General features: G+C 27.3%; 3 protein-coding genes and 1 long non-coding RNA gene across 7 annotated transcripts; 3 read left to right on the forward strand and 1 right to left on the reverse strand.

Moving 5' to 3' along the window:
- The first annotated feature begins 13,971 nt into the window (after positions 1 to 13,971).
- Positions 13,972 to 16,214, forward strand: LOC111037933 (rRNA-processing protein UTP23 homolog). Of its 2 annotated transcripts, none has more exons than XM_022320783.1 (6): positions 13,972 to 14,047; positions 14,308 to 14,452; positions 14,541 to 14,637; positions 14,697 to 14,823; positions 15,667 to 15,816; positions 15,888 to 16,214. In XM_022320783.1, exons 2-6 carry the CDS (start codon positions 14,333 to 14,335, stop codon positions 16,168 to 16,170), a joined length of 777 nt encoding a protein of 258 aa, XP_022176475.1. In that variant the 5' UTR covers positions 13,972 to 14,047; positions 14,308 to 14,332; the 3' UTR covers positions 16,171 to 16,214. The 2 variants fall into 2 exon arrangements, with proteins under 2 accessions (XP_022176475.1, XP_022176474.1); XM_022320782.1 differs by lacking the exon at positions 13,972 to 14,047 and adding an exon at positions 14,082 to 14,132.
- A 1,386-nt stretch (positions 16,215 to 17,600) lies between these two features.
- LOC111037937 (60S ribosomal protein L11) lies at positions 17,601 to 20,545 on the forward strand. Its single transcript, XM_022320788.1, has 6 exons — positions 17,601 to 17,736; positions 18,085 to 18,204; positions 18,282 to 18,431; positions 18,493 to 18,640; positions 20,285 to 20,379; positions 20,441 to 20,545. The coding sequence occupies exons 1-6, from the start codon at positions 17,716 to 17,718 to the stop codon at positions 20,474 to 20,476; spliced, it is 570 nt and encodes a 189-aa protein (XP_022176480.1). The 5' UTR covers positions 17,601 to 17,715; the 3' UTR covers positions 20,477 to 20,545.
- A 2,608-nt stretch (positions 20,546 to 23,153) lies between these two features.
- On the reverse strand, positions 23,154 to 34,459 carry LOC111037935 (transcription elongation factor SPT6). 3 transcript variants are annotated; one of them, XM_022320785.1, is made up of 22 exons: positions 34,254 to 34,459; positions 33,288 to 33,330; positions 33,068 to 33,146; positions 31,892 to 32,085; positions 31,711 to 31,830; positions 31,227 to 31,649; positions 31,019 to 31,159; positions 30,634 to 30,828; positions 30,103 to 30,541; positions 29,903 to 30,032; positions 29,648 to 29,827; positions 29,398 to 29,563; positions 29,155 to 29,331; positions 28,679 to 29,098; positions 28,471 to 28,608; positions 26,931 to 27,428; positions 26,554 to 26,850; positions 25,722 to 26,486; positions 24,992 to 25,214; positions 24,819 to 24,928; positions 24,467 to 24,750; positions 23,184 to 23,604 (listed from the first exon to the last, which is right to left on the reverse strand). In XM_022320785.1, exons 2-22 carry the CDS (start codon positions 33,324 to 33,326, stop codon positions 23,184 to 23,186), a joined length of 5,439 nt encoding a protein of 1,812 aa, XP_022176477.1. In that variant the 5' UTR covers positions 33,327 to 33,330; positions 34,254 to 34,459. The 3 variants fall into 3 exon arrangements, with proteins under 3 accessions (XP_022176479.1, XP_022176477.1, XP_022176478.1); XM_022320786.1 differs by having other exon boundaries at positions 34,205 to 34,459; XM_022320787.1 differs by lacking the exon at positions 34,254 to 34,459 and having other exon boundaries at positions 23,154 to 23,604; positions 33,288 to 33,326.
- A 4,535-nt stretch (positions 34,460 to 38,994) lies between these two features.
- Positions 38,995 to 107,906, forward strand: LOC111037938. The gene is made up of 3 exons (XR_002604926.1): positions 38,995 to 39,215; positions 71,117 to 71,173; positions 107,699 to 107,906. It is a non-coding gene; the product is annotated as an uncharacterized LOC111037938 (long non-coding RNA).
- The last annotated feature ends 26,142 nt before the right edge of the window (positions 107,907 to 134,048 follow it).

A 134,048-nucleotide genomic window follows, 5' to 3' on the forward strand; every position in this document is an offset into this window, starting at 1 on the left:
TGTATACTTAAACAATATTATTACTTCATAAACTTTGTGTAACTTAAATACTATTATTATTATTTTTATTATTATTATTATTATTATTATTATTATTATTATTATTATTATTATTATCATTATTATTATTAATATTAATATTATTATTATTATTGTTATTATTACTTTATGTTAATGGTATAAGGACAATATTGTTACCTATGTAAATTTTACACTAGCTAATAGTTGGGCTTTACCCAAATGTGTGCAATCAAATAATATTAATAACAATAATAATGATAATAATTATAATAATGCAAAATAATAATCGGTTTTGTTTTGTGTACCTAGTAGAATATTCCAAATAAAATTTGAACCTAATTTCCCATCACCTATCAAAAACCAAATCGTGCAATACAGTATGGATATATAATAATACGAATAACTTAAGTGTATATTATAATTTATTATAAATGTATAATTATTAAAGTCGCATGTTCCACGATTATATTAAATACTATGTATAATATGAACTTGAAAATATACGTGTTTGTTTGTGTACTTATATTTGTGTCTATATAATATTATAGTGATTAAAACATTTTGTGTTTCGATATACGATATATTTGTTGGTAGGCTTAAATTATTATAATTAAGTATATAATATTGTTTATTTGTGATTCTTGTCATTTTATAATGTTTTTAATACCTTTTCTTTTTCTAATTTTTTAGTTTTTTTTGTTAAAAATCAATATTTAATAGGTGTGTTAATCTATAAGTGAACAATGTTTTTTTTGTATTTTGAACAAAACTGTGAGAGAAAAAAATTATTGTGTGCTATTTCATTATTTCATTTTTGTTTTCAGTCACAATAGTATACATAATATATTCATTATATTATATTATAACATAAATCATAATATTATAATACAGCTCTATATATTTGACGACGTCGAGTTAAAAGAATTCTGAGGAAATATCAAAATTGTTTTATATACGTAGTACATAATATATTATTTCTAAAACGAAATAAACCATACAAATTACAAATGTCTTATATAATATATATATAACTTATATATATGTATAATATAATATAAGAGAGTGTAATGAACAGTTTTATGCAGTTCTACTATAATTTCAAATTGCAGTTGAATCGTTCCCAGTGGACGAATATTGCAGTGTTATATATTTTAAATCATACGAGTTATTGGTACGAGTTACCACTCACCAACCGCCAATAGTGAAATACGTGATATATATTTATATTTTATAACATGTAGCTGGTACGATGTACTATAATGTCTGTACCTACTACTTACCTATATAATCAGTATAATCTATATGCATTTTACTGTTTGTAAATAGCCGTAGGCCGTTGAGCAATGCTCATTGCAATTCATTGTCCGGTATGGTACATACAAAAAAAAAGTGGACCTATTTATACTATTGCCACTGGAATAAATTAAATTGTGGTAAAGTACTAAAATTATAGGATTAAAACATATTGAAAAGTGGCGACTTGTCGTAATTGAGTAATTATTCCATTACCAAGGAATAATTAACATGACTTTTTTATATGGCTTGAGGAATATCAGTGTAGTAAGAATTTTATGTCCGAGAACATTGCTAGTCTATAATTTTTAATGAATACATATTATATAGTACAAGATTTCATAATTCGAAAGGATTTGTGATTGTTCAGTAACCCTGCACGCCCCATGTATAGTCTTAAGTCAATCAAATATAGGCGATAACGTAATATTATATATCATCATTATTCACGACTGTATGAGTGTTGAGTAATGACAATTGTATTATATATTTTTTTAGCGATAGAGTTGTAGAAGGAAATATCATACTTACGTCAGTTTCTAATTTTTCTATATTATTGTATGTTATTTGATATTTCAATTTTTATTTGAAAAACAAATGACCAATTTTGATTTTTACCCTGCAGAATTCCCAGTGCATTGACATGCTTTGTTGATGATTGGGTGAAGAAGAAAAAGTCTGCAATCAGCAAATGTTAAATTGGACCAAAATTCTTGAGATGTATTATTCCGTTAGTCATTTATTTTGTTTAATAAAATCATTAGGACTTCTAAAATAAATATACTTTCCAATTCTATATTTATTTTATAGCGAATGTTTATTTTAATGACTGAATAAATTATTGAAATTGTTTTACTACAATGGCTACCTATACAAATAAAATACATTTTCAACAGTGCGACAACTATTATTTAATTATTTTTCGATAGATTTAGGGACACTGACTTCTTACCTATATCAATATGATAATAAAGGGCTTCACTATACACTCGGGCATCAATTGGTTTCATTACATGACACTGGAAATTGTAGCATAGGAACGAGTACGTAAATATCTCCGAATACACCGGTAGGTACGTATATATATATTTAAGTGTAATAAATAATATATGTATTTTGTAACAACAAAAACCATATAACACATGCGTTTAATAATATAATTATTGTGAGTTGTGACACACACATCATATTAACTGTAAGTACATCATATTATTATCGTATAATATACCTGCACCGCTGCTGAGGGTGAAATCGGTTCAAGGAGAATTCACCTAACCATCATCAGAAGGCTGCTCAGACGCCTATAGTGTATATTATGATAATATATGGTGCTAGGCACGATCGTTGTATATTATGCGGTCTAGGCAGCATCTCGATGTCAATAATCGATTGCGTAATTAGTAAATCCGCTAAAATAATAACTCGGAGAAGAATGTGATATTATTATATGCGTGTCACAAAGATTATGTGTCTCGTCGTCGCGGCAGCACAAGGCGCTACTGGCAACATTACGTTAGGTATATTGTGTGTGTGTGTGTGTGTGTGTGTGATAAATGATAATACATATATTATAATAGAGCGCATACAATGCATTGCGTGTCACGCCATTTGAAATGATTATGGTGTTCATAATGGACTCAATGCCGTGGCTAGCATGACAATGGCGAATAGCCATTACACATATAGACAATACACGGAGCATTTGCAATATTAATATCTATGCATTAGTATGTCGTATTATTAACTACTAGTTATAATAATATACGGTGTGTGTCAACACTCGCCAACCCGTGGCGTTAACTTTTTCGAGCGTCTATACCAGTGGTTTTCAAACTGGGTGCCGCGGCACACTTGTATGCCGCGAATATCCACTAAGTGTGCCGCGATTTTCTCATAAATTATCGATTGCATAGAATTTTTCATCTAAAAAAAAGGTCAGTGAGCCGTGAAAATTTTTTAGGGAGTACGGTGTGCCGTGTATAATAAAAGTTTGAAAACCACTGGTCTATACAAATCACTACTGGTACCTATACTGTACGTCTGTACCTACCTGTAATGCGGTGCATTAAATACCTACAGTTTTCTTTTAAGTACCTATATAATATATTCAAGTATTCAAAAAAATTATGTAAGTTGGTTATATTATGTGTAGTTTTCTGTTTGCACGCCCCCCGAATCCCTGCAGTGTGTATGATGACAGCAGAGCATTAAATACAATATACCTGTATGTAAATGTTTTTTTTTTTAACTTGAAAAATAATATTCAAATATAATATGATGTGACACCATTATAAAACCTAATGATTTGTGAATATCACGAATTTATTTTCGTAATAATGCCATCCAGCATGACACAGGTTAGCGTTTTACCCGTCAATCATTGATCAAGTATTAAATAACCACACTGTCTATACTGCATATTAACCATTATATAATTATTTATAGCTACCAAGCTACGTGAATGTATTATAATATTATGATTGATGAATGCTTTTCAAAGTCATGTTATTCATTTACATGTGGCTTGTTTATCAAAGCTACATAAAAATATTAACCATAAAATGAAACTTAAAGACTTTAACGTCCATGATACTATTATAGCATATGGTTGGGGTAGGCACTGTCGTTACTAATCACAAAATGGACACCAGAAATTGTCGGTCAATTTGAAAATTAAATACAATATAATAAAATATGTATACATTTGCCATATGATACTACCTATATATGATTATTATTTACTATAAACATGTTACACTCATCTACAGTATTATAAACTGTATAGTGTACCTACTACCTTATAATATAGTATGATATTAGTTATTTTTTTAAATTTTTTATTTATTTCATTAAATAGAATTTATAATACATACAAGAAAAATATAAGATATTACTTAATTCATCGCAGTTTAGTTATACAAACAATTCCTAAAAGAAGTTAAGTGAAAACAAATAATAAATATAGGAAAAATATTTTTTGAATTATGATTTATTCGATTTTTTAATTACAAACCCTTACCGATTACAGTATATAGTTTGATACTTTGATAGTAAATAACAGTGATATAATGTAACATACTTACATATACCTAACTTTAATAACTAATAAATTACAAATATAACATATGTGGTATATAGGTTAGGTAACTCTGTACCTGGCGCTCCTCGATAATTCGAAATTTGAAAGAGCTGAAAATTAGATAAATCGAGAATTTTGATTTAACCAATGAGAGATTAAATTATGAGAATACAGAAAAAATTTGAATTAAAGAAAGTTGCAGAAAATGTACAAAATAATTTGAACTTAATTTAAAAATAAGTTATCTTTTTTTGAGATGAATTGTTGGCCACAAATCACAATCTTATCTAAAGTTATGATATAATTGAAAATTGTATCACATTTTCCTTGATCCATTCCTGACTTCTTAAGTAATTGACATTTGACATAATATGTACTGTCAAACAAGATTTGACTTGGTATGATAGATATGATTGATTGCCTCATTTTCCTTGATCCGGTCGAGTCATCATGTCGAAAAGCCGTACTATATGATTGTGGGAACTCCTCGTTAGAAAAATGTCCAACACTCTGCAGATACCATCGTTGAAATGAACAAATTCGTCCAATGATACGGAAACCATCTCAAGCATAATGCATTTGCTCAGCGAAGGTGCACCTTTGCTTCCTCGCTTTGTTTTGGAACTACTTCGCCGATACCTTGTTCTTCCTTGATAAAACCACACGCATTGAAGCAATTCTAGAGCTATTTTAGTTCGAATTGTAGAGATTCTGGCCAAAAAATCAAATTGTGGAGAGTCTCTTGTCACCTCCAACTTCTATTTTTAGAGGGAATGTATTTCGGGCTATTTATTTAGTTAAATTTAGTTTTAAAATTATTGAGATTCCACTGTAGTTCATTAGAATAAATTATAAATGTATGTATTATAATTTATAGCCTATAATAGACATATTATTTGACGTCACATTTTATTTACCATCGGCATAAAATATGCAGTTGTCAAATAAAAATGAAAATTCACTTGAAAATATAAATACTACTCTCCGAAAATATATTATCGAGGGTTGAAAACTTAATGTCAATGCAGTGGCTGACGGGGATTTTAGTTGTCCATTAAAATAACTACACGCTTACTAAGCACATACTATCCCCAAAATGGGGGTACATATTTTTGATGTATTTCTGTACGTGTAAACCGTAAAGAGCAATAGTATTATACGTATGTTTTGTTTTCGAACACCCTTAGGTACCGCACCCTTTCGTTTAAACGTTAATAGTGCCATGTCGGAAGGGTAGAATATTACTATAGTATGCTAAAACATCATACATATATGTCATATTATATAAACTATATAAAGGCATAAAGCACATTACTTATATCATATAAAATAAAGCTCTTTACGACTACAGGGGATGTGGAGACAATTTGTGATCACCATTGCTCCTCTATTAATTAATTTATTGTGATATTTTTTATCACAAATCAAAATTTATACGCAAAAATTTCAAACAAATTTAATTTCAGTTTTTTTGGACTATCGTATGCCTAATTGTACTGAAATGATGCATCTAATAAAATAAAAAAATTATAAAATAATGTTTCGTCCAGTATATTATTCTACTATGCTCTTTCGGATATTATATTCAAAATTATTTATTTTTATTTGTAAAATGGTAGAATCTTTCAGTAAAATATTAATACTGTATGGCATAAATACTGTACAACAAAAATCATAATAAAATAACTTGTAATAATAAAATATATTGTTTTATATTTTTAATTATTAAATTAGTTATAACTAAGTAATGTCGTAATGATGTTCTGGCTGTTCTGCTTAAGAAATATAATGCTTCACAAATTCTAACAGTAAATTAAATAGGAACTTATTACAAATAAATCCATTCTTAACTTTTTTAAATCAAAATCATTGTATATCTTCAATCTTATTCCTAATAATCCAACGAGAAGACTGAAAAAACATTAGATTACAAAAGATATTGTCACTGCCTTCACATTCTATTAGTGGGTAACGGGTCGACTTAACCATAAACACTAGTATTATAGTTATGACATGAATATGTAGCATATTAACATACATGTATATGTCTTGCAGCCAGTGTATAAAATATTGATTTCTTTTAATTTCCCTTGGATCTATATGATATGGTCATACTGAGTGATTCATAAAATATGTTCGCTTCCATTTTTCTTTATATTATGCATTTACTAAATTTCTGAATTATAATTTATATTATATACCTCGTACCTTTTAAATACTATAAAAGACCACATTCTCAAACATTTAGATTTATTGCATCAATAAATTAAGGATATTCTGTGGCAATACAATTATTTTTTAAAATAGAGAATCATCAATTTTTACTGTAAAATGTTAAGTAAACAATTTTATTTAGAATGGCGATTCTAGGACCTATAGGTACCGTACCTATATTTATTGAAATATCAACGAGTAGGTACGTAGTTTTTGAGTTATTAAATCACTAATCACTTTATTATTATTAGTCTTTACTCTTTGAAAATAGTTTTGAAATATATGTTCATATGGGGGTTATAATGGTTATATGATAATTTGAAAACTATATAGTTATAAATGTTTTAAATTATTTTTTACTAGGTATTTATTTATTGGGTGTTTTTCTCCATTTCTGATTAGTGATATAGTTATGTTTATACTGATGTTGTTGTGGTGCAGAAAAAAATTATTCATCTTATATGTAGAAACAGAAGATACTTTAAAAATAAATACAGTTAAGAAGAGACGAAGAATCTAGTTTACTCGATGACTGTAAGTTACTTGGTAAGATAACTGAAATTGGTTTTAACTCTCCTGTCATCTATTAAGAGAATACATTTTGTTTAAAGAAAAACTAACACATAACAGAAGAATAATCATGTGGTAATAAGTGATCCATTTTTAATACATAGTACGAGTATATACCAGGGTTGACCAAACTCGTCATAGAATCGTACGGCTCGCTTCTTAACATTTTAACTGATATAATAATAGTCAATAGGTATTATTAATTTTACTGTACATCATATTATTTTTCATTAGTTATGCGGTTTGAGACCCTTATCAATAGCCACTCTCGGCATGTACTATGTAGATACACAGTATATAGTATATATGCCCACGCCCAGTAATAAATAATAATTTATGCTGTACATGCTTTCTAAGACATTTTTAATACACATGATACAAATTTCAAAATATGCCCTTTAATGCCAAGACGCGTAGTACAAAACTAATTTTTTTTGAATCTATACAGAGAAAAAACACATATACTTTTAACAATTTATAGTTCGTAAAAAATGTCTACGTATAATGAGCACTAGACTAAATATTACATTTACTTACATTTTCTTAAAATAAACAAAGGATATGACGGATATGATGTGTTAAGCCGTTAAGGACTACTGCTGCCCTTAGTGAATACATTTTAATGATTCAATAATTATTCATTTAATTTTGATGCATCAAAATGTTCAAAAAAAATCATGTGATTGACAATTTAAAGTAAACAATAAACATGAAAAGTTCATTTTAAAAGTTTAAATAAAAATAAGTTTGTAACACCACGGCACAATATTTAGTTTAATAGCACAAGAAATCTGTGTAGGTATATTTGAAAATATGGTCTTATATAGGTATACTGTATAGGTACTTAAAATTCCTTAGTACTTAAAAAATAGAATTTTTTAATGAATGCATTATTAAGAATAGAGGCAACGCGTACCTATGCTTGGTAAATAAACAGATTACCTCGTTATGCTATGGTATCGTCGATTTTAGTATGTACCAACCTTAGGTAGTCTACCTAGTTTAAAACAAAAAAATTAAAATTAATATTTTTATAATATTAATTACTAATTAGTAACTTTATACAAACCGTTAATAATATAATATTGAAATCTAGAGACTAGTAATAGCTAGTCTAGTGATCTTTTTTGGACGACTATTTACCAAATCATCGTATTAAAATATGTATATTCCATGATTACTGTCAGCCGTATTTAGTTCAACAACAATTAATTATTCAATATCCAAGGTTTATTTGATATAACTTTATTCCACCTTGGTTTATTCAATTCTTTGCATGTTCAAACTTTAAAGTTTAAACCGTTGACCAATAATTATAATGAATATTTTGTGTTACATTAATAATACCTAGTTAATGCTGTAAATTATTTACACATTATAACCATTAAACGTATGCATATTGGTACGTAACTATATAACCTAGTTGATAAACATTAGGTACCTACTCAAGAAATGAAAATATACATTATATTATGATAGAGATACACGTGGTCTACGAGGGTTGGTTTTATCAAAGTCGATGCGTCTATTTTGGGGTTTGTAGATGCCAAATCTTTGGTAAAAATAACACTCATAAACATCACGTGAATAAATACTTTTTCTACTTAAATCAAATAAAAAGTAGCTATCTACTACGTTATAATATATAGGTCAACGCAGCTGTAGATATTGTGTAAAAGCACGCGTCGTGTCGATTAATTTCTCCTCGGAAAAAGGGAGGTAGTCATATTATGTATAGTTCTATACATACTTATATGTCATATAAACACATTTTTAAATTTGTAATTTTTTTAAACTTTATTTTTAAACTTTTATTGGTACGTTTTAAGTGTATTAAAACCTCCGCCCTGTAAATACACCACTGATAATAGTCTAGAAGGGAAACTGTTTTTGATACCTACTCACTCGTTATGACATAACACTATATGATATACTATGATAAACGAGTACGCGATCCTTGGTATATGTTGAATCGACACGACGCGGGTGTTTTGCGGTATAAACCATATTTCAGGCAACAATGAGTTGTACGAAAAAAGTTGCGAGGGATGTATACCATAGCTGCGTCGTGCGTGGTCCGTCCGGATGTCGCGGTCGGTGGCAGTGGCGTTGGGCCCACCGCCGAGGCTGTCGTCGGTGGCGTAGGCGTGCGGTGGCAGACTTCCGTGCGGACTTCCGAGCGCGGACCGCGACCGCAACAGCGCCAAGACGGCGACGGCCGACACCTGCGCTGCAGTCAACGAAGCCATCACTGCGATCGCGGATATTGCTGCTCGTGCTCAGCAAGTATAGAATCCCGAGGACCGATGGAGCCGTTGTCGGTCGACGTAGACGGTGTACAGAGGTAGGCGACGAGAACGGGGACGTGCGGCCAGATAACGTGCTCAACGCCTCTCGTCCGATTCGAATCAGTTGTACGTTTTGCGGAGGTGCGTCGACGGCTTGTCACTATGAAAAAAAAAACCAACGTGACTTGTGCGAAACGCGTATATTATATTATGATTATTATCGTCGTTGTTGTTTATATACCGTCGCCACATTTTCCTCCACCTCAACCACCTCCACCGATTGTTGCTCCTTCTCCTCGTCGTCATCACCGTCGTCGTCATAGGTACTCTCCCGTTGCCGATTCGCGGTACACGATGTGGGATGACCGTTATCGCGGCGTAAAAAAGAATAATACAAATATTATGTCCTTTCCTGTTTGTTTTCATTAATCGCTCGCGCCAACATCACAACAACGTGTTATTTGTTGTCGTATGTCGACCTGTAATAATATATGCGACATGCATAACATTATCAGCTATACGCGTATAATGTATATACCTACACACACGTGTTATGCATACAGGATGGTTCGTTTGACATATTTTGTCTCACTTAACGTACTCTTCCTATTGCCAATGTTGATTTTTGAATTTGTCGAAGGAATGGTGTTCATTTACACTGATTACACTTATGCGGTTTGAAGCAGTTCAAATAAGTATCACTACATAATACATATAGGGATGGATTGAATACCTATGTGAAAAAAGTATCTAGATTCTATAAGCGTTTAGATTGAATAATGTAAATATAATGCTATGCATATAGAATATAGGTACAGTGTCTAAGAGTTTATTATTGTCCAAGACCCAAGATGGATTTTCGTAAACAATTATTATTTATTACAGTTCCTGGTTAATTCGCTAAAATATAATATAATTTTTAAGTTAATTTCTTATAATATTAAGGTGGGAGGGGGGTGGGCTCCGGAAACGAACCTTTTTGCCTCTTTAACTCGGGTAGCCAATAGACTTAACGGCTTTTAAACATATGTGGCTACGTGTTAAATGGTAATATAGTTTTGTATACTTATTAATATTCTAAAATTAATTTTGTACACATTACCAATGTATACGTTTTTCAAACAGTCGTACAATTATATATTTGATGGCTGAAATGGCAAGATCTCCACGGAATTCGTGGTCCAAGTTAAACTTATCGGTACATTCTTGAGAAAATGTCCGTAATAGATGAATTCTACTACTTTGGACTAGGAAATTGAAAACTTAAAAATAATAACAGTCATGAAAAACTAATAGAAAAATTGATGTATGTTAATTGAGATTTGAGATGGTTAACTGTACTATGATAATCGTAGAGAAATTCGGCAAGAAAGTTCGACAGGAATAAGAAAATCCACCGAGACATAAAGAGCGATCGGAAACGAAATCGCTCTGTATGCATACAGTACGGCGATTAATCGTGCCGCGGTATTATAATATGTGTGCCGAGTGTTGGGAAACGTAACGTTTATCGACCCAATTAAATTGTCAACACGCGGCCGGCGCTGTACCGTTGCATAATGGACGAGCGCAAAATGAGTTTTCGATAATACATCGTCACAATAATAATATTATAATCGGCGCAGGTTGACCCGGTGCAAGACCGAGGACGCGACGACGCGTGTCCCTGCACGGGTGACCTGCGTGATCGGCCCAGACTTTTTAGTGGTCGTTATCATCGCACACCGCGAGGACTGCTGTAGAGTAGGTCACGGATGATATAAATTCGAAATGTTGAAAATAATAATATCATATTATATAGGCACCGTGCTTTCGCGGCATTCGGAGCCACCGCCGTTGTTTTACATTTTAATTGAATGGCGTTACGTATATTTTAATATATTATTATGTAGGTGCTTATTATTAAGTAGAAAGGTCGTGTATTATGTAGGTATGCATTTATTGGTTTAAAAATTTCAAGTACGCGCACTCGACGTACACGGAAATTCACTTTGCATAAGTCATGCTTGCGCGCCACTCACACCTAGTATATATACGAACAAGGCTTGTTTTTTTTTTTAAACAAGTACCTATACATGTAAACCTACGTCCTACTTATATATTCAGAGACCTATATTCAGAATGTTTGAGTCCATAAGTGTCCAGGTCATTATTTTTGTCCCGCCACCCTTTTTATAAATGTCAATTGTTAACAATATAAATTAATTATGTGCATGTTATATAATTGGATAGGACAAACAAATACAATAACTATTAATTGGATTCCAAACAAGCAATGTCAATATAAACATATCAATGTAAAATGTAAGAAAATATAATTTATAATTATTAGAGAATACATTTTTATCTTAATGGACGTAGAATAATAATTGTATTATTTTTATTCTGCAAGAAGATAATTGGCCCAGCTAAACATGTTCGTATAATCTTTATATTGAATCAAGGGAGATCTACCGTCATGGCTTTACACAGTCACATCGCTACACTTGAATAAGTTGAGAATAATATTAATTATTATAATATATTATTAAACCAAATAAAAAAAATCTAGCCAAATTTGCAGACTCAGCAGCGAGCAGCCCAATATTGAGGTGAAATTAATAAGCTAGCTTAATGTACAAAATTGTCAGCCAAGTAATCACAATATTTTTTTTATCATTCATCATCAGGATAGTTCGACGTATTAAAATGATTCACAAAACATTCTGATATTTCATGTGTATTGTATCTATAAATAATAATCTAAAAGTGTGTCTGATCCATTGTTCTATTCAGATGACGTTTTATTATAATCTACAGATGGTCCAAATTTTTGAATACTTCGACAACAAGTTAGAATAAAATTGAATCTACACGACTACAACCCACTATTTCAGTGTTAGGCTAAATTTTTTCGACCGATTTGTGAATTGTCATTTCAAAGTATGAGTGTAACTCGGTGGGCCGGATTATATTTTGGTATATTTTGTATTCAACTTAGGTACTCGTTCTAAGCCAATGTGAGAGGTTTAGTAGTACTAGTAAAAGTTCTAAGACTCGGTGGGATGGTATACTTACCCTATCCGGCACTAGTACCGAACTAGTCTCTTTTCATCACTTGTTCCTTGTATTTCTACACATGCAGGTAATCGGTAAAGTAAAATATATATTATTACAAATTGTATTTCAATATAACAATATACGTTAAACATACTCAGTATAACTACTAAGTGATAAATCCAATATTATTGACATCAAAATACTTCCGCATATTCCCCTGTTTGGTACCTATTAATCCGTCACTGATACATCGTACCAGTAGTATAAACAATAACTATAACACTATATACCACATATAACAGTGATATAATAATTTATCTGTTTATATTATAAACATAACGCAAAACGTCGTCAGTAGATAAACAAGAAATTCGATAAATTAAAAAAAATAGTGCAAAATTTATTGATTAAAATCTACTAGTTTCAAGTAAAATAGATTGAAAAACTTACTGGACGAGAAATGTGAAAAAGGTATGTGAGCCCTTAACCTAACTTCCCAGTGACACTCACACCTCCTATATACTGCAGCATCGGAGAGTTTAGCTTTCGATTCGGGCAGCTTATTTAGTTTCAACACTCTCTAGATCGACGACGCCATCACACGCACAAGTGTTTTAGATGCTTATTATTGAATATTTGAACACACGATTTGTTTGTTCTGGCGGCAACGAATTGAAAAAAAATCGATTAACTGTGGTATCTGTGATCTGTCTATTTGGGATCGTACAGTTAGCTCTCGATTTTCTGCAAATTAGGGGGGCATGGCATAAGTGAATTCTGCGGTTAAGCCTGTTAATACCCAAGTTTAAAACTGCAATCTATCTCGACGATCACGACGATCACGTTTATAAGATACCTCAGAAGGTCTAAACTGGCCTCACACGTTTTGACTTTTATCTGTGGTTCAGACTTCAGATCACTGGTCAATGGTCATTCGGTGAACAGTTGATCGACATAAGACTATTAAGACTTGTCTTAATGCCTTCTGGGATCTAAGTGCTGTAAGTGAGTTGCTTACAGTGAATGACTTGTGGGCCTGTGGCATATCGCATACGTCACATGTGTGAGGACTGAGGAGTGCGCTTGCCCAAACACTAACCAGACACTTTAGAGTGGTAGACGGCGGTCCTATCTGTCTGACTCGTACCTTAAAAATTATACTGTTGTCTACACTACCTATACAATTATCGAGGGAGATGGTAGTACCCTCCCAAGAAATATATAAATGGTGACCAATAGCATATTATGTAGCGACGAGGTAGAAAATATCATCGAATAAAGAGATCTGAGATACTGCTGTTTTTAGCTTTTTAAATCATAACTATGTATAAATTAATATTTGTGTAATAATATAATATTTTGTGTAAAGGAAGATTTACATTTTTTGTACGGGGGTAAGTGCCCCATTAGGAGGGGGGATGTCCTAGATAAAACAATATTAATCACTATATAATCACCACTCACAACTGATTTTCACCTTATCTAAAATTGATAACAAAGAGGCACATGTGACATGTGAATACAATATTAAATAATATACGAGGTATGCGATAGATTCATTAATAAAATATCATTATATTATATAGATCGATGAAAACCAGTCAGACTCTAAAATAAAATACTTTGTGGTACTAAATATTGTTATAGAATTTACAGGCTAATCAGAATATTAGAATATTTCATTATTATTTATTTTTATTAATCTCTTATTCTTATAATCTTATTACTAAATGTATAATAACATATAGAGTAAGCATGGAGTCAAATTTTTAAGGTAGGTTTAAAATAGTTTTTTGTTGGTAGATTTCAGTGTGCAGTTATAAATAAAATGCGCCTCAAACGCCACCAAAAAGCTGAACGCAATATCAACTTCTACTGCGTTAGCTTTGGTTTTCGAAAACCGTTTCAAATACTAGTGGATGGCACCTTTTGCATGGCTTCAGCACAAGTAATTATATCTACATAATTATATCATAGATACCTTCCTGGTTGTCTGATGTATTGCTAAAATGGTTTTTTGGTAAAACATTTTTCAGAATAGAGTGCAATTACGTGAAGATATTCCCAAATATTTGGGTGGTGATGTAAAATTTTTAACTACTCAGTGTGTTGTTCTTGAGACAGAAGCTTTGGGTAAGTATATAATACAGCTTAGTCTCATTTTTGTAAAATTAATTAATTCCATTTTGTAGGCGCCGCTGTTCGACCGGCTATGCACATTGTAAAGAATTTTGGTATTCATAAATGTGGACACGAAAAGAAACCTATATCCGGAGCAAGTTGTCTAACATCAATGGTTAAAGATAATATGAAAACAAGGTAATAAATAGTAATTTACAGAACCTGTACATTATACCATTAAAACATTATTTAATGCACCATAATATAATTTAATATGATATATTGAAATATGTGCTGTAAGAGGTATGTCCTTTAAGATTTTAAACATAAAAAATAGCAACCAAATGTTTTATTTTTTTTCATACTTATTATAATTTATCAGGTATTATATAAAATTAGTTAAAAAAAATTATATTAATGGAGAACGTTTGTTGGGCTGTTAAACAACTTGATTGTATTTAGAAAATATTGATTAATTTGTTATCATCTTAACTTATTAAACTTTAATTTAAAAATAATTTAAAATAAATTTAATTTTTAGATGCAAAAATCGAATTCATCAAACATAGCTCTAAAATTGAAAAAATAGCCTTAGAAAACACAAAAAATAACTAAAATTTGCTACCTATTTAAAACTTTAAATTCAATTTGTATTCTTTTCTCAATGTTTAATCGAATAAGTTATTATTAAAATGTAAATGTATAATGAAATGTAATGCTAATGCCATGAGTCATCAAAGCTAACACTTATAATTTTAAAACCAATAAAAAAAAAACTTTATCTAGAATCCTTCATGCATAGCTTACTCTGCTATTATATTTTTATAATAATATTATCAAATGCTAAGGAATCCAAGCCCTGGTAATTAAATAGTAAACAGTTAATTAATAATCTAATCTGTTTCATCAATATGTATAATATACACTTATTTAACATTTTATATTATATTATAACTATATTTACGTGGTAACTTTTTTATATGTTTATAAGTGTGCAACTAATTATTTAATAATTGAATGACAAAATTAAAATTGTTACAGATATATTATTGCTACTCAAGATAAGTCACTTCAAAATGCCCTTTACGTTCTACCTGCTGTCCCTGTTATGTATTTTAATGGTCTAAGTGTAATTCTGAAAGCACCATCTCCAACCTCTATTGATCATGCCAAACAAAAGCGACAATCTAGGTATGAATATAGGCTGTACACCTAAATTTATGTATGTAACTTTGATTTAATGATTTTCATTTTATTTTTAGATTTAATTTAACTGAACATGAAACCAATGTTTTGACAAGTATGAAAAGTTCAATTACAACAGACTTAATCAGTAGTGAAGAATTGAAAGATTACCCTGGGGTATTTAAAAGAGCTAAAGGACCAAATCCACTTTCATGCAAACCCAAAAAGAAGAAAATTGTTGAAGATAATAATATACCCAAAGTAGAAAATAAAATAAAACGTAAAAGAAATAGAGTTAAAATACCTAAACATGTTAAAGAAGAGTTAAAAAAAATGAATAAGCCCATTTCAATCTCATAAAAATGTTATTACAAAAAAAAATAATATGTACAGTGTAAACATTATATTTTGATTTTTATGACATTTTTAATATTAACGTTTATTAATCAATTTATTATTATTTTTATTTGATAAGTGTATTGATGAATTGGTAATTGTTTTTAAATATTAATAACTAATTTAATATACTTGACTATATTTTATTATGCTGAATAATAATGCTGGTTTATATTAAACGGTTAATACATTATAATTTTAAGTTTAGCTATTCCAAAACACTTTACTTCTAAATTGTGCCCATAAAAAATAAGTTATTGATCTTGGTACAATAAATTATATACACTATTGGTCATAATATACTTGGTATTTATTTTAGGATATCCCTCAAACTTAAAGTGTGATCAATTGTTATCTTTAGTTATACATCACAACAGTATTGAAAATTGTCAAAATACACTTTTCATGCTCACCCCCAATTTCTCCTAAAATAATGGATTTATTCAAATCCTGATTTTTGTAATTTTAAAGTATACTACACCACATTTTAAAATCCATGAGATATTTTGTTCTGCTGAAGAATTGTCATGTGACAATACAAACATTACAAACTGTTTTTTTTACCTCAATGAGAACTCCTCATTTTTCTGTTAATTATTTAGTGGGTCATTTTTTTTGAAAATGTTGACGTATGGTTTAAAATTTGGGCTAGTAGTTTCTCAGTTACATAAATATTTATACCAGAGATGATAGTCCTTAAAAATAGTTTTCCAAAAAAATTAAATAGACGTAATATTGGATATAGTATTTGTTATACTTAGACCATTTTTACAAATTCTTAATGTTGATTCAATAATATAATGTAATATAATATATATAATATACTAACGAGGATATATTATCACAGATATATACAATTTATGTATCTATATATCTATAGTTTTAAATAACTAAGGATTGAATATATTTCTGGATTGAGTACGGTACCGGGTACATAAAGAAATTTAAAGTTTAAAGTATACAAAAGATGAGATGATGGTGCTTTACAAACAACTTTCTGATGCATGTAAATATAAGCATCAATGAAACAGAACACTGTTCTCAATATATATTTGTTGGGTCAGATAAATTAAGCATTAAGTTATTAAATGAATTCAAAAAAATATACGTTATAGAAAAACAAAACTTCCTTAGGAATTGTTGTATAGCATTAATAATGACAATCTAAATACATTAACATTAGATTATAAAGGTGTTCAAGACTGAACGACCGCAGTCAACTAATACTCATATAGAAAGTAGTACGATTATAAAAATGCGTTGTTTTGTGGTTATGACAAGGTTGTGTAAGAAACGCAGTTTGAAATTCGAATTTACCGCGTGAATGATGATAACAGCGATATGCTTTCGCCACTGTGTTTTTCATTCCATGATATTTTTGAGGTTACTTTGATCAAAACAAGAAACTACCACTACACCTCCACTTCATGACGGCGAAGCGTTCGGTAACGTCCCGTTCTTTCGCGTCGTGACTATCTCATATACAACTACAGCACTCCCGAATCCATCATGGTCCTCGTCGACTTAAAGGTGAGTGAATATTTTTCATCCGATTCGATCGACTGAACGCCAGGACGCTCGCTTTCTGACGGCCGTTTACCGTCGGCAGATCGACTTCGTTAAACATATATACCGTCAATCCCTTTAATTTTTATCATCGCACCGGGCTAGTATTCGTTTGAATACTCAGACTCAGCAGCCACAAATTGGTTCTGGGGCTCTAAATAACCGGTGCCACATCATGTTCTTATATTGCAATATACCCTCACGCTTTACTGAGGCGTAATACTCATTAAGAAGACATAGTTTCCAAATATGGAGAATAAATTGTTATTTTCCCTCGACCCAAAGATATCATGATTGTGTTTTGTGTTGCAGAAGGGAGGCAACAAGTCTTCGGAGAAGACGAAAAATCGTATGCGTGAATTGAGAATTCGTAAATTATGTTTGAACATCTGTGTTGGTGAATCTGGTGACAAGCTCACTCGTGCCGCTAAGGTTAGTTGTTTTTACTGTTCTTGGTTTTTGTTTATCTATAGTTAAGGTTTACTAATGTTTGTGTTTTTGACTTTTAGGTGTTGGAACAGTTAACTGGCCAACAACCAGTATTCTCCAAAGCTCGTTATACGGTCAGATCTTTCAGTATCCGAAGAAATGAAAAAATTGCAGTGCATTGCACAGTACGTGGTGCTAAGGCTGAAGAAATCTTGGAACGAGGATTAAAAGTTGGTCTAATTTTTGGTGTCATTTCTGACTTTTTAATTTAACTGAATTATATATTAAAAGGTTCGTGAATACGAATTGAGGCGAGAAAATTTCTCAGACACCGGTAACTTCGGTTTTGGTATTCAAGAACACATTGATTTGGGTATCAAATACGACCCAAGCATTGGTATCTATGGTTTAGATTTCTTCGTTGTCTTAGGACGTCAAGGTAAGCTTGTTTTATTAAATCTAAATAATTAACAAATGTTAGGAGTGTTACCCTATTTATTTTATGTATTTATTTTTTACTATGGTAAAATAATAATAAAATAATTATGCTTATGATGTTCATTTTTCCACACATAAAGTAATTTGATAGGGTATTACATTGTCTTATGGTCTACATACCACTTTTTGATAAATGTTTCTTCCCACTCATCACTGAATTCGTTGGATTAATTTTAATTTTCTTTTGGATAGTGTTGCAAAGTACACAGAAAAAAAAAGTTTTTAGTACTAAACCCTGAGTTTCAAAATTGTTTTTATAATGATATTCTATACACCCCTTGCATTTTACTGGCTCTGATATTGATAATTATTATTGTATGAGTAATGAAGCTGATGTTAATGCATTAATCCTACCTTTTTAAGAGTGACAGAAATAAGTTTCATTTCTTAAATAATTCAAATTAAAATTGACAATTTGTTTGATTTTTGTTTATCTTGATCATGCTTTTTGTGCATTTGTATGTAATTCGGTTCCAAGTATTCTGTACACATATTTTATACATATATATATATTTTTCACATTAACCAACAGTTCAAGTTAAATTTACTGTTTTACATTTTTAATAAATAAAATAATCTTAAATCAGAGCAGAGACAATCATCATTTTTTGGTTCTTTCCGATTCCAATAAATCTTATTTTTTAAATGTATATCATTATTTTTAAAAAATTAATTTTCATTTTCATTTAGATACCTAGGAGCAAAATGTGCATAATTTTTTTATATTTCAAGCATATTTTTACAATGCATTCATTTTGTTGTTGTTTTTTTTTGAGAATAAATATCATCCATTCCTTAAAGGAGATGAGATAACATTGATACTATTTTGAATTACATTAATATTACTACTGAAGTATTATGAAATGCCAAGCAAGTTAGATAGGTCAAATAATATTTAGTCCCAGGTATATCTACTTTAATGTAATCCATATTTTAATAATTTACTTTGCTTTTCCTTTTTTTTCCCATTTATCAAAAGATACATAAAATCAATCTTATATAATAACGAGCTGTTAATTTTTTGGTTGTAAAATCATACAAATTAAAAGTTACCATAATAATGTAAATTGTTTATATACTACGTTCAAATTATGAACCGTAGTCAGCTACTACCAGTTTTCATTGGGTCATTGTCAGACTACACCAGTTTGTTCTTATTGAATCTTGTATCTGTATACTTGCTTCGTGGTAGTGGTTACCCTAGTTAGTGGATGGCCAAATTGGCCATCTACCACTTTTCTTATCTTCAAATATCATAACAGTCAATTATCATAGGGAACTTGTACAACTTAACATATACTTTGTAGGCTCATTATAAGGTTATAAAATAGGCCTCTGTGTATTTTTTTGAGTACCTTACAAAAACACTTCCTACGGCCGTAAACATATTAAATTTGCTTTTTTCGCAAAAGTTAGGAATATAATTAACATATTAAGCTCTATTGGGGGAGGTATTTAAGACTCGACAAAAAAACCTTAGTTAGAATAAATAAAAAGTGTTACACGGATTGGTAAATCTTAAGTATATTATACATTTTCCCAAAACTTAAAATATATAATATTTAATTTTAAATTATTGTATTAGGTTTCAACGTAGCTCACAGAAGGAGGAAGCAAGGCAAAGTTGGTTACCAACATAGACTTAACAAAGAAGACGCGATGAAGTGGTTCCAAACTAAAGTAATTGTCTTATTCACTGTTATTTATTTTATTCCTAAACTCATAATTTTTTTTTTTTTAGTATGACGGAATCATTTTAGCAGGGAAGAAAAACTAATATTAATTGTATTGTATATGCAATGCAAATCCAAAAAATATACATACATGTTGTTTTTCCAAACAAACAGTCTTGTTTTATTTAGCACTATAAACATTCATCATCAATTATATTTCCTTTCAAATAATAAACGATATTCCTTAAAACAAATTCAATAATGAATTTTATATTTATAAATTTATTGGGATTAGATAATAATAAAGACTGCAGTTTCTGGCTTCTGCTACAATACAATTTTATGTTTAACTACATTTTTTAATGCATTCACCTGTGGTGACCTTAGACAACATAGTATTGATACAGCAATTTAGTTGAGTTATTTACACAATTTCAATAGTTAAATGTTAATGATATATTTAGACGCACACAATTTAATGTTTTGTAGTTCAACATTTTTCATGTGTATTCCAATAAATGTTATCTATAAAAATAATATTTCCTATTAATATATTACACGCTTTGAAGTATCATCTGATCTGATTTGATGATAGTAGCACAATTGTTTTATCATAATCCTCTGAAAATACTATGTTTTAAGCTTTTAGATGGCCCTTCTGGTCTTGATATCAGCTATGAACTGATTTGTTGAAGTTTTTGATTATAGTTTAATCAAAAAAAGTAAAGTATTTAGGGTATGTCTATGCTGTAAAGTGGTTAGAAAATCGATTTTCACTCTAGACGTCCGACTTGTTGGGTACTAACAGGGTTTTTGGATTCGCCCTTTTTACATTCAAAGGAGCATGGGGTATGTGATGGCACTAAGTACTATCTGTTTCAGGACTATGACAAACATTATACAAATATATTTCTTAAAAAAATAATCTGGCACGGTACAGCTAGTAATCCCAACTATTCCTAACGTCATATTTTTTTGACAAACATTAGTCAACTTTAGATTTTCAAATGGTAACACATAATTAATTCCAATAATTTGTAAAACTAATTTTTATGACATTCTGTGTTTAAATTTTTATTTCTACCTATTCAATAGTTATCGAGATATAACATCAGTTTATAACCTTATGTCAATAAACAATTAAAGATGAAGCTTGTGCCTTTCACACAATCTTTATTATTCATGGTTAATCATTCAAATAAATGGAGCAGAATAATTAGTCGAATTGTAAGCTTGGAAGTTATTAGACAGAACATCATGACATGGGTTGTAATTAAAAAAATTAAAAGATGCGGAATATCAAATGTTCTACTTTGGTTGTCATTTTTGTATGTACAATTTGAGTATATTGTGTTATACATATAATTTAATTACCTCGCAATACTACCACAGGTGTGCGTGTGACATTTTACGAGTCACTTTTTTCAGTGTTAGCCCTTAATTAGAATAAAATTAATAATATTCATTTCCATTCCCAATAATTTTCCCATTTTCCTGATAAACTATCGTTTTGATTAAAATTGAATTAGGTTTTCAATGTACCTTCATTACTCAAATTCAGATTATACTAATAAAGCTTAACAGTTTTAGCTAATACTGCACTAGTTAAACGGAATACAGATCATGATGTTAACCCAGCTCAATCTTTAATTTCCAAAATTCAATTCACAAATACATTTTATCTTTACCCCAATATTGGCTATTGGCAAATCAATAAAAAATGTATTCTCATGAGAATCATTTAATAATATATTGTTAGAGCAATAAAAATTAAAAAATAACGTAACAATATAAATGTCTTTATTACACATTGTTTAAAAGAAAATATATACTTCGTAAAAACTATTTATATTTTAATTCATTTTTACTAAATATGTTGTATTAAAAACTCAAGTTACTAACTTATTAATTATAAGTGAACATCAATTACTTCTTATTAATATACAAATTAAGAAACAATTTTTACAATTACACTGACAACTTCAAAGCTGTCTAATGGTATAGTATAATATAACAATATGGTATTATGTTGTTAACCATATCAAAATTGTATACAATTATAAAATACTAAAAGTAGGCGTTTTAATTAAATAGTAAATCATTTGGTTTTCTCGTATTTTCCTTAGGTATTGTCGATCATTGATTACATTTTATCCATATAATGTCACATTTGAAATTATATTTAACCAGACACATTTCAATCATTAAGTCACACAAAATCACATCTCAATGTTGTTAGTAAAAGAATATGAATAAACCTCAATAATCAAATTTCTTAATTTTTGCATAAATTAGGTTATTCAATAAAATGTATTAAATTTACAATAATAGTGAATACAAAAAAAGAAAAAATATATATTATTAATGATGCCCTTATTTTTGATACCCTAGTATATAAAAATAAAAATTGTGTAAACACGAGGCAAAAAATATGCCAATAATAAATTTAAATGTTCAATTAGTAATATAGTATTTATTTAATTTACTTAAATAGTTGTGAACGGCTAATTAACAATGTAAAATGTTAATGACTGAATCAAAATAGTTTATATATATATTTTATTTTAGTCTAGGTTCTGTAACCAAAATGTTCAGCAATAACATATCAAAAAAATCAAAAGGAAGTCTAAAACATTTTTGTTTTATATATTAGGTGATTTGAAACCTTCAAATTTCAACTTAAAACATTGTATTTGTTTCTTAAATATATATTTTTTTATTCTACTGACCTTTAAAAAAATATATATATTCCTACCTAAAAATGGAAACTGAATTATACAAAATATAAAATTGAGAAATTTAAATCCATTTTTAGTCTTCATACAATGGTGTATTATCGCCCATAGAAGATTCAATCATTGATCTAGGGCTATTAATGGTATGGGGAGTTGACCGACCAGATCGTGGAGTCCATCTTGATCCAGGTGATGCATATCTCAAGTCTGGTTCATTATCATCATTGCGTACTGAACGAGACGATGAAGCATATACTCCAGGTGAATCTTGCCCAGGATCCATTGTAAATGGATCATATGGTGTACCAGAATTAGAAGATGGACCTCGTGGTGACTTAGATGAATTATGTGAAGATGTTGCATAACTACTTTTGTAGGTCTTTGATGGTGCTGGTGAGTTGTATCCGTATGACGAGGCACTTGGGGTAGGTGATGGAGCATCGCTTCGTGGTATACTTGTTTCTCTTTCTCGGTTCATATATCGATGATTGTTGTACCTAAAATATTTAAACCAGTTACATTATAATAATAATTAAGAGGACACCACACCCACATGTGTTGGTTTAGTCTTACAAATGTATAACACAACACATTTTCATACAGTAAAACCAACAGTTTGGGTTGTTAGCTTCAATATTACATTTTTTAGGTTATTTTCATAGGTAAAGGTATCCAGTATCTATACGACTATACACCATATATTTTTTTAGTATAGACTTATAAGGTTTGAAAAACATTTTCAGGAAACTTAATGTATAAGTAAATAATGACCAAGACTAAAAGAAACAAAGTTAAGTAAATCTATTTCTAAACATACATCTTTAAATATTTAATTGGTACCTTGACTATAAAATTGGACGACTGGGGAAAATAATTCAAACAAGATATAAGATTTAATTCAACTTTAAAAAAAAGAGAAAAAATCTATACAATTAAAGCAAAAAAATATGCCTATAATCTATATGTAAAATAAATTTAACACACACATGATTGTTGAATCATGTAAATTTTAGGATTAACTATAAAAAGTATTAATAAAAAAATATTAAAACTTTATAACTGGGTCTTAAAATATGTTAAGTGATAACTGATGTATTGTTAATATAAAATGACCTAATATTTTAGTTACAAGTAACCTATAACAGTATAACCACTTCCAAAATTGATAGTATTTTATAGGTTTTATGCCCCTATTTTTAGGCACACAACTTCTAGATAAGCATTCAATTTTAATTTTATATATATTTCCTGTTTTGTAGATTAAAAATTATAACACTATTTTAGAAAAACCAAAGTTGGCAAAATGTACACAGTTTAATGATTTATAATTTGTGACTTTTTATTGTGTTAACATCTTACCTGCTACGAGGTGTGTGTCGTCCTCCTCCATCAGACATGGGTGTAGAGTATCCTCCATCACCTCTCTGTTTAGCTTTAGCCCATTCTTCAGCCATTCGACGCCAATCATTTGGATCTGCCGAGACAGGTGGTTTAGAGGGAGATGGTTTTGGACTACTTTGAACAATTGGTGTGAGAGAGCTAGGATGAAGAAATACACCATCATGAACTGGTGCCTGAGAAGCACCATACCGAGGAGTAGCATAATTGCCAATGTAAGGAGTCTGCCCTGATGGTGTGTACGGCTAAATAATAATAAAAATATATTAATACATATTTTATACAGTTTTAGTTAAGTTTAAAATTATTTTACAGTGTTATAAGCAGATGGCTGCATGTTATTGTATGATGCATGTGGTGATTGCGAATATTGAGGTGTAGCATTTGAGTGGCTACTATGACTACGATTCATTGGTGACGGTTCTAAAATATTTAAAAAAAAAGCAAATAAATAATTAATACTTATTAATATTTCTGTACACATACCTGTATGTGGAGAAGGTCCATAATTTTGCCCAGCAGATCTAGCTGTTACTGGTGTTACATGAGGTGTAGCATCTCGGAAATGTTCTTTATACCATCGGAATAAAGATCCAATGGAATCAAAATTTTGGCTACGGAAACGATAACCTTCTGGTGTAACAGTTATGTATTCATGTTTCGATCTACGAGTAGGTAAACATGATAGAAGAAATTTGCCTGCATATTTCTGAAAAAAAAAATTGTAAAAATACATATATAGTTTATTAATATATTATTAATTAATTACAATAGTTATACTTGTACATTTCACACAAAAATATTAGTATTGAATGTCTAAATATCCCATTATTCTGTTTAAACTAATTAATACACTTTCATACTTTAAGTCTGGATTAGTTCCCAATTGTTTTGATTATAATGTAAAAAAATTACTTACTGAATATAAAATTATTTTAATATTGGAAATCATTCTATATAATATATTGATAGCAGAAATGGTAGAATTGAAAATCAATTTGTGCAATACTAACAATAAAGCTATATAATATATTATATATATATTAAAACAAAATTATTGAAATTCTGAAATAATGTATAAGATTCTAGTGGTTTATTAGTTTTAGTCCCATTTTAAATTTATCCAATATGTTAGAATCCTAAATCTAGGCAATGATTTACAATTTTTATCACTACTACTAGAAACCTTTAAAAATAAATCTGTGTATTAACATACCTGTGATACAGATACAATGTAATGGATTTTTGAAGGGTTATTATTTTTTTCTTCTCGGAGAATTTGCTCGGCTTTTTCAATATTTCCTCCATCTGTATCTCGATAATACCTAAATCGTAATAATTCTCTAGCATTGCTTGCCATTGGAGTGATATGACGTGCAATGATTTCATCTAGGTCTTCAAATTCTTCAGTGCCAATCCAAAGTGAACGCCCTAATGAAAAAGCATTGACTTTGCCTTTTTCTGTTATGTCAATGTGTTGGTAAACATTATCAGCTACTTTCCAGGTAACAGTTAAATGGTCAGCACCTTTACTAGATGGTCTAATAATAGCATCTCCTTGGTCGGAGTTATTCAATAATTTAACAGCTTCTGCAAATGATACATTGTGGAAACATGGGTGCACAATTACACGTTTAATATATGTCTGAGCATTTTTTATTTTATTTTTGTCTAGTTCAGTTTTTCGTTGTCTACTTTCAGTTTCATGATCATAATAAGGATCTTTTTGGGGTCGCCAATGATGTTCTTGATCTTTTAAATCTGAGCTTTTAGAAGTAGCTTCAAATGAGAATCTATCTGGTTCAATTTTGATAATTCTACAATGTATTGCCTGGTTAAAACGAACACGATCTTCAGGGTTGGCTACATGAGTATTAGATAAATTTTTCATTGCTATAAAGCCACTAATACCATTATCTAATCTTATACGAATTCCTGACGCTTGACCAGGGCAACCACCAGCATCAAAATGGTTCCACACCTAAATATTTTTATAACAAAAACATATTAATTCTAATAATTAAGTGATTATGAAAGGAAAGACATACATCTGATAATTCAAGGAAGTCATTCTTAAAACAAAATGGACATTGCCATAAACCAGTTTCATCATTTCTCACTGGATTTGCTTTGTCAAGTTGATCATTTTGAGGTTTTCTACGTGCAATTCCAGTGACAGTAGATAAAACCATTTTTCCAACAAAAAATGTTTCCTGGGTTTCCTTAGTAAGTAGTTCGAAGACTTGTGCAGGATTTGGAGGCTTATATGGTACTCTTATATCTTTGTAGCGGTGGTTTAACTCTTGGCGTATATCATAAAGTGTGATACTTTTATTACCAAAACCCTAATATATTAACATTTTTTTAAAAATGATATGTTTATATTTATAAGAAAATAATTAAGACAATATATAAAACAGCTTACCTGTCTTTCTAACTCTTCAGCAAATGCATCTAAATCTAAATCTTTAAGTCTTTCTGGTGCATCTAAAATTTCCTCTAGAGCGCCTGCTGGATTTGCTTCCTCGTCGTCATACTCTAGAGCATCAACTGCCATTTTTCTGGCCCATTCATATGTCTCCGGATGTACTCTAGATCCATCTAAAACTTCTACATAAGCTTCAGTACTATCACCCAAAGAGTTGGTATCAATTCTAATAAATCCAGCACAATTGATGAATATCTTAGGACCCATATGACACGCAGTAACTAATTGGGTTCGGTTTTCTAATCGTTGGTTTGTCTGTTTCATTAGTTTAATTAATGCAGTGGCTTTACGAGGTCCCAAGCCACAGACAAATTGTAATAGGTTGGGCGCATAAACTCGTTGAACCACATCGTTTATGTCAACACCCACTTCATTAGTACGATTTATAAATTCTTGGTATAAACCTTCTAGTAATTCTTCTTGATTCAACACTTCCTAGAAGAATAAAATAACAGATTTTATATTAATATACTGCATAAATATAAGTAATTATATGTAAAGTAAAGTAAATAAAAATATTGTTTCAGGTGGAGACATAAACCAAACTTACATTTAGCAGATATAATTTTGTATTGTTAGCTTTAAAATTAAAGTGAATTAACCTATTACTAAGTCTTAAGGAAAGAACATTAGATATATCCTGTTGGTTTTTACAATACTTTAGTTTTTAATCAATAAGAGATATTTATATTTATATTTTACATTCTCACAACTAACTTAAAAATTAAAACTAGAACAACATATATATATATCAGAGGACATTCCTACTTTTAGGTATGACAATAATATATCAATTCACTATATAATTCAATATTAAGAAGACGTTATACCCGCATGTGTTGGTCTCCATCTTACAAGCGCATAACATACCAAATTTTAAGCTCAGATCATGTTCAGCTGTCAGTTTAAAAATTAGTCAATTGACCTCTCATTAAAATTAAAGGTAAGATCATTACGGAGGGCTTCTAGAAGGATTTTTATTATATTTTAATTTTAAAGAGATTTATGAGTATTTTAAAATTGTAAATTGTTAGTACAACTTTAAATACTCATAACTCTCTTTAAAATTAAAATATAATAAAAAGCACACGAGAAGCCCTTCGTAATAATATTACCTTAAATTTTAATAAGAGGTCAGTTCACTCTAATTTTTAAGATAGCTGAGCTAAATGTGATCGGCTGAACATACAATTTGATATGTTACACTCTTGAAAGACAAAGACAACACATGCGGGCATAACGTTCTCTTAAGCTAAGAACAAAAAATTGAAACAACTTGAGGTGAAAATTTTAGTGTTATACGTTGAGTAAGAAGGATTATTTATTTAAGGGTATATCTTCATAATCACATATTTATTCAAAACTAAATATGTAAAAGGTATTGAAATATTGATATAAATTTGATCTATTCAACATTTGTAAACAATTTCAATTATTGCTAAAACGTAATGAAGAAAATATGGATTGAAATAAATACTTGATACTGATGATAACGAAGACACAATATTTCATCATCAGTTGAACACAATTGAGAAAATTCAACCAAAGGATCTTGCATTCTACGTCCCAAAGATATGGATTCACGTAGAAGTTGTGGATAATCTCTGAATTCATTCTAATAAAAAAAACTTTTTATAACCATCAACATTTTTAATTGAAATGCCATACTAAAAAAATGTACATACTTCTCCTTTAATAGAATTGGCAAAAATCCTAGCTAGATGATTATCTAAAATTTCAACTTGTATTTGAGGAAATTGTTCATCGACAACTAGTTGGTCAACAACTGCTTTGATATCTCTAACTAGCCACAATGCATCTCTTGACTCTGCTCCAATAACTATGACGTGGGGTTTTTTAAAAAGTACAAAGTTTCTTATATGATTGAAATCTCCATCTCTTTTTGCTTTTACATCATCATTGAATGGTCTTTTCATAATATATGGTAAACGTAGATGATCAACAACTTCACCGTCAGTTGATAAAATACATGCAAATGATGCTTGTTCATGATCAGGAGAATAAGCTAATCCCATAACTCTAATGCCTTTGCTTGTATCCCAATCGTCATCATCTTCATCCACTTCTGGTTTATATGGACCTACCTACAAAAATTAAATATTAATTAAATAATATGATAGTAATAATTTAAACTACTTACAGCTAGCCAATTTGATAATTTATTTTTGCAGGATTTTAATATATGCTCTTTAGCTTCAGCTAGCAGACTTCGTCTAAGTTCTTTTACCATTTCAGGCATTAATAATTTTCTAAAAGCTAAATCAACACATTCACGACGCACATCATTCCATTGTTGTACATTTGAACTAAATTCGTCCTATGAAATAATATATTTATTATTTTAGTCTTAAAGAACATTAATTGTCACATATAGATTACTTACTCTTATATAAAGCTGTTTGACTTCTTCTATATAGGGAAGGGAACCCAGACCATCTACTTCTTCATCAAATGAAATAGTAAGCAATTTATCATCTTCTGCCATTTGTAACTTTAAAAAGTCATCTTTTACTAAATCTCTCACTGGTTTACGTCGAATGTACTTCATTCTACACCAAAATATTAACAGATAAGTCTTAATTATATAAATACTAATATTAGTATCACTTAAGATAAAAAATAAAAATATTTACGAATAACAGTTATGATTTTCATCAATTTCTTTGACACCTCGTTTGTTTGGTACAATATTAATTTTAGCACGATCAAAGAAAGTTTCACGCAAACATTTCCTTATAAGTGGCTCTCGAGATAATTGACAAGCTACCATATATTTGCCAGCCTTTAAAACTTCATCAGGGGTTTTTAGTAATCTGTAAATAGTTAAATAATATATATTATAATCAATTATATGATATTAAATTGTATTCATATTTGTCAATACTTACTCATTGCAGTATTCACCAGCAAGCTTATATGGATCTACAGATTCTTGATCTACTTCATGCCTTTGGTAGTTGTCACGAACATTTGCAGCAAAATGTTCAGGTTTTAAACCAAAACGTTTGGCAAACCCCGCTAGAAACATAAATATTTATCCATATGATGTATATACATATTATTTACAAAATATTTAATATTGACATACCAAGTCCAGATTTAAGGCACATAGTATAAGGTCCTGAACTACTTGCAGGTTTAACAGTTTCAACGTTAGAATCATCATCATCTAAATTACCAGCATCTTCATCATCATCAGGTAAATCTTCACCAGCTTCAATTGCAAGTTTTCTTCTTTCTTCTCTTAGTTCTTTAGCTTTTCTTTTCAATTCTCTAGATTTTTTCCTAGCACTTTCTTGCATAGCAGGGACATCGTTGGCATAGTACAACATAAAATGACCTTGAATATCTTTTAGTTCTTCATTTGTTTGTACGGCACGCAATTTATCAATATCTTCATCTTTGATAATGCGAATGTGATCAGGCATAGGGGCATTTGTATCCTTCATTAACATTTCCATTTGATAATTTCGCATTTTTTCCAATAATTCAATCAGCATAGTTTTGCGAGATCTCAATTGACACCACTAAATACAAGAAAAATATTAAATTCTTATTAATACATACTAAAATATAGGTAATTCCTACTACTATGACCCAAAATTAAATACAAACATACCTTAGCATCGAAATGGTAAACTCTCCATAAAGCATTGATATCGAGTTCAGGTTCAACATATTCTTTTCTGTAATATGCTAAAAATGGAACTTCAAAGTTTTGATTTCGCATGAAGTCTAACGCCTTTTTAATTTTTCCAATAGTTTGAGGTCCTTTTTTAGATTGAAGTCGAGGATCTACACCACCTTTGTTTTCCTAAAAATATGTAAATGGAACATGTTATTAATTTATTATATAAGTTGTAAACAGGTAGAATATATTTCCTGGAGAAAAATGAGTTGTAAATTATTTATTGCTCTTTAAACCATTCAAATGTTTGATATTGCAAGTTATACTTTTCAAAAAAGTATTTTCACTAAGATAATATCAATAAATAAAATTTTACTTGTGTAGTAATAGTTGGTTTGCAAAATGCTTGTTTGTAAATCCAGTCCGCTTCTTCATCTAATTCATCAGAACCTTCAGGTACTGGTGTAACTGGGACTTCACGGAGTTGCATTCTTTCAGGTATATCATTATTACGAATCTAGATAAATAAACAATGTTTATGGCCCGAATATTATAATATTTTTATAGGTTGTAGTATGTTATACCTGATTGTCTAAGTCTGTAAAATGACCTCTTTTCAACTCGATCGGTTCATATATTTCAAATATTGATTTTCTAGTAGCTTTCCTACGTTTTTGAGGTTTTGGCCTTTGTCTTCTTTCACCATCTTCCTCATCTTCTATATAGTCATCATCAGACACATCGTCTTCATACTCATCATCATATTTTTCAAATTCGTCATAATCAAAATCAACACCAAAAATGTCTTGTGCCTCCTGAAGGGCAGCATCTTGATATATATGTTTACGTTTTTTCTTTTTCTCTTTAATTGGCCGTCCCTCATCATCTACAATAAATCCATCATCATCTTCATCAGAATATCCTTCTCCTTCTTCATCACCTTCTACATCATAATTGTCAACCCGTTCAGCTCTTGAAGAAACACGATCAGTTGTCCTTTCTTCTTCCTAATTAACACACATAATTATAAATTTTTTTTATATATATTATTTTGATTATATTACTTACATTATCAGACGTATCAAATAAAGTGTTAGCAATAGCTTCTCGATCTTCAGTAGCATTTTCACCAGTACCCTCATCATCACTTTCTTCATCTTCTAAACGTCTTAATCTTTTGAATCGTTTCTAAAAATGAAATATTTATAATATTGCAGTAGTTAACTAACATAACAAAAATAAAACATACTCTTCGTTCCACTTTAACACCAAGATTTTCTTCGATAAGATCATAATCATCTTCTTCCAATCGATCATCAAAGTCGTCATCAGATTTTTTTCTCTTTTTCGAACCATCGGATTCATCACCAGAACCATCACTTTCTTCAATTGGATTATCATCAATTAAGTCCTTTAATTCTTCACGAATTTTGTCTTCATCATCTAGTTGAATAATTATTACATATTATATTACCAAACGATAATAATAATAAAAAATATAAACAATATATTTCAAGTCCAATCTTTAAACATTTTTATACTTTTTTCTCAGATAAAATTCAAGACATATCATTCTCAATATCTCAACAAACTCTTTAAGAATTTGGAAACAGAGAACGTTTCAGATTTGCGCAGTGATTTGTCATCATTGAACATTTAAAAGTAAATTAAAAACTTAACTTAAATTAATTCTTAGTTATAAAATTACTAATAAAAACGTTAGTAAAGTATTGATAATCTAAACATGAGTTAAGTTTCAAAGTACTAAAATATAGTGTATTAATATATATAATATTATGTTGAGCATTATAATTGTATACAAAAATATAAAATTTAAATAGAATCTAAATACTATTATTGTACATTACAATACTACATAATAAATACTAAGTTACCTTATCTTTTTTTGTCACTATACTACGCAATTGAATTGATTTGATTAACAAATTAAACAAGTACTATTGTGTGTTTGTGCCAAGTACAAGCCAAATACAGGGGAAGGGGTAAAAACTCTTTCCCAAAATAGTATTTGTATAAAACATTTTTTTCTGTGTACGTAACTGGTTTTTGCTAAATGCTACAGAATGTTTAAAAAATAATATTAGAATATTCAAATATTTTACTAAAACAAGACATACAACACTCGGTTTTTCTTTTGAAACGAGGTCTTTAGCTTGTACCTATTATGTATGTTTTATGGCATTGTTATTTAATATAACTCTTAGATAGGTTCATAGTTTGAAATTAGAATTGTTTGATCAAAATGATAAATAGTTATTTCAATAGTAAATGTATAGATCACAAGGAACTAAACATCTGCTAACAAATATAAAATGATTTATGTTTAATTATTATTAATAATAACCTAAGTCTAAATATAAAAAAACTCAAGTAAAATTGCAATAGTTATAAAGTATATATATACCTTCATCATCGTCATCATCACTTTGCATAGACTTAATTTTCTTTGCCTTTTTTTTATTAATATCATCCAACTCTTCATCCTATAAACATTAAAAGAATATTATGAATTTATATTATATTAATATTATTGAAGATTATAGACAACTAAACATTACACATTTAATTAAAAAATATATGCAAAATTGAATCAATACTAACTCAAATAAATGTTGAATACTTACTTCACTTTCTTCGGCTTCGGAATCTATAAACTGAGACATGACTCTGCAGAAATAAAAATGTCAATTAATGGTAAGTTTTAATAGTTGAAATTTTAAAAAGTAAAAGTACTTAATTAATATTAAGTTCAATGTAAATGTTGAAAATTATATGAACTCAATAATTCTACCTAATCATTTAAATTTGGCATAATATGTACACAGGCTGTAACTATAAATTATTTACAAACATTTTGAGGTTTACAAATTAGTTTGTACAAAATAATCAGGTGATATCACAAATTGAAAAATTAAAACGGCGTGGGATGGGACTTTTTCATAGGAAAAAAAGATAAAAATGTACATCAAACAAAATAAGAAGAGATAACTTAGTGGATGACAAACTTCAATAATTAATAAAATAAAATGGCATCATTAAATAACGATTACATGGAGATATATTATTTAAAAATTTCGATTCATAATCTACATATCAGATCCGATTGCCTAAAAAATACAATAACTGTAGCTAGAAGAGAAATGTTTCATATTTGGACATGGAATATCCCAACAGATAAGATATGAACATTTTCTATACAACAGATATAAAAAATTAGCACCGAAAAGAAGTCAAAACGACAAAACTCAAGTATCGATAAATAGTAGGCAGTTTTTTATTTTTCTATTCGCATGTATAATTGTAACTGTATCTGTAGAGCAACTATCGTGGTTATTATTACACGACTCTGTCACAGTCGTAAATGGTTTGGCGATAAACTCTAGACCTCTGTAGGCAATGAATATCATATTTCTACCATTCGCGATTTCGTGAGCTACGCGTACTCGAAACGCGACGGACAGATCGGACGGACGTTTCGAGTGGGTAAGCCTATAAGCAGAGGCGCAGAACTGCCCAAAATATTCTAAAACGAAACACAAACCGGGCTTTCGAGAATACCCGGTTCGGCGGAAGTGCAGAACGACACGTACGGAATGCGGCGTGATCGGCGGCCGTGCTCCTGGCGTGGAAAATCGTTTGTCACTCGACGTCGCTACTTGCTGTCGTCGGCGTCGTTATTCCCGACGGTCAACAACGAACGCCGCGGAAAAAAACGGCAGGTGACGAATTATTGATAAATAATAATATTATAATAATTAATAACAGTCGTACGACGGCTCGAGGACGGCCATTTTGCCCAGTTATCAGTCTCACGCGATACGTATAATTGGACGACGACGATGACGGACAGTGTGACCGGCGGCACGTTTGAACCAAACGGTCGGTGCCCGGTTATTACCGTACGACGATCGTTCGGAATTTTTGGAACCAAACGGAATGGAAAGAAGGCATAAAATGCATCCGCCTAATCGTATAATCGTGCGTACGGTCAATGACCAATGGTCGTAGTAGTATCGTACTCGTAAGTTGAAACGTCCCATTGGCCGTGGGGCGCTTAACTCGGCAGAAAATTAACGATCGGAATTCGGGGTGGATGAATAAAATAGTTGTGAAAGAAAAATTAGTTGTAAAATATGTATAGAATACTATACGGTTATCAATAATAGGTAAAAATAATAGGTATATCCTTTATCCATATTAAAAAAAACTATTTGTATCAATTATATTTAAACTTGTATAATAATAAGTATAGAGAAGTAAAGGAAATGATAGTAAGTCTAAAATTTGACATGCCTAGAGGTTAGTACCTACCTACTATTTGTATGGTGTTTTTTGAGGACATTTAATGATTAAATAATATGTAACAACGTACCTAATTACAATATATTTATCCACAAAACTGTGAGTTTATTTTTATTTTTTTAATACCAAGTTAAAACGTAAAGAAATACTGAACCCAAAAATAATAATTTTATAAAATGTTGTCAATTTAGACTATTACAAGTTAACAACACCTCTTTTAGTATTTATACAATGTATAATATGTACAGCGAATACATTCTACATACATAGTGATGGGACGTGACCTAAGTATTAAAGTTATTTTCAATAGAGTATCTAAGTATGTGAACTAGGCACTTAGCGATTAACATCTTAAAAAGTAAATTGGTACAACACTTTAATAGTTTTTTGATAGGTAATAGCGTTTATGTATTATAATTCTCTCATCGTCTGCAGAAACCATGTCGGCGAGAAATGTTTGATAGTGTAATTTATACTAAGCAGTAAGCATTTAAGTGAATTTATGTACACTTTAAAATTATGATGGTTCATATTTTTTTTTATTACATAGGTACCTATATTTATTTAAATAATAAGCTCATACCTACCTACTGAAATTTAAGTTCCACCATAGGTTGTTCCCTATATTCCATGTGGTTTTAAATATTGAATTGGTTTTACAATGATATAATTTTTAAGTAATATTTATTTTTACCTATGAATTTTAGAATAGAAGAAAAATCTCAAAAATATTAACGCAGAACATACCTAGGTATTATTTATTTTATTCGAAATAAACATGACTAATTACGCCGATGGTAATACGCTTCTAGACGTATGAATTAAATGTTGTCGTGAGCACCTAATGCTTTTTTTCACTAAATTAATTGTATGTATCTCCAAATAAAATGAACTGATTAATTTATTTGGTATTATAGGTATAGGTTGGTTTATGGTTATATATCAATATTATTATATATATATAATATAACCAATAAATTTTGCTATCTGAGGGATTACGACTTATAACTAAATATTTTATTCTGAAATCCTCCATTAATAATTTATGCATTACAAGTAATAACTTCTCATTGTAATTTATAATATTATATAGGTACCTACGGATAATTAATATCTACAAAATATAAATTTATATCATAGGTGTATAATAAAATATATACTAGATTACTAGGTATATTATAGAATCTAAAATATTTTAAAGATTTACTATTGAAGAACTATCATAATAATAATAGTTTATTTTCATAGCTGTCGATTTGTTAATAGAGTTTCTAAATAAATTCAATACAAACGTAACTGTCATATTTTTGGTTTCTTAATTTTAAAATTGATACTAATAAATAATTAATTCCTTTTGCATTACAGAAGTTTTTCTATCATCCTCAAGGGAAATAAGTTTTGTTTAATTGAAAATTCTCTATTAAGTTACACAATTACCTACACTTCTCAAATAGGTACAATACATTTTTGTTGTATTGATATAGAATAGCTAGTATTATTTGAAATTAAGTTTATATTTATGTTTTTGTGTAAAGATAAAAGTGCGTCAATGTTAATTCCAGGTAGGTATATATATATTTTTAAGTTATATTTTTAAATGAATACTTTTTGTTGTTGCAATTATTAGTGTGTTTCTGTACATTGAAAATAAAAAGAATGCTACGATATTAAATATATGATTTGCGAGTATGTCTACTACTACCACAGTTTCTACTATCCGATTATTATCACATAAAATAGAAATATTACATGAAAAAAACAATACCATAAAGAGACCATTTTATATTTTTGATAAACGATTTTCATATAAATTACAGTTGCTTGTTATGATCTTGTTTTTGTAAAAAAATCATATTATATAGGTCAGATGACGATGAAAATACATCATTTGCTTTATATCTTAATACTTTCTTAGTAACTAGTTAATAATTTATTGTTGTTATTAAGTATTCAAGTGAAATATTTTAATGGGTATCATATATATATTTTTAGAAAGAGAATAATATTTACCTACTTATTGGTTTTAATGAATTATTTACTAATTATAATAATATTGTATATTATTAATTATTACAATATAATAAATCAAAATATAAAAATTGATATGAATATTTTCAATATTGTGGGTTGTGGGTAGGTTGGTATCTACTATATTATGAAAATAATAACAACAAATAACAATAACAATGAAAACATTGGCAACTTAGTAAATGTACAAATAAAACGAATAAGACAAACTTTAAATGCTTTTTGTTTGTAAAAAAAGTGGAAATAGTAGAAGTAAAAAAAATTTAAAACACTTGACAGCGATAAAACTACTTTATGAGCTAAACAAACATTTTCGCCTATGCTATTTCTAGTGATAAGACCATCGTAAAATTTAACTTTGGGTTGGAGTTTGGTGCAAGAAAGGAATAATATCAAAAAATGCGTGTAGATAAGTGTCTTTTATAATACTCATATACAATGTACGTTAAGGTTTCTCAATGTTGTTTGTACCTTCAACATTTTGATTTAATTTATTTTTCCCAATAGAATCAAAAAACCAAACCAAAAAACATTCATAAAAAAGTAATAGCTGGTTGTCGTGCGTATGTAATAATAATACACATAACCTAAGACATAAAACCAACAATATTCTTCTGAAATAAAATACCTAAAATATTTTTCAGTATATTTCACAGTTTTTATTCTGATCACGAATTCAGTATACTTACAAGTACATCTAAATTAAACAATATAGATAGAAAAAACTATATTTCTAAAATGTTATTTAAGTAATAATCGTAGTTAAGTTATACGTTAATTATTCAAATAATTTTTTAGTAGATAGTTTATTCTACTAGAATAATCCTTCAGTTAACAACTATTAGAGAGCTAACAGTTAATGAGTAAAAAAAATGTCAGTGAAAATTGTTCAACCATCCTAATTCACTAATTAAAAATAATATTACCAACTTATATATACGTATTGACAAAGAAGCTAAAACCTACGGGCGCTTTCAGGGGGTGGTGGGTCATGCCCCCTCTATTTTAGTTAATATTAATTGTTTTTTTCACTTGCAAAAACAAAACAACAATATGTGCTGTGTTATCAGAGATTTTTGACTTTGCCCCCTTCCTTCTGCTTATACTTCTGTGGGCGTACATGCCTCTGCTTACCCTGCCACATGCCAAGAGACTTATTGCCAAGGCCTGTTGTATCTACTTAAATACAGCGGGTCAGTCACTAAAATTGTAATATAAATAATACAGTAGGTTAGGTCTCAGTGCCTCATCCTTTACATGTCTCATATAACATATTATTAAGCATAAAATACCATTTAAGCGCTTATGTAAGACAGGTATTTTTTTGACCCTTAAAAATAAACCCCATGTTCCAATTTTCAAACAACATACAATCATAAAACCATTGCATAAAATAAAAATACACGTTAATTTTAACACTTCATGAGTGTTAGTAGGCCTGTACTTGATGTATAAATATCAAATATGGTAAGCCTATACAATGTATCTTGCCCCCCGGCACTCTGCAAATTTATCTTCACTACATACTGAAGGCCTTGAAAGGCTTCTTTCATGAGAACAAGACTAAATAGTCACTGCAGATATTGAAATAATCATTTTAATACTATTTAGATATAGAATTTATTAAGATATTGAAAAATGCAAATTGTCTAAAAATCTTGAAAAATGCTCTAGTCATCGTAATTTTATAAAAAATGTATAATCAAATTTAAATTAGGTAAAAATAACCAGAAGTAGCAAATCTTGCAGGAGAGGGCGAGAGGCGAGACAGTTGCCCATCTTGCCACTCCCTTGCGCACGCCTATGCAATATACATACTACAATAATCAGTTGATTAGTTTTTTAACGGGCAACATATATATTTATTTTATAAACATTAAATGTAATTTTATAATATATTTATATTATATGATTATGACATACTAAATAGATTATTTATTGCTTAAGAACAGTTTTATAGTCCCATTATAAATACACTTTAATATTTCAGTTTATTTTTTGAGACCAGATAGATGTCGCTCCTCAAATAACATGAAAATACGCGAGTGGTATCCCAAAGTCGGCAGTCTGTCGCCACCGTCCTTACTAAAAAGCCGGAAAACGTTCATTGTACTCGGTACCGCTTGTAATAATAACGGTATGTGTAAATATTTTTTTTATAAAATGTAAACTTTATGCCATTTAAGTTCTTCTTGTTGAGTTGTTTAGTTCAAGAGAATAAGGTTAGTAAATTAATTATATTTTCAATAAAAATATATTTACCACACAGTTAAAGCTATATTCATCGTTATTATATAAAGGAAATTATAGTGTAATTACCAAAATACATCAGTAAATTAAAATATATATTAATGTATTATAAACACTTTAGTATAATGACTAAAATTAACACAATTAGTTAATGATTTGATAAAAATTTTTATAAAAATTGTTATGAATTTTCTGAAATTTTTAAAACTATTAAGCTGTAAGCCTATGATTCGTTATAAAAAATTTAATTATGAACTGTAAAATAATATATTATCGTTAATTATTATACGAAACTTTAATTTTTATTTGTCATACAATTTAAACCATAGAATATACAGCTTACATTGAGTTACATAAGTATTAGTATTTGATTTATTTTTGAAAATAAACACGTGCATGCATTCCACTTAAATCTAATAACATTTAATCGGGTGGTAGGTAGGCGGAATGTAATAAATTGCAGGGGAGGCTCTTCAAGCGTATCAAAAATTTTAAAATCTAATCATATAAAATAAAACGAGAAACAAAGTCAGCGATTGCACAATAATAAACGTACATTATTCGTAGAGTCCAAAATAGTATAAAATACTATTGTAAACGATCAGAGAAATTTCAAATCATTAAAACTAATATAAAGTAACAATTTTTTAAAATTTCTAACCAAAGAATACATAAAAGATTTGTATCACTTTTTTATACAAGATAGTGGGTTACACATCTAAATTATTCTTAATTTATTTAACTAAAATGTTATCATTAATATTAACAAATTTATTTTACAAATCAATATTATTGCTAATATTGTATTAGCTAACTATAAGATGACTTGTTATTATACCGATATATTTTCGTAATAAATAGATATATTAATAGAAAATAAGAAATTAGGAAATGTATGTACATTCAATATTGTGTGTGCAGAATTATCGATATTTTAATTGAGTGACGTAATGGAATTTTTACTGCAGCAGTACTGCATTATATGGTATTATACCACTTAGAACTGGTGATAATTATAAGGACCCTGTAGGCTGTTTATGTATAATTTAATCATCATTAAGATTCATATTAATGTTGTTATATTTTTAAAAAACCTATTGTTTTGTACTTCTGTTTATATATTTAAATATTTTGTGAAATTGGTGAGATTTATTATTTATAGGTACCTATTGTATTCATTTATAATTATTAAGATAGTATAATGTTTTTACTGAAGTCTTTCAGCATAATATAGGTATATATCATACAATTATAATTTGTAAAAATTCATAATACAATATTATTCGGTATGAAAATGTCTACTATTTATTCGCCGAATTAAGTTGAACGAATATTAACTTATATCTATAGACTTGAAGGGACCCTACCTATGCATTTGTTGTCTCCGTCTTAGTCATGTACGAACAATTTTCCTTCACTAGTTAATAGTTTGCTGTAAGTGTTAATATTAGAGTGAATTCAAATTTTTGGGTAAGAATATCATAATATTATGTGCTTAATCGTTGACGATTTTTTCGATATTTTAATTTTCGAGCAAGAAATGGGTATGTGAATATCACATTTTAAAATGCTTATATCTCTCTTGAAAATTATATAAATCGAATAAAACTTGAAGTTTAAGATAATGTTTTTACTTAAAAATTAAATAATTATAGGTTAATTCAATCCAATTTTTACGCTATCGAAACTAGTGAACGAAAATTTGCTATGCCGTATGTATTAAGACGGAGATGCACGGGTGTAGTCTTCTTAAACTAATTATTTATAACGTAGTGAAAAATTTAACCTTGAATTTTGTTATGAAGTCATTTTTTAATTAAAAAAAAAATTACTATATTTTTGATTGAATTATTAGATTATTTATATTGTACGATTAAAAATTATTAATTAAAAATACAAATAATTTGTAATATTTACTTAATATGAGTATGTATATAATATCTTAAACATAAACGAATTGGGAATTTCGAAAACGACTCATATCTGAAAATTAAAATTTTTTAGGAAACTCAAAAAAACTGAACGTCTCGATGATATGAGTACTTTTCGAAATTTTTCTAAAAATAGGATGTTTATTTCAACACAATAGAAAACGGATATGGTCCCTTTTCGCTCATAAAATATCGGTCTATATGTGTAAATGAAAAAAATGAGAAAAAATCTATTTTGGTAAAAATTCGAGATGGGCCCTTTTCGAAATTCCCAATTCAAACATATTACATAGTGGTATATTCACTAATAATTGTTTTTAAAATAAAATATTCTGTATAAGATTATATTTCTTGAAAATTTGTAATATTTTATGATTTTATATAGGTTTTGTTTTTTCCTAAACGCACACATACATTTCTAAATATTTTTGATTATTTAAAGTGATTGATTTGAAAATAGAAAATATGTAAGTTGAAAAAAAAAGTATTTGAAAGTTAGTATTTGATTTTAAATACAGATAGGTACTTAGAGAATGTATTTAAAATACTTAATTCAAGTGATTTTTTCAAAAGTATTTAAGTACTTAAAAAGTAATTACACAAGTACTTTACAAGACTGTCAGATTATGATAATGATGAGTAAAACATCTTATGATGGGCATGGTTTCTGTCAGCTATGCGATTATAAGTTAAAAAGTAGTATTTTTATAAAAATAATATTGATTTAATTTAATAAAATGAGCGATGAATTATATTGTGTTAACTATATATATTGCTATTCCAAAATATGCATAATTACTATACCTAAAATAATATTTGTGTTTTTATTGAAATGTAGACTAAGACCAAAGACTTATAGTTAAAAATAATATCCTGCTCATATTTTAGTGAACTATTTATTGATTAGAATACAATATTTGATTTTTTTTTGAAAAACACTATTTAGGTGGTAAATATGTTTCAACTTATTTGTATACTAAAAATATAATCGATCAAAAACTAAATGTACAAGTTGCATTAGATATGTATATCTATACGTTACAAAGTTCACAACATTTTTCAAATAACGTGATACCTATACCCGATATAATATGTTCAAATACCCTTAATACATTGAGTTCCAATCATAATTGTCATTATATTATAATGATTGATCGCTTACAAAATTTAAAGAACTATATTATATTTCAAAAACACCTATCTTAGTGAATTCTATAAAATATTATTCCTGTGAAAATCAATCTTCAGAGAAATTGATTAAATTGAACATTTTACAATATCTGGTAGAGTACTGGACCTAATTTGTACTTAAAGTGGTAAAAACTAAAAAATTCCCAGTAAATTTGGGCTTAAAGTCAACATTTTTACGGATTTTGTGTGAATCATGAAAATAAGAAAATAGTTTTGTAGTTAAAATGTCATTCAATTTTTAATTTTAATAGTTAAATCATTGTATACAAAAACGCAAAGGTGAAGAAAGGTGGTTCTTTATCTGTTTCTAATGATAATTAAAACTTTATATTTTATATTTTAGATGTATCTATAAATTAATATTACCTATAGTAGTTTCTGAATTCGGTAGATTTAATTAATATTTGCCAAAAACATTTAGTAGAACTTATAAGTTAGTACTTACCGGCGTACCGTAGGTCCGTAGAATGGTGTGAATAGGTTCGTGGTATAAATAGCTTAAACTTATACTATAATTAATATTATATTGAAAATTTCACTGCGCATAGAAAATAATAATAAACCTACTTAAATACCTAATGATGAAAACTTTTAAGTTTTTAAGATTTTTTTTTTTTGGAGTAGGTACCTACATAGTACATACTACTTTTGAAATAACAAAACATCGTTGGAGTAAAATTATTTTACTTCAAAAACTTAAAAAAAATATGAATCTGTACGACTGTATCTAAAAAATGTATTAATTATTTTAAGAACAATTTTGCGAAATAATTTTAATACATTTTTCAAAGCTCGCGGTCAAAAAAAAAAACAACAATTAAACAATTATGCTATATACTTAAACCTGAAAAAAAAACTAAAAAAAAAACATTTCAGATGTAAGTACCTATATGAATAACTCAAAAAGATCATAAAATATAATCTCCACGATTATTCCATTTTGAATTACAACAAGAAAAAAAACAAATTCGTTGAGCCAAAAACTGGTGTTGTGGGGAAGTTTTTTCGCTGTTTTATGTTAGTTTTTCTCAATTATTAATAATTAGATGGAAAAAACTTTTATGAAAAGAAATATTCCCTAAGATTGAAAATAAATTATGGATCTTCAGTTTGTTTTGAATATAGTTAAAAAAAAATAAATATGGATTAAATGTTTAGGTATTCTATTATACCCATTTGAGACATTTAAAACCTAAGTGGTATTAATATTTGCAGTTGGTTATTTTCTGTTATGAAAATTTGACTTCATCGTTACCCTACAATAAATAATGTTCAAATTAGTTAAGTTGTTAATACAATGGTTATTTTTAGAATATTTTTTAGTGTTTACAACCTGTAACTTATACTTAAAATTATTAAAACTGTAAATTTATTTGAGTGTTTCTAATTATTTAGTGGGACGTTACTTAGCTATAATAGTATCTATGGTCGCTACCTCTTATTTTTGGTTAATAATTAATACATCTGATACTCTAACAACAACCCTAAAAATAATCCTAATTCCTAAGATAGGTGTTATACTGTTATGTATTTTATGTAACACGAGAATACTGTTGTATGGCAAGTCCCGGACTACCGAAAAAGAATGGGTAATAACTAATAAATAATATGACGTGATATAAATATAAACATTTTTTTTAAAGTTTGAAATGTAATGGTATTTATAAAAAAATAAAATTATCAATTCCGATATTATTCTTGAATTAAAGTCTCAATGATTTTAATAATTTGAACTATCAAAACTATTTACAGAAGTTATGGGAGAGGATTTATTGTTAATATTATATCCTTTTTCAAAGAATATGCGTCTAAAAGTTTCAGTTGAGTACAAAGTACGACTTAGTTTTGGTTGAATTTAGATTTTGTTGGTAAAACTTGACTTTGTGTTTGAGAATTATGTAAGTAATCTCATGTTAGGTTGATTTACATTTTCTTGATCTTAATTTTACAAAAAATATAAACCTTATTATTTTTTGGGTTAATGTTTATCAAGAATTTGCGTAAATCTGCTTGGAATAATATAATCTAAAGCGTTAGCTGTTAAATAAGCAATAAATATTATTGCTTAGGTCCTTTTTGTCGCACTAGAATTTATAGCTAAAATATATTTTATTACGTTTCGGGTGCACCAATCCCTTAAGTAATAGCCAATACATAAGATTTATAGAGTTTAACTTGTCAAAGATTTAAACGGTTTTCGAATATAATAGGTCATAATTGGTCTTAAATACCCAGTTAATGAATTTATGTATTTTTCATATCTATTATTAGTTACCCACTTACGGAACTGTCAGCACTTGGAATACTATTTTTTGTAGTTTATTGAAAACAGATATTAGACTTAATGCATTTAACTAAGATATGAAAAATGAAATAATTTAAAACTATAATAAAAAATAAAAAATATATACATATAAAATTGAATGTCTATCGTAATATGTCTCTTATGCCTAAAACTGGACAGATTTTGATGACATTTTGTGTGTGTTTGAGTGTTTCACTGGATGATTCAGAGTCACAATCGAAAAAACGGGGTTTTGAGATTTACGAAAGAAATTTTTGTTTATAAACGGTTGCTATTGGTTATATGAGAAGTAGAAATATATTTTGTAGAAATGAATTTGTATTTTTTTTGTTTATTGTTTGCCATTGGTTAATTGTCATTAAGCATGCGTCAAGTAAAATGCTCGTACATTACCTACCAGCTCATCGGATTATCTCATTCCTCAATCAAAAAAAAAAAAAATATATAATATTCATATAGAAGTACTCGCCTATCGGGGTCCTCAATCCACCGCAAGTGGATTGCCTATCTGATTTTATACTGCTCTCAGTATCAAAAGAGAGTCTCAACCCATAGTTTTCATTTTTAACGGGCAACGAAGTGCATGGGATCAGCTAGTATTAAATAAAATAAAATATTACTTATTTCCTAACATTGAGTTGATTCAGTGCTAAAAAATTAATTGTTGAGTTTAATTTATCACAATGGTTTAAGATTAAACGTATAGTGTTGTATATAATTTATGGTTTCGAATTCATTATAAATAGTATAGTATAGGTGAATAGAAATATGTAAATGTGTGGAGGATTATCTAGACACAGAATAATTTAGGTTTATCTGAAATGATAGTAAATATATAAATATGTTATAATATTATAATATGCACGAGATGATTGTCTACAAAATCTCATGAAAATCCGTGTTCGGTTTCACAGTGCACTATGTAATATATCTATGCAGGTATCTTATAGTGGATTTATAGGCACTTAAAGTTGTCTACCATCTTCAGAACATATAATACTTGGTCAGTGTTGTGATATATATTTGACTTAAAGACGATTGACGACGTAATAGTGGCCTAAGACGTGTGGTGATGATTTCGTGATTAACGCCGTTCGCGATTTTTTCTCAGCTAATCTTATAGTATACTATAATATTGTAAACATCGTTTTCTGTACAAATTCTTGCGATCTCGCTGACCTGATTATCGTAGCGATTTAGCGAAGTGTGATAATGCGTCTTTTATCCGTTGGTTTATCCGGCCAGACTTGGGGGTAATTCGAGCTCTGGTTTTCTGTACATATATATATATATATATATTACATTGCATCCCCGTCGCATACCATTCGACCGTTCTGACCAAAAACAAAACTGCCGAGTGGGATGGGTCGGGGGACTTATTATGGGCGAGGGGTTGAGGATGGGGGTGGTTGACTGGGAGGCACGTATGAAAGGAAACGGATAGCACGCGTTAAATTGCCCGCGCCAACTGCACGGGACGTGTGCTTCAATGTCGTAAATAACAATATTATGTATCGCGGCCGAAAATTTTGCCAGTTGGTGCACTATATTATTATTATCATTATAATATAAATGAATTGGTGCATCCCTTTCCCTTTACCACCCCTCTTTCCACCGACCGAGGATAACGATATAGTGTCGCACTAAGTCCGCCCAAACGTGGTGGTGCATACAACGTACCTACATACCTAAACCTATAATAATATAACATGACCACTTGAGCTGTATTATAATGTCAAGTATCTGCGAGACGATCGAATTTATAGTCTATATAGGTAAGTACGTTTTACGTGCATAGAAATCGTTATTAGATTAAATGACATGATTATAAACAATAATGATTATAGAAAAGTCGAGTATATATTATATTTTAACTTACCTATTTCATTTCTGTCCGGTAAATTTCAGGAAAATCAAAAACATTTTGAACTAGGTACCTATAGATACTATTTCTAGATGTTTTAGTAAACATCTGTGAAGTAGAGAAAACGGCAGTGTCTTAAATACAGTATGACGGATACTTTTTCAAGGATTATAAGTTACCTATCAATGTCGTCTGTACAGGTTGTACACTACACATTTATTATATTATGGTGTATATAATATAGAAACGCTGTCTGGCAGTCAATTATCGGTAATTAGGGATATTATTCAGGGGTCTGAAGTTAGTGTATATTTATATTTAATAAATTATTTAAATTAAATCTCTTATCAATGGTATGACGCTTCCAATCCAAACATCTTCGATAGTTTCTACTAATTAGGTATTCGTGAAAACTTGAAAATTCCAGTGATAAATTAAGATATAATATTATTCTGCATAGTACATAATAATTTAATATATTCTGTTAAAATGTATTAATTTTCCTACCCAATTTGCATATTGATATCACGATTTTTTTACCGGCATAAAGTATATGCAAATGCTGCAGGTTTTCGATTCCAGCATAAAATTCAAAAATGTTTACTCATTAATTACTTTTATGAGCAACTTAAAATTGTAATAACTTTCTATTCAAAACTAATGCCGTGGCAAATCCTTCGAAACCGTTTTTCAAATAGCAATAAATTATCGCCGTTTTAAATTGTACTGTACCTAGTAAGTAGTTATAATAATAATATATACCTATACCACTATCGTATTATGTCGAAATGAGCAAAACGAGACTTGTACATACATCATTTTTTTTAGTAACTATCTTTTCCAGCTGCTTAATACCACAAATATTTACCTAGCCACAGAAACTTAGCCTTTTTTTTGAAATTAAAATTCTAAATGTTAATTCACAGTATTAAAATATCATTACATATTAACACAAGATAAATCATATTTTAAATTGTATTGGTAATATCAGCAAAACTTATGGTAGAATATAGTAAATATTATAGATCTTTATGTTAAACAATTAATTTTATAGTTCGACACTAAACTATAGCAAAATCAAACGCTTTGATTTAAACCCAACGTATAGGTAAGTAGGCGATAGTAACTATCATATGATTTCACGCTAACTAATATTATTGGCCAGATTTATAGACGGTACATAGAAAAATCTTAGTATTATCTCAACTAAAACTAGAAATTGGTATTTATAAATCAGACTTATGATATTTACTAAGAATTATCTTAGTTATATTTTAACTTAAATAAATCCTATGTTTTTGTATTTATAAATGGTACTTTGAATAATTTTAAGAAAAACTTGAGTAAAAATATAGAAATATCAAAGGTGCCTACTAATCATGCTTAACAGTCACTCAACAGACACAAAATTAATAACTTGGTATAAAATAGTTACTTTTATACTATTAAATTGTTGTTCGATCTTTTATAAAAAAGTTGACAATTTTGTTTAATTCATTTTTTACTATTTTAAAATGGATATTAACTATCTTGGTTATCTTGATACTTAAACTATGATTGGCTAGAACAAACTATTCGTGTTCCTAAACGATATATACGTGATATGCAAAACTCTATTGAAGGGTAAGTAATTTTGAAATATTTTTTTAATAATTGCCCTTTACAAATATTTATTAGTAAACATTACTAGATTTTCAGATTTGCAATTTTTCCAACAGTTTAGGTTTCCAAAATATATTGTGTTAGAAATAATTTTACCTATGATATACTTGAAAAATATGGATTGCAATTTTGATAGACGTGGGTTAAAAATCGATAATATTACAAAAGTGTTAATTGTTAATGTTAATATTTACTTAGAAAAGTTGAATATAAATAAAATCTTAGTATCGTCTATAAATTTGGCTATATATACTTAGTTTAGCTTAGTGAAATTGTGGTTAGTTTCGGCTAAATAAGAGGAATCTATAAAAGGTAAAAAATAAATTTCTCAAAAATCATTTATATATTTGGAAATATTTTTTTACATGATTTGGAGTCATCACAAAAGTATTATATTGTTGAAAAATGTTTTTACTATTTTTGTAATTTCAGTTTTGGATTCTGAGTGGAACGATGATAAAGAATGTACTTATTGGTTTTACAATGATGCATTTTATTTCGTCTGACGTCACCTTTAGTGGCTTTAGGGAAAAAATGTTGGTCAACTGTGAGGCTGGTTTCTGGTTTAAAAAATGGATATAGTTATAGAACATTGGGATGAGGTTATGAAAAGTAACAATGTCAAGTGCTTTGCAAAACAATCGGTAAAAAAATAAAAAAAAATATAGGGAAATATTACGCAAAATCAGTTTTTGACCAAATTAACATTGTTTTGTTGTAGTCATTCAAAATTGAATACCAAACTGTTGAAACTTAAATTTTTCAGCAAATATTTATTGTAACACTTTTACAACATGATATAATTTTCAAAATGTTTTGCCTCTGTGTATGCTATTTAAGCATCCCCATAGACATTTGATGTCGTTGACTTTTTTCGTAGATTTTTAAAAAGTATTGATGATAAAAATGTTATTTTTGACAAAAAAAGTTTGACGATTTCAATATTTGACATAATTTCAAAATTATATTTATGTTCACAATTGTTTTTATAAGTGATAGAAGTTAACATTTTTATGAATTTCATCATAATTACGAATATTTGAAAATTATTTTGTAATTAAAAATGAATACAATTTTTTATCTTGCAACATCTAAAGTTTGATTGTAAGTTTAATACAATATTCTTCATACCTTTTTTTATTTGTTATTTTCTCAGTTCAAATTTTGAAGAAAATGGATATAAATGGAGAGTATTGATTTATCTTTTACCGATTTTTGTTATTTTATTATTAAAAAAGTATTAACTGGAGAAACTTATAACATTGTAGATTCCATTATTACTTAAATTTTAAATAATTAAATAATATATTTCGAAATATTTATACTAGTTTTAAGCTATTTATAGGCATTTGAAATGTTGTTAAATATGTGTTGATAAAAAATGTGTAAGTAAAGAAGTTGAAAATTTTACACGAGGACCCTCATAATTTTTGTATGGAAACTAAAAATCTAAAATTTTATAAGCAACATTTTTCATTATAAGTGTTTGTAGTAGGTAAGTATATTAAAATTTGCTACACACAATTCAATTTTGAAAATATTTAGATTAGTTTTATAAAATTACGGTACTTAATTATTGACTTATAACTTGTAGGTCAATAACAGCTATAATATTTAATATTATAAATATCATACTTATATTATATGAAATAATAGGTATTATACGTTTAATATAAGCGATTTGTTTTTCCAAAAGTTAGTTCAACTTACTGTATTATTAACAATAAAAAAAATAGCTAATAGCAATATAAATAAATAATAAAATATCTTTAGCTTTTTGCATATTTTATTAATGAATTCAAATGTAATACATTTTTTACTGCAGTGACTTCCTCAATCTCAATCTTTTTTTTTGATTTAAAATGGAATCATAAAATGTAGTTTCAATAATCAATGTTGTCGAACTAAAATTATAAAGAAATTAAGAAAATATACTGTTTTTATAAATTAAATCAATATTTTATATTATACTTTTATGTATTTTTTCAGTAGAATAAGATATACAAATATTAATATTTTAATTAAAGTTTGGTCATATTTAATTATGTCCATGTAATAATATCACTGTCTAAATTTTAAATGACACAATGTGATCTTATAATATAACATAATTATAACTATAGTTAAATTATAAAAAACTTAATTATTCATACGTCATTATACTTAATGAATGGAACTTATAATTTGCATACTGTTACAATTACTTATTTTTTTAGAACCTTGATTTATACTGAACCACCTGAGGCGATACATATTGTACAAGATGAATAATATAATATATTTTGATGCGAACAGTTTGTTAATAATAAAATTATTATGAATAACATTTTTTTTTTTAGAAATCATATTTTATTGAATTGAGATAGTAATTTTGTAATAACCCGTACATTTTTATTATATGGTTTGTCTTCTTTTAAAATTTAAAAATAAAAATAGAGATGATTCTCATGAGACTCCATCGTGACAAATTACAATGTCAGTAACATATCAAACACAGAAAGAAAATAGTGAATATATTTTCAAAATTATTCATTCCTTGAATGTATATTTTATTAAATAATAACAATTTAACTCTATTGAATTATTTTTAACAGTTCAAGTTAATTTAATTTAATTTTTATGTTAATAAAATGGTATGTATTTACCAAGCAAGGTAAATTATTAGTTTTACAATTATTGCTTTGCATTTATTTTATTTTATGTTTAAAATTATTGTGTGTGAAAAATGAAATGTAATAGCCAATATGTACTGGTTTATATCTTTATTAGTAGATGCATATAAAACTTTCAGTGATTAAAGATAATAATCGAGACATTTTGATAATTTAGTTCAAGTTTCTATGATATTTTAAGCGAATTATTTTTATTAATCCTTAATTTTCATGGTTTTTTGAAGTATCAAAACAAATATATCTAGCATTTTAAATATGGTAAAATGCAATAATTTTAAAATTGTTTAGATAAAAACAACGCGTTGACTTTCAAAAAAATGTATGGTAGGTGTACGATAATTTAAAATGTTAAAAAATTACAAGTACTTACATATATTTATTATTCAATTTATTAAATGTTGTATTTAAGATAATTGTATAAGCTGATTTAATAATTATTTATTAATCTGATAACATTTTTTATTCGACTTCTTTAATATTTTTTTAGATGTTGAGTTTACTTATATTATAACATTCTTAAGTTTAATTTTATAATTATTTTAGGAAGTTAAAATTAGAGCATATTATTGAAAAAATTGTTCAGAAAATCGATGGATACCCGTTTTTAAGTATTCAGTTAGTAAAATATGTCTTTAGAACCTACGAGTTTTTAAGTTTAGTATGTTTAAAACATTAATTCAATCCTGATAAATGATCCGGAAAACGATTGAAGAAGTCCAACTTTACGTTCCATTATACATCATTCTATTTCTATGTGTTTTTAAATGATTATTTTTGTTTAAAATTTTACTGTGTTCAACATAATAAAAAAATATATACAGTGATCCACCAAGCATGCTGAATTCTGCAGATGATTTTAATAAAAGCTCAGGCTTCCGGCTAATGTTATACATAAAATTAAAATAGATGTACATATTATAATATTTGTTTATGTGATGTTCTTATTAGGTAGTTATTATTCAGGCAATATTATTATAAACAATACCCATCCTTAATGTTCATCGAATCTAGTGACTCGTATCTTACTTTTTTCGTGAATATAAAAAAATAATTAAGCATATCGTTATTATACAATGTTTAATAACTAAGAATCTACTCTTTCAAATTTTATCCAGATACCTTAACATTTAAAATAAATCGTTTACTGAATAATTTAATGTAAGACAGGGGGTTGTTATTTGGAAAAACAGAAGCTTGAATTGCTTTTCACAGGACACTTCTTAAATTGTAAAAAAAATATCAAGTATTCAAGAATATGATATAAGTATTTAAAAATTCCAAAAAGTCAGATTTTGAATAACTGCCTTACCCATTAAAGAAGACAGAGCTTTAGTATAATTGTTAATTTATTTTGAGGAGTCCTGTATGTATTAACATATAATATTATCATACCATTAAATCATAACTAAACTTAATGAATATTGTAAATGTTTACTTTAAGTTCATATTGTAATATACTATTTAAAATAACTGTACAAATTTATTAGTTTTATTTGGAATTGTTTGATGAATACAATGATATTAAAAAAAAAATTGGGAAAAATTGTATTTTCAAAGATAATTCTTTACAAGGTTACAACACAGTTTGTCTTACTTCAATTAAATAATGATAATACACATAATATATTTAATCAATTTTAAAAATTACAATGGGTATTCATCGTAATAATTATTTTTATCATGAAAGAGTGGTTTGGTGAGGAAACATATTTATATGTAACGTCCTTATGTTATACAGAATTTCATCATCATTATTTACAAAATTGTTTTTGAAGATGACATTTACATTAGGTAATATTATTAAAATTACAAACATATTTTATTGATAAATATAGCTCATACTGATAAAACATTTTTAGAGCCAAATCTTAAGCGCCTGGTCAACTTCTTTGAGTTTTAAAAAAGTTAATAAACGACTACAAAAACTTCTGTATCATGTGGAATACGTGCTTAGGATTTATAGCATTTCTTTAAGAATTAATTAAATATAAAACCTTACAGCAAAGTTAATTTTGTTTTTTTAAATCTTCTATGGTATGGAGTCTTTTTGTTGTTGAAATTAACAATTTGTTTTGTTTACTTATCTTAGTCACGCCAGTTGCTTAGTTCAATATAATTTTCAATTTTTAATCGAAATAATTATTGCGACCTGCTTGATGACTGACGCCAATTTCTATGTCATGAAGTTCATCAATATAGTGTCTCTTATTCTAGCTTTTGTTTTTTAAAAATTTGTTATAGACTACTCAATTTTTTCAAACCTATTGTCATGGTGTTCACTTGTTCATCACATTTAATGTTCGTTAAAAACGTAGTTATTCATAGATCGTGAAATATTTATATAAGAGGTTTAGTTTAATCTAATAGTAGGTACCTATTTAATACCTATGGGAGGGACATACCTATGTTAATTTGAGTCATTAATATACCTACAATATATTATGTGTATTAAATGTTAATGTATAATAATTATACGCTATTAATTATTATTATCAGCAATTTGACTAGACGATTAATATAAAACTTTATGTTGGTATCTAGCATGTAGTAATGTAATTAATTTAATGTCGGATAGTGAGTGTAATACTTGAGCCACATATATCTTCTTGGCAAATATATTCCACCATTTCCATATTATAAGAGGATTCCAGCTCAAAATGCATTTCCTTAGTCCATTATATGTTTATCACATAGTATGTGCAATGTATATTACTATATTGTATATATATAATATACCTGGCTAGTACAAATTGGCCATTATAGAAAAACTACTCTCTTCTCATTTCTAGTTTAGTACTTAGATAGTTAGAATTAGGGTAATTTAACAACTACTATAATAAAAAGGACATCATATTTTAATGTTCGGTTATTTACGCATAAGATTAAAGAAATTTGTGATTATGAAAAAAATTATGTGTATCGTTAAATGATAATGTTTAATATAACATTAAATAATACATTTTGTTTATATATATTGTTTAATAGTACTGTAGTAGATACGTTATTTTGATAGTATATTAATTTGTTAAAGTAAATGAGCGTCTTCATACATAAAAATTTGAATTTTCCAAAATAACATTTTACTAATTATAGTAATTAATGCCGCTGGAGAATGAATTCATACAAAATTCACTTTCACATCGAGGCTTCTTAATTTAAGAAACGTAAAACTACATAAAAACTCGACCAAAATGTTCATATGTATTCCGTATTAAAAATATCATCAGGTTCACTCCACTTCCAATTATCTAGATATAATACATCCAACGATTTTTAAAACGAGGTTGTTCTCACGATTTTATTATTTAATATTTATACTTGTATAATATATACTAAATTATCACTTGATTTACTACTATTGTTATTATTTTTTTATTTTATTGATCTAAAGCTCTTAAACTATGGCCATTAGCTGTTTTTAGGGAGGTGCGGTTGGTTTGGAACACTTATTGTATGTGCAGCTAGGATTTTGTCGCTAAATATCCTGGGTGGTCACCCATCCGGAAGCTGGTTCTAACGGCGGTCGGTGTGTACTGTATTCACTCTACTGAGTGTAGACACCGTGCCACAGTTATCATTATTATGTACCATGCAATAACATTCTAACTATTATTATTATTCTATTAATACAATTATTATCAGGTGTAATACTACTAATTAACATTTTCATGTGTTAAAATTTTTAAACTAATCATCATCATATTTTATTAAGTACCAATACATCTTATTATACAGAGTTAAAAAAAAACTTTAAATCTACCATAGATGCAGATATCATTACATTAACGTAAGGTAGGATAATATGTATCTTATTTTAAGTTAGATACCTATCCTAATTTGAACCATACTATAGGCTTACATTCGTAAAATAATAGGGACAAGGATTATTTTAGAAATAATGTATTTATTTGATCGACGGAAATAAAAAAATATTTACATCTTATCATCATATGGGTGTAGTAGTTTTATAAACAATATTCAAGTCAACTCATTATTGGTTCAAGGTTTTAAATGTTTTTATTTTTATCAGAGATGAAACATGTAGGTGTAATATTGTCTATGATTTATGTTCAAAGATGATTGGAAGTTGCCAGAAAATGCATAATATGGTGATTATTTGAATATTAAGCTCTCAATTTTTTCCATATTTAGATTATTAGTGTTATGAAACATATGTAAATTAGATAGGTACTTTAGATTGTTGATTTTGTAGTGGTCTGGCGGCGAGGGGTGACCAGATGTCTAAATCAAACTAAGCCCCTACGGTACCACCAGAAAACCCAATATTGGACCGAACGTTTCACGCTGGCTTTATGCTTAACATTAATTTTGTAATCAATTATAGAATTTATGTAAATAATAATATTTAGTAGTATAACTTTGGTAGTATGAAAATGTTCAGTTTAAAACTAAGTATTAACTATACTACAATATTTCGTCTTCGGGTAAGACGTAAGACATTAATCGGCAGATGTTATCAAAAATTATACAACAAATACACTATTTAATTTTTTTTTTATGCTGTAGTATGTTTTGTTGTTTTTGATTTACTATAACTTAAAGTATATTTGAATGATATCTTTTGAATAATTTCTTAAGTACAATATATATACAAGAATCATTTTTATCCAATTGTCTAATTTTTAAAATAAAAAATAATTTTTCTTATATGTGTGTACTAAGTAATTTATATCTATGTCGAAGATTTGTTCTTTTTACGAATATTTTTAATAAAACGATTTAATATCTTTTGTAAATTTATTTATGGCTCATTTTAAGGTAAAACTTAAATTATTAATAATGATTTTATTCGATAATTTTCTCTTCGTTTTAATGTATTATCTTTTAACAAAAGTTGATGAATGATTTTCTTTTTACTTGTTTATTATTACTTTTAAAACTTCTTCCATTAATATAAAATTGAATATTTATTTAATTAATGAAAAAATATGAAAATATTTAGAGTTTCTCACATAACCCATAAAATAAAAATCAATGAGTTTGATTAAAATAATAATATAATTGAATATACAAATTAGTTGTTATAAATTGTTAAAGGTCAGGTAAACAAAAAAAGAATTAAGATTAATAATAAATAATACTTATATTGTCCTATATTAAAAAAATTCATAATCAAAACTCAAAATCTTAAAATGTCTGCTTCTGAAATTTGTCTACAACTGTTAAAATCAAATTATAAACAAACTCGAGGACACTGTCTTATTGGTGTTGTCTAGCGGCTAAATTATTCACCTACTAACTGGTATAGATTAATAGTTATTAAAGTAACCCATACTCATACAACAACTTCCAGAATGTGTCTTTTTCAATATCATTAATTATTGTTTAGATTTTTAGACTCAGATTGAAACAGATTCGTTTACTAACATAATGAGGTTAAATGTGACTTTTCATGTTCTCGTTGATTTTATTCCTTATTTTTTCGGTACTTTTTCATTCCAATATTTTTCTACATTCTTATAACATAAAGTATATACCCAATTGCCCCACATAATATTCTCTAACCTAATAGCAGTCCTTATATTTCTTTACAATTTACTTTTTATTCATTTTGATGGGTTTTAAATTTAACTATGCCAAAAAAAAATAGTTTTACTACGATGTGGATATACATTAAAGTATACTAAAATGTTATTCGTATTTATAATATATTGAAAAACTCCATAATGTTTCTTGCTATTTGTACGAAAATGTAAAGAATTTGAAGTTGATAATATGTCAAAAGTCTAAGAAATTATGAAATTACCATTAAATTGAGCTAATTATCTTAAGTAATTTGCAAGCAGGTTGCATTGTGTATCATTATAGTAACTGTACCCTAGAGTTGAGTCGGGTGAGGTCTGATTGGTCCATGAAAAGTTTATTCTCAGAAGAAAATTATAATGCAAGCAAATTTGAAACAGTCGCCAAAGGCATGGATAAGATAGATGTGATTTATCATAGTATTATAATGTATTCCTTATAATAACCTGTATACCAACAATTTTAAATAAAGACGTTTACATAATTGCATATGTAATATATTCAACATTTTAAAATAGAATATTATCTGAAATACGTGTAAATTATGATTTATGATTTCAACAAATTTAAACATGAGCTGACCTGTTTGATTGGAGTATATCCAAGCTTAAATAAACTTCCGACTCATATTTATTCTGATTTAAAAAAAATCTTTAACCATATTTTTAAATACTAAGATTTTCATACGCCCTTTAAGAAGTGTCATGTCTTACAACAAATTACAAATTACAAATTTTTATTTTCCAATGAGAACATTTCTTTTTACTGTAAATAATCAAGTTGATTGATTTTGATCTGAGTTTTTAAACATTATTCAATACTGCAATAGTGATGATGATTTTTGATAATATAGGTTTAGTAGATTTGGGAGGATTGATCATCAAATTTAATATCAATTTACTAACATTTTGTGATTTGTAAGAATTGTTTGATTTTAAATTTTAATAAGTACCTTCTAGATTAAATATTACATATATTTTATGTATATCATTATTAAGACCTATTATCCTCAGAGCATAAAGTATAAAAACTATAATAATCAATCAAAAACGACCTACAGTTCAAATTTCGTTTTAGATGCATTAAAATTAAAAACAAAATAATTTGATTTAAAGTTTAAGTAAGTGTACATAAACATACCAAAAATCAGAACTTTATTAAATGTATTAATTAAGAGTAAAAGATTTGTTAACATGCTTACATGCTTATTGAATCATTGTTTAAAATATATGATTTTAGATTCCGAGGGAAGTAATGAATGTATTGGTTTTACACAATGATCATTATTAAGTTTGGTGTGAGCCCCTGTTTGCAATAGTCTTAGTATAGTATAGTAAGTAAGCATTTTTGTTAATTGTGAACAGGCAGAGTCATACGGCCCCGCGGTCTGAAAGAATTCGCGGTGTGGACAGTTTGAGCCCGAGCGAGCCCTGCCGTGTGTCTCGTTGTCTGTGTTATACGGTAGTGTAGTACTGTCTGAGTATCTTAAAGAACCTCTGTCATTTAAGTTTATCGAATTCTGTTTTACTTGAGTTCTTTTGATTTGACTCTATTTTAATATGGTATAGTGATAACTAAGAAGCAAGCATTGATTTATTCACGAACAATCTGAGTTGTAAAGACGTCCATAACAAGTTGCTCAGAAATGTTTATGTCCTTAGAATTTTTATACTAAAAATGATCCGATGTTCAATTTCATGGAGAGTTTTTCGAATAGAATTGGATCGAGTTTGTTGTTTAGGGAGAAATTATAAAAATGTAATAGTTCTTATAAAAATATAAAAATTTCAACACTTAATAATTATTAACAAATTATACAAATATATCGTGTATAGTCGTATATAATTATTTAATTCGTTTAAAATTTAAATGTATTATGATTTGTGATTCTGTATTTTCGTGATGTGAATTTGAACTCCGTCATTGTGTGTACTGTCTATTTGGGTTAAGCCGTTATTCGAATGTTCTAATCGTTATTGATTATTAAATAATAAGTTTACGGCTACTTAAGTTTATAGCTAGTAGGTTTTTTCTTGATATTTTAAATTCTTTTTATCTAAGAAAAAAAGTTGTGTATAGTCGTTAGTCAAGTATGCATCTAAATGAAAAGGTGTTGTATTAAAAATACTTTATTTTTTTTTTTTTAAACCTGTATATGAGCGGTTAACCAAAGACCAAAACTATAGTAATAGAAAACTGGGTTTAAAAACCGACACCAAAACCTATGACTTTTAGTTTATTTTATTATTAAAACCAGCGAGAAAAACCTTAATGTAAAATATATAAATATTAATACCGGTTTTAAAAACCAAAACCGAAATCGCCAAATTTTTTTAGGTTTACGTCCCTGGTTGTAGATAGGACTTGAATTTTTCAAAAAATGTTGATGTAGGCATTTAAAAACACAGCAAAGTTTTTAAAATATCAAAGCTATTTTGAGCCACAAACGTTTGAATTTTTATTTTTAAAATTAATATTTGACTTATTTTTGTGAGAAAATAAGCTTGAAAATATAACGGAAGGTTCCTAAAAGGTAAAAATCATAAAATTCACTAACTATTTTGTAGTTAGAAATTATTTATTTAATTTTTATGTAAAAAAATTGAGAGTAATGTTCAATAATTTTCTTTGAAGGTGTGAATTTCAAATATTTTCGAAATGGTCACAATCGTTAATTATTTTGTAGGCTGGTATCACAGAATATTTGTCATAGTGTACAATGATTTATCATTAAAACTTTAAACATCCATACTGCGGATCCCAACTGATCCTAACGGTGACCTATTCATCACCAAGTATACAGCTAAGTGACTTCACCGGTTATTTCTACTCTCTGGATATACATTTAGTGCAATTAGTGAATTTAAAATAATACTTATTATGAAACTATTAACTATACTAATAAGGGGACATTTTAATGAAAACATTATATTATGTTTGTAATGATCGACGACTGGCATAAATTAAATGAAACTTTTGATACTGTTCTTAATGACAGTAATATACCTATATTGCCTATACCATGCGCCGTCTAACACACAGCTTTAATGTTTTATATTACGAGCGTAGGAATGTATTAGGCTTTTATTATGTAATTTATTAATTTAATTGTTAAGCATTAAATAATCAACTGATTAATGTGCCCTATTATAATCTATCATAGTTGCAACAAGTTCAACTTTATTGAAGTCCAAACTATAATAATATTATCTTATGTAAGCCATAATAAACTATTTGTACATGATCATTAAGCGTGGTATGCCTAAAATAGGTTTATTACTAATTATATAAAATGTGGTACTCTAATTAAATGTAAAAAAAATGTATATATGTATATACTTAATTTATTTATTTTACTACTCCAAGGAAATTATTGTATATAATATACATGTATACTGTTAATTGACTTTGTAAAGTATTTAGTAACCATTGCAAAAGTTAATTTAACTTAAAACACTTTTCGTATTCAGTATAAAAACTGGGGTATTTCCTCTTCGGTTTAGTAGATTTTGAGTGTATACTTTGTCTCATTGAGATTGGTCACTGTAATGGATGTGTTAAATTTTAAATCAATAATACATCATTTGCTTACCAAAAAAAAAAAAACGATTCTGAGTGGTAAGGGTGTATCAAAAATCAGTTTTTATTTCTAAGGATATTTTATAATTTATCTATAGTACTTATGTAACTAATTTTTCTATTAGTAATATGGTATGTCGAACTAATTTTTGTTAAAAACATCGAATATTATTATAATATTATATTGTACATAATATGTTATTAACTTGTAAAAGTCGTTGTGGGTAGGATCGTGCTTTGGTGGTATAAATAATTTAAAATTAGTAAAAATATTTTGAAAGTTAAATTTTACATATAAAATATTAATATACGTAATGGGAAGAAGTTTCAAGTGTCCAAGTACGATCAAACTGTTTTTAATTAAAAAAATATAACTAAAATTGTTGAAGAAAATTCGTTATTTTTCGTTTGAATATCCAATTTTGTGAAAATTTAAACTTCAAATATCTATGAAAAAATTGAGCATAGAATGGGGTTTTGATATATTTCAATTGCTGTTCGGATAACTTAAAAGGAACTTTTATTACAAAATAATGTTTTGTAGTAAAGAATCGATTTTGTCGAAAACTAGTGTTGCGTAAAAATATATTCCTGTTTGTCCTTAATTTTGTTTTTGTTTTGTTTTGTTTTTTTTTTTAAAGAACTGGGAATTTCTTACTTTTGATCCCACAATGTACCAACTAGATCCAATTTGCATTTTCAGTGCTCCAAAAGATGACGAAGGACAGACACAAAAATTTTTTTTAAAATAACACAATCTTTGTAATTCCAATAGGTATGTGAATAGGTGCCTACACCTAAATTCATGGCACCACTCAGCATCTAAAAGGTAATACTTGTATGGAATTATGAAAGTAATTTTTCAGTATTTATATTTTGAATAAAGTATGAACTTAATAGGACGTAAGCGCATTATTTATTATCTCTCTCTGACCCACGCACAACATGAAAATTATGCGCTCAGCAGAACCAATCTTAAGTTGTTAGATTTAAAAGTGGAACGGTCTATTGTAAAACTTTAAGTCAAGACCAATAAGAATATTTTCAATGATTTTACGTTGCTTTTTTACGATATTTCAATTTTGATATGATGATGTTTAAATTGTATATTTTACACACTCAAGACTTGCATGCACATTGAAATATAGAAAAAAGCCAAAGCACAAACTCATATAATATCCATACATTTATGTTTGATTATACGTTGATTTATTATAACAACACTAGAATAGGTCTTCTAAATTTCTGTGAATTTCCCTTGTTGTATCTGGGTCAGAGACAGAAATCAAATAATGTGATGATATTATCCTCTATAGTCTATACTCACATTCCGTCTTATGTCGTACGTTTTAATTAGTAATAATGATTCATGGTATATCTTGTTATTCTTATTCTTTAGAAAATATATACAAAAAACTGCAAGAGAACATCTCATCAACTTTCAAGAAAATTATTTTGTATATTAAAAATTTTATTTTGTACTTAAGCTGAGCTAATGCATTTCTTAGAATTTTGATATTTTGAATATTAGGTATGACGTATGACTATTTTAAGTTGTATTTAATTCAAAACCATATTAGAATAACGTGTCTTTACACTCATAAAAATATCATTTTTATTTAACTAAATGTATAAAAAAAAATAAAAAGTATTTTCTACGTAGTGTCATTAAACCAGTATATTGAGCAGCGTAGCAATAAAAATGTATTATGATTTAAATATTTTGTAAAACTCATTTTATTAGCAATATTCATTGTTTCCTTGTCAATATGATTTCGATTATTTTACAATAATAATGGGCATATGGTACTAAAAATGATATACATATTATTTAATTGGGTATTTTTAATCTATCTTGTACTGGTATTATGCACATTTTACGTATATAATTGATATATTGTAGTTGTACGTTTTATAAACATTTAAATTTTAAATTAAAAATGAAAAATGTCTGATTTTATAAATAATTTATGCGATTTGTTTTGAGTTATTGGCAATTATAAAAATTGTATTTTACATAGAAATTAGACATGGTCAGAGGAAATTAACTTAATAGAATATAATTCAAACGCATAAAATTGCGCATTAAATTATTGACAATAATTTAATTAGATAGATATACTACAGTATACGCAGAAAACGTTGTATACAAATATCCATTTATATATTTTATGGTATTCGCTGATAATAAATATTTATATTGAGTACTGTGAAAGTACATCGAAAATACTTAGACCTTACTAAAAACTGTAATAATAGCTTTCAATAGAATAACGTCATAATTTTGGACTTTAAGCATCTGGCTTGGTATAATCTAATATTAAATTTGTATAATATAGTAATTTTAAGTTTTGTGTCTGAATACAAAATATATTTTAAACTTTAATCCGACAATTGCTACAATCGCTTATATATGTTAAGATTTACCATCCCTTTTGTAATGGCCCAAATTATAATGATCATTCTGGGTTGACCGCACTATTTGTATATATAATATGTAAGGATTTATCAAGGTCAATAAATGAAATTACCATAATGTCCAAGTGTAGTTAGTAAAATCTGTTTCAATATCGTACTATACAATAAATAATAATTAGGTACATAAAATACATACGTACAACCGTCTACTTTAAAAATATTAATTCTCATTAGGGAGTTACTAGGGGGTTTTGGATAAATATACTATTTACATACAACGAACTATGGTATCCATATAATATTTACGAATACAAATAATTGTTGTGAGTATGGCTGGTTTTTTTAAATGTAATTTTGTCTTTAGGTAATAATTATAATTATTTAAGTTTAATACAACATAGAATATGTCATTCAAAATATGTTCTAATAATCTAAGTGAAACTTGTACACCCACTAAGTTTATCGCTATTACCCACTTGAGGTTTAGTTGAAACTTTCTACCATATCATACACATTATACCGTTGCTTATAATTATTATTAACACTATACTTACATAATACACAACTGACTTAAGTTTTAAAGCTGAAAGTTTATTTTATTTTTTATTTTTGTACACTTAAGTCCAATTATTTCAGTTTGCTTGTGCAGAAACAGTGAACACATTTTTATGTTTTTGATTATTATTTTTGATTTTTATTGTTTTTTACAGTATTGAGAGTATTGCAACTATAAGTTAGTGTTTTTATTAATAACAATGTTAATGGAAATAAAAGTGAAATTTCGTCGTATAATATTTACCAACAATTTTTATATTTTAAGGAAAACTATTTATAAGTCAATAATTATAATGTGTGAACGCAAACATTCAGATAATATTATTATATTGTTAATTTAAACATTTATTTAAAAAATAAAAGTTTGTGTTTACCTAATACTCGCGTAACTCGGAGATAAAATAATATTATGTGCATAATCGAGGATGATGACTCGATGGTATTTTGTGAAAAGGGCGTACACCATCAAATTTTGTCCGAATGTCCAGAAAAAACCTGAATTTTTTTGTCAGGAAGTTTTATATGTAAATTAATATTTTTTAAGGTTATAATAATCTAAATATATTTAATGTCAGCATAATAGGGCGTATACCATACAACAACTCATCAAAATAAAAAAAACAAATATTAAATTAATAAAAGGGTGGATACCACATATATAACATATATTTGATAAAATATTGTTCCAAAGTCTGTATTTAGAAATGAACGCAAACCATGAGTTGTATAGCTTTAAATGATAATAAATATAATCCACACACTATGTTTTAAAATTGTTATGATAAGCTTTATCAACAAATAAATCATATGAATATCGGCTGATTTTGATGGCATCATTTTTAAAAACACTATTTGGTTCTACTTGGACAATTTTAATTATGTGGTAAACATTCTTTATAAAAAAAAAACACACAATTTAATGAGCTGGTTTGGTAAAATTTTTGTTTTCGAAACATAAACATTCTATTTAAAGTTTATGATTATGCTAGTACTCGGAAACTTTACTTATTTATATTTTAATATCGGTGTCAGAACATTTTTAGATAGGCACGTCTTTAATTTAGATTTATTAACTGCGCTAATAGAAACGTATGGTCGTAACGTAATGGTCCGTATTACTATTTAACCTGTTTACATTTCACTAAATCTGTCGACTGTCACTCTTGTATAATTTATTGATGAAACACATTTTTAAACGTCATAATATAAAAATACTATTAAAAGTAAGTTATACAATAAATTTAAGATTGATGGGCTTAAAGTAATATTTATGTTTCAATATATCTCGACTAATAGAAATACATAATTTATCAGTACCTATACCTAGGTAGTAGAAAGAAGGGTATTTTAGCTATATTTATAGTACTGCTGTGATGGGTGAAAACTTCGTATTATCTGGTAGGTACAAATTGTTTAACTGAAACATTCATTTTCATACCTCACGAGAAATCCGTACAAACAAACTGTAATAAATGATTAAAATTTTTGAAATTTGATATTGGTCTTTGATCACCTATTATGATTACAATTTGAGTCTGGGGTAATTGTTAATTATATGGAAAATTAAAACACTGCGTTATTTTTGATTAAATCCATGGCTGCAGAAAAAAATAATGGATACAGACATGTAGGTACCTATTATATGTTAATGGGAATTGTTATGGGCATATTTTTTTTTTAACAGTAGCTTACATCACTGATACACCAACTTCATACATCTATTTTGTTTTTGTGTTTAAGCGGCTGTTAGTAAGTTTAATTTTTAAAATTCGTATTACTGTAGTTGTAAGAAGGTCAAAAACTTTAAACAATCTAAACAACGTCAAAGACTATAATTAGCATTTGTTTTTGCTACATATTATATGTATATTGTATGTGATGTACCTATTGTTAATGAAGTTCGGGATGGAATTGGTTATGGATGCATTTAAACTGTACCAAGTATCAAGTTTAGGCGCGTGGAATGTGTAATTAAAACCCATAAATTAGCTTTTAAAGTTTCGTCTCTATTTCGGAATAATATATTGTATATCTTATTTATATACTGCTCAAAACTGTGAGTTACTTGTCAAAAAAAATTCCTCTTGGTTAATTATTTTTACACGTTCGTTGACTTCAGTAGTATTCTATATTGTAGACTATTCTGTTATTATTTACTCTTAATAAAGATCTTTAATCATTTTTTCCCCAATTGGAATCACAACCCAAGTACCTATCTATCATGCAATTAAAAAATAACAATAGAATGCAATTATATTTAATTTTCTAATCTAAACGAGTTAGTTTATTCTCATAAATTATTCACAATGATTTTTATTTAAGAATAAGTCTAAATTAATAACAATAATTAATTCATAGAAATTATTTATACCTCTTGATGAAATATATTTCTGTATAAAAAACTTGAAAATATGAAACACGAAATTTAAAATCTTTTGTGAAAAAAAATATTTATATACTACGATGAAGTATAATACGTATAGTATAATGATTTTCACTGTACACTATATACCTACATATCTTTTTTAAAATTAATAAATCATGATTGTATAGTAGTTGTATTGAATTTTTATGTTAATTAATTAATTTTTTCTTACTTATAAATATTTTGAGAATTGAAATAATAAGATATGTAAATTGTTTTTTGAATATTAATTATATATTTTTTATGCCGAAGCATAATAATCAGAAAACTATTTTCATGGCTATCCAGATTAATATAATTTGGACGTTATTAGTAGGTAACTCTATATAACTTGTAAAAACATATTTTAATTTAAGAAAAAAAGCACTTATACAAATTCTTATAAAGTCCTACAATTCTTAGAACATCCAAGCTCTAGTGATAAATATTATACCAAGTTTTTTTTTTGTTTAAGTTTTTAAATAAATTGTTTTTATAGGTTGTATGGGGGTAAAAATTACATTGTATTTAAAAGGTGATGGCTTGATACTATGCTTATTATAATGTTATAATAAAATACAATTTTCAAATTAAACACATAAGTCTTAATTATTATTAAATATGATGTTATAAAATAAATGTAACTGCTACTAAAGTATAATTATACTTTAGTTTGAAAAGTTAAAAATGACCAACCATAAGGATTAAATATAAAATACACAACTTACCTATCATGGTGCAGCAGTAACTCGTTCATATAATATAACTATGAGTAATATTGTACGGTTCCGATTTCCGAATAAAACGAAGCAAACGTCTTTTATAATGCATATTAAATATTATTATATATTACACTAGTAATATGAATATCATATACCTAACATATTGTAAAAATTTCAACTTAAGTTTAATAAAGCATTTATCAAAACATAATTTGATATTTTGATTTCATGTATTTTCATGTGTTAAAGGTTTGGTTTTATCCACAAAACAATTGAAAATACCAATGTCCAACGATAACTTGTCAAAAGGGTCCGTTTTTTGATTGTCATTATAGAAATATTATTATTTATTATTATAAAATACGATATAATTTAGTTCTATAATTACGACCTAACGGGGGCAACGGTCCTGTCAACGCGATATTATGATAAAAATAATCGCGAATAAATTCGGTATTGCTTCTATATTAGACATGACTGATTTAATGGTCTCTGTCGGTGTGCTGTTTAGCAAAATATCTGTAAAATTATGCACGAAACTGATCTTGTCGATTCGTTAAATGTTTTTTAGTCGTATAATCGTGTAGGTAATAATAAATTATTTATTAAACAGAAGGCTTTTAAAATTAACCGGTATAAAATTATTGGATATTGTATATTATCACAAGGTCAACTTTACTTAATCCGGTATTATTATGTAAGCACACATTCGCAGAAATAACACACCCTATTCAGAAAAGGTTGTTTTTCTCCTTTCCTTTATGGTAAATTAACTTTATTTCCATGATGTTTTTAAAATGCATTCAAAGGAAAATATTATGTCCAAGTATCGAGTTAAGAACTTTATATGGCGTATTATATATTATTTATTTAGTTTGCAAGTTCAGAGAGAATAATAAAGTATGTTAAAACTCGTTTCATTTAAACTCCAGATGAATTCCCAAAATTAATTAAAAAAATAAAACAATAACAAAACGCGAACAGCAAAATATAACACAGTGAATATTTTTTTAAATGAAAACATAATTATTATTTATTATTCACACTGTCCGTGTCAATTAATGCCCGCAACACCGCGCGACACACCGAAAGTTCTAGAACTTTTGCTCCAGCAAAAGGGAGAGAAATGCCAAACACCGGAGAGTGGCATAAATGACTTCTACCCCGGTTGTGAGCATTTATCGGACCAGGTATATGATCGCGTGTGCGAAGGGTGGTTGTCCGAGGACGTCATTACCCTCAGGGCCGTGTCGGAAACACATCAACATGACAGACTGAGTGCTCCACTGTGTTCTTACGATTTCCGACAAGTCTTATCTGACTGCACAGGATCATCAAATTTTAACGTACACGGACGTTATGTTTTATCGTCTGGTGAAGAATCTGGGCGTGGGCACTCTTTTACTATCAAACCTACGTACGTTTTGTGAACTTATCTGATACATTACCAAAACCGGTGAAGACGTGGAGTGCTGTCAGTGTCATGATCTATATGAGGGGGGGGGGGAGCGTGCAGAGGAATATTTTCTCTTGATCGGATTTAATCTCATTGACCATTCACAACTTGCGTATTTAAGTAATACATTCTGCAAACGTCTGTAATAAAATCTCGTGGAGACGTATTGAGTACTGCGGGTAAAAATAGTGTTATGGAAATGAATCCTTGTCAAAGATATATTGTCTGTTTTCACTAAATACAAATTATTTTTAATTCACATTTTTATTTAAAGACTTTTCCATCCAAAATATTCTAGAACATATAGAGTAGTATATAGTTGTAAACATTTGATTTTGGAATAGTTTTAACAAATGTATGATAATATGTACTGAACAGATATGATAGATGAATTATTATAGTACATACAAAACGATGTTATTTTTTACATATGTGAAATTTGGGATATTATTTATAGTACTAATTTCTGTTATTTGATGATTTGTAATTATTATTGTAGTGGTAGTGTGGTACACTGTCTTTAATTTGACAGTCATTGCTGTATATTTTATAGGCATACAAATAATATAAGACGCTATAGTCGACAAAAGCCAGTGAACAGTATTAATAAAATGAATTTTTATTATGCTAGTGCGTGATTATTTTACAAAACATTATTTTTTTTATCATGCCATTAGTTAGCATAACTATTACTAGTATGTTGTATGCAAATTGCAAATATTTAATGATTTGTTTTTAAATATATTTGTACTACCTTTAACTTTAAAATTGACAATTTTGGACTTTATAGTATTAAAATGCAAATACATATTGTATAAATTACTGGTGTTTATGATAATTAATTATTTTGGGCGATTCATCAAACATGCTCACCCTCTTTTTATTCTTTAATAATATATCTATTCAATTTTTTGAAACTTCTACCTAGATACTCTCTCAAGTCTATATTTCCAAATAATTTTTTTTTTTATACTATTTAAGGAGTATCCAAAACAAATACAACTTGTTTTTCAAATGAGTACCATATTTTTTTTTATTGTTAATTATACACAGATGGACGTTTTAAAAACTTTAAGCATCTAATAATATAAAGTATAAATTCAAAAGAGCGAAGTTGTAAGGATAATATTTTGAGATATTGAGTGATGTTATGATCTGAAAATGATAGTAATTAATAAAAACATTAATTTATTAAAATGTTATGATTTATAAAAATTGTCTGTGTAAAAAACTAATAACAGACTACTAGACTAAAATTATTGTGCATGATATATTCTATATTTATGTAAAACCATTATTTAGTATTATTTTTACTAGTACATATACACAATAAAAACCTCGAAACCATTATTTGAAAAAAATAAGTTTGTATCTCCACAAGATACCCGTTAAATGACATAAAAATCTAAGCATTTGAAAATATAGTCTTCAAGTGTAGGTTCCTGAGAATACCAAAAATCATAATTCAAATAAAATATGTATTATCAAAGGATAAAATAGGGGTGAGCATGTTTGATGATTCACTATTACATACACACTTTTTTTGTACATTTTTATGTTTAGAAAATATTAGTATTTGGATGTTCACTTACGATTGTTATGTTTGTAAATATTGTTACCAACATTTTTTTCAAACAATAATTGTGATAAAGTTTTTTCCCAAAAAATGTGGTGAATACAAATATTGAAACGTAGTCATTTTTGGTATGAATTTAACGTTTATAAGACGGAAGACTAGTTTTTTTTGCCGTAAAAGGACCAAGTTAGTTCTGTATGTGCCGCACAGTGCGGTTCACTGGTGACCGGAGGTATCCTCCAAGCGCGGTCTGAGGTTTATAGTTATCTTAGGTCGTCCACAGTTTCGTTTCCGGTCGATATAGATTATACACATTATACACGGTTAGTGGACACGAGTGGTAATATCCTTAGATTATTGTCTCAGCCTATGTAATTAATATTCTAATACGCTCTTAAGACCAGTACGGTCCTATTACACCACCGTGGCGGTAGTAGGTATAGCCGCAATTTTGACGTGTCCGCTGTGCACATCTTATAGTGTAGATTTATGTCACGTTCCATCGATCCTTTAATGACATCTGCTCCGGTGTTTTGACCAAACAGTGCGGGTAAAGTCATTTTTCACAAATATTTCCAATCTAATTTCATCGGGACTTAATGTAAATCGATCGAGTGTCCGAACATATCCCTAAGACGATTAGTTTGCAGTAATTAAAACTATATGAATTATAATTGAATTTTGAATCGACCGATGGGTCGCAGACGAGCTTAAAGTATTGAAAGATGAGCTTTTATGTTTATAACCAATTTAAATATAAGTTAATCGTGCAATCTACACAATCTGCAACATATTCTTCCATATTTACCAGAGCAAATAAAATGATGCACATTAATTTATGTAATGATAGAGAATAGGTTGACAGACAAAAGACGCTGGAAAACGTTTGAAATAAAAGTCACTGCAAATTGCAAACCGTGAACAATTCGATAATTCGATCAAGCGAAATAGTCTCTGGGGTCTTTTTAAAGATAGCGGTGAGGAGGTGGCTATGGCTGGTAGAAAGAGTTTTGTTTATGCTTGTCTCTGGTGACCTATTTATATTGTTGGAATTTTTCAGTGAAATTTTTGGTTCAAAATGTAATACGTAAAATTATAAATGAATTTGAAATTTATAAAATCCTATATACGTTCTTTTTATGTTTATTTTTTTAATGTTTATACAAATACAGTATAATTTTAACATAACTTTCTCCGATCCTTACGGTATTTATTTTTATACATTCAGTTTGTAATTAAATTAATGAGTGAGATATAATTTTGTCTGTTGCATCTATCATAACATTTGGAAATATAATACGTATTTTGAAAATTCATATTAAATATTAATACATCTTTGAAAGCCTTCACTCATTTAGAAAAAAATGTAGTTCTTAAAAGTATAAACCGCAATACACATAATATACTTACACTTTTTATTTCATAAACAGATATTATACTTACCTAGTACCTAATGCAATTTATAATAATAATATTCATAAAGTTTTCAAACTTTTTCTTCCATTCAACCCACTGTATATGGCTTTGTTCTCGTATTATACTTGTTCTAAATCACAGATTTCCATATACTTAACTCAGTGTTTTTTTTATGTTGTTATAAACACAGCCTATATATTTGATTTGTACAATATGCATAATTTTTTATTTATATTGTGAATTTTTAAAACGCGTATCATGAGAAAGAAATTACTTATCGTTGACACTTTTGTCTTTATTTAAAAGTCATGCAACTATTTCAGCCATTCTAGACTCTGGTGTAAATTATGTTATCACAATACTACTACTAAGTTGTTCAAAGTAGAGTTAATTTCTTAACTATTTATTTAAGTGTGTACACTGCGCATTATATGAATAGGTACTTAACATGATAAAATAATATAAAGACTAGCAGTTAGTTAGGCTAGGTAATTTATGTGTTATCAATAATAAATCATCTACTGCAAACTAATATGGATTTTATTAAGAATAAATGTATTTATTTTTGTTTTGTTTAGATTGGAATTGACAACAAAATTGGATCACCCAGTATTTCGGCATAGGTTCTAGTAAAGGTAAGAATTTATGAATCAAGATATATAATATTACTACATATACAAACACATACCTACTGTTAAATCGATTCATTTTTATAGCAATATTTATAAACATTTTTAGTTTAGTTTTAGATGTCACTGAAGTGTGTAGTAATTTAAAAGGGATCCATTAAATAAATTATCAATGAAGAGCTTTTGGTATTTCGTTTGCATAGGTATTAACATTTTGATAAGTACCACCGTTTAAATACTGGTTAATTTATTTTATAAATTACATTCAGTAAATTAAAGAGCTACAAATTATTATTATCTTTAAATAACGTGGCACGTCATTTTTTTTTGTAGATGAACGAGTTTTTTTATGTTGAAGGGATCTGTTAATGTTTGTTAACGATGCAACTCATTATTGTTATTTTCCCCTGTAAAACGATCGAGAAATACCTATCTGTTACTTACATGGCATATGTACATATTTCGAAAATACGGGGTTATAATAGGTTTTTTTAATAAATGGTGTCGGTATGGGTTTTTTATGTTCTACATAATATTCACATATATATGTATTTCATTTTTTTGTCACATCAATGCACATAAATTAAGTGAGATTGTTCTTTTTAAATGAAATATTTTTGAAAACTTGATGTATTGTGTAATACATTCTTAAAAAAGTAAATATTAAAATTATTTTTTATAGTCTAATTTTCGTATTTATCATAAATGCGAATGCCTGATTTATTGTATGGTTTTTAAAAAAATAATATTTATGAAAAACATTACAATGCGGACTCATAGTTAATGTGATATAAAATATGTATATTATGCGGATGCTTATAATAAAGTAATAGTGGTTATAGATCAACATTGATTATTGATACCTACCAAAATAGTTTTAATAGATTAGGTATATCTACTACCTATTGTAATTACAATGGGGATTCACATAACTTATTGTTAATAAAATATGTTCTTGATGTTCAATTTAATGATAACTAGTTATTTTATGTCTCATTTTGTTGTTTGAAAACATTAATTATTTATCTAATTATCTTCCATCATGCTATTATTGTGTACTAGACTATAATGCACTCTCCTATAATTTTCTGCAAGTTATTGGAAGGGTTCATCAATTAAATTCAACATTTAGGAAAATTATAGTTCGTACTAATATGTGATCAACAACAATATTAATTTAAGATTAGTTTAGTATTAAACTAAGACATTTAAGAATTTATCTCATGATGAATTAATTCATGATTTAGTTCATTAATGTACTAAGTATTTTTTCATAGCTTCAAAATATATTTTATCAGTAAAAACCAATCGTTTCAGCCCTAATAATCTTTAAATTCGTGTTATTATCGATAGTTTTGATATTTTATAGTGTATACAACATAATATAACATCACAGTTTACAATATGTTTCATAAAGTGTATAATATATTCACCATTTTAATATCTGTAGTGTGCAGCTATATCTAAATGTTAGGTGGTTTGTAACTTACCCATGGTCGTGTTTGTATAAAGCTAAAGTAGATGGTACATATATATTTTGTTCACCCCCCCCCCCCTGGTTATTAGGACAACGGTGACCTTTAGTAGACACTAGACACAGCTTTGTAAAATTCAATCCGCCTTTTATGGTGGTTGTAGGACAGTGGCTGTCGATGACTGTCCACCATGCTGTATATTATGCCGTACATATACGCACATACATTCTGCACATAAGACCTATCGTGTTAGTTCCACATAACGTGACCAGAAATTGTCTTTCGGTTTTATTTTATTGGCCAACGCTTAAGGCACGTTCAGGGGCGGAGCTGTCCAATTTTCCGCATCTGTTCACGAAGCGATTATTTGGATCGATATTTTCCCGCCGCCTGTTGTCGCCAACTATGGTGCCGACGATGGCGTTATCGTCAGATAGTCTACAAAAAAGGTCTTTGGACCACATCCAAGACTATCGTCCATGATGGTTCTTTACCGGTGACGACCATTTACAAATTATTGCCTTCAGGAGGTAGATTATATGGGAGGCAAAAGTCGAAAGTTTTTTCTGCAAAATAACAATATATTAAATTGTGTGCATGCTTTTGTAAAATTGGCCCGTGTTTTCCAAATTCATCGCCACTCAGCATCCCCTGTCTGCGTCGCATCTAATTGATATTCCATTAGCGTGGACCTGGGGAAAAAAAACATTCAAGATAATTTCTTTGTCTGTCGAGCACTGTCGTTTTTTTAAGTATATATTTTTCGTTTACTTTAGATTCTGAACGAAGTATAGTGAAGAAGCTATTGGCTTAAAAATAATGTGTTCTTCAGAATATACTTTTTGGTACAGTAAAATCGTTACAAAAGTTTAGTATAAATAGCCTCTATATGAATAGAAAGTGTACAATAATGGTAATTTAAAGAGATCATTTTTATAAATGATTATTATCTATCGGGAATTCCAGAAAATAGTGAAATTAAATCGGTTAAATAAATAAAATATATCCTTCACAACTTCTCGTTTGATAAAATAAATGTATTTTCATTGTTTATATTTATTTAAAAAATACTTTTTGGCTCTAGATAATACATTTTAAATTATTAGTGAAATACTTACAATTGACTATGAACAAATTTAATTTTATCAATGCTAAGTTAATAAAATTCGATAATATTTTATTATATTTGTTCTCATGAGCATTTCAAATTAAAAAAAAACAATAAACTATTATAGCTTGTTAAGTGTTAACTGAGTTACACTTTACATTTGTGACCAGCGTTGTATTTTTGAAGTATAGTTTCCATATTGAATATTTTTTTTGTCATTTGGTTGGAACAAATAAACATTAGTTTTCATCAATTTTTTAAAATTTGTCTTGAGAATTTCCATAAATATTATTAAGATCCGTCTTAAATTTATCGATCATGTTAATAATATTAAGTTCATGTTTATTAATAGTACTTGTAGTAAGTATGATGTGATTTTTGTTTATTCAGTTCAACTTTTTCTGCAGATCTGCATGGACATTTACAACACTAGGGTGGTAATTTAAATAAATTATATATAGAGTTCACGTTTTACTTTTCGTCAATACAGTAAAGGCTCGAGCCAAAAAACATCATGTAAAAAGTTTTGAATTCATCTAACAAGTTTAATCCATTTCTCCCAAAAACATAAGTAAAATAATGGCTGTTTATAAATGCTTGTAAAAGTATAACCAAAAATGTTTTTTGTTGTTGAACATTGTGCCTTGCCCGAAAGATAATTAATAACTGCACAACTATGTTTAGTATTTACAGCCCGATTCAATTGGATTATTCATAAAGGTCGCCCGTGACACTGTAATATTGAAATATTTACTTACAAATATAGTTTTTTTACAATTTTATAATATGAGTATAGTTTAATACAGTGCTAATAGTAAAATAAATAATATATCATCATCGGTATAAGCATTAAGTATAGTGCATAAAAAACATGCATGCGTGTGTGTGTTTTTATTGTTTAAGGTTCATAATTTTAATTACCTATCTAGATTTTTCACATCCGAGTTATAAAGTTACGTTAAATTCCATCGTCATATTTTTCAGTACAATAAAAATACAACCACACTATGTAAACCTATAAAAAAAAGCGCATTAACAGTTACTGTTTTTCTGTTTACTTGACGCACGTAGTATATTTATACATTGAGTAATACTAATAAAGATCATGTTTGAACATTAAGGGTTAATATGATTTTTATGCTGATCGAGAGGTTAGGTTTTTATATATAATGGATTTGAAGAATAGTCATTTTAACATTATAATCTATATAAAACAAATGGTTTTAAATTTTTAAATGATAATTTACTGTTTTTTTATTGTTACTGTTGAAAATGTTTTACAATGGGTACTAGGTAGTTATTTTTTTGCATATCCACATGGGGATATTCACTATATTAGTTCGAAAATTGATTGATTTTCTGTTTTATTCAGCGTAATGAATAATGCACTTGCTAAGTACTATTCAATGAAGTACTACTTAAATTGTTAATGTGTCATTTGATATATTTACGAAATCCAATGCAATATTATAATAATATAGTATGTAGTATGGTTGGAGATAATGTTCTGGTTGATAGAAATCTGTGATTAATAATCAATGTATCACAATAAGTAAGCACTAATAATAATGTTTACCTAGGTAATATGTATAACCAATAAAAATAAAAAGATAAAAATCTGTAATGTGCACGATTCATATATTACATTAATATTATAATTTATTTTATTAAGATAATTCACGGCAATTAGAATCAGGACCATTGGTTGACAATCATATTATATTATGTTATTTTAGTCTGAAAAAAAATATTTTAAGTAGTGTTATTGATTACACGATAGAAGTGGGCATTGTTACAAAGTCAGGCTTTGTGTATTTATTCATATAAAGAATGTAAATTTTATGTTAAGTATAAAAATTTCTTTAGAAATAATACTATTATATATATGGAAATATTATTATTGCAAGTATTCTTAAAAATGTTGTGATTTATGATGAATGTAAGTGATTCAAATACGTATAATAGTAACTGATATAATTTAAATTAAGGAAAGTAACTGGATTTAGTTTTGTATTATATAAATAAGTATTTCTTAACTTTCAACTTATTTTTGCTTTTGTTTCTATTGATACTTTTTTTTTAAAGCATAGAGTTGAATTTTACTTTAATCTCTGATTGGTAATTCCAAATATAAACAAAAGAACAATCATCTTCATTTTTGGAAAGTTTAAAACGATACAGTTCTTGTGATTTAACGGGTCAAGCATTTTGGAAGTTTATTTATTGAGAAATATCATAGTAAATGTATGATAGATACATCGAATATGGTTTTTTAAAAAATATTTTATTATTTTACTTTTATTTATTGTGATAAAAATACTTTCATGAATATAAGCACTGACATTTTTTTATCTGACAATTTTTGAAGCTTTCTAATATTTTCTTAGTCCCTATATTTTAAATGGAAATTGATGGAATTTTAGAAACAATTTTTGTAATTTTGGGTTTGAACTCACTTTTGTTGAATAAAAGTTCTCTAAAATGTTTACTTCGCAAATCCTCAATGTGCAGCAAGGCATTTTTTTGAATACATTTCATAATTTTGTATTCATAGGTATTGAGGTACTTTACCGTTGAAGTGGTTTCTTGTCTTTAAAGTGACTCCGGGGAGTTGATCGGAGTAAAACCACAATTTTCAAAAGCGCACGAGAATACGACATTTCAGTGTAAATTATACATTAATACGTGTGGTTTATATTATATGTAATATACACATCAGAAACTTTTAAATTTGGCATAAGTAACACATATTTTCATGATAATTCAACATTTTTAGAACGAGAAAACTGAAGCTTTTTTAAATGAAAGGAAATGTTTTAAATCAAAAAAAATTATTGGTAATGCAAATGTATAATAAGTACCGACTTGTGTGGGAATTAAATTGAACATTAAACACTAAGGTATAATAACACAATATGTGTCATGTTGAATGTGTATATCAGTTATTTGTTCACTTATTTTTGTGTATATTAATTATTTTACTTTTTTAAAATTATTGTAGGTATTGTTCTATGTAACTAGTATTTACAAATAATTTGCTTGTTGTACACTGAAGATTTCCATATTTTCATATACTCTCGTTTATTCGGGTTGATGAAAATGTTATTAAATGCTATTAGTTTCTTAGGTAGATGTTTTATAAAAATATTTATGTATTTTCCAGTTAGGTTATATAGTTTACTTGTTTTGTTTTGTATTCAGTAGCATATTATAATCATTGTTGGCACGTTAAAATCCAATTTGAAGATTATAAAACCTAATTAAATCGGTAAAAGGGTAAAATATCGAATTTAAATTCAATATTTTTTTTTCCAAGCATTTCCTTACTGTGATACTACTGTAAGACTATCTATAGTGATTATTACGAGTATTACCCGCAGTTATATACTTAGTATTTAATTAAGTACCCTTTAGGATATAATTTTGTTACAAGTTGAGTTTATTTATTATTTTCATGTTTTCAGATTAAATAGTCAAGCCCGAAAAAATACAAAATCATATTTTCTAGATTAGACCCTAGCAGTTGTGGTGTGATATTTTTATGTAATAGTAGGTATCATGTCTTATAACACAATGTTATGCATTGCGCATACTGTTATGTTTAAATGTTTTTGACCGGCTCGTAGTATTTGCTAATTTATGTTTAATTCACTGAGCTGTAATTGTTGCAGACATTCAAAAGTTTTCTGCAAACTCGTCATGTAATCATTTAGTTTTTGTTAGAAAGAAATCATGTTTTCTACAAACTTTTACAGGGTTGATTAAATCGTTGGTTAGTGCTTTAATATTTTACTCTATATACTCGTACTATGACGTAGGTCACATTGATCGGATTACAATATTAGTGTCGATGAAGTGTTTTAACATTTTGTTTTTACTATGGGTACGGCGTACATTTAATAATGACAAAGTATTCGTTTATAAAATTAAATATTTTACGTTCACGAAATGTTTGAATATAATCATGTTGTAGACCGTAGTATTAACCCATTATACATAAAAGCTTAATGGAATCGTTGTCAAACTTAAGGTTCCTAAGCCCATATAACTTTTAGTTGAACATCAGTATTTAAGACTGAAGATGATGTAATTAAAACGAGTTTGTACTTTTCATACAAATCATATTTTGTTAGGGAGTATATACGCAAGGGCTATTTTAGAATACATCGATCAAGGAAAGGGTGACGTCGTCGGAAATGATACGATTTCGAGTACAATTTCTGGTCTCTAACTTACGCCGTATTGCACGAGATGATTATCACACAGCATCACTACTACCATATTTCTGTTACGTGTGCACTGTGCACACATGAAATTCCACGACCCAATCATTTTTCTGTCGTCCGATCGATCATCATATTCGTCTTTGACCATTTATCCAAATACATCAAATTTTTTTTCCACATGAGATAACATAAAAGCTTAAGTTCCAACATAGATATTTTTATAACTAGAATTTCCTATATTTTCTTCAAAGAATATTTTCAAACTTTGTCTGCTATGTTATAAGTAATAATAAATTATTGTCTTCAGTTTAATATTAGGTTATTTATTTTGAATTCTATTTGAAGTGCATAATACTATTGTAAACATGTAAACATTTGTTAGTACATTTATAATATTTCCATTAATGCAGAAAATACAAATATAATTAGTATCATCTGAAACATATTTTCCATTTCCAGAGCTATACGTATTTATCTTAATTTCAGCCTTAAGATATAATACACTTATTGATAAAAATTTTGGACAATTTCAGTGTTTAATTGATTAGTGAATATTGTTTCTATATATAAAATACTTCAGTAGTATTGTAGATACTGCGCATACAATAAATAACATACAAAAGGCACAACATTATCAGAGACTTTACTATAAAAACACTCTGCCGTTTTACTATGTTCACAAAAACTGACCATCACAATAAGAGCACTTTTAATATTGTTCAATAATTAAATGAACTGTAATTAACTTCAAACTTAAAAATGTTTTATTTCAATCTAGGTACAAATTAGGCTGCCGGTAGTACAGCGTTCGAACGACGACGACGGATTGAACGGCGAATATATTGTCATCTAGACTGTCAGCCGTATAAATGTAATCGCTGGTTGCTAGTTTACAACTTTCGTGATTAATAATATATAGTACATAGTGATATATATATACCCTACCTTACAAATATTTTTCCTATTCATAATATGTATGTATATAAATATATGCTAGTTTAACTTAGTTGTAAACGGTAACTATTTCGAACTTCGTAATCTATATTAACTATTAACTAAGGACCTAAGATCTAAATATTGTTATACATGAAAATGGGTATGCTTTCTTGACCTAGCTTATAGTTCTAATAATATTTATATATTACAATAGACTTATTAGATTCTGAGCAGAAATAATTTATCGATTTTCAACTTCAGTATCTTTTCCGACTGAAAAGTGAATGCTGTTGGTGCATTTAGGATTTCAAAATTTAAAATTCTCAGTTGTTTTTAAAGGGAACGTTAAAAAATAAAAAAACAAGATTCCACGTAAGTAGTTCATACTGTAACTAGAAATTCTAAGCATGTACTCGTATACACACAATGAAATTTTCAAATTCAATTTTTTCAACACAAATGAATAGGCATAGTATTTAAGCCCAATAGTAAAATAAATAACTTTAATCACAATAGTGTCATAAAATATACTTATAATATTAGTACCAAATAGTATAGGCTAAAAGAGCGTTTTCAATCAGAATCATTTTTCCTATACGATGATTTTATATCATTGAATTCAAATAGAACCCATCGATTACAGTGACTCTCAAGACACCTAATGTACAGCAGTGCATTACTCACTTGCTCGCTATTTTTCAATTTAGTTTAAATTTCGAAACACCTAGTAAAGGTACTTGCATTCTACAATAGTGATATCATTTCATACATGGCATATTGGCATATCACAAATATTTTTAATATGTAAATTTAACAGTAGCTACATCATAAACCCAATTGTTTTGAGTTACAGATTCCATGCATTGTTATGTAAAATATTTAAGAAAATTTCCGTCTACAAGTATGTCCACGACTTTAATCTTTTTAATGTCAACATTTCATGTACGAAATATCACAAAATGTACTTAATATTTACTAAGGACATTTTGTAATAACAATAGTAGTAATAATAGTTATGCAATTTTGTTTAAAATAAACAATATTTTATGATTTTTGATTTTAAATCTTAATCAGAGTAGAAATTAGTTTTCCTAAACATGATTATCTGCCAAAAGTTGTATGTAACATATAGGAGAATTGGGATATTAAACTACTATTCTAACTTAGAAAGAGAATTGTTCGATTTGTGTGACTCTAAGAAAAAGTAACGGAAAGTTATGTAAAAGTGGTATCAATTAAATCTAAGTTCTAATAAAACATATTTTGGTAATTTTGTTCTTATTCAGAAAATAATAACTATTACAAATTCTATACATATAAGTTGACTAAATATCTGATTAAGTCTTACAATTTTATATTTAAGCAAATTAATTTAAAAAATATCACTAACATCAAATTATAAATATAATAACATTTGTTTTTTTAATTTTTAGAATGCAAAAATAATTGCTTGTACCAATGTATGTAAGTTAATTACAAATATGGGACTAAAATGTTTGCAAGATAATTTTAGAATAATATGCTATAGTAGGAGCAAGTAAATTATTAACAAAAATGTTGACCAAGATAAAAAAAAAAGGTATCAAGGAATTAAAGTTACCAACCTAATTTAAAATTTCGTTTATTTTTTAATTTAATGTGTGGAGTAAAAATGTAAAACAAACTTTACTTATTTTTCACCAGCATTGAATTTAAATATTATTCATTTAATTTTAGTTTATTTATGTGTACAATATTCAATTGAATTATGTCCTATTAGGTTATACTTATGTGGGTCAAAAGTTAAATTATTTAAACATTAAAATATTGTACTCAATATTTTTCAAATATTCATTTTTGTATTATCATTATGTTTGATTGTTATGTTAAATATTGTGATCATACATTATATTAAATATCAATGTTGACTAATTGTTGTGATTTTTAAAATCAAAAGTTTTTGAAACAATTTAGCTTTTTGAAGTGAACCAATGTTTTGAAACCGAGAACAATAAAATCCATTAAAAGGGTTGAAAATGACCAAATTTTGGCAATGAAAACAATGCATTTTTCACATTAACTCTATGGCTGCTATAGTTTATAACACTTTACTTTGTATTTTAAAATAAAGCCAAAATTTTTAATTGTCCAATAAAAGTGCATAAATATCAAAGATAATTTTTCAAACTAAAAATAAACCCCTCGCTGTTAATATTATTTAGTACAATAAGTTGAAAATATAAAGTAAAACGTACACCTACCTAGTTGTTATCTAATTTAGTGTTCAAAGCCTTAAGTTTGTAAATTTAGCAATTTCATTCATGATAGTATTACTATACAGACGGCGGAGTACTGTCTTTTAGCTTTCCAATCTGCTTATGATGGCGTAAAGTAGTTAGGTGGCAGAATATTATGGCCTGAAGGTGCAATAGCAGTGTTGCGAGTGCCGTTCAATCGAGTTATGTGAACCCCTTAATGCGTGTGTACGAAAAAGAGAGCGACTATATTGCGGTCGAAAGATTCTCGCGCTTTAAAAGAGGCGACTGGGGAGTAGAACGTGGCCAAGTAATTTACGGCTTAGTTATTGGCAACGAAAGTAAATTGACATAGAATACGAAAACTGCTGTTCAGTATAAACCATACGAGATGAATAACAAATTGCGAGTGGAGATCTTTTTGTTTTTACGCATACGAATATATTATTATATTTCTTTTTTTCTTTTCCAAATATACGGCTACTATTTCCAACACCTTACCAACATTTAGATTACATGCCAAACAATATGCGATCCATGGTTTGTTTGACTTTGGGTATTATAATGAATACGCTTTTGTGTTTAGGAGACGTGTAATATAACTTAAACTTTTCCTCTTATTTTTCTCTTAGGACGTACGCAAATGGTGGACTATTACGGCTCAGAAAGAATATAGGGTTGACGATTGTTGTTTGGTTAAAAGCGTCCATCATTGTGTTCGTTCGTAGAAGCTTTTGTAAAACAGTAAATCATTCACAAGTAAATTTTATTTTATTTTATTTCACCTAACCCAACCAAAATGTCGGATGTTGAGTGCATTTCATATTTTCAAAACATTAAGTTGTGTTTATAAATTATATTTATTTACTTTCTGCTGGTAAACATATAATATTGTAATATAAATACATTTAAATTAATTCCGATTTAAAAACAGAAGATGATTTTTTTATTTACATATTCTAGAATATAATTAATGTTTTTCTTTCTTTGATGTGAGTATAAAGTTATGGAGTTGAAAAAAACAATTTCCATTGTTTAATTTTTAGAAGATAATCATGGCACCTACGTTACTCTAAGTTAGTTTATGTTTATACATTTTTATTTACAACAAATGTCGAGTTAATAGAAATAAGTGTTTCCCAGTGGTAAACCTTCATTAAACCTATGTCCTCTTGAGATAATCCTCATACATAGTTGCACGTTTATTTTGATAATGTCGAGGCATATTAAACACTAATTTTAGATTTAAACGGTTGTATTCATGAAATTTGAAATGAAATCCTTGCAATATTTGTTGTCGTTCAAGAAAAATTTTTAATGAATTATTATTTTATGAAATCTTATAAAATTGTTTTTAAATTTGATTTAAGATTTATGGATAAAAATTAACCTAAAAATAATTTAAATTAATAATATAAGGCACCAAATTAGTTTTATTGTTATCATTATTATTGTTACTATTATTATCATTATCCAATAAAAAGTATAATTTATAAGATACAATTAATTTACCTATACTTAGATTTTTTTTTTAATTGTATATTAATAGATGAGAAAATATTATATTGGTTATATTTTGGGGATTGGTAAATATTTGAAACTCAAAATATAATTGCTTTTTCGAAATGTTTTTCTTTATCTATAGAAACAGTCGAAAAACAATCTCTTCAATGATTTATATAAAATCTTGAAACATTCCTCTTGACCACGAAAAAGTGTAGAAAATCATGAAATTAATAGGTACCTTTGTGATTTATATGTTAAAACAATCACCCTCATGCCTTACCTATTTTCCCTTACATTCGTAACTCAAAAGTATTTTTTTTTTACCCAAACAATTTCCGAGGAATGACTGAGTGTGGTTTTTATGTATATATTTTTTAAAAATAAGTACCTATAATCCTTTACTATCCATTTGAATAGTGGGTAGGTAGGTAAACACTATATAGATATTAATATTTCGATGATTATTACTCTATTGCGAAGGTGTCATTTTTTAGCAATGGTCACGTTTGTCAGTCGGGATATGATACCGAGGACGGTGATTTAAGGTTTGGTCTGGAGGAGGACAGGGGATAATTCGGTGTCAGTATAACGTGCGCTTCCGAATTAAAAGTCAAATTGTTTCCACCCAGCAAAAGCTCATTGTAAGGGTCCGGGGGCTATAAATCATTCCATTTCCGCATTACCAGGCCACCTCTCACCACTCACTACTGGTCGCTATATACTGACTGGGATTCTGCTTTAGTCACCGTTGCCCTCCACACAGTGGCCGTGTCACATTTTCAGTTTAGGTCAACCAGTGAATTCGACTTGTGATATCTTTCGTACAACGTTGTGCCCGCACTCTGCCTAGCGCATGTATTATGCTCGCGACTTCAACACGTCACAACCCTCCGTTTCGTTTCATCGAATACTTTTCCTCGCCTGTAAAGATAAATCGTCTGACCTTGGCAGTTTTAATCTAGTTTTAACCACCACGCGTGTGTAGTTATACGCATGTGTGTAGCATTGCGTATGGGGTGTCGTGGGCAGAGGGGAGAGAAATGGTAAAGTTTTGAACGTGACAAACAAGATTAGGACGTAGAACGTGACGATTATTCATCACGGACTTTTGGAATTCGGTTAAACAATGAGACAAACCATAAGAGATATCCTCCCCGGATGAAAAAGAAAAATTTGTGACCCACATGTTTCATATGCTAAGAGCATTTTGAACGATGCGTTGGGATGTCCACAGGCTTAACTTTTTACACATCGCCTTTTTTCGAATACTCGGCCCCAAATCGATCAATATACAATTTGCGATAATTGTGTATGTATTAGATTTGATGGATGATATTTCATAAATTATGTAGATTGAAGACCAAGACTTAAACGACCTAAAATTATTTGATTTTCGATTAGAATTATTATTTACCGACTTTTACAGCCCACATTTATAGAGAAGTAAATGCATGTAGTTTGAAACTTGTAGAAATATTTCCAAACTATTAAGTATTATATTTGTATTTGGCAAACAGTTTATTTACTTAAATACAGAATATAACACGTGTAATCGATGATCATGTGTGATGTGTGTACTAGAACATCAGTGACTTAACTAAAGCTTAGTCGTTGAATATTTTAAATAATTATTTCATTGTAATTTTTTTTAATAATTATCCATCAATACCAAAATCTGTGTTTCTCAGATGATAGTCTAATGTGAACAAATATCGATAAACTATGTATCAAAGCTCATAAAGCTTAAATTTAAAATGAATGGTTTAAAATAATAATCTCCTTGATTTTGGATTTAACTAAATAGTTTTTATGTTCAATAAACCAATGAAAATATTAAGCAAAAGTTGTGAATCCATAATAATTTTGTCGGAAAAATAATTAAATAATGAAAATTTATATTATATTAATTTCTATAAATTGATTTCTGGTTGAAATGGAAAATTCATACTTGTATTACTGAGCCGTAATTTTGTTTGTATTCATTAATTTGCGATCAATATTTAAAAAACAACAATCGAGAGTTACGACATACAGTATGCATTATACAAAGTATTACATACTAAGATTTATTTTAAAATTACTTAGTTTTATAAATACTGATTTTAACAAGGAATATCAAAAAACATCAAGTACTTAATTTTGATAAACTTCTTAGGAATTAATAAATCCTGCTATCAGCTTTTAAACATAAAAAAATTACCGATACGTAATCATAATAATAAAATTAGACTAAAAAAATATGTATATTTTTGTAATCACATAAACTTATAATATGCATTTTGGAGCAAAAGTAGTCTAAATCGTGCAATTATGCTTTGTAGAACCTAGAAATAATTAATGTACATCACTGCTCTGACTTAAATTAATTTAACTATTACAGTTAAAATAAATCAATAGATTAAACATAATAAAAATAAATTTTATAAAAAATGACCAGCTTTTTGTTATTTTAATAGAGTTTGTATTCTATATTACTATTACAGTTGTTACAACTATTAACTACTATAGTTCTATTTGCTTATAAACTTATAAACTTATCAACACTTTAACTTACAACTAGTTTTAAGTACTTTTAGAATTGTATACTGCAATAATACATCTGAGAAATATTATTTGAATACAAAGAAATAAAAATGTTTTAAATTTATTTTTATATGGTTATGCAAACAATTTGTCACCTATTGTTTGTTATGGTATCTTGTAAAGTAAAATGAGTGTACAATTTAGCACATTTATTTTGAAAAATCATTTATTACATTAAACACACTTATAATTCAGTACAAACTATATTTAAATTATAAGTCAATTCATTATATGATGGAAATAATGGTGCATAAATATAGTGAATTATTCTGTTAAATTACTAAATTACCAAATTAGCAGATTGTTCTTTAATTTAAGCCAGCTTCTTCATCGTTATCGATCTCATTTAATAGTATTTCCTCATGCTTCGAGAAATACTAAGAAAATGAATATACTAAGGAACATAGTCCTTCAAAATTCTCTGGAATATCTTCCAAACTTATTATAATGCACCTATTATTCTTAGTACCCATTCAAAAAGTTAAGGAACTCGAAACTATTAGTTCGAATCTTGGCTTAGAAACATCAAAACTTAAAATATTTCAACTACTTAACAAAACCCAACAGCTAAAAAAGTATCATTCTCATTTAAAAATAAAAAGTTGGTGTCGCCACAGGACATTACTTAAATAATAAAAAACCTGAGCACCTACCTATTTAAAATTATAGTCCTTATTACTAGGTGCTTAAAATGTAAAAAATGAGCATTTGAATGAAACGATTTTCGAAGAAAAAAATGTTAGTGATCATCTTTAGTGTATTAACCTGAGATTATTCTAATATATATTCTATATAATTGAATACAAGTGGTTAATTTCCCTCACACACATAAACTAATATACCATTTTATACGCATATTCATATTTGTGGGCTTATTATGATTTACGACCGTCATGCACTAGATATTATCATAAATGTATCTCGTACGATGACATGATGTTGTCACTGAAACTTTTTTAGTAATTACTCTTGATAAGTACTTATATATAGTAAAATTAAATATTATTTCTCTCGTCAGTCGTTTCTAGTGTATTATGTGGGTTAATTGAAGTAATTAATTGGACACATTTGTTTATTGTATACATTTATACATCTTTTTTAGATTCTATACAGTTTGTGCATTTGTAAGTTCATAAAAAATATTTAAATTACGCATTTATATTATTTGATAGAATCACCATTAAAATCATTATAACAATACTTCTGTGAATATTCCAAAAATAATAGTAGTTTGCTTGCCATATAATATATTAAAGCGACATTTTCTTATATAATATTTGTTAGAACGTAGGTACAAATAAGGAATTAGAAGATTATTTAGCAATGAATGAATAAAATATATTATATCATTCTCGTAAAAAGTTAAATATTCGTTTTAATTTTAGCTATAACAGTTTATTACATTTATAATTGTATGAAAACACTTATCTTATCAAATAACATAAATAATTGAAAACTATATAGATACATGTTACACAAGATACTAGTGAAAATTGTATTGTATAATAACAATTGAATACAAATTAGTTTTAAACAAAGTAAACTGAATACATAGGAGTATAGGACTGAGTTTTTTCAAATATTCTAGATTATCTATAGCAATGTGTATGTTATCTACCTAACAGTTATCTTAAACGGGAACATTTTTTATTTTTATTCTAACTATTTAAAAATAATTCATAATTCTGTAATTAGAATCATAGCTTCAAGTAATGGATTATTAAATTGTTTTTTCATTGTTGTAAGTTATTGTTAATAATGTTCGCATTAGTATTTTACATAAAAGACGTTGTTGCCTCAATCCTATCCATTTTGATGAGAAATGTGAAGAGAATTTTATCCACAGTGCGATAGTCATTTCGTTAACATCCTTTAAAAAATGCTACAGAAAGTAATTTTTATTACTAAATTAAAAGTTTTTTTATAAAACATTTAAAATCCATGTCATCATTTATGCCTGTTTTTTTATAAAACTTTTTTTTAGTACACAAATATAAGTTCATTTCATGACGATGTTGGTACTTATGGACTTTTTGGATATTCGGATTAAAAATACTAGTTATAGAAATTCTTATCTTAAATTTATCTTAATAACTATAATTATTATAAGAAAAAAGGTACTAAATTAAAATAAATAAGGGTTACTTATATGTTTTTTTTAATTAAAAAAAGTAGTACCTACAGCTCTAAGAAAACTGGAATTTGTAATAACTATTACACTCCATAAAAGTTAAACATATTTATCTATTTATTTTTGGTTAAGCTATATTAGTTTCTGTTAATTTCTGCTTTTAAGTGATTTTAAACTTTCTATGATCACTTTACTTACAAAAACTTATGTACGATAAATTGTTATAATCATCGTAGAGTTTCGATAATTTATGTAAGATTTTGAAAACTATTGTAATTATAGTATAGTTTTAGTATAGTTATATTTTAGAAACTACTTATATTTAGTATCAACTAGTTTTAATGTTAAATTTTAAATAATATTATACTATAACAGTGGAATATAACTTTATAGTTGGTTAATCTAAAAAGAACTAGGGAATCAAAAACTATTAAACATTAATAATATGCTATTGTATTGTTACTTAAATTTAATATATATGAATGGAACGGGTGCTAAAAAAATTTCGATTTAATTCAATATTTAAGCTTGTTATAAATTACTATATTACTGGTTAAATAATATGTGGTTAACAAATTTCAACTGTACTTTATTACACGTCAGTTGAAATTAATGTTTTCACCATTAGCTTTATTTTGTGTCGTATTACATCCAAGGAAATGCTGTTAATCCGAAACCAGGTCTTTTATTGAAATACGGTATACATGGTAGGTACATGGATGTAGGACCTTAGTGGATATTGTTAATGTTTGGTGACAGTTTTTAGTAGTTTTTTTTTGGAAATATAATATTTTTTTCGAAGAACATTATAGGTGTTTTTAGCTGTAAAATTTCAAATCCGCTTGATGTTTTGTATAATTTCATATAAGAAGAAGAAAAAAGTTTTCACTAAAAATAGTTGAAAACATAAATAATAGTATACTTAGAAAAGATATCAGTGTAAAACTTTTTATTTGATAAGTTAGTAAAAAAGTAGGGGAAAAAATAACATTGTTCGTAATAATACGAGTACCATAAAAGTAAATAAAAGGACAGATAAGCAAATAAATATGATCATTGAAATTAATTATTATTTAGGTGATACTATTTTTGTGGTAGGTAATGTATAGCAATTATTTTTACCAAGTCAGAAAATGATGGTATTGTATTGTGTGCTAGATAGTGTTTTAAATGGTTGATTTTTATTTTAATACAGATTTCGAAATTTCAAAAGTGTAGTTATTAAAAAAAAAGTTTAAAATCATTTAAATAAAAATCAGTGAAGCATGCTTAGTAATAATATATGGCTTAGAATCTGATCCAATATTAATTTTAGATAATTGTCTTATTATCGACGAGCCTTTACTGATGTATTAAATTTCATATTACATTTCAAAGATAGGACAACACAATTTATCATCAAATGTGATATCATTTTTGAAGGGTTTTCTGTTATATTCGAAATAACCTATAACTAATAACTTATTAGTTGGTAATAACTAATAAGGATTTTGACATTTATATAAATTGATTGGATTATGTAAACTTGAATTTTTTAGTTATTATATTATGACGTGTGTATCATCGATTGTTTAGAAACTGTTATCTTAACAAATCATTGATACCCTTGAGATTATGTTCCATGTAAGGAATGTACTGGTTTAATAATAATAACTAGAGTTTTTCCATTGTAGTTTTTTAGGTGTTCATTTTTGCTAATAAAGGCATTCTATAAAATTTTCATTAGACTTATTTTTAAATTGGTTGAAACAACATGTAACTTTTTTATAAAGCTACATAAAATGTAGAATTTTGTTTTTAAACTTCGATTACTAGAGATTTATTTTCATTGAACTCAACTCTGTTTTGAAATATGACATTTCTGTGCTTTATTATTCACTTCAATACATTTTTATTTAAGGGAGTCGGAATGAATGCGTTTCTTAGTACAAAAACATGTCTCACAGGAAAAACTCTCATGCCATGTAGAATAGTCGGATTTCGTCAATTTTGTTTTTGTTAAAATAAGAGAACAGTTTGCAGGTCGGGATCGATTTTCAGATCGATTTTCAAAATTATAAATATTGAAGCTAAAATATGCATTTGAATAATGCACAATATTTGTTATTGTTCAAACGTATTTTTCTATCACTATTTCAAGTACAATGATAATTGGCGTCTTGAACCGACCCGAATAAATAAACAAAATATCATTAAATAAATTCTTTAAAAAAAAAAAGATGAAATCCGATTATTCGACGGGGCGTAAGGTTTTCTCCTGTAAAGTCATTTTCATTTTCATTGATAAAATATACCTTATAACTTCCTCCTCCCTAAATAGGTATCGGGCAGTAGTTTAATGGAAAAATATTATAATTAAGGTAATAATTAAAATATAAAATAGAATTTCAAATTTTATAGAATCTTGGAAAATTGGAAAAACCGGCACCGATACCCTTAAGAGATGTTCTTATTAAAGAGTATCTTAAAATAAAACAATGCAAAAGTACAAAATATACGTAAGTACTATAGTATAAAGAGCAAAAATGGTTATGAGTGGCTTTTTCAAATAAAATGGTTTATTATTGCATTCAAACGTATGTAATACAACTTAAAAGGTTGTTAGTGTTCAATAATTTTGACCTATGTAGTATGTACACTTTTTTTCTTTAGATTTTCATCATAACATCGTTTAATATTGTTTTGTGTTTAATGATGTGTTTTATGATTAATTTAAGAAAATCGTAATATTATTTTATTTTTATCCAAACTGTCAATACTCATTTTATTAATAAAAATACGGGTGCGTTATATATATATATATATATTTATGTATAAAATATAGTTTTAGATAATTTCATTGTCTTGAGATTTAGGTCAAATTCTTTTGGTCCAACATTCTACTATTGTGTTGTATGAGTATGTATAAGTTTTATACATCAAGCGGACACAAAGATCATGTATTGTGTAGAACAAATAATACAGAAAAAGAAAAAAGAAAACTAAAAGTCACCTTTTATGTTTATAAATTGTGAATTTGACGTGAAATTGACTTGCCTATGATTTCAGTAGTGTATAAATTGCATGCATCATATTTTCGGCGTCATTCATGTAGCTCAATTTTCTACAAAGTTATTGAACTTCTGTCGATTTCCGCCAATCGTTTATTGGAAAATAACAATTCTGACAAGATTTTATAACTTCAAATTTTCTTCTTGTGTGTCAAGTAATAGCAATAACTGTAATAGAAACCCATTTACGAACAATGCATGTATACACATGTATATATTATATACAAATATCGTCTTTCATTAAATTATTGATGGTTTACTAATGTATAGTGCTGGTGTATAATATTTCCATTTATTTATTTGTATATTCGCGCTTAAGTATTGTATTTGTACAAAGTTCATTTTATCAAAGGGTTTTTATATAAATATATAGGTATGTGACCATTAACATGGAAGCGCTTTTTAATATCACATCAGACAAAATGGGTTAGAAAAATTGATTGAAATCGTACTTATTCATACGTATGATGTGTAATAATTTGTTAGACAGCTCTCATAAAAATATATTTATTTTTATTTTTATAATTAAAAAGCGGGTAAATACTAAATAGATGTCGCTCTACTGTACAGTAGGTTATAAGAGGGTCACTGTAATGGATAGTGTTAAATTTGAATTCAATGATATAAAACCATTCCATACGAAAAACGATTCTGAGCGAAGCGGTCTGTTAGTCTATAATATTATTTAGTAATTTTGCATATTTGATGATATTATTGTGATTAAAGTAATTTATTTTACTAATAAGCATTATTAGTACTATGCAGTAGATTAAATTCGATTTTTCTAAACTTGAAGCGTCATTGTGTGTATAAAATATAATAATATACTTTCAAAGTTTTAAGTACCCAAAAATAATATTTTTAATTTACAACAAAATAACATAAATCATTGTTCTTGGTTACTTAATATGTAACTTTGTCCACATTTAATTATTTAACGAAGGTAGAAAAACTTATAAAGATTCTTGTATTACATTTTAAAATCTAAAACATAAAAAGAAATATTTTTATGAATTTCTAACTCAAAATAATTTACAAATTTTCCACCGTCGCCGGTTCGAACCTCGGTCACGGGCGGCACTTCTCTCCGGGCAATCACGGGGTCTGGAGAGAGAGGCCGCCATCCCCCAACCGGGCATGGCAGAAACCTAAGGGTGCCCACTAGAAATTCTGCCAAACAAACACACACGTGCTCCATAGCCATACAGTTCCATAACCCTACAGTCCCAAAACCCTACAGTATTTCAACCTACAGCAAATGGCCTCAGCTGCCGAAGCTTAAATAAATAATAAAAAAAAATTTCCAAATTTTCATGGTTTTTACGAATTTCATCAAAATTGTAAATCCAAACATTTATATAAAAATACTGCGGATTTACACTTAACTTTTTATTAAATTTTCACTAACGACAACTTAAAATTTTGTATTACATTTTTAAGTTTTTTGACAGATCAAACAATTTTTATCGACATTAGTTAAAAGAAAATAATAATATATACCTAAGGTATAGTTCAATATGGAGTCAAAAATATTTTGAAAATTGAATGGTGTGTTAAAAATGCTAACACAAATATTATGCGAAAATTTCAGATATCTATAGTAGTTTTTTAGAGTTAAACTAAAAACCAAAATTGATTTTTTCGGGAACTGGTTTTGGGTAAAAATTCCTGTTTTTCCTTAATTGTTTGTCGGTTTTTCGTGTTGCCTTTGCAAACTATTGAGAATTTGAAATTTTGACCTCGCGAATTAGATTCACTTTTCTACTAGAAAGTTACTGTTGATGAAAACTAATGCACTTTTACTGACCAAAACTGTGATGACAGACACATAAAAAATTTTTAAAATTTAAAAACACACATCAATATAAAATCAATACATTTATCCCTCCTCTCAAAATCTAAAAATAAATAACATTTAAATGTTTACGTCTATAAGTACATAAATAAAACTATAATCAGAAAAAATTAGAAAAAACAAAGAACAAGTATTTTATTTAATTTTATGATGATTGTGAATAAAATTGTCTATAAAATTATCTCGCAAATCTTTAAAGAGAGAGAAAAAACGAAAACAACAGAATGACTAAATTTAAATGAGTTTTAATTAATTTTTCAGGTACCTATTTAATGATTATATTTTGTCTCAGTTTAATAACAATTAAATTATTAAGTAATCAATATCTTATTTATATTGTTTTGTTTAAATTACTAGTACTTTAAATTTGTATAGTTATATGTTTAAGATAAATTACTAGAAGTGTAACTAATGGTTAGTTATCACAAACTCAGAGTTTTTTTATTTTTGTGTTTTTAGCATCAACTACAGAGGTTATTAGCTATACTCGTATATTACATAATTGTTAAAACTCGGGTTTCTTAAAATATTAAAAAATATTAAATTTAAGTATTTATGTTTATTTTTAATTTTCAAATAAACTATACACATAAAAAGAATGCTAACTGATAATTTTAAAGTCAAATAATAATCAATATCTATGTTATTTCATCAGTTGATAATTTTATTTTAAATTAAACGGTTTAAAAATACAAATTTCGGAACATTTATAGTTTTTGCCCCCAATGGCTTTTGTGACATTTGTGAATGTACCATAATAAATATGAAAACAACTTAGAATCCTTTCCCTCGTATTATTGTGACGATAAATTCAACGTGATTTATTCATGTAAAAAGTGTAATATAAGAAATAGCAATAAATTATATATTTATATTTCAACATGAGATTATTATCAAAAAATGTAACTTGGTAACTTAACTTCTGACTTAAAAGTTTGGTCTGATATCAATAATTAAGTTTGGTTTTTGGATTATCTTTTTCAATAATTTATTTTAAAGTAATAAAAATGCACTGAGTGAACATTTAATATCATTAATATTTACGTATTATTTTACAATGACTAAAAAAAATTATTTTCTTTTGAATAACTAGTTTATTACTTTTTATAAATACTCGTGTGAAATAGGCGTGTGATACATAATTTCAGCCTTATTAAAAAATAAAGAAAATTATTTGTCTATTCAATTTATCGTACGGAGTAAACTATCTAACTGTCTAATATAACTTACATGGCCTTCGGTGTTTGGGTGTTGGTGCAAATAACCTTTTTTGTAACTCATTTATTTTATGTTTGATATTTGTAAGTTATGGCCATGACCATGGACTGTATTAAATGTGTTATTTAATTATTTGTTCTGTACTTAACCTAAAAAAATAGGATGTGACTATATAAACATATACAGACATATACTGGTACATTGAACTGAACAAGTTCTAACTTCTGTAATATGTAATCCACACCATTTTCTTTACGTACAATTTAAATATATTTTAGATCACATGACTTATAGAAGAAAAAAAGATTCAATATTCTGTACTTTTGGGAGGTAAACATTTAAAATTCACTGTACTTTACCAAATAACAAAAAAAAAAAATATTGAAAACGTAAAATGCTATGCAAAACCAGTTTTTGACAATATTCATTTTCATATTTTGTTGTAAATACTTAAAATGTTCATCAAATGTATAAATTAATATTTTCTATACATGAATAATTTTTAGGCATGAGACATTTTCGATTTTTTTTTTAAACATTTTAAGTTAAAATTTGCACAAATAATAACAGTTTTAATTAATTTGTTGAAGTTCAAATAAATTATTCGTGGGACTTGAAAATTTTACGTATATTATTATATTTTACATAAACAATAATATTTTCAAAGTATTCACATTAAATTTAATATAGATGCCTATTTTAAGCCACGTTCCATGTTTTTATGGTAAGGCGATATGATTCAAAAGTCAATAACAATAATAAATTATATAAATATTGAAGTATATATGCTATTTTAACAATTAAATGTCAATAATATAGTAAGCTCAATGTTTTCGGGAAATAATAGGTCAATATGCCGTCACACTGATATCAAAATAAATTACTTTAATAGCAAAATCAAAAAGCTTTGAAATATACTTCGTAACGATATAGGCTAAAGCTGACACCGTCTTGCTGAGAATCGTTATTAGTATGCAATATATGACTTACTCAGGTACATTCGACACTTACAAGCTGTATTGCGGAGCTGTAACCTACTTTCCCTCTTTATACAGAAATATTGGGTTTTCTTTAAGCAAAATAAGGAATGACATACTATATAATCGTTGAGTGACATGTATTTGATGCGAATTTTCTTGGAACACCGTTCATTGATCCTATTTAAAAAGTATTAAATTTGTAACCCTTGAAAACTATACTATTTTGTTACATCTTAATGCCTAAAATGCAGACTTGCCAACAGACATTTACACATTCACGTATATACAGCCCACGATAGTAGAAAACGGAAAAGTCGATGGCTCTTATTAAATATATTAAGTTATCCGAACTTTGCTCTGTATGTTCCACGGACACAATTTCTTCGAGCACGTGTTTATTCATCAAAAACATATGATCAACCGAGAATGCTTTTGCCAACAGTTAGGAACATTCCTTGAATACATCTCATTTTGGAAACTTTTTTGAAAAAACTAGTTTTGGTAAGTGTATCATTTGTAATGTTTCATATTATATTCTAAGACAGTGAATACAATTTGTTTTAAATAATAATTCTACAAAGTTCAATAATCTATTCAAATTGTATAATATAATATTATGACCACTGAAATTGATTTCCATAAAATAGTTTCATTAAATGCAATGAAGTCAAAAAAATAGATGGAATAAATAATATTTTTATGAGTTCTAGTGTACAATACATTGTTTATAATGCGGAATTTAAAATACCTAATAAATAATAATATATCCAATGTTCAAGACTAAAATTGAACTTAACTGAACTATTATTTATTCGAGATTTTATAATATGATAACAATAAAGAATTATCTTATAAAAAAAGTCAGACAAGACGTGGGTATCGCTCTGCTGTACATTAAGTGTCGAGTGGGTCACTGTAATGGAAGTGTTAAATATGAATCCAATGATATATCATTGGTACAAAAAAATACGAATAACGATTCTGAGTGAAGATGGTCTATATCATAAAATATATTTCATGATCCTATATTTTTTTGATATTGCTATTAAAGTAATAATTTGTTTTACTATTGGAATTAAGGAAGGTTGATTTATTTTGTTGCCAAAAAAATTGCATTTATAAATGATATTAACGTTAAAAAGTGTATATTTATATCATGTTAAATTAAAGTGTGATTAACTTTCGAGACAATACCACTTTACGTAGAACCACGTGAATAGGTTCATGGTACAAATAAGCAATATCTTGAAATATGTTTTTACAATTTAAGTAAAAGTTAAAAGTGCTCAGGAATAGTGTTTGTTGAATATATTTTTTAAAATCGTATATGAGAAATATATGAACAATATATTTTTATATTATTTTAAAAATTTTTAAATTTTTAGACCGAAAAATAAATTATAACTGAAAAAAATAACAAAAACTATATTATATTTTTTTTATTGTTATTAGTTTTTAGTTACATACAAAACAAAAACAATACTGAATTAATCAAATACTGTTTTGAGTAAAAATTCCCGTTTTCCTTAATTTATTTTTGTTTTTCCTGTTATTTTGAAAGTGCTGCATAATTTTTTACTTTTGACCCTCAAAATACTACCTAGTTGCAATTTTCTACCAATAACAACCACCATAGTTAAAAACTTGTGCATTTTTACTGTTAATATAGGTGACGACAGGCATAAAAAAAAAACAAACACACATACTTCATTATAAAATCAATACGTTCACCACTTAGCTCAGAATCTGAAATAACCTTTATATAGATACTGTAATAATTAATATTATGAATAACGAACATCATTGTTATCCAATTTCATTTTGGGTAAACAAAGCAGGTTTAGTTATCATTAACAAAGATTCATTAAAATTTTAAAATTGTATTTATATTTTAGTAATTTAATTATTACTTATTGTCTATAGACTATAGTATTATAACTCAAACTTTCACAAAAACAAATATAATAAGCTAAGAATTAAAATTTTAAGTTTCAAAACATTTTAAAATAATACTAAAAATATTTTATTGGTAGTGGCAGTTTATTTTAGTTTATAGCATGTCTCAACTTTTTATCAACCCATAATAAATAAAAAAAAATAGAACGGAAACGTTTGGTAATAAAACCTGGGTAAAAAATTGAATATATTTTTTTAAATGATAAAATAAGCAGTTCTAACTTCTAAGCAACACGAGAAAAAGTATATTTTAAAGATTTTGTTAAAATACATCATAAGCTATTCATCTGATTTTAACTTGTATCTTTTTTGTAAATCTCTAGTATGGGTTAAGTAGAAATTCTGAATTTTTAAAAATAAAATTTTTTTTATAGATATATTCTAGTCAAATAAAGTATTTTATTTTATATTTATAGTACAATATTTTATTTTATTTGGATTAAATAATTAATTATATTTTAATACAAAAATAGTTATAATTTAATTTATAAATTGTATATGGTACATAATATGTATCATATAACACCCAATAACACTGTCTGAGGTAATGCATGCATATACAATGTATAATATACATTCTCTAATTATACTACTTTTTATTGTTATTAAAAATGTTAGGTGCTTAAGTAAATAAATTGGTTAAAAAAAAAAAAATACTTTGGATTTAAAATTTGTTTGTACACGTTTTTGATTTTTCACTGAGTGATACAATAAAGTAACATCGCAGCTGTGTAAAATCAGAAAACGTTCAATATTATGCGGAAATCAGTTTATGAGTATTTATTTGATATTTCACATGCCATGTGTCACTTAAGTCCGAATATACTACTCAGTCGATGGGCCATTAGAGAGGAACGATAATATTAGTATACGAATTACAAACCATAAACTATTATGTACCTGCATTAAAACAATGTACCAACCGTGATATTAATTGATAGGGATACATTTACGAGTGTTATATTGTTGACCCCCTGCGTTATACCTAATGTGCACTGCAAATTGATAGATACAAATTATTTGCTTATTAGTTTGCCGACATTATTTTTTGTTCTCGAAACACTGTTTTTAAACGTATTGTAATTTGAGCATTAATTTTAGTATTTTGTTCCTCGAAAATAAGACAAACTCGACTATTGCGACAGTAATATGAATGCGATATTTCAACGCTTTTTGTGTAAATAAGTTCACTAGGTATGTTTATGAGGGATGTATAATATCATATCTTATACCAGTTCTTTTTATCTTGTGCAATATGACACAATTTATTTATACGAAAATGAATACTTTATCCAACACCTACGAATAAAATGAATGTAGTGTGAATACGAACTTATGAATAAATGAAATTGTATTCTATGGCCGTGCTGAATTTTTGATCAAAATTATACAGGCTTTATTTTAAGATGGTGAGTTATAATAACCGAATTATGGAATTAATCGTTACTTTTGTACGTGTTGGTTATACCATAAGACGCATAACGACGAGTAAGGTATTGATTAAAACCACGTATGTAAATAGCAAAAGATAGTCAGCAAATACTGCACGTACTCATGCATATTTCATGAATTTCGATTTTTATCATACAAGTTGACATTACAAAAGGATAGTGGCAGAGCAAATGACCGAGTAGACAAATTCGTTACAGTCATTGAAAGTTAAAGTTTGTTGAACAATTTTATTTGGGAAAACAAAACAGTTAATTCTTCTTTCCAACAATGTGTATACATAACACTAATAGTACTTACTAGGTGCCTAGCTACCTACCTATACTAACTTTTTTATAACTTCTAATCTACATTAACGCAATTTTAATATTATAATTAATATATAATTATATGAATAACTAATTAAGTAGGTCTAGAACTACTAACTTACTTGTATTTCGATTACATCCAAAATTAAATTCACAATTTAATACAATTAATGCAAACAAAAACAAGAAAAATTGATAAAAACAGAAGAATCTTGATGTAAAAATTACTTAATTTGAACCTTTGGTTAATATTTCTGAAATAATTTTTTTTTAAATGGTGGTGAAACCTAGAAATATAATACACTTTTATCAAACAATAATAATAGATTACCTATGTCTAAACTTCTAAAATGTCGTGATCGAATGATCTAATTAATAGTCTTATCCCATTTTAAAATGTAATTGGATACACATATAAAAAAAATCATTATTTATAAGTATAAATTGATTTATAAATATGTATATTATATTATACATTTTGCTATATAAAATAATATAACATAAACAGATTTATATTTTTTCTATTAATCCATTTTTACTCTGTTAATTTTGATACCTGAATTAAATTAAATTAATTAAATTCTGTTTTTTTAAACATTTCTTATAAACCCAAAACATCACTTGATCTTATTGTAAAAATAACTTTACAGATTGTACAAACACTAGATACAAAAAAAAAAGTTTAATAACTATGATAAACATAATACTGAGTAATGTAATCTTAATTAAATGAAGTACTGAAGTCATAAAAGCCACGCCTTGAAGTTGGGAGATTTTACCTATAAATTATTGCATTCAAAAACAATTCTTCACAGAGCTTTGTAAAATTGTATTTACTTACATTTATTTAAAGTGTAAAACCTTTTTTATCCTGTACTGAAAAATATCAACGGCTTGTCCGTATAGCTTTTCATAATGCATAGTGAAATTATATTAAAAGAATTAAAAATTACCTTTTCAAAGTATCATCTTGATTTAAATTAAATTATTCAAAGATATCACATGAAACTTTTTGGGAATTTCATTTATCTAAAAATATGCTCTTATAATATAATAATAAAAAAGTATGTTTCTAGCAATGCATTTCGTTCATCTAAAACATCTATAACTAATTAAGATACAATATCTTAAATAGTATGTGTATTGCATAATAAATAATAATATTAGGTAACTTCAATTTAAATTTTGTTTGTTATAGAAATGTTATAATATTATAATATTACAACTTAACATTTGAACATTAAACTATGAATTTAAAACATTCATTTTTTTAAATGAAAATATTAACTTACTACAAAATAATAAATATATAAAATAAATATTATAATGTCATTTTTACTATGTTTGAATTCTAGTATTTTTTTAGATTCAATATTATATCATATTTAAAATTAATGAATAAAGGAAATTTGACATTAATTTATTTTAATTAAACATATTTACATCAATTTCTGTCAAAAAGAATTTTGTTTGTATGTTTTTGGTTCTTTCTGAATTGTTTTCATCTTTTGTTCGGGATTTCGTTCTTATAAATTAATATATTACATATTAACTTCTTTAAGACATTGAAAGTTGAAACCTGAAAAACTGATAACGAAAAACTTCTTATGTTGTATATAAATCAACAGAAATTAGAAGTTATAAAATAAAAGTTTTTCGAATTCAAATGTTTTTACTTCATTGGTTATTTCATACTAGTTGAGTATTTGCGTTTATTGTACTCAAATTTGAGTAGACCGTTTTAATCAATTGGATTCTCACAATGGTATTATGTGGACTGTGTATACTTGTCACTAAATGTGTCATCTAAGGATATCTAACACCATGTTATTTTATCCCAGTCACTCATCCCAGTGAAGGTTTATGTTTATGATAAGACGATTGTAATTTTCGCATGGCTTTGTTAGGACAGTGACTAATGATGCTAAGGTCTTATATGCAAATTCACCGAATCCACAATAGTTGATAGGTTCGTGATGTCTTTAATATAAATATGAGAAGTTAATTAATTATTATGTTATCTATAGAATAATGTTTATTTAATAAAAATCATATTTAACACAATGGTTGGATGGTTGGAATATTTTGTTTGATTGAGAAGTACTTATTGTTTGAATAAACATTATATCTAAGAACTAAGAAATATTCCTTTAGACGAATTTATAACCAACTACAATACATTTTTATATTAATTCCTACATAAATTATTAATATATTTTACAATAATACCTAATAAAAGTAAAAATTTTTTCTCAAATTTTAAATTAAAAATGATGACATGGATTATACTGTGAATAGAATTTTTACATGTCCACGATTTATGCTCCACATAGTTTTTTTTGTGTGTTGAACAATTTGCTAATAATAATCAACAGTTATTACTTTTTAGCGTATAGACGTCTTACATTGTTTTAATTTTTTTTTTTAAATTACAATTTATATTTCGTGAAATGTATTTCTATAAATACGTTAATATAAATCTAGATTTTTTTTATTACGATAAATGTACATAGTTTTTTTTTATATATACGAGTTTATATTATTGTTGTATGTATGTACCTTGTTGTACCTAAAAAGTATTTATTACTGCCGTTAAAGATAATATTAAAAAATATTACCTTTGTCGCAGTATGTTCAATATTTGAAAAACAAGGAAAGTCTCTCTGCTGAATAGTAGGTTTCGAGTGTACCTCATCATTTTGTAACTGTAATGGATGTGTTAGATTTGAATTTAATGATAAAATCGATAAATGATTTTGAGCTAAGACGGTGGGTCAGCCTCTATTTTTAAGGATCTTTTATGATTTATTTATGTTCCTACGTATTAGTGATAGGGTACATTGAATTTTTTTTTCCAAAAACATGGCTTATTTTATATAATTTATTACTGTTATTTATGTATGTATTAAAAGATAGGAGGTACATAATGCTGACATACCAAGCGTATCGAATAGGTTTGTTGATATTTTACAAAATAGTCTTATCAAGTATAAAATTGATTATTTCATTAGAACATATTAATATACGATAATCGTAAAAAGTTTCAAGTTCACTCTAACTTTTATGACAAGTAGTGTTTTTTATAAATTCTTTAAGATTAGTCTTGACACAAAACTGGGCCACTCGATTCAGATTTTTGCAGTTTGTTAAATATACCTTTTTCTTTAAATATTTAAGTACATCAGTTTCATAGTTCATCTATTCTTAAATCCTAATGATTGTTTCAGCAATATTAGGTTTACTAGTTTATTGTCAATACATTTGCTTTCTCAATCCGAAACCAACATTACAGCTGGACATTGGTATTAAAGCATAGATTAATTCTATAATATTATTACTCTGTGGATTATCGAGAAAATACTACACAAGGGAGAACCTTTTGTCGCATAGATATGTCACTTTATATATTATATTATTGTAATACAGGGTTCAACCTTAAATGTTGACAAGTTTTGATCTCAAAGTAGGTAATCCTCGATTATAGAAATTGTAATCGTTTACATTTTCTTCAGTACCTACATTTAAAACTGTATTTCAATGCCTAGCTAATTATGTTTGTATCATAACACTGATCATTCTTAAAATGTTCTGTTTATTTTCCATCATTTATGTCATTAGTAGTTCATTTTCTGATGTATGATTAGCGAGTAGGTAGTACCTAAGTTTATTTGTGTTTGTATCTGGATGGATTCGAAAAGTATACATTTAATTTAATTAAGAACACTTGATTAAGATAAGTAAAATAGGCTTTAGGTATCTAAATATCCAGGAAAAATTCCCCTTTCCATATATATGTTAACTACCAGGCATTATTATTCACTGCTGTTAATTTAGATGATATCGTTTACATTATAAAGTTTCTTTAATATTTTAAAGTAATAATCGTGTGTTAAGTCTTATCAAAATTTGGGGGTTGCTTTTGTAACAGATGTTAATCCTAAAATGCGTTCAAATGTTTTCATGGATTATATATAATATAATATGATATATGTTACATGAAGTCTAAACCCTATTTTATGCCATAAAGCTAATTTTTTATGGTTAGTATATACAGTCTATTTAAACAATAAAATGTATGACGTATTTATTTATTATTTGCGTTGTATAGAATATACTTGTTTTACTATTCAGCTGTATTATAAACTAAAATAATTTTATTTATCAATATGCATTTTAAAAAATCGTCTTCACTTTGTCTTGAACATGATATATATTGAGTTATTATTTTTAATAAATCAAAATTATGTATTTATTTATTTGTTATAGCAATATTATTCACAATATTTTTTTCTGTTTTTGACATGTTTCCGAAAACTAAATATTATATTGGTACCTAACAAACTGCGTGTAGATATCAGTTTAAAAAAAAAAAAAACAACAAATATAAACGGTCTTGGTTTTGGTACGTCATAAAGAATAGTGTCCATATTTCATTTCATGGCTAAGCACTCGCGGCGGCAACATAAAAACCTGATAAAAAATACCACTGACGATACTTAATGAACCGTTAAGTCTGTCTGTATTTCAGATACACGACCGTCTAGCGTTTTATCCGGAAGTACATGGTATATCTTGTGTTTGTCCATTCAGACCTGTACACTCATACACTTATGTGATCCAATCAATTGGCTATATCGTTTCAGATATCTTAGTTTGCACAGCTCACAGTAATGGAACAAAAAATGTTTAGTATAACAGAAGTAAAAATATGGAGATGGGAACTCGTCAAAATGATTTTTTATGTGCCAATTTAATTGTCAATATTTATATGGAAGATTTCTGCTTAAACAAAAAAAACAAAACACTAACTTACTGTTCAAAAATAGAACAAAAATGATTTCGCCGATAAAAAAAAGTGTAAAAATTATAGAATTACCTAAAAAATATTATGTATAACAACTTAAAAAAAATATTATTTCAAGAATGAAATAATAATACGAAGGTGTATTGAAATTGTTAGTATTTTCAATGTTGGTTGATCCAAGTTTTAATTAACATTGGTTTATATTGTTAGTTTGTATTATGTAACTTAAGAATTAATATTATTTATAATTTTCATTAAATACAACTTTTTAAATAGATTTAACTTGGGATATTACTTCATGGAAGTAATTAATTTAACTATTATATACATTTATTGTGTTCACTTCGAAAATACGATGTATTATTTCATTAATATCTAATAACAGATCAAGAATTATATTGACTGTTGTAGCATTTTCTATAGATTATTACTTAAAAAATAATCCGTTAATATAACATCATTATTATACATTTAATAAGTACCTACAATGTACTTTTTTTATTTTAGGGACTCAAATTTGTCTCATACTATGATATTTTGTTATTGATATAAGTTCATATATCTGATGGTGAAGTTTAGTGTGTAATGATTTTAGAAAAATATTCGTTATATTTAATTTAACCAAATTTACAAATCACATCATGCCTGTGTTTAAAAATATATAAATTATACACTGTTTATACTTTATTACCCGTATACATTCATTTTTATTTATTTTAATCATATCATAATTATTTTCAATTAAAATTGTTAACATATTAACTAACAATTATTATACTACTTTCAAGTTAATCATACAGCTATATTTATTACGTGGATATTGTATTATATAATGACTTGTAAGACCCAAGAAGTTCTGAGTAACTAGATTCGAATGATACGCTTTTTATGGATTCTAAATGAAATAATAGATAGTTATTGGTTTAAAAAATATATGAATTGACTGCCAAAATGAATTATTTCTAATTGAATTATTATTATTCAGGAATCAATTACTGGTGGCCATTAGTAGCAAAATACTAATTGTTTAAAAATTTGTTTCGACTTAAAAATCGTTGAAATACAACTATAGTCAATTAAATTTTCTTTTTATATTTGGTTAACATAATTTAAGTTTCTGAATTGGTCTTAGTACTGGTTATGAGAAATATCATGTCGAATCCGGTCTTGTGAAAATTTACCGAGTACTGAAATGGAAATAATAATCGCTCCACCTATAGATTATCCATGTCATAATTAGAAATATAATAAATAGGCGTAAAATATGTATGATTAAGTTGTATATTTTATTATTTATTGTTACGAGTTTTATGTAATAGGGTTAACTAAGGGTTAGAAAAAAAATATCGAAAATAAATTGTAATTTGTCATCAACGTGAAAACAAGATTGTTTAAAAAGAACAATATTTTTATCTCGAATATCCAAATACCTAATTAAATATACTAGGAAGTATTTTCATCACGAAACTGATAATTTTAAACAAACTTCGTTTATTTACAATATTTGACGTCACGAACAATTTATTTTTCTGACCCAAGATTAGTCAGTAGTATACGTTTATTTGTAATGTTTTCCCTATACTTGATAAAACTGGGTAAAATAATTAGTATATATATATGTAGGGGAAAATATCCTTTTCCACACCCTTGTCTAATACCAGGTATTGTTGTTTACTGCTGAATTGTTTATTTAATTAATATGATTTAGATTGTAAACTCTCATTAATATTATATGAATTGTTCAACTATTATGGTTACCTATTTCATAAAACTAATGTGTTGTGGTTTAGTGTTTGCAGTAATACTAAATCCATAATCTTAAGTATTTGGAAATTGACGTCTATCTGAGTGACATACAAACGACCTTAAATAATATCGGCTTTGGCCCTTTTAAATGTATTACATTAAAATAAAGTGCCTATTTTAACTCTCGTATATTGCAACTGATTCTAAACTGTGCAATAGTGTGATGCGTACGAAATGTTCTCTGATGTGAGCTAATGTATTTAGCAGAAGTCATATTTATAACCCATGTATAATATTTACTTACCAAAGGGACAAATATTGGGTGAACATCGTTAGTCTCTCAATTATTGGGACCTCTGATATTGCAGTACAGCACGTAATGTTATAGTGTGCACTAACCAAAGACCTTCGGTGAGTTGTAATGAGTTAGTTTGAATGAGTAAATCTAATATCAGATCGATGGTTTATGAACATCCTAATATAGTTCTACGTTGTTATAATTAATTAATCTAGACTGAATCCATATGCTATCAAATATAATAGTAGTTATAATATGCTATTAGAGAAAATATAACAATGTTGCAACAATATTTACCATCGATCATTATTTATCATTACATGATGGTTTTGTGATTATTATACCACTATAAAAAGTTTGTTAGTTTTTACTTTCCAAAATTGCATTAAATATTTGTATACCAAAACCAAGGTATATAATGATAAAAATTATAAAGCGATGAGAATTTGTAAACATTTATCCTCTATACATTTTGTATTTTTGTTATTTTAAAGTAAGTAGCTAAATAACTCCCATAGTTTTTTTTTATTTATTTAAAAATACGGTTCAACTACCAGAGTTATTGGAGTTTACTGGCATAGTTTGAATATTATAATATGTACGTTTTGAATAACTTCTATTTATTAAAACTAAATTGGTTTCTCGTGAAACAAAAGTTAATTAAGTTTTTTATAATATTTAAAATCAGTATGATTCATGAATCCTGATTTAGTGTATCAAGTTAAATAAATTTATTGCTTTTACAATTATTTGAATGTTGGGCTATTTTCTTTAAAACCATTTCGAGGGTTCTTAAAACTATAATTTACACAATTGGAATGCTACACTTCCATATTTTTAAATACATAACTTCAAATTTAAATTGTACCCACGTTACTGCAGAATATGCAAAATGGGGTTGAGATAAATCATATTAGTTAGTATAATTCATATTGATGAATATTGTTTAACCACCATATATGGTAAAAGCTTACCATTATTATTGTTTTTAAGCCTAAAAATTAATTTTTTATTAAATAACCAATTCCAATTATAAGACGTTTAAAATATTTTTGTAGTGTTTTGCAACAAACATGACTTAAAAATGTATATTCAATTTAAAATATGACAAAGAGAGTGTTTGTATGTTATATTTGTGTTTATAAACTAATTTATATCTTTATAAAGACGTTTTTTTTCATTTTCGCTACCACATCCTTTAAAATTCTGTCATGCAAACACAGTTGTTACAGTTACATAATGTAATGAGAAATATATATTACTTGCATGTATGCTATTACCATACTCATTGTTGCTAATGCTTATCACTATTATATAGTCGTAAACGTTCCTCGAATAAGATGAAAGTATTCAAAACATAAACATTATTTGTAATGATTGAACAAGAATAAAAATCAGAAAGAATTTTAACGGGCATTTTCGATACCGTTATGTACGTGTTTGCGAAGTGGCATTTTGGTACTCATGATTTTCCAATTCTCTGATTAAAGGAGATTGAAGTAATGGAATTTGTTATTTTTTTCCGGGAAGCGATTTTATACTTATAAACACAGAACATAGATACACATATAAGTACACATAACACAAACACATACTCAAGTTTTTGTTTCAATTAAAATGTTACGCCTTCGGACAATAAATCTGAGTTAATTGCTTCCTTTTGTAAGGCCGTTGCTACTACAGCCACCGCTGCCATTGCTGACGATTTCGTTTGGAGAGTCCATTTACAATTTGAAACAATAGAAAATGAGAGGGGGCAGAGAAGGAGAGAGAGGGAGAGAGAGTGAGAGTGAGAGTGAAACAGCGAATGAGCGGTAGCCGACAGTGTAAAGTTTTCGATAAGTTCTGAGCTGGGTTTCAAAAATGTCTGACATTCTCTCGACCATCCGTTCGTTCATCCATACAGCTTTACTTTACCTCCACCAAACCACTATCGGTAGCTGGTACGGGGTAGAGGTAACGACACCCGTGGCCCCCTGTTCGCCACCATTGTAATATTTATTATTTGGACTCCGGAGCCAAGAACCGTAATAATAAATGGTTTTTCTGCCGTCCTACATTTACTTGGCAACCGGGAAAGATAAAGTTTGTTTTTCTTCCTTCCAGTACTCTCCGACCATTACCTATCTGCCGCTATAATCCTGGTTAGTCACACCGTCACCGGCGAAAATGTTTATTATTCTAACGTGTACATTTTCAAGTTTCATTACCGCATATCATGGCAAATATTAAGACATAACGTCACTAGACCCAGTCGTCTGGAGGGTTTTGATCTTAATTAAATGCAGATAAATAAGTATTTTTGCCATTGTTTGTATTTTATTGGCTTAGAGGAAAACTCAGGTAGACACATACGTAGGTGTATACGAATTTCCAATAGGACATTTTTGTTTTTAATTTTTTTCATTCTTTTAGTATAATATACCCAACTCTGTGCATATTTAATTGAAATTACAAAAAGATAAATCTATTAACGATCAATTCAAATAATATATTTTTTACTTGTGGTCGTAAAATTTTGGATTAATAACATAGGAATTTATGATTGAATTGCATTGCAATACGAACTCGCATTGTTATTATACAATTGAAAATATGAACCGGATACAATAATTATTATCAACATTTACATATATATTATTCAATGTACATTATATTTTATTTTCAGTAAAATGTTTTGGCCGTAAACCTTTATTGGATTGAAGACTTCAAACACTTTTAAGGTAAGTCATATGTATATCTATGTTAAATAGTATTAGTTAAATATCAGGGAACAATTATGAATACAACTAAGTAAAACTAAGAAACTTAATTTGATAGTTGAAACGTATAATGTTTTAATACTATTATAGAAGTAAATTCCAAATATAAATTGTAACAGTTAAAGTTACAATGACAAGTTATAAAATAAAATATTTTAAATGAAAATACGTACCATATTTTTCAAATGAAAAATATAATGATTGATTACATTTTTCAACTGAGAAACCTTATCGTTTACCACGTTAACGTCTTTATGTCAACCTCTTTCAACCTTTAAAAATTGATAATTATTTTTACGGTTGGAGCTAGGACACGAAGATTTTTAGATTAATTTATGAAAAATATTCTTAAATTACACTTGTTAAGTTTGTAATAATTATTAATAGTATGAATAAAAATATATCACAATATAATATTAAAAAGTCTAAATTATAACTTTTGTCGAAAGTACAAGATTTTTGCAAGGTTCTTTGTTTTTGTTTTTATTTTTTTTCCAAAATTTTATAAAATGTTGAAAATACTTAATATTTATTGTATAAAACTCTATCGGTAAAAAAATTGTATACATTAAGTACAACATTATATAAAGCAATTTATTTTTATAGTTATTTATGTTATTGAATAGTAGTGTACTGCTTTAAAACTATTGAATTTTATGTTATGAAAGTGTGAATTTCATTATTAACTACCTACATACATAATGACTTATGAAAAAAACTGTAATTATTTATTACATATCTATAGCTATTTGTGTAACTTGAATACGATTTATTTTTGAATGAAGCAGTTCATGAAAAATTAAAAATAGTTATTAGTTAATTCAATTTCCATGGATTAAATCTCTGTTTATAACAACGAAATGCTTTATCATTTTATCATATCAAAGGAATAGTATGGTTTGATTTTCTTTGAAACAAGTAAAGTACTATATATATATTATATAAATCCTTTCTTTTTTTCAAAATACTCAAACCATGAAATTAGATAAACAAAATACTTTTACAAAAGTTATCACAAAAACAACAAATTATTCTGTGGAGTTTAAGTAAAATGATTTATGAATATTATAAGTAGACAAGTTTTATTTTTAATTTTATGAACAATTTACTTATTCCAAACTTGAGATACTAATAATCAATTTTTAACATAAGTTATATGTACCTATGTTAGTATTCATAATTTATTCAATTATTAGGTATAGTTAGTTTGTATACCATTTTAAAATAAAATGTACAATATCTATTCAATATTGATGTCACATTTTAATTTACTTCGTGTTATTAAATCATAATAATAATTGACGAACGTTCTTAAGTACTCCACGCATCTTCGTACACCTACTAAAAACCATCGTACAATCGTTAATTAACGTCTTGGTGATTTGTTTGAGGTAGACCAGTTCGGTCTTTGTACCCTAAGTTGTCACCTTTCTATTTTATTTATGGGTGTTTTCTGTCAAACAAGTCTTGTGCTAATGGTGGTTCGACAATTATTTTCAACCATACTAAATAAATTTACTTCAACTGGACTATTCTTTAAAATCGAGTAACACGTGAGGAATAATATTAATATTAATATAATTAGTGTGATCGTATATAATTATGCTTTATAAATAAATAAAATCATTTTGATTTTTCCTAAATTTTAAATTTTAATATTAACTGATGATACCGTTAATAATATATTTGTTTATAAAGATGCATTATATTAAATTCAAACTTTAAATGTAGGATAATACAACTAACTCTTACAGTATTATCTCTGATTATTTTTTTTTCCGTGACATTATTATGAATATCTCAATAATTTTTTAAAACTATAGAAAAATTGTAGATTTGAGTTATAAGTTATAACTATCGTTATAATCATATAAATAATGAACTTAAGTTAAATAAATATACTTATTTATCTGTACACAAAAATGTTTCTGAATATTCTTATGGAAAAAAGTTGGCACCTGACATTAACGTAATTATCACGTTCAACCACTCCGTAGAGATTTTAAAGGTATCTTGAGTCTTACTTTCATACTTTTAACTTTCAAGATACAATCCACTTTTTATTATCAAATCCAGTTTTAATTTATACGAGTTTAGAGCTCAGTAAATTAACAATATTGTTAAAAAATTAAATGGAAACAGAGATGATTATCTGATTATTTTAATAAAAAAATATTTATTTTAAGCTAGAACACGATTGAGCAGGTTTGAAAGCTTATAGTTTTATGTGACATTGACAAACATTCTCACGTATACACTATAACTCCACTGTACACCTTTTATGTTAGTAGACACTTATAAATAATGATTATTAGCGTAAATTTATGATTGTATATAATAATATGATAATTTATTATTTAGGACTTTTATTAACTATATTTCCATTTAAGGTATAATAAAACAAACATATTCTTTTGATTTAAATTTGATATACCAATAATATAAAATTAAATTTCAAAATATTATACAAAAGATAAAACTATTGTACGCACAAATGTTTTAGTCTATTTTTATAGTCTATTTTTATAGTCTACATTTATTCGTTATTTATTTAAATACGATTGTGACAACTTCTTTCAAATTAATATGTTTAGTTTATTAGTATTTAGATGATAATGTGTTTAACATATTATTTTATTTTAATTTTTAATTTTATATATGTCACCGGTAATATAGGTATTTTGAAAAATGCCTATGCATTATGAATACTGCCGACTCATTTTAGGCAATGTAAATAAAACATATGATTTTCAATATTATTTTATATATAACCTAGGTATTTTATAAAATACCTAGGCTTTATGTAAAATACTAATTTTTTTTTTAGGCGAAGCACAAAACAATTTATCATAATATGTTATAATATTATATTAAGATTCTAATAATTATTATACATTATTACTCATATTACAAAATTTATTTTTTATCTATTATTATATTTTTATACATAGGTATTGCTATATAATGAATATTATTGTTATATTAAGTACTATTATTGATACATTTTACTTAAACTACCAGCTAATTATTGCAACATGTTGTAGAAAAATGGTATTTTGAAGTGGACAAAACATTATTTTTAAGGGAAATGCACTTTTTATTTTGACACTTGTCTTACAAACACATTTTAAAAATCCTTGGCCAGTTTCTGTCAACTGTTCCTTTGCGACTGTTCGTAACGCCACTTCTATGCCTGTTGGAACCTCGTAATTTGTAGTAGTTTTTTCTGACATACTGACTTCTGGCGTAGAACTGCTTCAGAACTTTAATCTTTATTGCATCAAATCGTGCACACACGGACACGGTACGCGCATTTACGATAAACTATGAGTAAAGTCGTTGGTAATTGGCGAAACCCGATTTTGTTTATTTTTATCATATTTCTTACTCCACGTTGAGCATTATGCATAATGCCTAGGCAAAGATCGTACTATGTATATTTCCGAGTGATTTTTGGCATTTTATATGACGCCTAGGTATTTTGGAAAATATCGGATTATCCATATTGCCGATAACATATACATTGTAACTTATTATGCATTGAATTACTAAAAAATATAATTTTTTTTCTTTTTGTTTATTTGATTTTGTTTCTCAACATAAGTATAGAACATTGTGCCGATGAACATCCGTCCATCCGTTAGTTATCTGCAATTGCATAGTTACGATTATTCATGTTATTATTTGTAATTATTTATTGTCCGAAGTTAGTACTATACCTAGTAAGTTGCTTCTAATAACGATTGCTTATATTAAGATTGTTCAACTGTTCTATTCAACGTGAATTGTTTTTTGGTACCCAAATATAAAGGTTACAAAATAATTTTTAAATATTGTAAATGGAATTATAATTAATTGCGTTATATTGAAACACTTTTAGAAATCGGGAGTTTAGCACGCTCGCAGTGTTCTTTCCTTAATTATTTGTTCATGTTTTCAATTTATTGTTAAATTATATTTTACAGTTATTAATAATCATTTATTTTAATTGTATTAGTTATAAATATCAATTAAATCATCATTACAAAGTGAAACCGTAGAACTATTTAAGTATTTTTTTGGTTATTGCAGACGTTTTTAGTATAAGAAAATATATTTATAACATATGCTATCTAAATATATATATATTTTTTTTATTTTGGAAAAAATATTTTTCAGAATTGTATAATATTTTATTGGGTATTTATAATGTCATTCAAATACTTGACTCATGAACCTTACGTTTTTGTTCTTAAATATACACTGAGACATATTTTATTTATGAATAAGACTTACTTTTTAAATTCCTTGTTATTTGACTTTTGGTATGGTAACCTTGTATGCATATTAAGTTGAAAATATTTATTTTTTAAATACTCAATTTTTTTAAGACTAATTTTTCTATTTTAGTTATTGAACATGTGCATTATGAACCTAAAAACCATATTACAACCTATAATATAATATTAAAGGAGAATTTGTACCTAAAAAAAAAAATGCTGTTATCGAATCATATAAAATGTAATAAGACACGGCTCTACCGTTATTATCGTTTCCATGACATTCGTGAAATCAAGTTTTTATGTTCTACACTCCACAATCAAAACGTTGAGCACGTACAATGATACGTTTGGCTCGATCAGCAATCAAATGGGATTTCCCTATCCAACGGTTGACGCTGTCGGACCTTATGATAAAACGACATATATCCCTCTGGTCCTTTGGTCATAAAGACTTAATAACTTGCGGGTTTCAAACATATATTTTCTACGAGATAATAGCCTTCAAATGCGTCTAAATCCTAAAAGCACCACTTCGATCACCCCTTTCTCCTTCCATTCTGTAAGCATGGCCGTTTTCACAGTGAGCGTTTTATTTGTCCTGAATAGCCAATTTTTAGTCCTAACACAAACAGCCTACAAAATGGAAACAGTGCATTATATATGGTTAGAGAACGGCAGGGGTCGCTTAAAATAGCAATGGAAGATTTTTCTCGAGCACAAATCGGGTCATCAATCATGTGTCAACATTGCCCAATGTTTCAATGCTTAGATTTAGGTGTATAGATTCCCCTCTAGCGGCTTAAAATCGTTGGATAAAATGGTTTTGTCGATTAAACAAAAATAAAAATAAATGTATGTATATATAAACAAAAACAAAAAAAACAGTAGTTTTAAATTAATGTCCATAGTTAGTTGTTTTTGGTGTACAGCTAAACTATCACTTTTTGCAAATTATAAGTCGTTGAACTAAACTTTAAATCATTTCTTAATTATTGGCATACTGTAATATTTAGGCGGTGATTCCCTAATGCTTATACTAATTACTTCTTATAATTTCTAATAATTTATTTTTTACATTATTTCTGACATTTTTAATTTTTGAGCATACTAAGCTTTAAGGATAATAAATCAAATATTTAGATTTTTTATGCCATTTGAGTAGTATTCTGTGGCGAAACCAACTTCTTTTTTTCAAATCATACTATTTTCATGTTAATTGTTAAGCAAATTACTATTAGAAAATATCGATGTATCTTCATTGAAATTTGAACTTTTTCGAATTAATTTTTTTTTTTGAGGATTAATAGGTCTACGATAATACATTTGGATTATATTCAGGAGGTTACAATTATTTAAAAATTGTAGTCATTGATATTAATCTATAAACATGTTATGACTTTAGTAATGACTAGATTACATTTTCATTACTTTTATTCTTAGCATGAACTATTTGATAACTTATAAATTGCTTGTTAAAATTTTGATTTGGATACATCGACATTTAAAAAAATCACCAGTTTCACAATTTATAAGAAAAAATATTGGTGCTCAACAAAAAGTAACTGACTCATAAAATAATGTAAAGAAATATGATTTCAAAATGTTGTGTTTAAAAATATTTAAAAATTAAAAAAAGTCAGAATTTGAATGAATTCGTTATTAAATTAAACAAAGGCGGTGAGTATGCTTGGTCGATCATCCCATTAAGTTATTTTGAGCAGAAATTATTTTTCTCGACAAATAATTTTGCTCAAACATTTTTTAATTAGAAAGTAACATTCTTAATGATTTTTAGTCCATTTCACGTATAGTGTTAATTCATATACCTTCACTCACTCACACACACACACACACACACACACACACACACACACACACACACACACACACACACGCGCACACACACACATACACCGGACTCCTGATTTNCACACACACACACACACACACACACACACACACACACACACACACACACACACGCGCACACACACACATACACCGGACTCCTGATTTATGAACACAAGATAATCATTTCCACACAGTATACATATACGCAATCAGGACTATATATATATATATATATATATAAAAATTTAGTTCCAAGAGATTTTAATTGAAAAAGTTCACCAAAAACTCGGACAACGGGTTTGCGATTCAGCTGAATTATCTCGTGATCGAGCTGACTGAGATTCATACTAGTGAACTCACGCAGTTGTTCCAAAATATGATAGCGTATTGGATGGTGATAGAGTAAACAATAACGTATCTCAGCTATTGTGTTTTAGAAATCCTTTTTCGAATAGACACTCGAAAAGGAAGCGTCGTATTGTATTATTATGCATTCATACTTTCAGTTCAGTAAAAAAAAAAAAAAAAATACAACTTGTGAATACCAATGACTTGAATAAAATAGGGCCAACAACGTCCCTTGACAATTAACTTATCTCTGTACGACTGTACCTTTCGGTTTATTATACACACAGCTCTAATAATATAGTGTAGTTTTTCAGTACTATTCAAGAATAAAAGGTAGTACAAACAATACCTTAATGCCAATATTTGACGTTGTGGTTAACAAGATTATTAGATAATTAATTGTTATAATTTTTAATTAAATATTATTCTTTTTTCTAAATTTAGTGTTATTTTTTTTCGTGGGGAGGGGAAATCTAATAGTTAAATATCTTTTATCTATTGTATCAAAAATTACAAAGGGTGTACACCTTCCTTTTCCTCAAATAGTTTACTAATAACAAGTGTTTACATACAATTTATTTATACATAATATATAATTAATAAACGTACATAAGTAAATAGTGGTTTTGAAGGATTTTAAAAATAGTGAAAATATATGTAGAGTTTGTACTATCCATATAAGGATATGTATAATATAATGTGTGTAACTTCAAGTTTATCTGTGTCTGATAGAACCTAAATATTTTAACGAATAATTATTAATTAATTAAAAATAATATTCAATATTAATGATTTAAAATATGTTTATAATACATTGCAAAGTGCAATAAATGATAGAGATTAAAATGGAGCTTGAGGTCAAAATTATATCTCTGACACCAATATATAATTTCAGAGGGAGCAACTATTTACATTTTTCCTACATACACCCACAGGTAATAAGTAGTCAAACTAATTTTTTAAAATCTTAAGATTTTCAACATTAATGAAGATAACAGTACTTAATTTATTTTTTGTCTTGTAAAATTTGAGTTGTGTTATTCAATCCATCACAAATTGTTAATGATATTTGCGAATGACGAAATCTCGACGTATTTACCTAAGTATTTTATTGTTACTAAATTGTTTCAAATAATTTAATTTATTAAATATTATGTTCAAACATTATATTATCACAGAATCCACTCAGCTTTTATTCATAATCAATATAAGTTTTATAAACGAATTGTTCCCAATACGTAGTTTTATTCTCCTCATCATCATCATTATTATTATTGTTATTATGATCATGATTATTACTATTGTTTTATTACTATTTATCATCAAACTTAGATCAATAATTATAGTTAGAATACAACTGAAGCTCATAGTGTCACGAAATAAAATATAAAAACATGAATAGACTTAAATGAGTTTTTTACATTAAAATAATATATGCGATACCATAACTATTACTTTGGTTTAGATGAGATTTCATCGATTTCATTGATTTAATATATTTAATATACTTAAATATTTTAGAATTTAGATGAAACAATGTGTGTCACCAATGAAGACGTTCCTTAAAATATCTTCTTCACTTATCTTCAATAAGTCTCAACTTGTCTTTAGAGCTATCTTTTCCAATTATATGGTCCATACTATCTTAGTATGTATATTAAACATGAATATCATTTTCCATCATATTCTACGATATCCCTCTCGAAAATGTTATTTATGGCATACATTTACCAACAAAATATAAGAAGGTATCTAAACCCTAATGGTTTTTCTGATATCTATATTTGTATCTAACAAATAGCATACATTTGATAGCTTATCTGATTTTTTGTTTGTATTCAAACTTATTTGAGCAAAAGAATTTTTCATCAATTTCGAAAAGAGTTTTTAACTCCAATAAAAAAGATAAGACAAATATCATAAACTATAAAGTTTAAAATAAGACAATTTTAGCATTAACTCTCTACTTTCAATAATTATAATTCACTTACTTATATTTTGTTTTTCATTATTGTTGGTAAAGGACAAAAATACGTCAAGTCGACAGAATATGAGAATTTATTCTTATAATTTATTAAATTAAACAAATTAAGCAAGCTGTCTATACGAGCAGGCTAACATCCGATTTCTAGACGTATTTTAGTACAACGAAATAACCTAAAACATCATTCACAATTTAAGAATAATTTGGTAACCTTCATATTTTGGTATCTATTTTTAATATTATCTAGGATGAATCAATTTAATTACCTACTCTTATTTTTATATTTTTTCATGATCTTGTATGAAATTATATCTTTAAATAGCACCGTTATAAAATTGTAATCCAAACGATTGTTATTATATACGGATACAGTAACGATGGACAATAAATATATACTTATCTTAACATCGACAATCATAGTCATAACTGATTGACGGACAAACACAACAGGGATATAAATGGTTTTAAACTTATGTTTAAGGTCATTAAAATATTTATGCATATATAAACCTAAAAACCTCCACCCAAACCATTAAAAGGCGCTTTTTTAACCACTGTATTTCATAGCAACAATTAGAAAGGATGATTTAATGTATTGTAATCTTTAATTGATTATTTCAAACAAACGTTTTAATAGTTGAATCTCATTAATATGATGTATACGTAGTACATAATGTAATATACATCGTTTTTTTTTGTTTTGTCATAATATCCTCAATGTAGATTAAAAAATTCTTCGAAACAACAGAAATTATAACATAATTTTAGGCTTTTAGTGTATATAGAACACTTACTTTAACTGATATTGATGTCTTTTTTAGTATCTACTACAACTTACTGTTCTCTGTAAATTGTTTTTTGTCAAATCTTGTAAAAAACTGAAACTACAAAAAACGATTGATAAATGAGCTTCGTTATATTCAATATTTAGATGTTATATTAAACTTATATTTAAGATATTAACAATGGTTTTATATCGCACTCTAATAGATGTATAAACGATTTAAAATGTGTACCTTAATGTATTATTAATAAGACAGAGTAGTTTTAGGAGTTTATAAAAAATAAAAATTATTTAAAAATGTTATTTTAATTGCACTATGAAAATACAATTAAACCTAAAAAAATAAAATATAATACTTAAATTGATTACATTAACATTTCATTTTAGTTAAATGTTGTACTCAAATATTTGAAAATGTATGAATATATATATATATATATAAAAGAAGTTTTAATTTATTTATAATATTATACTTGTATAATTGTATTAAGTTATTACGATACTAGGTAGATAATATTCGTAGGTGATGTTTACAATAGATGATATAAATTTATTAAAATCTATTTTATTTTTAATAGCCATGATATTTCCATCAAAGGAACAATACTAAACATACTATTTCTCAGCATTAACAAATATGATTCGATGACGAAATTTATCATAAGGTCAAAAAAAATTATAAGAATAATACAATTATCTAATCATTATAAAAACAATAAACGTCATTAGTTCTTTGTAAAAGTCTAATTGATAGTGCCCGGTCTTTCAATAACGTAAAGTATGAGATACAAATTTTGAATTTGTGGACCAGGTGGAGCCATATTATTATGAGATATTTTTCTCTTCTTTCATATTTCTAAGTACCTATTCTAAATGTCCAATATAATTTATAGTCTACGGTTCGTGCCTTCTATCCGACGCTAGCGATTTATAGAAATATACACAAGACGTGGACTAATACGTCAGGCTATGTCTTAAGTCGAAAAGTCGGATTTTTTTTATTCATTTTTAAACTTTTTATCCGAATCATAAATTTCGATTCGTCTACAAACCACAGTTTTGTTTTGAAACAATCAATATGAAGTTTAAATAAAAAGTAATAATAGTGGGTAAATCCTGTGAAATTTGTAATTTGCTACTTAGCAAATCTAAAACGTTTATTCTAATTAATGAGGAAACAGTTCTTACTATATTTTATATTTGTACATCAAAGATTATGGAAATAATGTCTGTTTTAGATTATGCAATTAAAATATACGACGTAATTTATAAACTAATTAAAACATCTAAAAGATCGTTATGAAATATTGTACATAGATTGATTTTTATGTAAATACATGTTTTAGCTTACTTTTGGAAAGTTGTTGTCTTGCATCAAGATGATTAATGATATTATAATATTACCAACTATAAACCAAAATGGTAAATTATGATTTTGTCGATGAATAATTTAGAGTTATCTCTATATGAATTTTAAGCACTCTAATTTTCTTATATTATTCATTTACTATATGCATAATATATAAACAAAAGTTTTCAAGTTGTCATCAAAAATTAAATTATATGATTTATACAAATCCAGGATTTCCACAAATTTACTGTGGTTTGACACTATAGAACATCTAGATTCTGAATTAAATATTATAATATTAAATGTACAATACAAGAAAAAAATGTCAAGATATTGTTTAATTTTGAAATTAAAATATTGTTTGGACTTTAAATGCGTTAAAAAAAACCTTGGTTAAAGGGTTAAACGGAAAAAGCGTTAAGCGTTATCAATTACCTACTGTAGGTATTATACATATTAAATACTATAAGTACTAAAATAATAAAACGTTATTGCATAGTTTTAATTGCATAATCAATAATAATACTGTTATAATAATATACATAGTAATATCTATTCATTGTATCAATATAATTGTGAAGAAGTTTATGATACCCATGAATTATACGGTTGTACGATCTTAATATTCTTTCTGTATTCTCCAATACAAAAATATATTAATGATAAGTGAGCCTGATTAATTGAACCAAAACTTTTAAACTATATTCTATCGGAAATTTATACATCTTCTTAATTATTATCGGTTATACAAAACTGAGATTGGTTTTTTACCAAACTAATATATATTTATTAGCACTATATTGTATTGTAAGTAGCTTTTAATATTATTCAATAAATTATTAATTTAATAATATTAATTTACTATCAGTTTTAACAAAATAAATACCATTATATTTTTAATTAATACTTAATGAAAAAAAAAAATTTGGTATAAAATTCGATTTACGCGTGATATGTATTTCAAATAGATTGTTCTTTTGCAAATTTAAAATTTGTGGGACAATAGGTACTCTATTCCCTCTACTATACATTTGGTGTTGTATGTAATCTATACACACAATATTTTTCATCAATATTTATAGAAAAAAACTAAAAATGATTTAAAATACCTCAAAAGGGTTTAAAAATATTTTGAAAAAATGATAATTCATGGAAAATGGTCGTTTAAATATTTGGTGAACATTTTAAGTATCTATTGTCATTTGTTTTTGAGTTACAAAATATAATATAAGTAACGAAATCGATTTTGTCAAAAATTGATTTTGCTTTATAATTTCTTTTTTTGCTGCTTTTTCCGATACTTTTTAAAACTTTTTGGAATTTTATACTTTTGAGACCCCCTAAAGCAACAACTAGATTCACTTTACTAATAGAAAAGATGCTGAGTAGATAATTGGAGCATTTCTATTGTCCCATAAAGCGATGGCAGACCGAAAAAAAATCACAAATCATTGTAAAATCAATACATTTATCGAAGCGGAGCGTTCAGAATCTAAAATAGGTAATACAATATAAAGTTATTGAATTAAATGTAAATATAGATAATTCTCAAATATATCTTCTATAATATTGCTAGTTTCATCCAAACATTTTAAAAACATGGTTGAATTAAACTGACATTTAGTATATTTCATTATTGACATTTCATTATTTAAATAATTGTAAAAATTATTGCTCGAAGAGTGTGGGTGGCGATATTATGTAAAATAAAGATTTGAGAGGTAAAACAAAAAAGTATAAAAAATATTATGTAAACTAATGGCAAAACGCAAGTAACGTGTTAGTAATTAATGTGTCATTGTAATCTACTGGTTTTTTTCAACAACGAATAATTTAACAAACCCCGAGTATCTCATCGAACTTATATACATTATATTATTATATTATATCGATAAAATAAAGTCTACGAACTTTGAGAATTTATAATTAAAAATTATAAGTAATTTATTTTAACAAATATTAGTTTTTTTGGTCTTTATATTTGTTCTTAAATTTTAGCAAAAGACAAATTATGTTTTCCAAAGTTTTGTACTAATTCCATAAATATTAATTATACTTAAATAAATTGCATTGAGTTAACTTATCAACTGCTTGTGTAAATAAATCTTTGTTCAAGAATAATATGACAACTTTGTCATCAAATCAATTTCAAGTTTTTTTTTATCTGATAAAACTAGAATATATTGATTTTTTATATTATTTCTATGCACTCATTTTCATTTTATTAGTTTTATTAATTTATTATCTAAAATTGTATTTGATACTCATGAATTAAATCCATCTATATATTTATCAAAGAAAGTGTCCTCCTGATTCATAATCAACCCATTAGAGTTATCGACTTAATATTATGAGAATATAGTTGGTATTATAATTTCACAGCGCACTAAGAAAGGATTTTTCAACATTTTGATTTTAAGAGGTTGAAAGAGGCAAAAATAAATTGTTTACGTGTAAATTGTATATCTAAATACATATTGTGCGGCACAGCGGCCAGTGGGTTTCCATAGCTACAAGCGACTTATCCTTTTTGTCCGTATAATTATGTGTTTGTTTGATTTGTAGATATGAATTGTTCCTAGAAGTAAAGTTCTACACTTTATGTTTATGAATATATATATATATATATATATATATATATAAATGAATCCCTATTTCCCTTGGTTAACGCATTATGCGTTAGCTTATCGTTTAAAACAAATCCGTCTATGATATAAAATAGTTAATTTATCATTTCTTAGTGCACATCTCACAGTCGGTTCAATCGGAAAATTAGTGAAAAATTGTACAGTGAGGTTATTTGATAAGTTAATTACGGTTAGTTCAAAGCAATCACGCTTAATATTGTAAGCAAACTTAAGTCACAGAACTCGCAATAATACAAGTGAAATACATACAAGAGCAAGTCAAACACATCATTTGACTGACAAAAAGGTCGGATTGCAGGTAGCTGGAAACACGCGGCCTGTCGTGGCTTACAATTATGTGTACAGGTATACAATTTGCACGTTTATTTTAATTAATAACAAATTTCTTAATTTCTTATTAGAAATTAGTATTTTTTAATTTTTCGGTTACCATTGGTTAATCTAGCAGATCAGGTTTAAGCGTACAACAAATTGAATTTTCGCACATTGCCTACCACGGAGGCCGAGTTGGACTTATAACAGCTCATCGGCGTGTCCACTATCAAAATAAAAAATAAAACATGTTATTCATATAGAGTGCGCACCTGGCAGGGTGTCGACGATCCACCATGGGTGGATTTTTACCTGTTAATATACTGCACGCATTATCACAAGCAAGTCTCATATAGAGTTGACATTTTTAACGGGTGACGAAGTGCACTGGATCATCCAGTCATTAGTAAAAAGAAATTTCGATTAATATATAGCTCCTTCATTGGTATGTCTGTGAATATAATGGCTTCGTGAATTAGACAAGGGGGTAACTTTAATTGTAATGTCTTTGTCTAAGCTATAAAAACTGCAGTAGGTGTGTAAAAAATTATTGGTCTATTAGAAATAACTAAACAATTATAGTACTTGGATTGCGATTGCCTTCAACTTTATTGACACGTAACACTCTAACGATTCGGCAATGTTCTATACAATTTTAAATTAACTATGTCGCCTTGATGAAAATAGTCTTTGCCAACATGCAATGAAAACATCATAAAAGTTTTTATGAATTCATTAAAATCGTATTTAATCCGAAGTGGTTTTCGTGTAACCATTATATCGGTTAGTTATATGTCGTCACGTTTGATGGATACTCCTTTATTTTTAATTTGTAAACCTAATAATAAATTATGATAGTATACTATCATATATAGTATACTATAATATGCTACAAGACCAGTGGACATTAGGATATAACATAGAGACGAACTTTAAAATTGGCGTTAACCAGCAGCCGTGAGATGGATCAAACGATTTACTTACAGTCATCGCGTACGGGTAAGGACTAAGGAGTGGCCATCGTTCCCTGCGGTTGGCACGGGGCACTGAATAGGCAATATCGCTACATTCCGGTGTAGAAGGTCTTTGCTGTGAAAATAATAATAATAATGACAATATTATGTAATAATAGCGCTTGCAGTTAATTGTACTAAATACGTCTCTTGTGGGCTTAAGCTGTCTAGGTCCAACGCCATTCTCATTAAACTGCCCTGTAAATCTTCTACCAGTGATATAATAATATATCAACGGCATGACTTTAAATTAATCCTTATAGTTACGATTTTAAATTTCAGACTTTATGCGTATACGCTATAATATCTTAATTTTTAATTTTCCGTCTATTATTACTATTATATTACTGTACTATAACAAACAAAAATGTTCGGCCATGCTGGAATAATGAGATTAATAACATGAGATGTCATCAACAGATTTCTAAATGATAAAATTACATATAATAATACGTTACTTTCCTTTGAAATATTATATCTTGGCAATTTATGACGTGTTATCTTTTTAATTGCTACTATAATATAATGATGCTGACTGAAAAGTGTTACGTTACATCAAATTAAGAAATATATTTATTTTCGGATAACGTATTACTTTCATTATAAATTAAATGAATAATAAACTAGCTATACAGTATGCAATTTATTTAACGAGTATTAACCATCTATTAATACTTAATAACGTAATAATATTAAGAGATATTTTATATTATATTATTGTAATACGCAACTTCATTTTATTTTATTCATTTTTTTCCTTCGTGGACTTTTTATAAAATATGTATAAAAATGAAATACTTGCAGTTTCACATTTTTATTTACTTTAATTCAGTAATTATGCAAAGATTTTTTTTATTTCGGTTTTACTCTGTTAGCTACTCAAATAATTTCTGCATGTAGTCAAGTCATATGATAGAAAAATAGTAGGGATTTATGTATTAAAACCACCATACAATATAGTTTTTTTTTTTTAAATTTAAGAGCTGGCTTTCAATTATTTATGGCTTTAGTTTCTCTTTTTGTGTTTTAAATGGAAATAACAATGCAAAGTCGGAAACAAAAAACTCATCGAAGAATAAATATGCGTTTGGTGGATAGCAATAATTTGTATGGGCTATGACAAAATGGAAACAAATTCTCTGGCGTTAATAATAACTTTTTTTTTTCAACATATTGTTTTTAACAAATTATAAATATGAAACATACTGTTTATTGTTTTATTTTTACCAAGTTCCCCTTCGGAAATTTTATTTAAACACAATATTATCCTTTATCACAAAGGTTAACACAACGTAATGATTTATTATTAATTCAAAATTACTTTTTTTTTTATATATATAATGGGACTTTATTGTGGTGAATGTACCTAATATATTAAAATACTGATTTTTGAATATTCACTTATTTTAATTTTTTTAATTTACTATTTTTATATTCTATAGTTCAACTAGAAATTATATATCTATGACAAATTAAGCACTTGTCTAGACTTTTTAAACTAAAATACATGCTATACATACTAATACCACCGTCAACCAACATAATATATTTCAAACTTAAAATGCTTACGCGACGATCTTAGTAGAATTTAATTTGGGTGAATTATTATTATCTTTTTATATTACATACTATGTGTTACGAAAATGTAGACAACGATATATACATATATTTTAAATAAATACAATTTGCATGTAATTTAGAATTGAAAAAAGATATTGTTTATAATGTGTGCTCCGTTTGTTCAATATTATACCTTCACATTTGAATATAGAATATGAATTCATCATACGTTTCTTGTACAAATAAGAATTTAAATACAAGAAATTTAAATATGAAATGTTTATACACTTATTCATGTACTTAAGAATTCTCGTTATTGGAGATGAATTATTCTTCACCTTATTTACAAAGGTACAATGCTCTATATTATTCTACAATTTATATTTCATTTAAATCAAGTCCAATGATACATATTTAATCTCGATCCCTGAAGAAACATTTTATAAATAATTGTACAAGATGATATTAACTTTTCGAAGATACAAGGAAATTATGATGCACGTAGGCAGTGAAGAGAATGTAGTAATTTAATGATTTTGAGATGTTTTCATACATCACAATATATACCATTTATAAATTATTGAAAAGTAACTTAAATATATTATTGTATGAGACAACATTTTGAATTGAGTTTTAGTAGTTACGACTTATATTTTTTTATCAATAAAAAGATTCATTTTTAAATCATACGAGTAGATGATTTTTTTTTATTATTGAACCGAGTTTCGTTAAAAAGGTTTTTATTTTCGTTGGTGTGAAAACAATAACCGGTACGATTATTGAGACGTGATTAAATTTTAGAATAGAATTGAAACAAAATTAAATTGAATCTTGATATAAAAAGTATATAGTTTAAATTAACTTAGCGTTTGGATCCTGCGTACTTCTAAAAACATTGATTTCTTAAAATAATACCATTTCACTTCCTATGAATCAAAAATTGGAAAATAAAATGCATTATATACTCCCTCATATCCAACTAAATTTATAGGATAACGATGAAACATTGTGTTAGAAAATCAATTTTAGTTCTTTCACAATATTGCTCAGAGCTCAAGCATTGATAATATGTTTCAAATTAAATTGTTAATTAATATTATTTATCATAATACAGATTATATTAAGACTATTAGACGATTATTAGACTGATACTACTTTTGTATTTTGGCTGAGCAATATTATAGGTATGCATCACTTTGAAAACGTTTTTTTTTTTTGTTTTCAAACTTTACATATTTATATTATTGTTATAATATTATCATATTATTCTCTAAAGAAAATTGTTTTTAAATTGTACCCTTTACTTATCTTTGAAAATATTTTTTTAAGAAAAGTTATTTTAATATTCACTTAAATTACTGTTGGAATAAAGTTTTATATAAAACAAAAAATAAAATCAACCATACTTTAGATGTATTCTAAATACATACATAATGCATATTATCCTATTCAAAGACTGTGGCTAGTGTGTACTAAAAGTATTTCACAAAAATGTATTTTAATTTAAATTAAAAAAAAATATTATGTTGAAGTTTTGTTAACAGAAACAAGAATATTTATTCATATTTAAATATAAAATATATCATAATAATTCAATAAATATTAATTTCACATCATAATTTGAATAAAATGTAAAATGTACCTAGTCATTTATTTTTTATAGTTTAACTATTATTATTAGTTTTTTTTTCACTAAATGGAAAAAACAATTTCTATGATATCAACGCTTATTTGGTCGTTCAACGTTCAGATGTAATTCATTTTTATATAGTTTTTCGTGTTTAAAGTATTTATGTGTGTTTCAAAGATGTGCAACAAGATATACAACGTCGTACCGGAATACCACTTTAATAATATCAGAATATATACATAGCGTGACGGTAGGGTTTGTCTGGTTTTACGACTTTATTGTGGGAAAAATCGTTGCCTTTCATCGTTTCAGAAAAATAGCCTAACTTTTCACATACCATCGGTAACCGCTAGTCAAAGGTATGTACTGGTGGGGAAAAGTGTGACTTTACACTTCGTTTCATTTACATATTTGCCAATGACTGTTCGGCACACGTAATTTTACAACCATTCCCATGTGATCGTATACAACTTTACTGTATTCTATGATTTATTTCTGACACTATAAAAATGACAAATATTCTGAGTTTGGAATCGATATCCACTGAAAATGACGTGTGGTTGAAAAAAAAAAATAATTTGACTTTTCCTTATACCTGTCATATACTGCTACGACCGGGTATCGCACCATAGAGATTTGGATATCATTCAAACAAACTGGATGTCTGCAGGTTCAGCTGAGACGCACACAAGTGCAAATCAACTAAACGTGGTAACCAAATATTTAAATTTTTTAGACACCCGCTATTGAAACTGGTCGAGACATGTGTATTTCAAAGTGGTTCTATTCAAACATATATATATAATACACACGTTGAGGGCATCGCAACAAAGCCATATATTTAATGAAAAGGGTGTGATATTGGAGGACGGTTGGCGCAGCTGAAAAAAATACGTCGGCAACAACACTATTTATTATGGAAAAGGCGAGAGAACTGAAAAGAAAGACAAATAACAGCAAAAAGGCTATTTCAACGAGTTCCTTTTTTTATTAGGCTCCGTTAAACTATGAATTACACAATAAAAAGGTCTGGAATATAAGATGCACATCCGGCAGAAGTATTCAATTTGACAATGGTCGGAGGTTGGAATAGTTTTTTTCTTTGACCAAAATTTTGAAACAATGATATTAGATTCAAAGATGTTATATACGGATTGATAGACGATGTCCACACACAAGGAAAACCCTGTCTATGATGAAAATCAATTTAATTTTAGTTTTTACCTTAATTAATAGCTTGAAGATATGTTTTCGGTAATTCCAATGTTTTTTTTTTTCTTAATCAATTTATTCAAATTTAGTTTGTCACTTTGAGTTTAAATAGTTTAATGCTAATTTTGTAATTAATTTATACACACTTCCGTGCAGCGGCTGGTGAAATTGGTAACAAAAAATACATTTGATGTAATCGTGTCAGGGTGATATATCTGTTTGCTTTGAAAGCTTTGGTTACGAAAATTACCTCATCCATGTTAACTATGCAGCTTTTCCATTTCACGTCGGATTACTACCCTATCGTTATCTTTTGCCACATTCCAATTTATAAACATAATCTTACTTTTCCGGCACCACCACCTTTTGTTCCTTAAACCAATTTTATTTTATTTTATGTCTTATCTTATAAAAAACACGAGTTTCGTTTTAAAATGTTTTTTGGCGTGAATTGCAACGGAACGCTACTATTGAAATAATAAAAGATAAATTATTTTAGTTTTATATACTAGACATTTTGTACATTTTATTCCCTGTGGTAATATAAAAAAATTCAATATTCATATGTTATTGCCTCTTTTAGTGAATACCAATACTTTTTTAAAATTATTTATGAGTAAATAAAGACCTCAAGCGTTTATAAAATAAAAAATTATCACAAGGTTGTTTATTTTTAAGCAAATGTTTATAGGTACTTAATTTTCTCGTTTAAAGTTTAGTACTTATGCATCTTTAAACAATGACCTAAAGACCTAATTTTTAGCAAAATTATAATTGCTTGTGCATTTTATAGACAACGATTAATTCTTATTTTTATTAAACACGTTTTGTATTAATATTATAATATTATGTATAATATATTACATTACTTATGTACAAATATTGTTTGTTTAATAGGTAATTGATAAATCTCTGAAATTAGGGATCTTTTTTAAAATTAATTTATATTATATTTGTGGAAACAACATGATAATGTTTCCTAAAACTTGATATAGGCATATAGTATATTGTATTAATATCATATGTATCAAGTAAGTTATATTTTATAACACTTGATTATGTTTTGAATTAGTTTTAATGCCAAATTGTTAGTTTTTATATGTATTTTTACTATTTATTAATACAGCGCTACTAATTAGTTTGAAACAAATTACTTGATGGGCTTTATATGCATTGAAGTTCGAGTTCAATGGATACAACAATATCTCTGAGAAAACAATTAAGAATATAAACGCAGGTGTACTATATACTTACGTTTATAATTCCATAGAAAACTTTTCTACAAAGTTAATTTATTTTCCAAAAATATTGCACATACCTACACTTGAAAGTGAGAATTTATTCAAACAAATACGTGAGAAACACGGTATTGTTGGGATTTTTTTTGTTGTTGTTGAGAAACCGTTTTTGTTATTTGAACCATATATATCTTACACAAAAACTTATAAATATTTATTTTAACTCAAAAGTTTATGCAATTTTATTTCAGTTGTTTTATGTACACGAAACATTTTATTTTACATGGCCCATCTGTTTCTCATTAACAACATGTAGTTTATAATGTATTTACATTTTTTTAAAATAATTTTATGATAAATAATACCATAAATAATTTATGATTGATAATATTTTATTTGTGGATAATTAAATCTTTAAATGATCTTTAATTTTTTTTAATATGCATAATGGATGTAAGTAAATAAAGTTATTGTAAAGTTATCCTAGTAAACAAAATATTAAGAAGATTTTATTGTTTTTTTTTTAGACATTCTTCTCCAACAAATTCGTATGAATATAATTTTGTTTACATTGTTTTAAATTTAACGTATTTTTCACATGAGTTTGGATAATTTAATTCTATATTATTGTAGGAGATAAAGAAAAAAATTCTTTTGCATAATGTTATGACATCTGGTGAGTATTTTGAGCATGGATGAATTCAATAATACTGACAGTTATCATTCATTTTGCTGCAATATTTGTTGTGACAATATTAATTTAAACCAGTTTCTATACATAAATAAACCTACACTGGACTGCATTTGTTTTTTAGCTCTCATAGACTAGCAGAGAACGGTTAAAAATATGCACTAAATAGTTTTAATTTTACTTGTGCGTTATTCGTTTGAGGTATTGCGAAGGTTTAATATTAATTGAATATAAAATAATAATAGGTGGATAATTAGACCGCTGTCTATGGTGACAGTAGTCAAATATGTGAAATATGTAATACGCTGTGACACTTACAATGAATATGGGTAATACAATAATAATGATTGACTATTAACCTACCAATATATTATTAAATATTAATTTTTTTTTTATTATTGTAAATATGTATTGATTTTTTGTTTTTTAAAATTTTAATGCGACAGAGATACTATTTAAAAAAAATTACGTTATTGCTTGTAATTTTTTTTTGTTCTAAAATATTAATAACTCATTCATTGTTATGGATAATATGAAATAATGTATTTCTAACTTATTCAATTGATAAAAATGCCATAAATCTCTTTTAAAAAGTAGTGAAAATTAAAATATAACAACAAAATAAATAACGAAAACTTAATTCTGATAAAATGAAGAAATTAATTATGTATATTTGTAAATGTTACAAAATAAATCATTGAAACTTTTTTATAAATGCTTAATTATATTTCTCAGTGTTAAAAATAAAAACACTTATAACTTTAAGTTTTTCGTTTCTTGTAGTAATTTACTACCCGGTATTTATTTAGTAATACATTTAAACTTTAAAAATTAAAATTATTATAAAAATTGGCATAGCTAGGTTTTTAATCAGAGATAGTGGGCAAACATTTTTTACAAAATATAGCAACTATTTTACTTGCACGAGAGCTGTTACAAATGATGTTATTTTTTTACCTTTTTGAAATGAATTTTTATCAGTTCTATTTTAACTATAATATAGAATATAGCGTGTACATAGTCATTAAAAAACGTTAAAAGCACCTAATTTATAATGTATTTATTAATGGATTAAATTTTTCAACTTTCAAAATTTACTACTTAGAAATTATTTTGGAAACAGATCCATAATGTAAATAGCGCATATCAGTTGTATACAGACATTATTTGGTAACGGAAAAAAGATTTAAGAATAATTGATGTAAGTATATATAATTTTTTTTTTCAATTTCGGTTAAATTGTACGTGTTATTGTAATTATAATAAATTATACATACCATTATATTTAAGGCTAGCTATTTTCCCGAGCAGAGAAGTAGCAGAGTAGCTGAGTAGTTGAACTCATAGCTCTGATAAAGAGCCACTCAAAATATTATCTTTTTACTTAATCGTTGTATAAATTATAATGTATAAGTACGCATAACAAAAAAAGCACTGCGCCACATGTAATAGTAAGTACGAGAATATAATAATTATATATTATAGTTATTGTGTCGTCCCTAATCAATAGAATTTGACAGACTTTATGTGCTCATAAATCGAATTCCAAAACCGTTGAAAATGCGACGACGTGTTCCGACTGGCCATTACAGTCGAGTAAAGCAAAACATACCGGATGTCGGGAACATGCATATAAATCATAAATAATTTATAAAAAAAAAATACATCCATTCGTTTGATCTATTATTATAATAATAAAATATTATTTTTACCGCCCGTTCCCATCGTCTACGAAATACGTTTAGTTCAAGGACCTACAACAAACGAGTGCAATGCGTGTACATTAAAATGCATCTATTATGCACACTCAAGCTCGAGCAGTGATGCAGTTTCTACCTCATATTATAATATTATAGTATTACGATATGTCGATATTATATATTGTTCATATTATTATGTTTCGTTCTGTTCCCTCGTCGACCGGTGACACGCGCATCTGTGCAGTTGTAATAATTATACTATTATGTTATATTTTATTGTAATTGTTATTGCAATTGCCCTTTAACTATAGGTAAGTATTTAGGGGTGTACGAAACAGAATACTATATCTGCACAGTGTACGCCTAATTATTATTTCCGATCGATAGATTTATGGGACGCTGCAGATACGAGATGTCGCTCTATAGTCGCTGCGAGATAGTGAGTATACCGCACTGCAGGCGCAAGGTTAATTATTGTTGGAATATGCACGTAGTGTATAGTATTATGTTACCGACGATAGTGATAATTTGGGAGTTTGGGACATAATTGTACTTCCTGGGAAATTTCTGAAATGTCCTCAGTTAGCCAACGGCTCAAATATTTCGTTATACCTACAACTATTTTATTTCAACTAATGGAAATCGCCTAAATTCATTAAAACACTCAATACAATAAAACAATTTAATATCTGAATCGCCGACAGAGTAGCAATATAAGTCTCATACTATTATAACCTTCGATGCGATATTCATATGCTGGCGTCTGGGCTCATATGGATCGTCCCAATAGAAATGAGGATTTTTTTTTTTTAAATTTGAAATTGAAAACAATGACATTATACATTTTGTGATGAAAAAATAAAAATATTTCAATTTGTTATATGGGATCATATTTTGTTTTATGTATTTGTTAACAAAACTTAAACGTACAATTCTAACAAATACAACGACAATAAATTATACTAAATCAAGATAAAAATGGAACTGTTGCAAAAAAAAAAAAATATTATTCGAAACAATTTTGTTTCATCTCATACGTACTAAATTAAGAGTATGAATACTTTTTTCCTGCGAGAAAATATAATAATTACATAAAAAAATGTTAAATAAATGGTTGCTCGCTCTTTAACGAGTGAGTGCATTAAAGGGTAATGTGTGGTCCATATTTTTTCACTTCCTTCAAATACGAATATAATATAATATTATGAACTATTTTAACTAACCATTTGAATATAATGCACAGGGTATTTCAGATGTTTCTTACAAACTTGATCTGAAGCCAGTGAGTGGAATGGAAAAGCTATTTTGCATTTTGTGAATGTGGGTTTATTAAGGGTACTTACGATATCTATTTTATTATATTTTAAACGTTTTGTAATTAATATACATCAACCACATTTTCCACAAAAACCCCAAAAACTTTGGTATTAGGTGTGTCATTCGATTTTTGAAAATTCCAAGCGCTGGAGTCTTGGCAGTTATATAATTGCGTATAATTGGTATATTAATCTAGCGATTCTCAAAAATACTGACTGAACGCCAGTTAACATTTTGTAGGCATCGATAGAATAATATATTAATACAAGTTAATAGAATATAAAGGCTATTATTGAAATTCTACTTCAATAACAAGATGAATGAATGAAATATTGTTGTACCAACCTATAATTACAGTATCAAACAATTTGAAGTACAGTTTAAACATTTCTCATTAATTAAGTAGCCTACTCTCGAAATACCTTCGAATTTTATTATTTAGATCAATGTTGAAAATGTAGAAAGTCATTGTTAGTGATATGTTTATCCATTAAGAGTTTCTATACCTATTGTATTTTATATTGTGCTCACTTTAAAATAGTGTTGCAATTTGTAATAATTAAGCTCATAAATTATTTTATCATTCATAACATATGCATATGACATGTCAGTTCACAATATTAATGATTCACCAATCACCAACTTTTAACTGTAAATGTTTAATATAGGTATATCTACTATGAATTTTAATTTGATAAAAATAAACCGTTTCACAATATAGTAAAATATTATAATGGCCAAAGGGAACGTTTATGGAGATAATTTTTAATCATAACCACGTTGATCAGTGGAAACATTATTTATTTATAACAAGTGATGTTTGTCCCCTATACCTTCATATAGTATCTAAATAGGATATTATAATAACAAAAATCATATATAATATAACTTTCATATTTCGTGATCAGAAAATATTGTCTTTATTTTTTCTAAATAAATGTTTAAAAAAAAATATATATATTATATTCAATTCAATAGATCGGCGGGTTTTGTGTTTGGCGTTAGAAATAGTCGAGAGTAGTACCAGGTGTTCATAGTAATACGCGCTCCACTTATTTTCTGCGAATTCTTTTTTTATAATAATTTTTTAAACTATTAAAATTGTTTATTTCATAGTGTTTTTCCAAGAATGTATTAGATTTATTTTAGAGTGACCCCTATTTTAGATTCTGAGCGGAGTAATGCGCATATTATTGATTTTACAATTATGTGTGTATTTTTGTGGTGAAGATACTTTTTACATTAGAAATAAATAATAGTTCTTCAATTTTAAACTTCGATATCTTCCCTGTCAATTCTTAGTACTTTTCTTAGTAAATATATTTTCTCATTTTGTCGTAATTCAAGAATGAATAACTGGAGATACTTGAAATCTTCAATTTAATTCACGGTTCCTCATGATTTGGTATTATAGTTTGAATATTGAACATAAAGATACAAAATTTATTTTTAAGTATTTGAATTCTAATGTTGACTAATTCGTCAAAATCACGAACATTTTCAAATTATTTTGTAGTTAATATTGTATAAAATGTTCAACTTTTATAGTCAAGGCTTGTAAATTTAATATAAGGTTTCTCATAAATGGTTTATATTGGAACCGAAAAATCTTAAAAATGTTTAATCCAGATTTTCGCATAGACATTATTATTTTCAAATTTAGACGAAATTAGATATTAAACGAATAATAACGATTTTAGATATTCTTATGTTTGTGTATGAGGGGAGAGATAGACCAACCATTTAGAGTGAGTTTCATAAGAGTGTAAGATATGTGTTTAATTAAATAAATAATAGGGTCTGTGGTTCATTTATGTTTGAGTCTTTTCGGGAGCATTTACAGGGATAGAGATGTATTCCTAGTAGGTTTTGGACGTGGGGTTGATATGATTTCGAAAGAGTAGTGTATAAACTACGCTGGTTTAGTTTGGAGGGTATGGTTCTAAGAATTTTTGATTGAAATTCTTGTATTCTTAACCTAGCCATATATCTTTATGAGTTTAAGCATGATATTATGCAATAGGATTATTGAGTATTTCTCTAGTATTTTTGAATGTGTTTCGTCGAATTACAATCGATCAATGTGAATTTGCGAAAATGTGTAAAATGTAAAAATAAAATAAATTAAGTTAGTATAAAATGAAGTCAAACAAATAAAGTGGATAAGAAATGACTAGAAAATATATTCGGAAATTTTGATGATATTGAGCTCCATGTCCCCGACCCCCCCACTTTGGAATTTCGGAATAAAATTAACTCCATTCGTTTGTGCTTCGTTTGTGCTGGATTGTGCTTTTAATCCCGTCGTTTGTGCTCAACTCCTTCCAAAGTTATTCAACTTACAAAGTCGGGGGG

The sequence above is a fragment of the Myzus persicae genome, unplaced genomic scaffold (assembly GCF_001856785.1).
Source record: "Myzus persicae strain clone G006 unplaced genomic scaffold, MPER_G0061.0, whole genome shotgun sequence".
NCBI classification, from domain to species: domain Eukaryota; kingdom Metazoa; phylum Arthropoda; class Insecta; order Hemiptera; family Aphididae; genus Myzus; species Myzus persicae.

Coding starts and splice junctions, on each gene's coding strand:
- LOC111037933 (XM_022320783.1), top strand. CDS start 14,333: ATGCGCCTCAAACGCCACCAAAAAGCTGAACGCAATATCAACTTCTAC. Junction 14,824..15,666: donor AAAGATAATATGAAAACAAG/GTAATAAATAGT, acceptor AAATTGTTACAG/ATATATTATTGCTACTCAAG. Junction 15,817..15,887: donor AAACAAAAGCGACAATCTAG/GTATGAATATAG, acceptor TTTTATTTTTAG/ATTTAATTTAACTGAACATG.
- LOC111037937 (XM_022320788.1), top strand. CDS start 17,716: ATGGTCCTCGTCGACTTAAAG. Junction 18,205..18,281: donor AGCTCACTCGTGCCGCTAAG/GTTAGTTGTTTT, acceptor TTTGACTTTTAG/GTGTTGGAACAGTTAACTGG. Junction 18,432..18,492: donor TCTTGGAACGAGGATTAAAA/GTTGGTCTAATT, acceptor ATATATTAAAAG/GTTCGTGAATACGAATTGAG.
- LOC111037935 (XM_022320787.1), bottom strand. CDS start 33,326: ATGTCTCAGTTTATAGATTCCGAAGCCGAAGAAAGTGAA. Junction 29,099..29,154: donor AATTATCAAATTGGCTAGCT/GTAAGTAGTTTA, acceptor TAATTTTTGTAG/GTAGGTCCATATAAACCAGA. Junction 26,487..26,553: donor ACTTCCTTGAATTATCAGAT/GTATGTCTTTCC, acceptor AAAAATATTTAG/GTGTGGAACCATTTTGATGC.